At 40.8% G+C, this 110,521-nt stretch overlaps 4 protein-coding genes across 5 annotated transcripts; 3 read left to right on the top strand and 1 right to left on the bottom strand.

Annotated features, from left to right (window-relative positions):
* Positions 1-10,923: 10,923 nt before the first annotated feature.
* On the top strand, positions 10,924-52,917 carry si:dkey-61l1.4 (collagen alpha-1(I) chain). The gene is made up of 63 exons (XM_041937846.1): positions 10,924-11,054; positions 13,963-14,409; positions 15,370-15,414; positions 15,904-16,023; positions 18,466-18,504; positions 18,585-18,638; positions 18,765-18,818; positions 18,906-19,013; positions 19,103-19,156; positions 20,316-20,369; positions 20,842-20,886; positions 22,588-22,641; positions 22,732-22,776; positions 22,899-22,952; positions 23,055-23,099; positions 23,191-23,244; positions 25,153-25,197; positions 25,300-25,353; positions 25,527-25,571; positions 25,795-25,848; positions 26,017-26,124; positions 26,899-26,952; positions 29,683-29,736; positions 29,856-29,900; positions 30,004-30,057; positions 30,195-30,239; positions 30,419-30,472; positions 30,572-30,625; positions 30,853-30,906; positions 32,919-32,972; positions 33,195-33,248; positions 33,401-33,445; positions 33,532-33,576; positions 34,090-34,197; positions 34,338-34,391; positions 34,560-34,613; positions 34,803-34,856; positions 36,385-36,492; positions 36,885-36,938; positions 37,077-37,184; positions 37,290-37,343; positions 37,920-37,973; positions 38,680-38,733; positions 38,831-38,884; positions 40,768-40,875; positions 41,031-41,084; positions 41,564-41,617; positions 41,780-41,833; positions 42,211-42,264; positions 42,343-42,396; positions 42,553-42,606; positions 42,773-42,826; positions 43,309-43,362; positions 44,763-44,816; positions 45,221-45,274; positions 45,377-45,394; positions 45,493-45,546; positions 45,629-45,691; positions 46,140-46,305; positions 46,545-46,651; positions 48,361-48,441; positions 48,559-48,744; positions 49,667-52,917. The coding sequence occupies exons 1-63, from the start codon at positions 10,962-10,964 to the stop codon at positions 49,808-49,810; spliced, it is 4,506 nt and encodes a 1,501-aa protein (XP_041793780.1). The 5' UTR covers positions 10,924-10,961; the 3' UTR covers positions 49,811-52,917.
* Positions 52,918-54,075: 1,158 nt separating this feature from the next.
* man1b1b (mannosidase, alpha, class 1B, member 1b) lies at positions 54,076-73,175 on the top strand. Of its 2 annotated transcripts, none has more exons than XM_041936397.1 (14): positions 54,076-54,327; positions 55,184-55,303; positions 56,638-56,746; positions 56,995-57,113; positions 59,298-59,431; positions 59,522-59,631; positions 59,884-60,063; positions 60,543-60,691; positions 61,714-61,902; positions 63,557-63,747; positions 65,824-65,944; positions 66,325-66,519; positions 66,837-66,968; positions 68,463-73,175. In XM_041936397.1, exons 2-14 carry the CDS (start codon positions 55,199-55,201, stop codon positions 68,667-68,669), a joined length of 1,941 nt encoding a protein of 646 aa, XP_041792331.1. In that variant the 5' UTR covers positions 54,076-54,327; positions 55,184-55,198; the 3' UTR covers positions 68,670-73,175. The 2 variants fall into 2 exon arrangements, with proteins under 2 accessions (XP_041792331.1, XP_041792332.1); XM_041936398.1 differs by having other exon boundaries at positions 59,301-59,431.
* dpp7 (dipeptidyl-peptidase 7) lies at positions 72,430-82,649 on the bottom strand. The gene is made up of 13 exons (XM_041936399.1): positions 82,511-82,649; positions 81,789-81,915; positions 81,571-81,710; positions 79,709-79,872; positions 78,153-78,288; positions 77,814-77,895; positions 77,400-77,566; positions 76,440-76,500; positions 75,906-76,024; positions 75,294-75,450; positions 74,261-74,325; positions 74,104-74,174; positions 72,430-74,018 (listed from the first exon to the last, which is right to left on the bottom strand). Exons 1-13 carry the CDS (start codon positions 82,595-82,597, stop codon positions 73,907-73,909), a joined length of 1,488 nt encoding a protein of 495 aa, XP_041792333.1. The 5' UTR covers positions 82,598-82,649; the 3' UTR covers positions 72,430-73,906.
* A 1,962-nt stretch (positions 82,650-84,611) lies between these two features.
* noxa1 (NADPH oxidase activator 1) lies at positions 84,612-102,321 on the top strand. The gene is made up of 16 exons (XM_041937150.1): positions 84,612-84,747; positions 86,715-86,889; positions 87,368-87,450; positions 88,028-88,136; positions 89,531-89,665; positions 90,823-90,930; positions 92,042-92,101; positions 92,185-92,222; positions 92,353-92,491; positions 94,615-94,683; positions 96,256-96,343; positions 98,696-98,802; positions 99,655-99,815; positions 100,287-100,395; positions 101,145-101,268; positions 101,401-102,321. The coding sequence occupies exons 2-16, from the start codon at positions 86,716-86,718 to the stop codon at positions 101,505-101,507; spliced, it is 1,611 nt and encodes a 536-aa protein (XP_041793084.1). The 5' UTR covers positions 84,612-84,747; position 86,715; the 3' UTR covers positions 101,508-102,321.
* Positions 102,322-110,521: the final 8,200 nt, after the last annotated feature.

A 110,521-nucleotide genomic window follows, 5' to 3' on the forward strand; every position in this document is an offset into this window, starting at 1 on the left:
TGATGGGTTTAAAGGGAGTAGAGCAGAGGACTCAGGTGCATGTTGTACCCCTCTGTTGCCCCCCAATTTAAAAGAAAAGATCTTGAGTGTAAAAAGTAACTGCATTATGTTCGTACCTTGGGAACGTGTCACTTCTGGCCGCTGATGCAGTCGCTGTCAGACCGGCTGTACTGAGCAGCTCCCAGCTACAAATGTGAAACGAAGCCTTTGCTGGAATACGCTGCAAGCTGCAAGCAAGAGCCTCACATTCATGTGCTCTGCACTGGCAGCTCGACACACTACAGCCATGAAACTGTCAGCGACTGGCTGGTTTCCTGGGAGTTAAGTCCAAATTTACCTCTCATCTTCACTCAACACGTGGAGTCAAGATGCCGGTTCCTCTGCTTCCACCTGCACACATCAAGCCAGTGTGTCTGCTTTGAAAAATAGCACCTTTCCATCTGTGTTTCTGCTCCCTCTCCCTCAGTGGACAGTAATGGCACTCAGATATTTGTATGATTTAGGAATGCAGCTCATGGTTCACGGCAGAGCTTTCATCACATTATCATAGCCCAGTCATGTGTGACTGCAGTTGCAGAGGAGGAGGGGAGGATGAGAAGGACAAATGCACTAAGTGATGAAGTCGGCGTACAGGCAGACACATCTTTCACCACATATGAAAACATGTCGTAACATGTTTTCAATTTCAGTTTTTCTTTATTTTTAGATATTTTTGTAACTGATTTGATTTTTCTTACTCGTTTAAAGCCACTTTAGTCTTTGCTCACTTTTTCATTATTAAAGTTAGAGCTGTTTCTTTCCTGTCTCCAGTAGAATTCACTGTTATAGTTAAACAGTATGTAACAGTGAATCCCTTTTTTGCCCCAACAAGACAGAGACGGTGTTGTTCTTTTTCAGTCAGTCTTTTTGAAACTAATGCAACCCAGGTGATGCAGAATGGACATGTTGTATCTACTCAGGCATTTTGCTGTGTGAGTACAGATCTCAGTGCTGAGCTGAAATGTTCCAGATAAATCTCTGCTAAACTGCGGTGAGGTTCATATCAGTACTGCCAGCTTTGGAATTGTATCTGTTGATCTTTGCCCGACCACACAGCTGTGAAACTACAGCAGTCTTCGGTAGTGGGGACAAAAGTTCTGCAGATGTTCTCTCAATTGATCACAAATGTATCATTCATTTTCCCGTCTCAGGAATTTCCCACAGTTTGCTTCATATTCTGAGCAGAACGGTCACGCCATCACACGGAGACACCGACATGACTGATGGACTGTTATCTCCATATCTTCACTACGATTAGTGAAGCAACGTTTTGACGCTGCATACTTTGTGGATGCGGTTACGTGCCGTTAGTCCTGCAGGCAGTGGCTGCGCATGTGTTTCCTTTCTCCATGGCTGTTATAGTGCTGCTGAGCTCCGGCTCATTCACTGAGAAATGAATGGAGGCTGTTATAAGACTTCATTAACCCCTACTGTGTGTATTGGATTTCACTGCCATACCGCAGTAAATGACTGCATCAGCTCTGCAGTGGCATGTAAGAGAAGTTCAAGGGTCAGGGGTCAGGAGATGAACTCATGGTGGGGCTGCAGGATGTGGCATTTTTTAAGCTCATACAACAACGAAAACACAAAGACTACATGCATCTATACACTTATCCTCGACACAATATTGATTTTTTTTTATTACATATTTGAATGCTATCACTGAATCTCCTTCATTTGCGAGTCAGTCAGGCTTCTCAGGTTACCAGTTACTTTTATTTGTTTTCTAAGCTCTGCATGGATGAGCACCAGCTTACATCTCCCATCTCAATCCACATTCCACATTCACACCCCTCAGATCCTCTGATCAGTTACTTCTCATTATTCCACCTTCCCAGTCTAAATCCAGGGGTGACTGAGCTGCTTGTGTTGCTGCTCCCAGACTGGTACAGTCTGCCTCTCACTGTCCAGTTTTCCCATCTATCCCCGCTTTAAATTACAGTGAAGGAGTCTGAGCCCCCTTTTGGTGGCTTTACTAACTTACTCTGTGGCTGACATCCTCCTAATGCAACGCCCTCAAATAAGGAGACAGTGTTCTCACAAACCACAAAGACCAGTTTCATCTATGTTCACTGTTGGATTGTTCACATTGATTACATTTCATTGATTACACATTTTGTCATCTAGGACACATTAAAATAAAAATGTGAAGCTGTTTGTGCTTTTTCGCAGCAGACATTTAGACTTCTAGCAGGAAAACTCCAGGTGTAACTGATAACCTTGACTTTTAAGTCTAGCATCCTCATTTTTAGCTCATGTCAGTAGCTTATTAGCAGCTCAGCTGAATTCATAGTGTTGTTTTGGTGCCTCAACAGAGAAAGTGGATTTGTTGCAGCTCTTCTCCCAGATGATGGTCAACACCACTGATGTGTCCCTATCAGTGGACAGTCTGAGGTGTCCAACTCTTCAAATTGGCCTTTATGGCAGTCTTATGATGGCCACACAGCAGGCGTTTGGACAAAGGTACTGTTTCTTTGCTTCTTGAGTTTTCACACATAAACACTGACTGAAGTAATAGTTCTGGGAAATATGAATATTCACTCACTGTCTAAGAGTGAGATGAAGAGAACGGGCATGTTTGTGCATTAAGTAATGAGCTGGAGTTAGTGGGTAGCCTAGCTTAGCATAAGGACTGGACGATGGCTTGCCTGGATCTCTCTTATGTGATTGAGTGATTGATTGGAAGTTGATTTATAATTGTAATAATTCTTGCAACCCTAAAGGAGTTGGTAGGTGTATTTGTGAACGTTGGACAGAGGCAGGCTAGTTGCTTCCCCCTGCTTCCAGTCTTTGTGCTAAGCTCGGCTAACCAGACGTTGACTCCAGCTCTGTACTTAACACCGATCTGGTCACCTGACTTTCAGAAAGAAAGAGAACAAGCTAATTTCCTAAAATGTTGTTCCTTTATGTATAATACATATAAACATTGTACAAAATATGATGTCCTTTTAATTTAGTCTTTTGGAAGGTCAGATTTGAAATGTTTTGTTTTTCAAAACATCTCCATATGTGTTTGTCAGTCTTTATGTGTACAGGCATGCATGTCACCATTTCTTCATATATGTGTGTGTACATGTTTTTCTGAGTGTGTGTGTGTCTCTCTGCAGGTTTTCCGATGAGTTCAGCCTGCTGATGGAGTTGCGCAGCTCTCAGACGGAGGAGAGCAGCGTGGTGACGCTGTTAAACGCCCAGCATCACATCCACCTGCAAGTCCGACTCGGCCCACATTCACTCACCTTCATCTCCACCCAACACAGAGAGTACGAGTACGTCTGACCCTGAGTTAACTGCAGCATGAGTGAAGAGAGCTGAGCAGCTAACAGCAGGAGTGAGAGCACTCACTGATTTCCTGAAAGTCTCCTCACTCACTTCATCCATCCTCCCTCAATCAAATGTAGGTTCCCAGCGGGCTCTCTGTGTGATGGCCACTGGCACCAGCTATCACTGGCTGTCTCCCCGCTCTGGCTGGAGGTTTATGTGGACTGCTCTCTGGTGGAGAGGGTGAACTGGGCCTATCCGTGGCAGAGCATCTCCACTGATGGCCTGCTGATGATCGGAGGCAGCCTGGAGGGCTTTGAGACCCCTTTTGAAGTAAGGAAAAGCATATCTGTTTAATGTAGCAGCTGTACCACATATTGTAGTGTTTGCGTGCTGCTAATTGATAGTTGTGCAGAGGGCTGCATTGATTTCAAAGGTCTCCTGCCACTTGGTGGCAGTAGAGAAAGCTTGATTGTATTCTCTGTTTTCCTCAATTTCTAATCATCCGTTTAGTGTGAGTCAGTTTAGGAGACTGGACAATCATTTATGCTGTTTTCTGTACGGGACTCGTATGCAGGAAGGATCAAAGTCACATTTGACTGGACACATGATGCACAAACTGATTATTGCACAGACAGTAACATTCAGATGGGTGATTTAACACGGTTGAAACACTTCACGTCAAAAAGTCAAGTACAAATTCAGATATATTAGGCAGAATTATACTTAAATTATGAAAAGTAAAAGAATTATCAGATTTTTCTTGTTAATAACGGTAAGCAGCAATCTGAAACCACAGCTGGTTGAGGTGTAATTCATTTGAACTACTTTATAAACTGTAAACTCTTCAGGCAGCTGAGGCTGGCAGATACATGCAGTGGCGTTTCCTTCTGAAACTGAGTTGAGTTGAAGGATAAAGTAGCATAAACTGCAGTAGTATGTAGAGTTAAATGAAATATAAAGAACTTGTGTGCATGTACTTTGTTAATAAAACTTGTCATCATGGCTGAACTTCACTATATTGTGATAAACCTTTTTAAAGTATCTCATCTTTTCTGTGCTGAAGAAGAATTTCAGGGTTCGAGAGTGTAATGCCACAGTTGGTTTGCTGTTGAACACTTCTCCACACACTTTTGCTGTTTCACGATGAGCTCTTGTCAGTGTTGAAAGTGAATGAGTCTGCGTGAAGCAGTCTGTCCTGAGTGAAAGCTCCCACACACCTTAATTGAGTCCAGACAAGAAACCTGAGTGCTGTGGTCCGGCAGTCTGGATGTCATCCTGTGTCTCGCTGCCTTCATTTATCATATCAACGACGTGTGTGTGCCAGACCCAAGTACACTGCAGTCCCAGCTGTGGGACTTCAGTCGGGGTTGAGGGGGCAGCATGGGGAGATTCTAGCAGCAGTGATTGATGTACGTCCTCACCTGGCTCTCTTGACCTCACTCAGGTGTCCGGTGGAGAGACGAGTGTGTATAGTGAGAGCTGAGTTAAAGGTGAGGTGAGGGCTTCCTGTGCCTGTGGTTACCTATGGATAACCTCTGACCTGATCTTTCTGTTGGTGTCCTCAGGGAGCTGTGAGACAAATGACCTTTGTGATGGGGGATCCAGACTCTGCACGTGACCACTGTACTCTCCACCGGCCTGCCTGCAATCCAGCAACCGCCAGTGCACTCAGGGTACAGAGTCCGAATGAAGTTATTATTGTTGTTTGTATGTTAAATATATCTTCGGTGGTTCTGGTGAAGCCTTGTCAAGTCTGATAAAATGATGTGAAAGCTACAAAAACAAGCCAAGTTATACTAAACTGGAATTTCCTTCCACAGTGTAATTCAGTTTGCATTTCACATTTAGAAATTTAAAGTAGCACCAGACCAGACCACCCTGAGTGGATGATGGCTGAATCTGTTGTTTCATTATTGAATCTGTGTACTCCTTCTTCCTTTCTTTGCTCATTTAGAACATGCGTTCTGGCACCAGGGCCCTTCAGCGGTCTAACAGTGCAGAGGGTTCTGCAGATAAGGGGTCCATACATTTGGTGAGTGTGTGCACTGTTGACACGTAGTTGGTGGGATGGACTGTTTTCTTTACCTCCATGTAGGTTTGAGTCCTTTTATCCTGTGTGAGTGATGGCTCGTGTGGGGATAGCAGAGCTGTGTTAGCACTCAGCACATCTCTCACTACAAGCTCCTGCATAATGGTTCCACCACAGTGAGGGCAGAGAAGAGAGAGGGGACAAACGGAGGGAACAGTGAATGAATGGTCTTAAGTGTGCTCTGCGAAGTTCTTTGTAGCTTGTTCTTGTAACGTTCTAACTTTATGTTTCCTAATGGGAAACGGTGTGTGTGTGTGTGTGTGTGTGTGTGTGTGTGTGTGTGTGTGTGTGTGTGTGTGTGTGTGTGTGGTCATGTGCGAATGCTGAAGGACGTGTTGGCTCTGATAAACGCCCCCTCAGGGAGGATTATGGTTTGGCCCTGTGTTCATTCATTACCGCGTCTTCTAGCTGCATCCTCAGTGCTGCCTCTATCCACCCTCAAAGGGTTTCTGCCAACTTTCCATGCTCAACAGAGGATGCACTTTTCAGGGTGGTGGGAGCCTAAAGTTTAGTGGTTCAGATGGCTGTGTGGGTTGGGAAAATCCTCTGGGAGAAGTGGATGATTAAAGATCTGCTTGCACTAATCTATTTTTTGCTTACATTGCGTTTCATACTCCCTTTAAAAATCAATTGCTTCATCTTTTTTTTAAATGAATGCTGCTGATCATTTGAAAATGGAGGTTCCTCTGATGTCCAGCTGTGTGTACTGTAGTCAACAAAGCCAATTTTAAAGTGCTATTACACCCATTTTTGTCCACTGAGATTTTGTCATACCTGTTGATATTGCTGTCTCTTTAATATCTTGGTTGTGTTAGACTCATTGTGTTAGCATGGCAGACCAGTGGCAGTTATCTGTTTGATGTGGTAGCAGTTTTGTCAGCTATGTTGTTTTTAAGATTTTATCTTATCTGATGAAGAAACAGATTCACTTTGATGCTAATGTGAAGGACCAGTAAACAGCAAATACATGCCAGAGTCCATCAGTTAGTCAGTGAGCTGCTCAGGTGTTAGGTGCATACAGGGCTGTTGTTTATGATTGCTTATGATTGCATTTGACTTTTAGCTACTTTTACACTGAAGATCCTACTGATGCTTTAAATGAACTCACAACCAGCTGAAACATCAGTGATTCTCGTACAGTACGTACTTGCCAAAGGTTATGTTGGCACCCCTCTGCATATAACCAGCAGTGGCAACACCAACCAAAATGCACGCACACACACGCGCACACGCACACACACACACGCACACACACACACACCGCACACACACACATGCACACACACACACGCACGCACACACACACGCGCACACACACACACACACACACACACACACACACACACACGCACACACACACACACACACACTCTACAGGTACCAGTGTTGTCCTGATATGGTGCAGAAGTGCTGCTTTGATTAAAAGAAAAGGCTGTAATATTTAAAAATTAGGAGAGAGATTTGGGTTAGGTTTATTTTTTAAGCCACATTTTAGTCACAGCTTTTTTCATCAGCAGTGTTGCATGTTGATATAGTCACAGTTAGTGTTTAATGACATCTGTGCCGTCTCTTCTCAGTCATGGAAACAAGGTTGTTGGTGAACTTAATCATAGTTTTCATTAACGAAATGAACACTTGTGTGATGAAGTACTTTTGTCAGTGAATTTGTTTTTTCAGTACTTTTACTTTTACATTAACAACCTATTTATACATCCAGAAGACACAGAGCAACATTAGCAATCATTTTTGAGTCGTGTTTGTTTTGTGAGTACAATATTTACTCTCTTTTAGATTTTGTCTTCACCAACTCCAGAGAACGAACACAATGTGGCCGTTTAGCTGCTAAATGCTGCGCTGTGTTCAGCAGTTAGTCTGTAGCTGTGCCTGTTTGGTGCTGCTGCTGATGGGGTTTGTGTGAGCAGGACTCCATCGTGTGGCTCTGTATATCTCTGTGTGGACTCAAAGGTGCATTCAAAGAACAGATTAATACAAGCCAACACAGCGATGCCGTAAATTGCCCCAGTAGGAAAATGAGTGCAGGGTTGGCTCCATACCTCTCTGATACAGTGTGACTGAAGACTGAACATTGTGTAAGCTTCACTGAACTGAATGAATAGAACAACTCTATGAGGACCAGAGTGCATGACCTCTGTTTAACTCTCTGTATCTGTGTCCATAGTGTTGATTTGTAGTTTTACACTGTTGAGACTTGTGCTGTTGCCCCTGGGCTCCACCCCAACTGTTCAGAGGTCAGTCAGAATGACAGATATGTTGTCAGGTCACAGGCTCTTTCAGCCCACTGGATAATTTCCTGTAACAGCCCTGACTAACAGAGAGGTAATCCCCAAAGAATTTAAAATGATTGGAAATGTTTCAGCTCAGGGAAACGTTTGGAAACCCTTTAAAGTGGAACCATATTGAGCTTAATTAATATGTTCATATAATTCTTCTTAACATGTATCGTTGCAAATCTTTTTGATGATCTGATTGAGAAAAGAAAGACCATTTTTGTGTGTGTGTGTGTGTGTTTGTGTAAAATGTGGATAGAAACAGAATGTGATGATTTGCTAAACATTAAATATAGCACAAAGACTGTTGAATGTTGATATTGAGAAATGTCCATGTTTTTGAGAATTGTATCCTCATTTAGAATCTCTGGAGTTGCTCATCAAGTCACTTCTTTTCCCTGCAAGCCAAGGCAAATCTGTGTCAGACATCAGCCGTCCAGATGTAGCACTTTACAACACTGAGCTCTTTCACATCCAGCTCAGCTGTGACAGTGTTATTGCAGAATGTGTCTCACGCGTCTTTGATCAGAACTGTCACTCTTCCAGATATGATCAGCCTGTTTTTCACATGCTGCAAAGGTTTACCTTGTAGTGTTCGGGGCTCCATTCACACTGTACGTGCTATCTAGATTTCCCCTCATTCGGTGCCTTACTTAACTAGAGCAGGTTTGCTGAGCATGGATGTAGTTTGCAGGAACATATTTTATGTAGTGGTACAGTAACAGATAGCTTGAAGCTCCTCAGTGTAAACTAGAGTTCTGCACAGGCCCAAAATTCAGACCTGGTCCCTAAACGCCCAATGTCTGTAGCATTACCGCTTTAAGGTGTCTAAAAATGACCAGACCTATGCAATGTATTTTTTAAAGTCGTATGCCTGCATTATCTGTTTCCAACAATGTTCAAACCTGCAGGTACACACACTGTAGTTAACTATATTGTGATGCCTGGCCAAAGATGTGATTGTTTCATCTGAAAAGGTGTATTGTTTAGGTATATGGTTGCTATTGCATTAACACATCGTCAGTAGGGTAAAACTAACCTGTCTCACAACAGTCTAAACCCAGCTCACGTTTCCTATTAGTGGCTGAGCAACGCTTGGTGAATTCTGCTTCACAATGACAGGAAGAGCCCACATCGAAGGAGTTTTAGAAGAAAAATGAGAAGAAAACACAGCTGAATGTATAAAGAAGATCACAGGTTTTCTTCTGTTTTCTCCTAATAATCATCTTGCAGCTCACATTTATCTTTAAATCTTTGTGACTTAAATTAATTCCATGTTTTGTTTATGGCTCATGGATTATTGAAGGCAGACTTGTAATCTTATTTAAGGATGAAATCAATGATTCAGCATCTAACCTCAGCTGTAGCCGCTTTGAGGTCTCGAGCCTGAACTCTTGTGATTGAAACGGTTCACTCAGTTTTTCATTTTGTCCATGTGTAAATTCAGCATCATTCAGCCATCATAACGTTTGTGGCAAATGAAGCCTCATGTTTGAAACTTTGTTTGTGTGCTTGTCTTTTTAATCAGATTAGGGCTACATTTTCAGCTACACAGAAACCGGAATCATTCAGAATGAACCGTGAAAGCCTCCATTGCGATTGTAGCCAAAGACGTGCAGAGCGAAGAGATATAAAACCCACAACAAGTGCAGTGCAAATCTGCTAGCATATGTGCAGTGGCATGAGTCAAGGCTCTGAGCCCGGCTGCTTGTTATTGCTTGGCAGAGAACGTCTGCGACAGAGCGTAGGCTTGAAGTGCACACGTGCGCTGTACTTGCACCAGATCCCAGACGTCTGTGCTCTTTTCAGTTGGCAGTGCTCATCTATGATCTCAGACCTCGGCCCAGTTCGTCCTCAGATCGTACTCTGTGGCCTGTAATTTGGTGAAACCAACTTCAGCTGAACACAGACAGTGTGAGACAAGAAACATGACTTCAACGATACCAGTACACATAATCTGATATAAGCAGCCGTTCAGTGTGGATCCTCTTCACACCTGATGGAAACCTTGCCTGAGAAAATCAATCATGTCCTAACCCTGTGTTGTAATAGAAACCACATGTCATATATATTGGACTGGTAGGGCTGCTGTTATAGAGCTCGTGGCTCCAACATGGTCAGACTGTGTATAGTAGATGTGATGGGACTTAAAGCGGTTTATTTGCTGAGGGATTTCACTCTTTAACATAATATATAGCCCAGCAATGAAAGCCTCATTCAGCAGAACTCCTTTAATGTGATCCCTGCACTCTGTGGCTGTTGTTGTGCCCACAGTTTCTACTTTTTAGCTTTCACACCACTGTTCAAACCCTCTGAGGACCCCTGTGCTTTGATTTAGGCTGCTGTAGGTCTCCTCTGTAATCTCATATAAATTACCCTCAGTGAGATCATTAGCAGGTTGTTAAGTCTGAGAAAAATGTGATTTAAAAAATGAAAAGTTAACATGTTGGCTGCTCGTGACTGTTTTTATTCTCATATTGTGGGTAATCTGATGAGGACAGGGTATGAAGTCTTTGATCCAGCATCATACGGAAGATGAAAGAGTCCTGCAGGCTTCAAGCAAGTGTAATTGTAGGTTTGAGTGTAAAGTTCACACTAACTTTGTAACTAGTTTGTTTCAGTGTTGTTTACAGTTCCAAAAACAATTTATAGCAAGGTAGATTGAGATACTGCTGTATAGGTGTATGAATATATACATAAAAGCAACAATGACCAACAACATGCAGTGTGACTCAGTGTAGACACAGATTTTTCTTCATATTTGATTCATGCATTCTTGATGAATGTATTTCACATTTTCCATCCTTCAGTAATTAAAACATTCTTGTACTGGAGATTTTTTGTGGCATTCTGTTTGGTTGCACCCTCTGCTTTACATTCCATTCCTCTTTATCTATATCTCTTGATCCTGCAGTGGGTCATGGATGACTTGATCTTCACGCACGGAAAGATGCCAGTGAGAACAGGTTTTTAAGTTCTTCTACTTTACGGAGATGGCAGTACGTTGTTAGGCTTTGATGTGACAGCAGCATTGTCTTCCTTGTGTGCACAAGATAAGCCTCCGTCCTCCTGAGGGCTGAGTGAGTAGTTTGGGGTGTGGCAGCATGTAGTGTAGTACATATGGCAGCAAAGTCCTGGGTGTGTCTCTGTTGGCTCTATGAGGGACAGCTGGAGGTGGGGAAAAGCCTGTGGCTCCTGCTTTGACAGGACCAGTGGACTGCATATGGGCTCTGGACTCGACTTGACTCGAGCACAGCTGCAGGGAGGGAGGACAAGCTGTAGACATGTGGATTACGTTAACCTGCGTGCTGTGCTGCCTTTGGCTGCAGGACCCTCTCCACATGGGACTGACTGTGGATGGGCAACAGACAGATATGGTATGTACTGTAAAGGATGGGTCGGGGTTTACAGATCTGCAGGTTGAGTTAATATGAGCGAGTCAGAAAGAGACTTTCAGTGAACACTCAACATCCTTCCTTTGAGATATGTTTCCCTGCTATTGCGTTCTGATTGTTGCACTGGATCATGTTTCAAATGTATCTCAAATGACCCTCTTGTTCTTGCCATGTAGGAGTTACTTTAGCTATTTTGTAATGCTTCTTTGATTGTTCAGCCAGTAGTAAACGCCCTGTATTCGATCTGATCAGATGTTCTCTGACAGCATGCACAGAGCAGAAGCATGTGAGCTGATGTGAAAACTTGGTGCCGGAAATTCTCCATCCAAGCAAAACAAGAGTGTGAGGGCAACTTGTAGATCTCAGTAGATCTCTAATGCCTCTTGACTGCCCTGCTGACCTCTCTCTGCTCTGTGTGCACACATCTCCTCGCACAGCCCTCCTCCAAAATCCTCAACAAAACCACCCTGCTCATTATGCATGGCTCCCAGTGATGGAATAAGTTTGCCCCGCTGTGTAGTTCAACACAGATCATTTCCTCGCCTGGTGATATTAATATGTGACTTTGCTGATTGTTGCTCATACCTCATACAAGTTTTGTCTTAAATGAAACTTTTCTCTCGATGCTGTAGGCTCTTATTGTGGTGTACTATTTGTCATTTTCCATACTCTGAGACACAGATATTACATTGACTTCTCATCCCTGTCAGTTAATGTGTGATTGTCAATTTCACAGTGACATTCAGGAACATTTCCTAAGTGACTTGTCTTCACACTATAACTACTGATTTACCAGAATGTGTTGATGCTGCCATTGTGTTATTAAAGACAAGTCAAAATTGGCACATAATCAAGTCATTCCCACCCCCTATTATGGAATTGGCCAGCATCAGATGATCTAAAAGCTAAATTAGGTCCCCCAATATGCAGCATTATTACAACTCCAAAACACGCTGGATGTGTAGTACTCACTACGCTGGATGTGTAGTACTCACTACGCTGGATGTGTAGTACTCACTGAACTCCTGCTTCATGCTGATGAAACAGCAACAGTGAACACGACACCTGGGTGAGCAGCTGATTAGCATGTGCCAGGTTCTGTATCCTCTGTGCTCTTTTTACAGACCTCTGATACACAACATGATCAGTAGCATGTCTACGCAAATGAAACAGTCTGATCTGTTCCAGTCTCGGATTTGATTTGACTCAGTCAATCCAATCTGCACTTGGCAAATATAGTCCAGTGTGTTCCTGCTCCTGTTGAGGAACAGGAGCCAATTAACGTTCAAATCCCTACTCCTTGTTGACATCACTGCTCAGTCAAATCCAAACAACACATATTTTTTAGATTCAGTGTGGCTGAAACCTGAACCCCTTGATTTAAGACATCAAAGTAATTAATATGATCAAGGAGCAGCATGTATACAGACAACAGCAGTGAACCTAGAACTGACCCTTGTGGTACACTCTATATTAAAGGTGCTGACAACAAACTGAGATCAAAGCTCTGTATTTAATTGTGATGCTTAATTTATGATGCACAATTGATCAGAATCATCAAACTAATTAAAATGTATGAAAGCTGGAAGCAAGTGTGATCCCATGTTACTCTATGTTGTGTATTTAACAGTTTAACAGTGTGGTCATGGACTTTATGCTACTGTTGGTTTGGGGTTTGCTTTGTTTTTGATTCTCAGTTATTTCATACAGTGGCTCCAGTCTGTCAGAGTAACAGCGATGAGCAGCGTGGGGAAGATTAGCTGGACAAATAGGCTCAGGTGCAGAGCGATCAAGTGTCTGCTGGCTGGGAGAGCTGCAGGAACAATGGCAGCTTGTGTGGGATAAAGGAGCATTGTGTGCTGCTGAATAAGGGGAACCTGTGCCTGTTCTGCCTCTCTATTCTTCCTCCTCTTCATGCCACTCAGCTGAGCATCGCTATCTTCTCATTTTTGTATCAGGTGGTCTTTGAAGTGTATCAGCTCCAGACTTGTATTATTGACATGCCTCGAAAGTCATGGTGATTCTTCAGTTCTCTCGTCTCATTTGCGAGGTGCCTTATTGGAACACGATACCTGAATTTGAGATTTTGCTGTTAGACAGCAATGACATAAGCATCAATCTTATGTGACTGTCATTTTTCCTCATGGAGCATCAAAGGGTCCAATGGTTCATCATCTGTAGAGCATGAACATGCTTATAAAATGTCATTGTATTCTACTTGTAGCATGGTGATGTGTTTTGTGTACATTTTCTGTCCAGAATTTGAAAGATGAGAGAAAAGGTCAGTGGGTCAACAAAAGCATTGGAAATCATCTCCTGCGAACCATGAATAGGTGCATGTAATGCTGATGTCAGGCACATAGTGCCAAAAGCTTCTCATGGACGAACATGTTTTTTAAGGAGAAACTTCGACCAAACAGTGTAGCCAGAATCATCAGCGACAGTCCTCTTTGCATCACAGGTTTCATGCCCATCTGACCAGCAGTTTTCAGGATATTTTGCTGTAGATGGAATTGGATGGACTGGCACAAGAAGTGGCCTTTCAAGTGGGAAGTTCCTGGTTCAAATTTTGGCTCTTTTGAAAAGTATGGACAGAGAAAGTTTGTGGAATCTGTCTGCTTTTGTACCTCTTCTAATATTCTCCGCTTTAATACGTAGAGCCAGTTTACTGTCCAGTGAGTCAGTATTTACTGAACAAGGCAGCAGACATTCTGGGTCCGCATACTTTCTTGGAAGATACTGACACTGAGTCAAAGACTAGAGAGCAATGTCTTTAATTACAGTGAATGTAAACCTGCTCCTCTCTTGCTTACTGTTTTCCAGAATTACACATGTAATGCTGTTGAAGACGCAGCTTTGTGATTGCAGTGTCTTTTCTCTCTCCTCTCAGGATCACCTGTTAGAGAGGAGCCCTTTCGACCACACCCATCAAGATGCTTCAGACCAAAGTCACGGCGTTATACTTGTTGATGAACCTCACATCCTGTTGCCCACTAACAATGCAGACAGAAGAGTTCATGACATTGAATCCTCCCCAAACATCCAAATGTTAGATGAAATGCCTGATTCACTGACTGAGGTGTCTGAGGTGAAAGCGCAGAATGTTACTTTGCTGATGGACAAAAACATGATACCACCGATGACATCCAACGGCCACTGGGAGACAAACAGTCACACAAGACACATTGAGGAAGAGCAGCAATCAGGTTCGCAGCACAGGGAGTCATTGCCATCTGTACTTGCTGTTGGAACAGGGAACATTATCTACGGATCTGACCGGAGAATCTACCGGATCCACAAAGGCCCTTCTGGTCCAATCGGACCACAGGGAAGAAGGGTAAGAATCTCTTTAGGGTGGAATTAATTAGACATGGCACAGGCCTTAATCCAGGAACCTTCCTTAACCATTATTATTAATCCTGCCTTCACAGCGTGTTGAAAAGATGGAAATAGCTGAAAAGGATGAGGCTGGTGTTAGTCTACATTTCTCTCATGCTCAACCAATCAAATGAAAATATAAAACCAAACCAAAACCATCGTGGTAGTCTGACTTTCAGTGCTGACATCCCTACCCGGTCTGTGGCTCTCATCCCCAAACCCACTGGTTCCTGCTGAAGATGTACATTTGCAGAAACCAGTCACGAATACATCGTTTTATTTTTAAAAAAGGTAATTTCCTGAAACAGCTGGACACTCCAGATAAGGTGAGATGAAGAGCCATCAGCATTTTGAACCTCCTGACGTACTTTATGTTTCCATGTTTTTGTACATGAGCTCCCTACAAACATGTGAAGGTAAGGTTGTTCTCATCAGTTCTCTGACAGCACTTATTTAAGTCAGTGAAATTTATTCAATTTGGATCATGTTGAATTAAAAAAATATAGCAAACATCATTTTGGGTGGTACCAAAATATCAGCGGTGGTATAAAGGGCGGGTTTCTTTTTCAGTACAGCAAGTTTTCCCTGAGTGTCTTATGTAATTCTCTGAATTGCCGCTCTTTAAAGGCCCTGTATTTTGGTTGTAAGTGGAGGTTATGGTCATTCTGTGTAAACAGTGTGGTTGCATCAGCCCACGTGAAATTGACTCATACTGGTGTTTATTCATCTTGTAAAATTGCAGGGTGGAGAGACTGCTTTCAAAACACACTGCATTAATAATGTATCGGAGAGACCACAGTGACCTTTTCTTTCTAAGATCATCACACTGTAGATGATGCCAGACAGCAGGCCTGCCAGTTGTTGCCAATAAGCTGTATACATACGGTGAAAATAGCTCAATGCCGTGTTGTCCTCACAGGGATGTGCTGGGAGAGAAGGCTATGTTGGCGTTAAAGGTGACAAGGTAAGATGTGCATGAACGAGTGTGCAGGTTTGTGTTTTTTAGGCAATCATAATGAAAGGATCACACAGAAGACATGCTCCAAGGAGCAGGTTTGCAGAATTAATATGTAAAAACAAGATCCTCACATGTGGTCCGGCCGCTGCTCAGGACAGTTATCCTGTTAACCTGCCTCATGGAAAATGGCTCCAGCGTTGGACATTGCAACAGTACGTCGTGTCATTGATAATGACCGATGAAACAAACAGGATGTAAATGAGGCGCCCCCTCTAGCCTGTTAGTGTGTGTTGGTTTGGGTGGTTACAGTTTAAACTCCCATTCAGAGGAGGACACAAGCTCAGCACACTTCTGCTTTAACTCTTTCACTTTGTAATGTATGAGAGAAAATCTCACAGTGGTGGGGGTTCGCTTTTCATCCGGTTTAACGAAGGAGCTCTGCTTATTCTGAATTGTTAGTATAAGTAACCAATCATCTCATCTTTTCTACTCTAGGGCTCTCAAGGTATTCCAGGTCTGGGTGGGAGGACAGGAGATCCAGGACCTCCAGGACCTCCAGGTCTTCCCACTCTTTACCTATATAGGAACTCTGAAGAGGACTGGACTGCTTTTAGGGTAAATCTAAATGCAAACACCCACGCTGGAATCTCTGTGGAACTGCTCTGAACCTTTAGGCTTTGGACCATGCCGTAGCACCAGAACAGAGCTCTCATCAACATCCTTTTTATTTCATTTGTCCTCTTGAGGTCGTCACAGACCGACGTCCTCAGTGTCCTCACCACACTTTGTCTATTCCTGACTGCTAATGTCACCCTGTCTTAATACCACAGTATTCCCAGCCAGCTTTCTATGATTGAAACCACTTGTTGGGTTAATATAGTAGCTATAAGAATATCTAAATTGGTGCAGTTGAGTGAACACATAGAAACCAGCATGGTGATGCCAAGGCCACAGTGACAGCAGTCTATAGACGGGTCACAGGTTCGATGCTTCCACTTACAGCAGCAACACTGAAGGCTTTTTGTCCTCAAGTCAGCCTCAATAAGAAGACAAAAAATACACCAGCTCTGTTTACTTTTACTCAATATTACTATGTCTCTGGTACTGTTGAAGCCTTGTGTCTCAGCTTAATGTCTTGTTTTTGTTTTGTTTGATGATGAAGGAAAAGAATATGACGAGGCTTAAAGGAGCATTAAAACAGTCAGATGGTCAGACAAGCCAGCAGTTTGTCCAGACTAGATCTAAATCATTGTATTTGGAGGTGAAACTAAAAGTGCGAGCACCTGAAGTATTGGTGATAATCTGTCAGTGAACTGTGCGTACACAGCTATGATCAGTGCGGCTGCTCAGAGTTTAACCAGTCGTCACCAAACTGATGGCTAAAATTAGAAAAATGAGACAGAGTGACCTGGATTGATCCTTTGATGCATGTGAAAGTATGAAATGTGAGACTCAAATCAGAGTCGTACAGTTTTCCCGTGATAACAGTGAAATACAAATACGGTGCTTATGCAGTGATTTAATATAAACGGTGATCACATGTGGAGAACTGGGCTTCTATTTCAGGCAGGGCTGAGTAATCCTCTCCCAGTGTGTCGACGGTGTATTTAGATGGCCACAGCTCTCTGTGCTCTCACACACTGTAATGAAAGCTGAAGTATCTGCCAAGCATTGTAACTGGAGCCCATCCAGACCTCATGCCTGGGTCAGGCCCCGCGCTTTGCTTTTTGAGCAGCTATATGAGCTGGGTCGAGCTGGCTGTGAAAGGCTTCAGTGTTGCCGTCCTCCTGGAGTACACTGAAGGCTCTGAGTGCTCCGTCCACAGAGACACAATGAGACTTAAGGGAGGTCCAGGCCTCTCCGCCAGCCTGAGTTTCACCTTGACAGGGTTGCCCCCACTTCACCACCATCGCCAAGACAAATATGACCTGGAGCAGCAGAGATGGGTGGTGTAATGGACCAGAAGCACTCCTCTGTGCTGGAGTTGAGTCTCTTGATTCTCAGAGTGCATTGACAGAAAACTTCAGAGCACTACAAGATGTGCTGCATGGAGCTCTCAACACTTCTGTTACACACTCATGTCTTTTGGCTCCATCTGCAACGTGTTACAAGACATGAAGTGCGAGTGCCAAGTCCACCAACTGTGTTGAGTCGCAGTCTGTTCGCTCTCAGCTGTCCTACTTCGATGGCTCTCTTTTGATTGCACTTGTACTGTGCAGCACTGCGCTGTGTGCAACAGGCAATGGTTTTATCCATCTTGTCCACTTCAATCAAATGAGGCTGCAGCAGAGAAGAACTTCTCATCCTGTGATGGAGACTGGAGCCGTTTACTGCACCCTAACTGCTCACAGTAAATTCTGGTGTCAGAAGATTCATTGATGGGAAATATTCTCCACAAATCATAAACATAAACTTAAAAAGTGAAATTCAAGTCAGTCATCTCCTGAACAGTTCTGAACATGTGAAGTGCCACTCATACAGTAAAGTAAAAAAGTACAACCAATGTCAAAAATTGCAAAACCCTTTCAAGCTTTGTAGCCACGCTGGCAGCACGGCTGCACAGTCGCAGTTGATCGGTCAGTCAGTCCAACACTTTGGTCCAGACTGATAATATTGTGTAATATTAATATTATGTGTGTGTAATATTGTGCTTTCTTGAGTGCCACCATAAAGTTTCTGACATTTTTGGTTTTAAATATGTTGACAGCTGTGAAATCGTTATTTCCCAGAAGTTTCTCTGACTTTTCTTCTAATTTGTCTGATAGTTTGTTTGTGATCATTCCCACCAGCTCAGATGTACTTTGTGTTTAGTGGCAGTTAGCAAATATTAACACACTCAACTGAAATGGTGAACATGATGGATAGTAAACATCAGCAGGTTAACATTTTCATTGTTAGCATCTTATTATGCACACGTTAGCATTTAGCTCAGATCACTGGTGTGAATTTGTTTTTTTTAATGCAAGAACTATATTTTGTTTAATAGTGAACTATTCCAGTGTTTTAACTACCTTAATTACCTTTATGACTGATGATGGTGATTGCTTATTTTTGCAGAGATCAGCCCTCTATCAGATGCTCAGAGCTGGCTGGCCGGTGAGTAGCTCAGCTTTTAGACTGGATCTGTGATGCTCAATCAGATTAAGTTGCTGACTTAAATTCCCTTTGCTCCTAAGGTGATGCCTGGCCCACCTGGACCCGTGGGTGAAATGGGCAAACCTGGCCCTCCAGTGAGTTTCATATCCATCATGCTCACACAAGTCATTTTGCTTTTTTCTTCTATCCTCTGTTGTTTTTCCATTTTCAAGTCAGCCTTATCGTGTCAAAGTTGTTATTAAAACTTATTTATCACTAAGGGTATTCCTGGAGATTCAGGGAGCAGAGGGATACCAGGACAGAGAGGAGACATGGTAAATCTGAAAATCCTGTGTAGCATCATTAGCTGCATCATACATGGTGACCTGATATCATGATGCGATTGCATGTGTGTGTGTTAGGGTCAGCCTGGGCCAAAGGGTGTCCCTGGCAATTCAGGCAGGTGGGGCAGGAATGGCAATCAAGGAGTGGATGGCCGTCATGGGCCACCAGGACTACCTGGGCTGCGGGTGAGAACGACCAGTGCTCACATTTAGAGAAATCGTCAGTGATTAGCCTGCATCGTTTAGTAACATTTGCAGCTGTTTTTTTCTATCAGGGTCCCAGAGGTTTCAAAGGAGAAAGCGCTTCACCAGGGGAGAAAGGTGATGAGGTGAGCAGGGGAGACTAAATCCTCATCCTGTTGGCTGTGCTCCCCAAACTAATCTTAAAACATTGTAGCATTAACTTCCTCAGCATTTCACAAACTTTTTTGTCATTTACCTCTTGGGTGCAAACAAAGCTGGCTACAAACATTTCAAAATATGTACTAGTATTGCAAAGATGAGCGACGTGGTAGATAAATGGTAATATTTTAAATACTATGCACACAAGTCTGCCATGTTTTGGTTTGTGTTGTATAGACACATGCACTGTTTCCCAGTGCCACATGTATCCCATCAATAAAGACATCAGCTGCAGTCATTTAGTGATATGACATTTAAAATTCTGTTAATCTACCAACAGCATCATAACATCAGTAGCTGTGAGCTCTTTGTTATTATTGACATCCCATTACTTTGCATTGTGTATGCTGCGTTAGCATGGAGCACCACAGTACAGTAGGAGCTGTACAGTAGAACAGTAGTCCAACTGAGTGAACATGTCACTCGTTTACTATTTAATACAAGTAAATGAAGAAATACTTTACTATTCACCACACACAATAGGGGGAATTCTACGCAGAGGGCTGTTGTATATAGTACGGCAGTCGACAAAATCAAAACAATTTTTTGGACACAGTTACAGCCTTTGTTTCCTCCAGCAGCTACCAACATTTCTTATTCCTCATCCTTGCAATGCATGATGGTTCACATACTTCTTACAGTGCATTGTGGGATCATTAGAGCTCACAAGGGAATAATAATTTTCACTGGACATTCAGACACACTACACAAAGGTGAACACAAAACAGTGTATAGTGGGTTGTATAGTGAATATGGATCAGTCAGATCCAGACAGTCTGGTGTACTACTCTGATTGCACTGATATTAGGTCAGAGGTCAAGGTCAACAACTCGCTGCACCTCTGGAGCTCGTTATGTTTGCTGTTGCCTCCCTCTTCGCTTTCTCCATGGAGCACTACAGAGCTCGCATTAGTCCTGTGGTTATACCAGTCAGGTGGAGCCAGTATTTGCATCAAGGCAGCTAATTCCAAACCACTGCTCGGTGGCCAACAGCAGCAGAGCAGCTCTGGGTATGAACTGAATAAGCAAAGAAGGATGCTGCTATTAAAAAGACTAAGTTTTGTTTTGTCTGTGTCCTGAACTGCAGGGTTTCACTGGTGAGCCTGGACCGAGTGGAGACAGAGGGAGAGCTGGGGAAAAGGTCAGTCTAAAAGATAGATGTTGGTAAATATCAGCCTAACCTAACACGATCATCTGCTCCTGCAGTCCACGAGAGCTGCAGATGCCACAGAGGTGTGACTGCACCACCCTCTAGTGGCTGGAAATGGTCTCTAACCAGAGCTGCAGTATTTGAAAGTATTACTGCCATTGGTACTGCTGTTGCCTCAGCTACATCTGCTTCTCCTGTCTGTGTATCTTATTATTTTACAGTGTAACAGTCATCTAATACTTCATATCTGCCATGAAAAGCTTTTTACTCAGTACAGATACACTCAGGTTGAATGAGTTAATCAGTAAATATCCTTGGCTCAACATCATCCTGGTGCAGTGAATATATCTTATCAACTTTAACCTGACTTAGATATATATTAGTCATATTTAACAGCAGATTCAGCATATCTTGGTAATTGGACCAGCTGATTTTGTTTGAATGTTGTTTGTTTGCCCTCCAGGGATTTAAAGGGGAGCCAGGAGAAGATGGACGTGTTGGCCCTCCTGTAAGAGTGACAACTAGTCAAGATAATTTTATTTATGTAACACCAACAGAAGTTATCTCAGGGCACTTTTCATGTAGAGCAGACTCTTTCTGATATTATTTACAGAGACCCAACAGTTCCCACCATGACAAAAAGTCCCATGGGGTAAAGTAATAGTAACGGTGGTGGGAAAAATAATATTAGTAATAATAATATTAGTAATAATAATTATAACTGCTGCACATCACTGAGTCCAGGCGAGGCATTTTGAAGAGGAAGAATGAGGAAAAAGGAGTAAGAGGAAGCAGGCTAACAAAGGAAGGAGGAAGGCAAAAGAGAAATGTAGAACTGTATGGACCAAAACTTTTGCTACACCTTGACGTTGTGTCTCTAATAAACACAGCACAAGTGAAAAAAGCCACAGATGGCTTCACACTATGGCCCAGGTCACCAAGGTTGCATGTGGAGGCAGATTTCAAACCAGTGCCAAAAATTCAGTCAAAACAAAAATCAGAACTTTTGTACTTCATCAAGACATCATAGAGATGTCTGTAATTTATTATTTTATACCAAGATTTATTGCAAGAATTCAAAATACTTTTTGCCTCAACAATTCTCTTTAAGATACTATTCTGAAATTTACCTCACAGCCATGATGTAACATCTGCAGATGTAACATATTTTGATGCATTGTGGGCTCAACATTTGATAATCTGATATTTGATAATCTATTTAAAACAATCCCTGTTGGCTGCATCTTGTCATCAAGTGGAAATATTCTTGTGCATCAGTTTAAACACAAATTCAGCATAGTGTGTTTGGGAACTAGAATTTTAAAATTTTAAATAAAGTTCTCTTTGTTTGAACAATGTTTGGCTGCACAGTGTGGGTTTGCAATGACTGACCCACAGACATGCCTCTGCTTGTTAAATTATTAAGCTACTAGTCTTCCAGCAGAAGAATCTCCATTCCTTTCATCACTATATAAGTCAGTTGACTTAGAAATGTTGTCTCTGGTCAGACTCAAATGCACAACCTTTGAGTCGCTCAAGCTGCACTTGGAGTGCACTATGGAGCGGCATGTTTGTCCAGCCAATGTGATGGTTTTTATTGGTCTGGCAGGTACTTGATCATGACCCCAAAATCAGCCTGACATAGCTGCTATGTTTGGTCACTTAGAGATGTCCGCTACAAGTTAAAATAAAGTTCTGAGAGTTTGAACGATGTTTGTTTCACACCATGAGTTAGTGCTGACTGACTGCAGTTCAGTGAGGTCTGTAAGGTTAAGGTGTCATGTAAGCCGGTTATGGCAAACTCATTCTGCCCCTTACTGCTGGTGGATATATCATTGAGAGTTTGCTGTCCATCAATGCCCGACAAGGTTCAAATGAATGGAAAAATCAGATGTCAGTGGAGAGCACAGAACATCAGCTGCTGGTAGATGTAATGGATTTTGTATATTCCTATTGTTTATCATTATTTCACTGCAGAACTGCAGTGTAGGGCTGCAACTACTGATTATTTCTATGATTGATTTATCTGCAGATCGTTGTCTCAATCGATTCATTAATTGGTCTATAAAATGTGTACAAAATAGTGATGACTGTCCACCATCCACAATGAATAAAAAAGCACAAAAAATACAGTTTCTAGTTAGATTAAGTGAGCAAATCCTCACTTTTTCAACTTGTTGTAAATTGTAACATCACTTGTGTTTGTTAGGGTCTTTTAGGTAAAAGAGGCATTCAGGGGATTCCTGGACCTCCGGGGCCACAGGTAGGACATCTTGTTACACTGTGTTGGTCTGACTGTGTCTCTATTCTCCTCACTGAAACGTCTCACTGTTCATTGGTCCTTCTTAATCAGGGAGACTCTGGACATGATGGAATGAAGGGTCCTCCAGGACCAGTGGTGAGCATGCAGTACTGTTTCTACTTGCCTCACACTGTTCATACAAGTGCTGCCTGCTGTCCACAAACTGCTTTTGGTAAAGAGGTTACAAAAAACAGAATTTGTTGTCCAAAATCTTGCAGGGGCCACCAGGGGCCACAGGCGGGATAGGACCACCTGGGCTGAATGGGTCTGAGGTGAATTTATGTGGGCTTCACCATACTCATTCAAATCCCTTTAGGTCAGTAAAGTAGGATACTACTGTGATTGCTTACGGTGGTTTTCTTTGTTCTGTACAGGGGGATCCAGGTCCAAGTGGTCCACGAGGTCGTAAAGGCCCCCCAGTATGTCTTCCACTTCACCTGTTAGACTTCACATACAGTACTGAGGAAGATTTATTGGTGTAATTATTTAATCTAACTGCATCTTCAACAGGGACCGGCAGGATTAGCAGGAGAGACAGGGTCACCTGGACCACGAGGGACTCAGGTGAATTTAATAAGAGACAGACACACATTTAAATCGATAAAGCAAATAACATGCTATGATGAAAGTGGCTATTGTTTGTAGATTATTCTGGTTATAGGACAATGTTAGGCCCAACTGTATAAAAATATAGATGAAACGATTATTTTAAGCTGAAAAACATATCTAGCTGTACCTTTTTCCAGATTTGAGTGGTGTTTGCAGGTGACAGGCTCTAACAACCCTCACTAGTAAGGTAGGGCAGACTGTATGTAGCCTGAGAGGCAAAACCCAGGGAACACTAGGTCACAAAGGACTGCCTGTCCCAGTCATTACTTCCTCTTTCATTTAGCTCCTTTCTTCTGTTCCATTCTCACGTGTTTTATCAGGACTTTTTCATGTGATTTTTGTTTTTCTGGAACGGATGTGACTTCAGCGTAGCAAAGTACAATATTTGTGATAAAATGTACTTAAGTAAAATGAATTTACTGATTTAAAAAAAAACTTAAAAGTTCCAGTACACAAAAAGTGACTCTGTTACAGGAACAGCAGTAAGTGATTAAGTAATTTGTTACCTCAACCACTGCCAATGAGTGTCAAATTCTAACAACTCAGATCTTCTGTAGTTTGAGATGTGATGGCAGGACAGTAAGAAAGTAGTGTTGTGACGTTCACGAACGAACTGGTTCTTTTGAACGGCTCGTTAACATGAATGATGGGAACCGAGTCGCAGCTGGGAAACGTTCTTTTTTTTTTCGGGTTACATGGGGAGGAGCGCTGCCCAGCTGCGCGCTGCTTATTAGATATGCAAATAGCATCATGCCACCTTGTGCACGCTGCCTTCACGTGAGTGCGCCAGGAACAAAAAAAGCAAAGCACTGTCAAAGCAGAGTGATATGGCGCCACCCTGAGGAATGTTTACAATTAATCCAGATCAGACTTTTAAAATCGAATCCACACATGTCAATAACGCTATAATCAATATTTCAGAATAATTTAAAAACATGTTGGTGGGATATCTAAATTCATTCCTCCCAGTGGTTATTTCCAAGATAAAATGAGTTAAGGCCAGACTGCCTACCTAAAACTTAATAAATATAAAAATGAGCCAAATGAGCCAGTTTTCTCTTTGAAAGGAATGGCTCACCAAGAGCCGGTTCCCCTCAAAGAGCCATAAATCCCATCTCTATAAGAAAGCAACCTGAAACGCTGAAAGTGAGACATGTCCCCACATATGCAGTGGAAATGATGCCTTTGTGTCTGATATCACAAACATCCGGGGTCTGAGTCCTGGTTTTGGTCCTGTCTCTGTGGGATTTGCATGTTCTGCTTTGGTTTCCTCCTGTAGTGCAATGCCATGCAGGTCAGGTGAGTCTGACACTAAATTGGCCAGAGGTGTGAGTGTAAATGTGTTTTCCTGTCTGCAGTGTGCTAGGCCTCTGCTTCTGTAGATTTTTGATCTGTCTAGGGTCTTTTAGCAAGTGCATGCTGGGACTGGTTGCAGTTCTTCATATCCCTGAATATTGATATGTGACGGGTGACTCAACACTACCTTCAGGATCTCAGATAACTTGAAATGACTTCCACTACATTCAGTGGGCACATGTTTTACATGTTGATCTGCAGAGAAATAAAATATCCTTAAAATTTTGCCAGTAGGTCTGTTAGAATATCAAAGGCTTTTGAGACATTTCAACCAGGATTTTACGAAAATCCCACCTTCCATCTGTTGAATATCCACTTCCCCTGTCTGCATGTTGAAAAAAAAAAGCTTTTAGTTTGGTGATTGTACCATAATTGCATCACATTGGTCGTTGTTTGGCTTTATCCATCAAAAACATTCTTTCCTGTTGTTTCAGGGACAGTAATGCAGTACGGCCTGAAGTGCTCCAAGTGCACAGTTTCTTTAACTTTCTTGGTTTGTTTTTGTAGGGTTTATCCGGCAATGATGGCCCTCTTGGTCAAAAAGGGGATGTGGTAGGTTTTAATGCAATAATCTGCATGGTTGTCTTTGCTCAGTGGCATAATGGAGTCAAGGCTGTACTCTACTGACACTGATGCTCTTGCTTTCTCTGACAGGGTGAAGTAGGGCCTATGGGAAAAAAGGGATTTCCTGGCAATGAAGGGCCCATGGTAAATAATAATTTGAGCCTGGACTCAGGTCCGAGTTCCCAAGTAGCCCCAAATTGAATTCCAACATCACTAAATATTGAGCAAGTTATAGTGACATTTTTCCATCTGTGCATTGTTCTGATATGGATGTGTCCATTTTTCAGAATTCCTCTTTGCTCTGTTTGCTCTTTTAGGGGATGTCTGGAAGTCTGGGTCCTAAAGGATTTGCAGGAGGCACAGTAAGCAGCACAGTCTCCTGTTTTCAATCAATTGTCTACATTAAAGTTGTTTTAATCTATTTTTGGCCACAAGGGAAAAACACTTTGACAGACATATATTCTCCTTATGCAGCACAGCTCAGTGAAAACTGTCCTGGGTTAAAAGAGAAGTTGAACTGAATTGATCTGAAATGGAGGAAAAAACATACGAAAAGAAAAAGTGTCATGTCAAGTTTCTGTCTAGGGCTTCAGAGGACTGGATGGTGACAAAGGAGAGGCTGGACCCAAAGGAGACAGAGTAAGAGGAATGATGATGATTGTAAAATCAAACACATGGCCACATTAGACTTTTCCGTTTTAAATGAATATGTTCTTGGTATAATGACAGTAAATATAGGAGGTCACACTGCGACCCTCATATAACCTTTTGAAGGACTAAACCTCTGACAACTTGTTGCCCCCTTAGGGCCCACCAGGTGCTGCAGGCATCCAGGGCCGTCAGGGAGAGAGGGGGGAACGTGGCAGCACAGGTCCTCAGGGGGTGAGAGGTCAACCTGGGCCCCGAGGAAAAGAGGTACAGACCATGAGATCATCAGAAATCTCCAACACTGCACTGCCACTGTTGACTTGATTTATATTTGTCAAAAGAATAGAAACTCCCTAAAATTAAGGTGAAAAGATTTCTTGACCCTATGAAACCCTTCAAGCAGTTTCAAAGGCAGGTAGATGTGCTGTACATCTGAATTTGTGATAACACTTGGAAGAGCTGTGGCTTTTCTGAATTTTGCAATTCATTAATGAACTTTGAATATTTCATTTTGATGTTTCTTTTTGTAAAACTATTACACTTCTGTCGTCTCTTCTTTGAAGGCGGGACAGCAGCTCACCTGAGGCTGGTTGACCACATTGTGAAATGAGCTCAAAAGACTTCTCAGGAATTTAAAATCCACAAAACACTGACAAAAATCAAACTCAAAGTCCAGTCACTCGATTTTGCCTGCAACTTTTAGCTACATCTCATGGTACTTATTCTCATCAATCAGCTGACCCATCCTAGAATGAGGACCATTAGATGTAGCTGAAAGCCTCAGAAGAAATTTATCAAGTGGACCTCGGAGTAAATTTTTTTTTGGCCAAAGCAGTATTGTTTTTAACTAATTCATGGTAACACTTTCAGCAGAGATAATGTGAACGTGACAACAGCCTTCTACTGTCAAACTCTAACATGCATCATTCTGCACAGTCAAGCTCAAACTATGCTTTTTATGCATTTATACATTTATGTTGTGGGTATATGAGCATTTTATGAGCCGTAACTCTCCTGAGTTTATGTGTGATGTCTCCTCAGGGCGAAGATGGCGAGGCTGGTGTCCAGGGAGTGGTTGGGAAACAGGGGCCAAAGGTTAGAGGATTTTATTGATGCCTGGTCAAGTAAATGTAATAAATCAGAGCCATATCCGTCACAACTTATTGTCCACAGGGACATTTGTTACATTGCACAGCACTCAGCAAAGACCGACAATCCTTTTGAACCAAGTGATGGTGACAGATGAACAGTGCAACTAGTCACAATAATGTGTTACGTCAGTGCAACTCTTAATTCTGTTTAAAGATAAGATAAGATAACACTTTATTTATTCCCAGCCAGGGAAATTTGGGCATTACAGCAGCATGTAATAGCAGCTAGAAAGAAAAAAGTTACCAACAAAGATAGAGAAATAAAAAAAACAAACTACAAAATAAAAAGTTGACAATATATACTTTATGTGCATATTATCCAAGCAAAATGAAATTTTGACTATATAAAAGAAAACTATTGCTAATTATAGTACCTCCGTTATTGTCAATACTCCTTAACAGCAGCTGCTACTTAAAGGATAACTTTCGTTTTTTACAACCTGGACTTTATTTGTAGCATTAAATACGACCATTTAGACACCCAGACAACTTTGGTGGCATTTGGAGTCGTTTTGAAGAAATTAGCCACAGAAGAGCGGTGCGTATATCCGTATAATGCGAGTAATTGGGGCACCCGTGCGTAGCCTCTATAAACGCATAATCTGCGGCGAAACTCGTTCATATTCCAATATTTTGTTATGATATGCTGGTGCTATTCCCCTCTGAGCCCGTGGTGGCATGTTATCAACATCCAGGGTCTTTAGACAACTACTTCTGACGTGGATGACGTCATTTTCGAGCGCCGCGCGCTGCTAGCAGCCGGCCACAACACGGCTAACTCTGCGGCGGTCGGCTAGTTTAGCTGTAGTTTGCGACTGTTATTTTTCACCAAATGGATGAATATTTTTCCGACTCTGAGGTGGTGGACGATGACTTTGTTTACGATGGACGTCCTTACCGTTTTGAGCTAGAGTACAGAGCTCGTTGAAAGGAGGACGTGGAGGCAGAGAGAGGAACAGCTGGTCAAACAACAACAAACGGCTGTGCGTCCACGAGTAGACGGTAACTGGTGGTGTTCTTGTGGACAATGTTCATCGATGACAACAGAGGAGGATGTGTCAATAAACGTCTGTATCACAAGACTGGAGGATTTCCGCGCAATGATAAACCGGGCTGTGGTGGAGACGTTTTTTCGTGTCCCTAAAGTGAACTGGAAGACCCAGCCAAAGCCTGCAGGACCAAATGGGCAACTTCCGATTGAGTAAGTAGTTTACACACATGTATAGATTGTTTATTTGCCTTGGTTTTGTTTGCCAGAAGTTTATCATTGCGCGGAAATCCTCCAGTGTTGTGACACAGACATTTATTGACACATCCAGACGCGTATCTCCTGGCCGCAAGTCCCACTCTGAGCAACAGAGGCATTCCTCCTCTGTTGTCATCGATGAACATTGTCCACAAGAACACCACCAGTTACCGTCTACTCGTGGACGCGCAGCCGTTTGTTGTTGTTTGACCAGCTGTTCCTCTCTCTGCCTCCGCGTCCTCCTTTCAACGAGCTCCTCGTCCGTGTACTCTGGCTCAAAACGGTAAGGACGTCCATCGTAAACAAAGTCATCGTCCACCACCTCAGAGTCAGAAAAATATTCATCCATTTTGTGAAAAATAACAGTCGCAAACTACAGCTAAACTAGCCGACCGCGGCAGAGTTAGCCGTGTTGTGGCCGGCTGCTAGCAGCGCGCGGCGCTCGAAAATGACGTCATCCACGTCAGAAGTAGTTGTCTAAAGACACTGGATGTTGATAACATGCCACCACGGGCTCAGAGGGGAATAGCACCAGCATATCATAACAAAATATTGGAATATGAACGAGTTTCGCCGCAGATTATGCGTTTATAGAGGCTACGCACGGGTGCCCCGATTACTCGCATTATACGGATATATGCGCCGCTCCTCTGGGGCTAATTTCTTCAAAACGACTCCAAATGCCACCAAAGTTGTCGGGGTGTCTAAATGGTCGTATTTAATGCTACAAATAAAGTCCAGGTTGTAAAAAACAAAAGTTATCCTTTAACTAGAATAAAACTAAAAGGAACAAACAGGCAGACAAACTGGCAGATTTTCTTTTAATAAATCCCTACATTTTCTTGATGATGACATTTGAAATTGACAGAAATTTAATATATTTATAATATTCAACGTTGAATTAACAGATTGCAAGATTAACAGTTGCCTGTTTACACATCCAGCAGACACAAAGCAATATCAGCATTGATTTGGAGTGTGTTTGTGTCCGCCTATTGAATGGATATCCAATATTCACTCACCTTTTAGCTTTGTTTTTGGTCTCTACCAACTCTTGAGAAAGCTGAGAAATGCCCTGTTGAGCAGCTAGCTAGTCTCTTTGTCCGTCTGTTGCTGGCCATGAAAGAATGATGTGAAAAAAGCTTCAAGCTCTGTAGAGCTGAGGGGAGCTGTGGAGTTCCCTGCAGGTTCATCATGACCTTACACATGACACCGTTCATTTGATCTGTTGGTCATTTCAGATATTGGTAAAAATGTAAAGGTATTAATGATCTTAAAATAATTGGGAATTGGTTATCTAGTCAGCATCCAGTCGTTAAATATGAGATCCTCCCAGTTGTATAGATACACAGCTGTTGCAGCGTGCTTTTATAAAACTGGATTCACATCTGCTTTGCTTTAGTAAAAACTCTTCACTTTTCATCACAGGGCAGCAGAGGGCCCCCAGGACAAAATGGGAATTTAGGACTCAAAGGGCCAAGGGTAAGTATTGTCTGGACAGTGAAAGCTCAGATGAATCAATATCAGATTCTTGCTGCAAAGTTTTGTATTGTTTTAAAAACTGTTTTAATGGTATTTTCTGTCTACGTCTACATTCACAGGGTCGCACAGGACTCCTTGGCCCGTTTGGTCTACCTGGCATGGCGGTAAGAGCAAACACAATAAGCTAAAAAGGCAGCTCAGCAAGTCTGATAGTGACATGCAAACACTAAACCGTATTTCTGTACTTGTTTGTGTGGATTGTTGCAGGGTTTTAGAGGCAGAGTTGGGATTGTGGGACCAGAAGGAAAGCCTGGTACACAGGTTCCAATTTTATAACTTTTCATCTCCTATGATTCTGTTTTTGCTGCATTCCTTCCTTTTATCCAGCTCCATCAAACCGTCTCAACATTTTGCTTTTAACATGGTGATACATTTTTAATGTCATGTCTTACATGCAGGGTGGTCCTGGTTCTGTTGGCTCTCCTGGCCCTGAAGGTGACAAAGTGAGTTTTTTATCAATGAACAATTCAGTGTGGTTCCACCAATGAAGATACAGGCACACAACAATAAGTGCACTAATTACAAGAGGGTGCTGGTTCACTGATATGTTCACATCACATATATCAATATGAACCAATGCATTATTGTTAAAAGTAGCTCTGTGATCTCTGTTCATGTGAAGGGGTTTCCAGGTGTGGCTGGAGATCCAGGGCAGGCAGGTTCTCCAGGAGCTCCGGTTAGGCCAAGACTTCTCCTTCTATTCACCATATTCCCAAACCAGTGAGCTAGATTTAAGTTTTAAACATACTGAAAGGTGTCATTTGTGACTTTACAGGGTCCTGCTGGAAAGCCAGGCCCAGATGGGATCCCTGGACCATCTGGGGAGAGGGTGAGCAGATCATGCTTTTTTTAATGTATGAAAATCATTTTCAGTACATGTTTCTGGTGGTGTGTGGGGAATATTGCCCTCTTCATTGACTCCCATTATGGGCTGTGGTATTCTGAAAACGATCAACACGTCAAAGAAATTATACAGTAAAGGTCGAGTTGAAGTTGGTGTTGATGAGTTGCAGGTTTCATGATAAACATTTGAATATTTTTAATGTCTTTCTTTAGGGCTTCACAGGGAAACCAGGGTTGATGGGCCCCCAGGGTCCAGTCGGCATGTATGTAAGTGACTGTTATAAACTGTTAACATCCGCAACAAGGTGACTAGATCAAAGTGAAGTTGTGTTTTTTCCTTTAATCTGTTTTTAAAACTACTGTGAAATTGATGTAAAAGATTCATTCATTTCCCTTAATTAAGGTAAATAAAGACTAAAAAAGACTTGTTTAATTGTGTCAAAACAAAGGACGGCAACAAGAAGTGAAAAGCTAGTTTTACTCTCTATCTCATAAGGATATCTTGGTCCACTGATTTTACACATCAGTGTGTGTCAGGAAGGTCTCAGGGGAACAAGGCTTGAACCCAAATGCAGACACGAGGGGGCGCTGGTTCGATTTAACAAATTTATTTAACTAAAAGGAGACCAAAATCCAAAACTCAGGGAACTAAGGAAAACACTCACAGGGAACGAAGACAACACTGGACAAACACTTACAAGAAATGTGGCATGGTTCATGGACAAAAGACAACACTAGAAAAAGACTTACTAGGAACATGGCTTGGCTAAAGACTAAGACAGCACACAAGAAATGCATACATGGAGCATGGCATGAGAACATAGACAACACCAGGACACAGGGCGAACATTTACATGATATGTGGCAAGGCTCGAGAATACAGACAAGACGAGGAAAAACACACACAAGGAACGTGGCTAGGCTAAAGACTTAGGCAACACTAAAGAATCATGGCACGTCATGGGAAAAAAGTCAACACTAAAAAACACAAGGGGCATGGCATGGAGACAAAGGCAAGACTAGATAACACTGACATGGAGCAGAACAAAGGCGACACCAAGAAAAACACTCACAAGATACGTGGCATGGGAAGGTAACATAGACAACACTAGAAGAACACTTCCATGAAATATGGCATGGACATGAACAAAGACCAACACCAGGAAAAACACTCACTAGTTACATGACATGGCAAGGAATCTAAGACAACGACCTGACAAAGACTGAGGGGAAGACACAGGCTTAAGTACATAAGTTAAAACAACTAATGACGCACAGGTGAAACCAATCAGACAATTACACAAACAACAAACAAGAACACAGGAAGTAAAGCAAAAAAGGAAACATAACGTGAACCTTCAAAATAAAACAGGACGTGACAAAAACAGACCATGACAACACAAAGGGAGAATCTTCAACATAAAACAGGCATGACAGCACAGATCATGACAGTGTTTCCTGGTGTTGGAGAGTTCTGCTGCATATGTGAAAAAAGTTGTAGAAAGCTTTTTGTGTGTGCAGAGCTGTGACAAATCTGTCCTCAAGTGATGTCACTTGAGTTGGTGTTGGTTGGGGCTGAAGACTACAAGTTGAAAATTAAATAGATTGTGCTTACCAGACCTTTCTAGCACTCTCCTGAGTCTAGTCTCAAACCGCTAGCCTGCTAACATAGCACACTTAAATCTATGACCAAACGGTCAGTTGTCGGGTTGCATTAAGGGTAGTGTAGGCGACAAAAAAGGAGAATGTATGGAATCGAAAAGACAAAGGAGGTGTTTTGAATCACCTACAAACGTATTGGTCATGCTAAGTATGACGTCAAATAGAGTATGTAGTGTATGCTAACTGCACAGTATGTGGATTTAATGTACGTGAGGAATGCCCTGATAAATATTAGATTAGCAAGAATTTCTGAGTATGCGGTGTGCATGTGACCTTGGACCTTGGTCATGTGATGCAGTCTTGTTGAGTATGTTTTAGCGTGAACAGTGTACAGTAATGGCATACTTAGTCATTCATTTAGTACATGTACAATACTGCAGTACAATACTTAATTCAGTCCCTTTTCGAGTGTGAACTCACTAAAAACCTGCTTAGAGTCAGTGTGTAATATAGAGTTTGGACACAGTGGATTTCTCTGATTCTGCTACGTTGATATTGATAATAAAGGTTTTTTTATTTTATTTAAAAATATATTTTGAATTGTGACTGAGAACCAAATTAGTGAGTGGTCTAAAATTCCATATGGATGTAAATAGAAAATGTCAACTTGTCCACAGGGTTACACTGGAGCAGTGGGTCAGACTGGGAAGCCAGGCCACATGGGGCAAAGGGTAAAGCATGAGTCCTGCCACAATGTTACACAGTCCAGGCTGTAGTCTTGATACAGCAGGTTTATCATTTCTTACATACTGAATATTTTTATTCATATTTGCTGCTGTTAGAATTCTCCATTGCTGGTATATGTGCAGTGATTAAGCTCATGTCCAAAGTAATTAGTGAGTTTTCTTCATTCTGAAATGTGATTGCAGTGTTTTCTGTCGACTGTTGTGCAGGGAGATGCGGGTGTACGGGGTCCTCCTGGTATCCCAGGAAAGATTGGACTTGCAGTGAGTGTATTTGTTGTAATTTAATGCATTTGGATTTAAATATTGTTTATGTCCATGCAAATACATATGCGGGCCCATTTTTTCCCTTTCCACTGAAAGGTCTTTTTTGGTTGACCTTGGTTGTGCACTGTATTGAAACATTTTCTTCTCAGGGTCTGCAGGGCCCTCCCGGTGATAAAGGGCCTCCGGGACCAAAGGTGAGAAAATGACTGTTCTGGACCGCCATCATAATGCAAGAGGATAAACTGACTTTCTAATTGTTTGTTTCATCACTTTCCTTCAGGGCCGTCAAGGAGAGTTGGGACCCAAAGGCGTTCGGGGACTACCAGTGAGTAGATCTTGAACAAATGTAGGCTTGTTTCAGGCTCAGTATATCCATCCTAACAGTCAGGCAGCATGGTGACATCATTTCACTTTTCTCTGCTGCAAATCAACTTGGTTCATAATAACACAACACACCCAACACAAACCCTGGGTGCAGCTGTAACCTCACCCAACGGTGATGTCATGGTGCACTTACACAACATCACTGCTTCAAGATCAGACTTTAAACCCCTGCAGATTAGCAGAAGCAAGACTTTCAGCTGGTGTTGAGTTGCTCTTGAATGTCAGCTGTTGTTCAGTTACTGTTGTGTTTGTGTGATGAAGCTTGACTGAGGACATGTTAACCCCTGTGCTGACCACCGGCCTATTCAATCCAAAAGTATTGGCTTCTGGCCTTCAGTTGCCACTGAAATGCATTAAACATCACATCTTGATTACATTCCAGAATTTATTTTTGGTAAACATCATTTTTTGTTATCAACTGCAGTTATTTTATTCTTTGTTCTAAATGTTTCAGGGTCCTCCAGGCCAGTCAGGACCAGTTGGTGGCATGGGGAGCCATGGTCCTCTAGGGAGCCAGGGGCCTCCCGGGCCACTGGGGTCTGCTGGACCTAGAGGGTTTCCAGTGAGTGGGTACTTTTCACCTTTCTCTCCATTTCATACTCATATAAAACTCTGGGATGCTGCCCTCAGTAAAGCATACATGCCGGTCATATTGTCATGCAGTGTGTCTTTGGTGCGAGATCACTGTTTTTTTCTGATCAGGGAACACCAGGCATCATTGGAATAATGGGTCAGACTGGAGAGAAAGGAGAGCAGGTAACTATTGCATGGTTCTCAAGCTGGAGGACAGTCAATATTGTCTATCAAGCACTTCAGTTGCAGAAATACTGTTTTCAGCCTACGAAAACTGAAATGAGCCCATGCCTAAAGAGAATCATTCAAGCAGTTTAAGTCATATTAAGTTGTGTTATTTATTGTCTTTAGGGGGCAGGTGGTCCTGCAGGTAATATCGGTGCTCCAGGTCCAGATGGTCCGCAGGTCAGTTATCTCTCTACCATATAATGCATTCAGTCAGATATTAAATGTGAACACTCATTCCAAAATATTGAAAAATATTTTTCACTTCATTAGTATTTCAGAAATGCAATTTATAGGATATAATACCGAAGAACCTTGCTATAAATTCCACCATGTTATTGATAAGATTGATTGTGCTTGTCTTGTCAGGGTCCCCCAGGGCCAGCAGGTGAAGAAGGGACTCCTGGAAAAAAAGGTGACCAGGTCTGTGTCATTGTCACTGAATTTTATTTTTAAAAAACACAGGCGTATTATCAGAAATAATGTTTTATTAAAGACTAACTAAATAAGTCACTGAAAAGCTGAAACATTTCACTGCCCTCTTTAGGGAAAGTTTCATGTCACCTGTGACCACACTAGAGCTAGACTGTATTGTGTATAGACCAATCATACTGCAGTAATTGTGTGGGAGCAGGGGATCAGGGGATCACCTGTGGTCTCATAGCACTACCAGCCACAGCACAACATTCACTGTCAGAGACACAACTGTGTTGCCATACACTGTTATTCATAGGAACAGGAACAGAGAAGATGAGGAGCAATGGAGACAGCAGTAGATTCTGCAGACAGTGTGCTGTCAGGTGGATTAAACTGAAGTAGTCTAACTTCATAACAAATGTCACATCAGTGTAAGAAACAGGGAATGCAGCTGGTGACATGGATAGTAGATGTTTCATATTTCATATATTAAATGAGAATTTAAGCATTTTGTTATTCCATTCCTTCCTTCATTTCCTTTATGTGAGCTTCCTTCTGAGTGCACTGAACTAAGCTTTTGCAGTAGAGAAAATGGTGTTTGTTCACATATGGTCACATTTTGCCCAACACATAAATTCTTTAAATTGTTTGAGACATCCATTATCAGCAAGTCTCTCTACAGGTGGGAAAACCAGTGTATAGAGCCACAATTATTTTCACCGGACATTAAGACTGGAGACATTTAGATATGTCAGATTTTCCCGGTTACAAAAAACTGGTAATTACCAGATAACACAAACCCTGGGTGCAGCTGTAACCTCACCCAACGGTGATGTCATGGTGCACTTACACAACATCACTGCTTCAAGATCAGACATTAAACCCCTGCAGTTTAGCAGAAACAAGACTTTCAGCTGGTGTTGAGTTGCTCTTGAATGTCAGCTGTTGTTCAGTTACTGTTGTGTGTGTGTGTGTTATGAAGCTTGACTGAGGACATGTTAACCCCTGTTCTGACCACCGGCCGATTCAATCCAAAAGTATTGGCTTCTGGCCTAAAGCTGCATTCAGAGTGTCCACACCAGGCTCAAGTTTTTCTGCAACACGAGACATCATTCGATGAAATAGTTGCCCCCCATGATGTTCCGGAGTTGTAAAATCCTGTTTGAGAGAATTACAGACTATGGCAATCATGGTTTTTAGTGTTTTTGTCTGATAAGCCTTTAAAAACTTTAATCTGTTACTCCTGCTGGACTTCCTGCATCATATTTCTCACCACCGCCTCAAACAATGTACCCATGCCAGTGCGGTTTTATTGCAGGGCTGTTTTCAGTCTGAATCCCCCCCCCAGAGTCATGCAACCATTTTTCAGTTGTAGTCATGTTAGGAATCAACAATCAGAGCAATCAAACTAGTGAACAGCAACATGAGATGTGATCACTACCATGCAAGTCTTTTAGCAAGAGATTTAATAACTCAGACAATTACAGCAGATAATGTCCGACCAACTGTCAACCACCATACTCTCCTAAAATAGGGAGCCCTGGGCCCCCAAGGACAACCAGGGCTCAAGGGACCGAAGGGAGAGCCAGGACCTCGGGGCTCCCAGGGGCTGCAGGGTGAGCCAGGGCAGATGGGCAAAGAGGTTAGATGTATTGTCATTCTATGCAACGATTTCATCTATGGCTGCAACTAACTATGATTATAGTTCTGCAGAATATTTTCTCAGTGAATCATTTGTTCTATAATGCGTTAGAAAACAGTGAAAAATGGCCATCACAGTATCCTACAGCCCAATGTAACTCCAACAATCTATTATATATGAAGAAAAGCAGCAACTCTTGGAACAATCATATTTTTGGGCATTTTTGTATGAAAAAATATTATATTATAATATAATATTTAATTAATTGTCAGAATTGTTGCAGATCAATTTTCTGTCGATATGACTAATTGATTCATCATTGCAGCTCTTATTTTATTCAGCCACTGGTTGTTGTGCTACGAGTTCTTTTCTTCATTTTCTTTCTTTTGCAGGGAGATATTGGAGAGCCAGGCATTCCTGGGGGTCCAGGTGTTAAAGGAAATAAGGTCATTTTCGTCTCAACATTTTGTTGTTAGCTAATTTAGCATCTTAGACATGACACTGGCGACTTTTGTCATTTTAATCAGTGAAACTGATGGTCCGCGCCGACTAAAATAATTACTAGAATGACCCATTTCACACAGGGAGATGTGGGAAATCGAGGCCTATTAGGATCAGAGGGGCCTCCAGGAGTCCCAGGAACACAAGGACCAAGACTGTCAAAAGGAGTAAAGGGATATGCAGGCTTAATGGTAAATGAGCCATTCCTTTTTGTCAATCAGTCTACCTGCCTTTATCATCATCTGTTTATCTGCTGTTCAGTACCTGTGTTTTTCACCATGTATTCTTATTTTCAGGGTCAAGGGGGCCTGATGGGGAAGGTTGGACCGTTAGGCTTATTAGGACAACAGGTAAGTTACCGTCTGCCCTTGAGAAAGGATCTTTATTATTATATTAAGGGTGATCCTTTGTTTGTGTCATTTTTTAGAGTGTCATTTATCTCATTTTAAAATTAAAGCAAACTCTAATTAAATGTCAAGTTGTCCACAACAGCATACATATCTTTTTGTAAATCAGCTGTCTTGTGTTGTCTTGTGAACCAAAAAAGGGGAAATCTATAGTTATTGGTTTTAGGACGTAGGCCACAGTGCAAGTTTGTTTCTTTGTTTACTGTATACAGACACACCCCCACAGCTGAATACGAGTAAAAAAATATTTCTGATATTCCCAAAAATATTGAAAGGTAGCACATTGCAACTTATCCAGTTGAAGAGGACAAAATCCTCACATTCACTTGTTTATTTGGCACATAACTGTTTCTTATATTTTAATTAGAAAAACTATTAACAATACATTAACAAATGTTGACATTATTTTTGACAATTAAAAGGGATGGCTACATGAGATTTTAGTTGGACTGAATATCAGTTGCTGTTGCAGTACCTGCTGTTTACTGGTAACTGCTGTGAATGTGCATGTTTTTTCAGGGTTTCCCAGGTATTTTTGGGACTGCAGGATCTGATGGGCCACCAGGACAGAAGGTTCACGATCTCATATCATATTCTTTAACACTCCATTGTTTAAAAAAAATATGCTCAAGATGAATGTTGTGTTGTAAAGGATAGATTTGGATTTTTAAAAGTCTGTCTCATTTCGGTTTATGCATGATATATGATAAGCTGTCATGATGTGACAGAGGCAAACGTGTTATTATGACACATTTAGAATTGGTTATTTATTGTTTATGGTAGAAGTGCAGCTAAAATAGGTTACAGTGTTTCCCTGACTGATGGGGCAGATGTGGAAAACTGGAAACACACCAGTTTGTGCTTGGAGTTGGTGGGTGGTGGCTGTTCAGACCTGTGGGAGGTGACCAATCAGAGCAGATTGGTTTGTCCGGGAGGGGGGTCGTAAAGTTACAGGCACTAAAGCATGCTGTTAGAGGGTGAATAAATGTTAAGCAGCAATGTACAATATGGATATAAAAATGGGATATATGTTTAGGATTATGTTTAAAACAAACATAAAGACATGTAAACATGTTCTAGTAGAAATACAAGTATGAACTTGAAAATGAGCATAATGTGTCAAATGATAAGCCCAAGGATGACGTGCACTCTCACAGTATGTAGGGAATCTTATAAAGTTCACGCTTTTGAAGAAACAACTTTCTGTTTCAGAAATGTATGAAATATATGTGATGATATACAGTTACTTTTTGATAAACTGCACTTGTCCTCTTTACAGGGAGACAAAGGTCCTGCTGGTTTGACTGGGGAGCCAGGGACTCCAGGTCCTAAGGTACAAAGCACTTCTTCCTGATAGTCATAGCTTTAACAGCCCATCTACTGCTGGTGTTAGCTTGATTGCCTTCACACTGTTCTCTGTTGAATTACAGGGTGTGGCAGGAAGCCTAGGTGTGAAAGGTGACATGGGAAAGCCTGGACCAGTGGTAAGTGGAGTACAGTACAGTATGACAAACCAGTATTGTGTCACTACTGATGGATATCCAAAAAGATTTTTGTGTCTTTATTTATGTCCTGTGCCTCTGTGGATGCTTTATGCAGGCAGGACTAAACAGAAACTAAAGGAAAGAATTTCTGAACCTTAGTATGCTATATGATTTTACCTAAAATTTTACCCGCCGTGGCCATGAGCACTATGCAGTGGCCGGCAGTTTCAGGCACAGAGGGAGATTTTCTACCCCCATCCAGAGAGGCTGGCTCTATGGGCTTAACTTGTGAGTGGTTCAACCTGAATACAGTGGGACTTACTTACAGTTTTATTGACACAATTCATTGTGTGGCCTGTGTTTGAGAATTTTTCAGTGTTCTGTAGCAGTGTAGCATTTTTGCAGGGAAACCTTATTGAGAAACCTAAGGCTTTCTTAACCATCACAGTTTACTGGGCAGCTATTTTACCCGGCCATGTTGACTTTGACGGAAAGACGGTGGGTGTACTGACCTCCTGGGCGCCCTTTTAAGGGAGTTTCTATTCAGGAGGTGTGTGCAGTGGCATGCTAGGCCTCGCCCCATACGTTTTATATTCTAATATTTATTTTATACTCAATTTATTGGTTGGATGTCATGGCACCAACTCTGGCACATTAGGTCATGAGTTTGGGCTCTTCTCATAACAGGGCTCCTTGCTTGTGAAGTACGAGTGGGGACAGTTGCCTTCTTTACAGGCATGTCTGACAATTCAGGATAATTCTTGTCATAGTGAGACACGAAATGAATGTGATGAAAGACAACTTTTGGTTATAGATGTCACCCTGGTTCTCTGATTAGCATGAGTTGGTGTTTCCCCAGACCACCTACTATGAAAATGACACAGAAGTGTTTTTGTTTTGAATGACGACTGATGCTATGTCAGCCTGATGGGTGACGGATGGGTAATGTTGGTAACAGTAATGCATAATGTTATTTGAGCTTCTGATGAGGTTACGCAGGAGGCATTCCCCCAAGTGAGACATGCACTCATGCTAATCAGAGGACTGGGGTTATTTCCATAACCTTTTTTTTTTCTTTTTTGTTCCTTTAGTGCTACTCTCATATACTTTATTCTATTTTATTGTATGCCTTATTGTACATTTTCTGCATGTGTAGCGTGGAGGAGGCTACAACTACATGCGGTTGTACAATCCTCTATTGTGTAATGACAACAAAGGTGAACCTTCAGCTTTGATCCTTGAACCTACAAGAGTTGGCAATGTGGAATATTCCAGTGCCATACACATGGAATAACCCTTATTCTCTCAAGGCAATTGGTATTGAGACCAAATAGACTTTAAGAGTGACTTCAGAATCAAACTTTAAAAAAACATTTTGTCCCTTGAATAAATCCTTGTGGCTTAATGAAGCCATTGATGTTTTATATAAAGGTTTTGTGTTGTGGGGGAGGTGCTGCATAGAGGCTGAAGCACCTGTCTATCTATTTCTTTTGAAATTAATGTTGAATTTGTTGTATAGCTTTTTTTGAGTAGTTGTGATTTGCCCTATGTACATTTCACTATGCATCTATTTTACCTGAGTGTCAGCCATGTAATATTAAAGGCTTTTTATTCTACTCTGGTGGTCACTCTGGTCCAGTGTGCCTTTGATCACTGAGTATAAATTTAAAAAAAAACAAAAAACCCACACACTCAAGGTTGTATCCAATTTCCCTTGTCAGTTGTCCTCTTTCTTTTCAACATTTTGTAAAATTATTCTCCATAAACAAGCCGCTGATTCTGAAAGACCAAAAGGCAAATTTAGTTGACTTCTTCCTTTGTTAATAAAGACTTTTGTTAGAGAATCATAACTCAAGACGACTGGTGATATTTTTGTGCTTCAGGGGTCTATAGGAATCACAGGACGACTAGGTGATCCTGGTCTCAAGGGCTTTTCTGGACCTGAGGGTCTGAGAGGAGAGCCTGGACACCTTGGGGAGCCAGGAGAGGCGGTGAGAGCCCCAACTGTTCTGAATGTTTCACCTGAAAGGGACTTTCAGAAATACCTGAGATTGAAGCTCACAGAAAGGCTTTTAGTGTTGGTTAGAAAAGGCAACCACTACTGTCTGCACACTGATGTCTTAGATTTATGAATGTTTGTTTGCAGGGTCCTGATGGACTGCCAGGAAATAAAGGACCTCCAGGGTTACTGGGACCAGAGGTAAAACTATGACCCACAGTTGGAGGGGCACAGATAATTTGCAAATATTAGATAATGGAAAAATGGAAGTCTAAATGATGCCTGTGTTATCTAAAGATACAGTTGGGGAATATATATAAAGAATACTAACACCACTATGACTATTGGATATTTAGTCAAACTGAAGTAGACCACAGGAAGAGAACACATTTCTTTGACAGCTGTTTTATCAGAGAGACATTTTCATGACATTTTTCATTTAAGTATTTTTTCATTGTAATTCCTAAAATACTTTAAATTTTAACATTTATACGGTTTAATGGGAATTCCCTGTAAAAGTAACACAAAGTTGGATTTTGCAGAAAACCAATCCTTACAAGGGGACTGAAAGCAATAGGGTGTATGGGAAATGTGGTCACTAGCACCATTCACGCTAACATAGCTTTAATACCAGTGTTATGCAGCTCTAACAAACTCTCTGTTGTATTTCCATTCTCCAGGGTGACATGGGTGAGATGGGACTTCAGGGTCCTATCGGTCCTCCAGGACCTCAGGTGAGCCTCTTAAACGACACACACGCACACACACACACACACACACACACACACACACACACACACACACACACTCATTAACATGATATATCACACAAGCATGTGTTGTATTTTGAATACTCTTACTATAAAATTCACCATCTTCATCTGTATTGTCTTCAGGGACCAAAAGGTAGACCTGGGCTGGAGGGAAGGAACGGACAAAAAGGTCAAAAGGTCAGCAGTATATTGATAGACTTGCATTTTTTTCAACATCATACAGTTTGCTTTTCTCACATAAAACATTGTATCTAAAAAACTTTAGTAATTAAAAGATAAGGTATAATTAAAGATAAATATAATATAATAATAATGATAGAATGAGATTAAACTTCTATGTAATTCTTGTCAGCAAACCCCATGTGCAGACCTACGCAGGAATCTACTACTACTACTACTACTAATATTGATAATAATTATAATAATAATAGGGCCACATAAACCTTTTATTTAAGATAGGACTTTGGCTTAATGTGACATAGTGTCACCATGAGTTACACTTAGAAAACGTCTGGAGTCTGACATTAAATAAATCTCAGTGGATTGAATTTCAGGGAGATGATGGCAAAAGTGGACGTCCAGGGAAGGATGGACGCACTGGGAAGAGGGTAGGATGACACATCTGACATCTAACATGATTGAACTTGAACTCACATTCTCAATTCTAATGTTATTCCTTTTTAAAGGGGAAAAGAGGGAAAGCTGGAAATAGAGGCATAAGAGGAAGGCAAGGAGGAAAGGTCAGTTGTGGTTGTTGTTTCTGAAATTCTTTATCAGCTGTTACCTGCACAAATCTTAACTTTGACTTCAGTGCTTTTGTTTTCAGCTCTGAACATGACTTTAGTTTAGTCGGGGTATCGCATTGAATCAAGTTTTGATCTTTGTCTGCCCTGCAGGGGAAGATGGGAGATTTGGGTATGTTTGGTCCTCCAGGGAGACATGGTACCTATGTAAGTTTTTAGCATTAAAAAAATTATTTGAAAATGCTCTCTTGTGAATCATTATTTTATATAGTTTGATCATCAATATTTCTCTCAATCCCCTCTTCACTTATTAGTGATGAGTGAAAACAAAATTATTAACACTCATTTCTTCTTTTACAACCTTTCCCAAAAGGGTAAAGTTGGCCCATATGGAGAAGACGGTGAAATTGGTAGACCAGGTATTAAGGTAGGACTATTTATCTTAATAGGTTGTTTTTCAGTGGTAGCGCTCATTTATCAACAGAAAACATTATCGGATTTACAGTTTTTGTTACATTTAACTGAAGGCATAATCTGTTTCACCAAGGTGCAACAACACTCACTGCGTGAGAAAGCTTAAAGGTAGCCAACTGCTTTGACAACCATAGACATAAATAGGCCTGTACCAAATGTCATTTTTATATATATAACAAATTACATAAATTCATTTGAATGTTGATTCAGAATTTGAATGTCAGTGTTATGAATGAAGCGTCAAACTATCTGGCACAGCCCTGGACATAAATCACTGTATCATCAGCATACAGCTAGATGTCTACATCAGGTCAGAAGGCAGATCATTAATGCACAGACAACATCTAAGTGGACTGATTTTGGACTTCCACCTGTACAGGCCATTGTACACATTATGATTTTAAGAGAGTACACTCTGTATTTCCTTGTATGCAGGGGGAACCTGGGGATATAGGACCACCTGGCTCGCCTGGTGGAGAAGGGTTAAAGGTGAGCTTATGAATCAGTATAATATTCCATGTAACCACAAGCAAGCATTCACATTCTTACACACACAATATATATATGTACATAGAGTACGAATGATTAATGTATGAATGAATGAATGAATGAATGAATGTAATTATTTACAAATAAACATCTGAAAAATGTTGTGTTCATATGTATTCACCCCCCAGCTAAGTGCAGATAAGACCAAAACTGAGCATTTGGCCGGGTGCAAGCCGCTCTGCTACCCGCACACCACCCTGATCACACCATCCCTACAGTGAACCAGTGGTGGCAGCATCATGCTGTGGAGATGCTGTTCAGCAGCTGGTACTGAGAAACTGGTCAGAATTGAGGGCAAGATGGATTGAGTCAAACATAATGCAGTTCTTGAAGAAAACCTGTTTCAGTCTGCAAAAGACTTCAGACTGGGTTGGAAGTTTCGCTTCCAGCTGGAACAGGATCCAAAGATCACAGCAAGAACTGCACTGGAATGGTTTAAGGCAGGCATCTCAAACTGGTTCCATAAAGGGCCGCGTGGCTGCAAGTTTTCATTCCAACCAAGGAGGAGCACACCTGGCTGGAATCAATTAATCAGCTGATCTCAGTCTTCAGCTGATGACTAAGTGATCCCTTGATGTTGATTGGTTGGCCTGATGTGCTCCTCCTGGGTTGGAATGAAAACCTGCAGCCACGCAGCCCTTTATGGAACCGGTTTGAGATGCCTGGTTTAAGGCAAAGACTGTTGATGTTTTAGAAAGGCCCAGTCAAAGCCCAGACCTCAATCCAATTCACTCTATTTGTGGTGAAACTTAAAAATTACTGTTTACACACGGTCTCCATCTAAGATGACCAAGTTTGAGCTATTTCACCAAGGAGAATGGCCAAAAAGTTCAAACTGTAGATGTGGAAAGATGGTGGAGACACACCCCAAAAGACATGTCATTGTTATTACAGTGTACTTTGAATGTTGTGTTAATTAAATGGTAATAGCCCAATAAAATCTATTTGATTTCCAGGTTGTAACAATGCAAAAAAAATCCAAGAAGGATGAATACTTTTGCAAGGCACTGTATAGCTACAGTGCATGGCATGGAATGTAAACCATGTTGAGACTTTCTTTTCTTTCCTTGATGTTTTATGTTGTATTTGTTTTACATGAGCACAGGAAAATATGTTTTACAGTAAGCAGGCCTTCCTGTGTACGCTAAGCACTGAATGTGAAAGTAAGCAATCTGATAGATCACGCTGCAGCCACTTATTCATCATGTCAGACGTAATGTATGTTAGTGATTGTTTTGCTGTTTGTTTAAATGTTGTGTTTTTTATTTATGTACCAGTCCTTGGGACACAGGCAAATTTCAGAAAAATATCCTGCTTATTAAGCATAATTGTCATTTCAGGGAATTCAAGGCTCTATTGGAGCGCCAGGAAGAGTTGGTCAAAAGGGAGAGCAGGTGAAGTAACGCTGTGCTCACATCATTTACATCACATCTAACACAAGCCCATTAGACTTAATTTTACTCACATCAGAATGCTTAATCCAGTGTAAGAAATTCTAGATTAATATTTTCATATGATCATTGTCAAATGTAAACCCTACATGCTGTATATAAATATGTATATGTGCATATACTGCATTGTATGTTTACATATATTGGCAGATTAAGCTGATTATGATGTAAAATTCATCAAACAAAATGACTGATACCATATGACTATGGGCTTCCATACAGGGCCCACCCCAACAGTAACATTGCCCACCTTACGTATAGTTATTGACTGAATGATTTTCAGAGCTGCACATTATGTTCTCTTGACTGTGTGTGATAATCATATAGGAGTGTTGATTGTTTCCTAGGGGGATATCGGTCCACCAGGTAGACGAGGCGCTCCTGGCCTACCTGGGCTTCCTGTAAGTCGTCTCTAGTAACTGACATTATGGCCAATAAGAACTTTGATGTTGGAAAAATAAATATGACTCTTAACATCTGCTCATCTGCTTTTCTGTTTTTAGGGTTTGTTCGGACAGAAGGTGAGTAAATACAAAACTAGATAACATGAGGTTGTTTGCTGAGAAATCAGCTGAAAAATATACATAGATTTCTAATTAGATGCTGTTTGTGCTCACAGGGCCTGAAAGGGTTTAGTGGACCACCAGGCCCTATTGGAGAGAAAGGCTTAACTGTGAGTATATATGTGATAGAGCACAATGTTTTATTCCATTGAATAATAGAAATGTAGTCATGGGTCACATTTTGTTTGTTAGGGTCCACCTGGCCCACCTGGACCCCCAGGAACATCCCTGCATCCTACGTTGACACAGCTAAAGGTAAGTGTGACTGGTAACTGCATTGTGCGTTCATGAACACATGATGGGTGCCTCACCTATCCTGCTGTTCTTTTGAGTGTTGATTGTGCACGTCCTCAGAAATTAATAGCTGCAGGATTCAGCCCATGAACAGTGGGGGCAGTAATATGTGAAGTCAGTAGCAGACTGAAAGAACCGCAACAACAATGACACAAAAAAAATATGAAACTACAGTATTCGAGCTTGTCCACAGTTAGCTGCATTCATATGTTGTCTCCACTAGTGAAGCAATATACAGCTGCTTTTATAGGCAGCAGTTTGAGTAGTATTCTAACAAATAAATGCAAGTAAACAAATCCTCATCTGTAAAATCTGAATTCCCCTTTAAATATCTACTTATAGTTTCTTCAGTTTACTATGTCATCTCATTCATTGTATATCCTTCTTTATTTTGCAATTAATATCTCAGGAGCTCATGGCCATGTCAGAAAAGCCCAACTATGTCCTGGTCCAGACGCTGTTAGACTCCCTTCAGAGAGATCTTCATTGGTTCATTAACCCACCAGACGGCAGCAAACAACACCCTGCTACTACATGTCTGGAGCTGTGGCTCGCTCACCCCAACTCCATTAATGGTGAGACTGGCATTCACTGATGCTCTGAAAAATTACAAACCGTTCCTCCTCTGAAAATAACAATTAAATTATACAGTGATCTGTTGGTCAGAATGGCCTCCGTGTTTACCAGCAGGTCATGCAAACGTTAACAACATGTTCGTTCTATCCATCCATCCATCCACTGTCTTCCGCTTATCCGCTTGTTCGTTCTGTGTTGTAAGATTTGAAAAAGAATTTGAAAATGTGTCTTCTTTCAGGGATGTATTACATTGATCCTAACCAAGGTAGCCCGGCTGATGCTTTTCAAGTGTACTGTGACTTCACGGCAGAGCCAAAGACCTGCCTGTCTCCACTCCAGCCTCAGGTATTATCAACACCCCCTACACCTGATAAACAGTCTTAAAATTGTAAGTTTTAGCTTTTTAAAACATAATATCATTTTAGTTTTTATTAATATCATTATGTAAGTGTAATCCCTACTGAAGAATATATAACAAGTGGGGGAAAAGATTATTCAACTTTTTTTCATGAAACAAATTTCCAATGAAGCTATACACATGAAAGTGGGACCAGACAAGGTATTAACTCAATGAAACTACACAGATCATCACATTCCAATCCATAAAAATGTTACATGCAGTAAAGTGGAATGACACAGGTACACTAATGGAAAGTTATTTAATGCTTGGTGGAGAAGGCTTTGTTTGCAATGGCTTCAAGACAACCTGACACTTCGGAACAATTTGACTCTTTCTGGTGCTAGCAAGAGCAGGAATGAAGTTTCGGCTTCTTGGCTATTAGGTTGCTAAACTCAAAACATGCCTGCATAACACTGTCTCTGTCAGAGGCAATCATGTAAAAGCTGCTTTGTGCCACCTGCTCAAGTTCTCTGATGGCTCTGCAGTGGCTGGATGCATAAGTGATTTGTGGGAGGAGGAGCATAGAGCACTGGCAAATGACTTTGTGGAGTGGGCTGGAAGAATGTATCTGCTTCTAAACGTGGCCAGAGAGATGGTGATCGACTTTAGAAGAGGACAGCTTCTATCTATCTATCTATCTATCTATCTATCTATCTATCTATCTATCTATCTATCTATCTATCTATCTATCTATCTATCTATCTATCTATCTATCTATCTATCTATCTATCTATCTATCTATCATTTCCTGGGGGAAGCTGAGATCTTCAATCTCTGTAATATGCATCTGGCAATCAGAATATAAAGAGCAGAATGGTTTTTACATAATTTAATGCACTAATTGATAAAGCACCTAAATGGAAGTACAGATCAAGAATTGATGCCATGCAAATAGTGAAAATGCTCTAATATTGTGTATGCTGCTCTTAATAGACTAAAAACTAGGATGTTGGTTGCTGTACAACTCCTCTTTGATTGTTAAAGCACAAGTTCCACCTCAAATGACCTCTCCTGGCCTGTTCCACATCAAATGAATCCATGAACAATCACACAGGATTTACTCAGGTCTGACTGTGCAGTGTACGAGACGTAGCGTATGCTACAGACTCAGATTAGCAATGACTGCTCTCATGTATAAAGATTAGTAAAATAGCAAATTATACTACAACAAAACTACTTATTCACCCTTTTTATTGTGAAGTACGGCGGTCCAACTCGTCTTTTTGTTAGCATGAACCCACCATTTTTTTCCATCTGACAGTTTATAAATAGTTGCACACAGATAGTTGAACCGAAGGTACAATTAATTTGAGTCCTCAGTTTAGAAATGCCCCTGCACAGAACATGAATCACACAAGTACCTGTTCCTGTTCAGTCCTAAGAAATCTAGAAAACTTTTTTCCCTTTTTTTTGGTAAATTACTTAGAAGTACAGAATGTAACATTTAATAATATGTACTGTATATTATTAAATATAGAGACTGTCAGTCCTACTGCACTGGTGTTTTTAGTCAAGTATCAAAACTGCTCAAAGCTGAGGTTAGTAAATGATGTTAGCGTCACATTTGCAACTTCAAATAAATACACCTTTATTATTTGGTCAAGCACATCATATTAATGTTAATTCATGTGATAACCTTAATGACTTACCACAGGTTCCAGTAAAAGCTTGGCTGAAGGATTCTGGCACTAATATGTCATTTCACTGGTTGAGCACAGTTGAAGATGGGTTCCAGGTGAGAGTCTGATTCAGGTATTGCTTTATTTGTCTGATATAGATTGCACAGTTTTTTGTTTTTTTTTTATCTTTCTTTCTCTTAATTTTATCTCACATGCAAACCCCTTACCTACAGTTTGAGTATCCAGGAGGAACAGATGTTGTGCAGATGAGGTTTCTACGAATGAACAGCAGAATCTCCACCCAGACCATCACTTACTACTGTGAGCCAGGAAATAGACAGAGCCGCAGAGAGAGGGAAATCAAGTTCCTGGCTGACACTAGGAGGCAGAGTTACCTGGGGGAATTGCAAGACTGTGTAGTAAGTGACAGTAATGATGATGGAGGTTCATGAATCTAAGACTCAGTACCAAGGACATTTTAGCCCCAACTCACATACACCTTCAGTAAGCCTTGTTTTGATCTTACACATTTTAATTTCCCACAATACTTCGTTCTGCATCAACAACAGAAGAATGTTACTTTTAGCACTATATTGCTTTTACTGTAAATCCTCAAATAAAGGCTGGGGCCTTTATTTGCTTTAAATGCAATGGAAACCAGGCTTTTCTGGCCTCCCTCTTTGTGGTTGAAGCCAGATAGCTAAACAATCAAATGAAAGACTCTTAGACAGAGGAGGCTGTGTTGTCTTTGAACTCACAGAGCGACATGACTGTGAAATTAAAACACAAATAAATGCAAAAATGCACATGAATAAAGGCTTTTAGAAAGCATGTCATCTCATAACCAAAATTATCACAGACATTGGAATAAGGATAAGTAAATGTATGCGGATGCCATAAAACAGCATGAATTTTTTCATCTTGGTTACATAAGCTATAAGCTATCCTTCATGCTAACTGAGTAAACAGCAATTCTAACAAACAAAACGAACAGTATTGGAGTTCAAAGGTTACAATAGATGAATAAAAACTTAGTAGTATAGTATATATAGTATAGTATGAGATATCAAATTAAATTACAAATATGGCCTTTAATAGCTTTAGTGTACAGAAAAACTGCAGAGCACTGAGAAAATGTAAGTAGCCTGCAGCACCAGCCATGTACTCTTCCACTAACTACTTGTAGACTTTTGTAGAACATGAATTTCTGTACAAAACTATATCTTAATGTATTCAATAGACTTACATGTGTAGAGCCACATCGCTAACATGGCTTAAGCAAAAAGAAGAATAATTCACTTGTTTTCTGAGTACTTTCAAAGACTGTTTCCTTTTCTACAGCTGGAGTCAGGAGCCCAGAAATCAGTTTTTCAATTTGAAAGTGAAGACCTCCAACTGCTGCCTCTCAGGGACCTGGCAGTATTTGGAAACAAAGAAGTAACCCAGGAGTTTGGCTTCACCATAGGGCCTGCATGCTTCAGCTAGAGACACCCCCTGTCTCTTAGCATGATTGCATCTGTGTGGTGGCCCGCAAACCATGTATTTCTGGCACTTTTGTACTGTCTTTTAGAGCATGACTGAAAACATCATTTTTGAGTTGGCATTGCTTTCTAATTCAGAGTCATCCACCGTTTTTCAAGTGTGCCGACCAGCCAATTCATTTTGGATGTCAACCGTGGGAATTCTGGGTCAAAAATCAAGCACAACCTGTTTCAGAACAACAAAACAGTGAGGACTAAAGACACAAAGTGAACTGAAGATCCTCAGGGATCAGAAAGGGTTTCTCTCCCTTTCTGAAAGTTTCCTCTGCACACTTTTTAGACCAGGGATTTTTTTAACCTGAAATTCTTGACATTAACCATATTGTGTGTGTATTTTGCTCATTTATGTAAATGCTTGACATTCATTTAGTCATTTTTATTTTGATTCAGGTACATTTTGACTTGATCATTGTGTTCAAGTGACATCATAGGTGGTGCTGGAAGCTTGGAGACATAGTGACAAGTCACTGGTCATGCACCAAAGCTGATATGATTGTTTCCTCTATTTTGGAATCTTCAGTTCTCTCTGCTCCTTCAAAGGTCAGAAATGTTGACATAGTTTGCATTTGGTCAAATTCACATGTCAGAGTTTGCCAGAGTTAAACTCCAGTTTGCCAATTCACTGATTCCGGCATTCGATTTAGAAAATAATTTATTCCACCCTTCAAATACATTTGAAATAGAGTCAATCAAATAAATCAGCCAGGCTGATGCAGTGATAGCTTTTTGCATAATCAGTGTCGATTCATGAGTAGCAGTAAGGTTAAGGCCATTTAGAAACAGTGTTCCATTACATAGTTGACCACCAGAGAACATAAAGAAGCTTTAAAATGTCCCACTCAGCATGTACTGTGGTCACTCCCTTTAATATTCAAATAAAAGGGATCCTCATCAAAAATAGTATTGTTAAAAGGTCAACATCAGCCAGTGTATTGTTGTTGGATTGTTGAATCTCTCAAATATTTAAATCCGTATTGGCCTAAAAATTCCAGATTTGTTCAGGTTAAAACTTTGACAAATCAAGTTAGCTGGATGAGAATTAATGAATCATTTTAGCTGGCTCAGTTAAGCCATGTTTGAAGAACAGGGCCCTGAATGACAGTTCATTTGCCTCTTTCAGTTCATTTTCAAAGTGTTTGCAAATCCTTACATGATGTCATGTTTTCAAATGCTTAATTCAGTACTTACTTCATGGTAATGAAACTCATGAAAAGACCCAAACCAACAACATGTTAGTCTATCTCTAAATACTTTCCAACTTTCCTACTCTATCTGTGGCTCTCAGCCCAAGTCCACTGGTTCCTACTCAATATGTAAATCTTTAAATACAGCTCACAAATGTATAGATATAGTTACATTTTTGAAAAGGCTCAGTAATTTCCTAAAAGAGCTGGACACTGCAGTTCTTTTTGAAGATTATTATTTTTGCTTCATTTTCAATAGTGCCAGTGAAGAGAGAAAGGAAAGGTGGGGGGGGCCCTGAGCTAGAATCAAACCAGGTGAGGTGCCAGGGCACCAGATCTGCAGTTTTTAACACACCACCAGAAAAAAATAAAAGAAGCTCATTATTATGATTTCAGACTTTCAGACTCGTCCCCCCTCACTGCCTGCAGCGGAGCTGCTAGCAGCTGCTGTTGCAAAGCTCCTGCAGCACAGTTGAGAAAAGACCTGCTGCTGGTATGCTTTGTATTTCTGGGACCATTCTGTTGTTCAGTGGGGATTTTGTCAGTCCTGAGGTTAACTGTCCAAATTTACACCACATTACCTCATATTTAGATATTTCTACAGACTACAGTGGAGATTGACAGAAAATATTTATTTCAATATCTCTCATTCACAGTCCATATTTATTTTCCTTTCACTGTTTTTTATTTAATGAAGTGAGTACAAGGGACTGTCATTGTGCACAATTCATCAATGATGTTTCAGTCGTTAGACCATAATTTTTATAATAACTACTTTCACCATTTACAGTATATGGATCTCATCAGGAACAGTCCACCAATCAGATGGTAGATTGTGGACTCCTCTCATGTGACAGTGTGCAGAGTTCTTTGGTTTCTTTTCAGTAACCCCTGTCAGTGAGATTTGATGGTGTGTAAGGATGTATTGTCATTATTGACAGATATCACCTATTTGAAACTACATGTGAAATGTAACTGTTGTAAATACATCATGCAGCTGTTGTAGATATTTTGAAGTAGTTGGTCATTGCCTGTATTAGCACTTCAGTCACCTCCATCTTTTGTCATGAGTTGTTCTGTTGAGTTTCTTTTTTTGTGTGTGTTCTTAATTTATGTTAAGTTGTTTTCAGGTTTCTTGTTTCAATGTTTCTCAACATTTCAGTGATGCTGCACAGAAAGTAAAAATGCATTAATTCGTTTGGCCACTTGGGGGCAGCAGAACAAGCTGAAAACACAACAATAACATATACTGTATAACCCCATAAATATGTCATAGGAAAGCAAACTGTTGCTTTTTGTAACATTAGTATTCATTTGGAGTGGCATTTGTGTCCACCTGATGGATGACAGCTCAATATTGACACTTCTGGCTCTGTAAAATGTCTGTCTCTTAAGCTGCTAATGCTCTATTACGGTAGCAGCCAGTGTCTAAGTGTGTGTGTCTCCAGTTTGCTGCTGGACAGCACAGTGGGCTTCTCAGAGCTTTTTCGCTGAAAACAGCTGCCTTCTGCCTGAAAATGGCCTTCATGAGAGCAGAGTTGTAGGCCAGAAAATCAAAACAATGTGCTAAAAGAAGCTGAGGGGAACGGTAGTCTGATGAAAATTCTTTGTAGGTTTGTCAGTGAGGTATCCATTCATTCATCCACTGTACATATAAAAATTATCTTTTAGTGCAGCTTTAAACAGTACATGAAGGGATTTTACTGTTTTACTTGTACACAGTCCTGCATGGCTCAGTAGGTATTCTTCAGGGTTAGGAGGCATATTCCCCCCGAGCTTCCCATGCTGAAACTGTACGTTACTGTAAGGTACATTTGATACTGTTTTGTATGTTGCTTCATCAAAAATTAAATTTATTGAATTGAAATTTGTTGCATATTGTTTCACTCAGGGAACTGAGCTTGCATGACCTAATAAACCCTGTTCTTTTCCCATTGCTCAACTCAAAACCTCATCCTCAGCATGCTAATTTAGTTCCACACTTTAGGAATTTTACACAGTTAGACACAGTTATCATGCACCATGACGAAACAGAGATACTTTGTCTTATCTAGTTCACAGTAGAACTAACGTCACTGCAATAGAGGAGCTGAGAGCAGCCATAGTTGCTGATGGTCTTTTTTAGAACCGTTGTCTAGATAATCTGATCTAGGTAATGATCTACAACAAGGACATGATCCCTCACTGGCTTCCCACCTATTGACATTGTCTCTCTACAGTGGTGGACAGATGTAGTTTTTCTTAAAACATCTAAGTGCCTCAGCCAGCATGCTAACCTAACTTTAGTAACTACCTGAAAGGTCAGGCTGGACAGGTACAGATAGAAATACCTAACTATTACGGTAAATCAAGAGGTCTGGTTTCTACTTCTTCTGTTTCTCCATTTTTGAGTGTGCTGAATGGAATCCAGGGGGGTGATTGGAAACACCCAGGGAGCACACATGTGCATGTCTCACAGTGAGAAACCACAACTCCATATTCTTCAGTAGGCATCACTGCTTGTATTAACAGTCACATAGTACCAAATTTACTAATATATGTAGTCATGATATAGACTATCAACAATATCAAACCCTGCATTATTTAGTGTATTACATCAGTTAACTATTGATAAGAGCATACGGCCATTTCTGATTAAATCTGTCTAAACAAAAATCAAGCAGACATAAAACAAACAAAACCATTTGATAAATAAAAGACGGTTTTTGCGTTTGGAAATACTGATGCATTCATCTCTGCGGCAATACTACAAATAGCCGTATATTGCCCCCTCTCTGACACCCTCTGTCACAACATATGGACCTGAAGAATTACTTATTGTGTAATAATTCAATATAATGTAATAAAAGTGATAGAAAAATCAGTATCAGAATGACACAAACAAGAAGGATTTTATAGTTAACTTCTTTAGAAACATTATCATTAAAAGACGATAGTATACTAGTAGACATTTGGCATTTCCGATAATTCGGGGAAGTCACTGAAGGCAGCATGGGTGCATCTGAACCACACTGGATGTTGACAGTGAGCGGCATGACATCCTCAGCTACAAGTGGATGATTTCTAGCAGATTTTCTATCGTCTGTGTCATAGTTGTGAAATGAGAAGTACTGGTTTTGGCTTTCGGTATCGGTGAAGTGTTTAAAACATGAAGAGACCCCGGACGCTGTTTTAGTAACGTGGAGCTAATCGCAGTTGAAAGACTGACTGCTGTTTTCTTCCTGGTGCTCGATCAGACAGTTTTAACATCTGACGACAACGCTGGATACTTTAAAAGGTAATGTCAGTTAAATGAATGTAGGCACCGTTTGACGTTAACTCCTCATCAAAACATTTTTTTTTTTGTAAGGATGTTTTTGCTGTACTAATATAGAGCTCGATTATTTAGCCATGTTATCTGTCCTGTTAGGCCTCAAGCCATGCCTCGGTCCACCGTTCGGCTGTGAATCCGACAAAACGTTAGTTAACCTATCGGTAACGTTACCTCGAGTCAGTCGCGCGCAGGCGAAGTAACTGTTACAGAGGCGTTTTAAAGTTACGTCTATGCGAAAGGTAAGATAACATTAGTATGTAGTTAGGACACATTATGTGGCATGTAGTACCTCCTGTTAAAGTAATATCCTCTGGATGAGCGACGTATATCGTTGTTCAGTTTACATTTGACGCTAGGTCAACACTGTTAGCCTGTTGATTTAACACTTTGCGTTGCGGTGTTTACAAACGTGATGCTAGCTAGCTAGCTATGTAACTTAGCTGCCTGTGCTGTGCTATCTACCTACATTTATTCTTTCATTTCCCCGGAAATGAACAGCACAAACATTAGTTATGTTTAAATTATGTTATTTGGCTTTTGGTGTGCTGTGAATTTAGGTTACAGGAAGTTATGTCATCTACCGTAATACTTTCTGTGAAGCCAAATGTGTGTAAAATGAGTTAGAGTGGAGCAAACCTCTCGTCTTCATGCCTGACAATGTGGTGTTAGTTTGTAAACATCACAACCACACCTACTAGCCAGGCTCACATGCTAGCTGTGTCCAGCTAACCCAGCTGACAGATGGGTTATTACCACACCTGCCACCTCCATCCAGCTCTCCCCTCACTCACAGTACTCTTCAATGTGTCTCTTCCTCCAGGCCTGGGTTACAGACATGCACACACCATCTCGACAGGACTATGTATCTATAAGCTTTGCTGGGCAAGGAGGTGGAAGTTACAATAACAGTAAGCAGTGGAGGAGGCAGTCATGCTGGAGGGTAAGTGAGTCGCATCTATGAGCTGCTCATAAAGGCATTTCCCTTTCTCCTCTTCATAGTGCTCTGGTGTCCCACCCAATGCTGGCTTTAGTTGCTGATACTTGCTACCACATCTGTGGAAAAATATATTGTGGATCTGAAGAATGAATGATCTTCTCCTTTTTTGGGCTGTAATGTAGAGTTGGGTGTTGAGCCTGTGATGAAATGTTCAGAGTTTACTATTAACTGGGCTGGGTTATTTTAGAAAAGTGGCAATGCATGCAACAGTTATTCTCGTTATTGAGAGTTCTAGTTTATGTCTGTCATTCAATCTTTTAGACAAACATGTAAAATGAGATTTTGCATATTTGTGATATTACAGTTATTCTTTGGACAAAAGCTGTTCAATGTGTGCAAAGGGAGTGCAAAGCTGCAAATAACTGTTAATTACGTTTATGTACATTTTAGTCAACCTCTATTGGCCAATCGTTCCTTTTTTGTATACATAAACATGTGTTGTTGTTAATGATTCACACTTCTCAGTACAAATGTGCAGTCGAACATTCCTTGCTGGAAAAAATAGGTCTTTAGGTCGAAGTTGTGTGGATATAAGTCCAGATCTTTGACACTGTGTAAGCTGTTATAACCTACATCTTTTACTGATGTTTCATACAATCTTTATACCTTCACTATCCAAAGATATTAAGTGGCCAAACATTATTTTAAAAAATGTACAGTATACAAGTCTACAAATGTATGCTATTTGTCAAAGCAGGTCAGAGAGGTCTTCGAATTTCAGGGTGTACTTGTACAAATTTTAAATAATGCATTTAGCAACTTATTTTGCATATTGTATAATCTTTGTGGACTATGTGATTATGTAGTTATTGCACTAATTTAACAGCCAAGTTAAGAGGAGGATTGATGGTGCTATAGCAGAATATGTGTATGGAGGCCCCTTGCCCAGAGGTTTGTGTTAGGTGTGAACAGGGAGACAAGCTACTTTGTCATCACAGCAATTTGACTCTTCAAATTGTGGTATCCAAATTTGGTCACCCAAATTAGACTGACTGAAAAAGTGCAAGCCCAGTCCCAGTATACTGTGGTTCAAGGCGGTAAGGTCTGTTTTTAGAAACTGCACCTCACGTGATTAATACACCACAGCAGCTCTAAATTTATTGTTCTACTGTTGTCCCCTGCTTTGTAGCAGTGCTACACTTGAGTGATGAGACCTGTCAGTTGTGTGTTTGATCCAGAAAAAAGTCTGCACAATTGAAACAATAGATATTCTCCAGGAACTGCATAAAGTTGGCATTATTCTCCATCTCTCGATCCTCTCTTCTGTGTGCCTGCAGAAATGGAAACAGCTGTCCAGGCTGCAGCGGAGCCTCATCCTCTTCATCCTTGTCCTCCTGTTTATTTGTGGAATTGCTTCCTATCCTACTGTTACTGAACACCTCAGTGGTAAGGCTCTGATATGTTAAACATCTCCAATGATACCCCATTAGTCTGAGCAATTGTCATACTATCAAAAGTGCAAAGGAGCTGGAGATGTTGAATGCCAACAGAATGTTTTCGTTAAGACATGTAAGAAGAAGGGGCTCCTGTGGGCTTCTAACCCATTAGCATCACTAGGATAGCCTGCCACCCTTGAGCCATATTACTGCGCTACTGTAATACTTTCATACTAATCTGTTTGTGTGTGTGTTGAGGCCTTACAGAAGGAGAGCAACATACAGACAGTAACAGCGTCCTGAGGCCCATTGTACCACATGTGCTGCCTGAGCCTCTCAAACAGGCCCGACCATCACTGCCAGAACAAACCTCCCAGGTGTCTATATCTCTGCTTCTGTTCTTTGAAGGGTAGTGCAGCCTTCCTAAGGAAATTCAAGGACTTACATTTTTGGAAAGTGTGGACATTTTTTTTTTTTTTTTGCTTAGAGTTTTTACATTGAATGTCAGTGTTATACACAGATGGTGATATTCAGCATCCTATCACGTGAATGTAGAGTCATTAAAATACAACGTTTTAGGTGATTATGAAAGTGACAAAGCTGTTTTGCAGATATAGAGTTGGTGCTCAGATGTGTTCAGACTTGGAGTTGGGCCACAGGATAGGAAGGTACATTGCTGACTTCTTTCCTTTTGGCATCAAATAGTTGGGTATCAGCACTGGAAGGGAAGCGTTAGTCTTTCTGAGCTGACTTCCTATACGTTTGAAAATACCCACTATGGTATTGATAGCTAATTTCTCAGGTTCTCTGACAATAGAATAACCTGTACAAAACATTATTTGTTGAATTGGAATGAAAATGTGTAGGGAACCTTTTATTCTTTTTCATGAGGTGATAACTTAACAACTATAGCAGTTCAATAAATATTATTTTCCATTCGAAATTTCACCAGCTCTCTACAACCTAAGCTAAGATGATGACTGTCTCACACAAACATCAAAGCCACAAAGATCTACAGCTGCCTTCTTACAACTTTAGATAATTTTAGTCTCAGATTGAGACTCAGTTAAAGTCAAAGTACGCATCCTCAATGGCACCTGCTTGTTATTTTAAGCCTAACCACAGCTATAAATGGATTGCTAACAATAGGAAGATGCAGTGCAGACTTGTAGGAGCAAGAAAATTGTGCTTCTTCCACTTTTGAAGTAAGACATTACATTGAGCTGAAATGATCAGTATTGTCTGTAATTGGCAAGTAGTGGACACCGAGTCCATGTTGGAAGATATACTGTGATTCTTACAATATGGTAATATATGCAAAGCCAGTTCATCCACCACACAAAACATTATTTTCAGTGGTATCTTTCCATTCAGATAGTTTTGTTTTTTTGAGTCCAGATTTTGAGATATTTCAGATATCTTAGTCTCTCAGATTTCTACCCCAGTGGAGTTGAATGGAATTATGTTTGTGGTTCTCACAGCTTTGGAAAATTCTATTTACAAGATTAAACAACATTGTTTCTTTTGAGAAACAGTGTCCCTGCTACCCTGGATACTCCACAGAACCTGCCGTCAGTAGTTTTCAAAAGGTCTATCTATTCATTAGAAAGTAGTTAAAACAAAATCCCACAATTTTCAAAAAAGATAAGTCTATAAAATTTCCAGCTGTTACTGATGTTGGTAAAAGTTCCCCTCCACTCAAAAATATGGTTTGCTAATTGTTACTGCACTTGGTTGTTTGGGCAGTGTTTTTAAATGAAAAATAGTTGTATACTTGAGATAATGGCTTTTTCAATGAGAGGGGAGTAGCTATAAAATTTCTAACAAGGTAATTGAATGTTTTTGTGGAAAATCAGATGTGATATAATATTCAAAACTGAGGTTTTTTTCTCATGTTTCTTGATGTAAGTCTGGAGGAAATCTTAGAAGTGTGAGCTGATGACATCTCAATACAGTTAGAAGGAGGGATGAAAAACAATAAGTGAACAGTTAGATTGTTAAGGTGTATCTGGATGAGGTGGCAATTACATGTATCACAGGTTATTTTGAATATCTGGTTGCCTCAAAATGCATTATACCTAAAAATGTTCCAGAAGGCAGGCTTTGTGTAAATCATTGTTCATTTTGTTAGAGTGCAGTTTAATGTAGTTAGGCTAGGACTGTTAATAATGTCCTAGTATACATATATATATATATATATATATATTCAAACAGACACCTTTCAACCAATCAGAAATAAGTTCTTTATAGTGGATGAGGTATATTGTTGAGTTTTCCCCTGTTCTGAACTTATTGACAGCATAACACTAAAATTTCAGCTTGCAGATTCATTCACAACACAATTCATTCATAAACTGAAGTTGATGGCGTTTTCTGATGATGTACTCTTTGAAATGGACACTTACTGCGTCTTAAATGAAGCTGTAATATCTGCAGATTAGAAATGTGTGAACATTTGCATGTAATCCTGATCAATCTGCTTTTCCTTCCTAATAACTCGGTTCCATGAAATAACGATTTGAATGGTTAACGCTTCTTGTTTATGTCTCCATTTGCCACAGAAGAAATTATCTAATAAGAGAGGACCGCCTGTCCTTCAGAATCGTCTTCAGAAGAAAGGAAACACTTCAGATACAGTGGTTGAAGACAAGGCATCTGACACCAAAAAAGAAGGGGAGGAGAATGGAGTCATCAGGTGAGACTTGGAGTGTGATCACAACTAAAGTTGGAATTGTTTATGTGTGTATTTGTGTTATTTATTTCTTGATTCTGTGGTGACTTTCAGCTGGCATGGGGCGGTGATTGACACTGACAAGGCCACAGAAGGCACCAAGGATGAGCAAAACAATGAGGATTCAGCTGCCAACCAAAAAGGGAAGCCATCAGAAGAGTCGGGTATCATCTGTTTCAGTCACTACTCTCTGTGCTGATTGTAAATGAGTAGTTTTTATTGAACGCTGAAACACAAAATAGAAACAGATGCATTACAGTTTAAAGATGATTGACTGAGTGTTACAGTGTAATTTAATATCCACTTCAGAGTATAATTGTAACTTAAATAATTGGAAGAGTTAAGTCACTTATTTTTGCATCTGTCGACTTGAATTGGATAATAAATGGCCATCTTGTGTATATTGTGTGTTGAAGGAGCTCGCTGGCTGGAGGCGGTGCGGGAAGCTTTCAGACATGCATGGAAGGGTTACAAAGACTTTTCTTGGGGCCACGATGAGCTCAGACCCCTCTCCAAGTCCTACAGCGAGTGGTTTGGCCTGGGTTTGACTCTTATCGATGCTCTGGATACCATGTGGATCTTGGGACTTAAAGAAGGTAGACTGACCTTTGTGCTTTCCAACTCTGAACTTCTGCCTCTTGAATAGTTAAAAAAACAAACTTTTTGACGTCAAATGCTCATGTCTGGTGTGCTTGAAAGATTGAAAAGTTGGGAGCTTGCAGAAGATGACAGCTGTGGTCAGAGCCAGTGTCACAAAAAGAAAGATGTAAACCACCTCTCCACCATAGATCAGTATGTTTAGGATGTTCCAAGCACTCGTAGTTTTTCCACAACAACACACAGTCACAAACTCCTGTCCTCATAGGTCCGAAGTTCAGTCAGAAGTAACGTATTTAGTGACTTATCGCTGGAATGAGAATAGTGACAACAGTGAAAACAAGATTTGAAACATTTCATCATGATGAGCTGAGTTTACATTTAATCTTAAGCAAAGTTTATAAAATCATTTCAGATTGTATTGGTTTGTTTATATATTACTCTGTATTCATTCTCAAAATGTTGTAATGTGTTACAGAATTTGAAGAAGCGAAGGCGTGGGTGGCCACAGAGCTGACCTTCAACAAGAATGTAGATGTCAACCTGTTTGAAAGTACCATCCGCATCCTGGGAGGCCTGCTGAGTACCTACGCTCTGACTGGAGACACCCTCTTCCTAGACAAAGCTGTGAGTCCAAAAAACGTGCACTCACTTTAAAACCTTGATGTCCATATAAAAAAAAGAAATAGTGCAAGCATATTTAAAGCATGCTCACAAATGCAGATAGCAGCACTTTCTCCATGTTCTCCAACTGACAGTAATTGTGCAGAGCTGCACCTTACAAGTACTTACTCAGTTAATCCCTTGATTTGAACATCCCTGTCATCTGAGACTCCTTACCACCAACCTGTAGGTGTTACCCAGACTGCCAAATAGAAACAAATAGGGATAATTCAGATCAAAGCCATGAGACACAGGAGCTGCAAGCCACAAGAGCAACTCTTGTAAATTCTACACATACATAAACATAAAGGCCTAATATGTAAGTGCCTGAAGTGCTTCCAACAATTTCTGATGCTCCTGGCAGCTCAAATAAATGTACAGATTTTTATGTCTATTCTAAACAAGGTCCATTCATCAAAATGAATTCAAATTTAAATAATTTATTAAAACTTACACAGATTACCTCATCCATAAACATTTCTGCCTGAGTCTCATCAGATAGATTTTCAATTATAATAATAATAACTGCCATGATCTCATGCTGCTTCACAACATCATGAAACTATGTCTTTTGTTTTCATTGTTTTGATTGAATGACTGATAGCAGCAGAACTTACATACTGTGTCTTTAACTAATGGATTAATCAACTAATGCTTACATCTATAGACATGCTGCATACAGCACATTTGCAATACAAACTCTGTAATACCAAAATGACTATCAGTATAATCCCACAAACTGAAACAGGCTCTAAACCACAAATCAAAATGCTTGGCTGTTAGTAACTCAGAAGAAATAAACACTATGGGCCCTGCTGCAAACAGCAGCACAACTCGAAGTGGCTGAGTCCACAAGGCAAAGCTTTGTGCCACCCATGATGTCTCAAAAATCAAATTAACGTCTGTCAGGGTTGATGCTTTCATTTGTGGTTTTCATGCCTTTCAGCTGCAAATGCCTGCATGTAATCTGCAGTCTTCCTCTGCAGAAAGACATTGGCTCTAGGCTGATGCCAGCCTTCAACACCCCATCCAAGATCCCATACTCTGATGTGAACATAGGGAAAGGCACAGCCCACCCCCCTCGCTGGACCTCAGACAGCACTGTGGCGGAGGTTACTAGCATCCAGCTGGAGTTCAGAGAGCTCACCCGCCTCACCAAGGAACCACAGTACCAGGTAACCGACCAAGAGATACAAACATGCTGATCCAGGGTCTGCCCAGAAAGTTTTAAGTGGCACTTAGGCTCACCATTGGCCCCATGAAAATATTGAAAATGTATTGAATATGAATATCAGTGAATTTAATGTGGCACAACATTGTGCTTGACCAGAAATGGATGTAGCTTTTTTCATTTTTTTTCCAAGAGAATATCTGACTCTGCATACTGTCAACAAACTCACCTCTTGGACTCACCACTTCTGAGAGTTTGTTGAAAATATGATGTCTTGCTCGTGTGCTGCCTCTCTCTCTCAGATGACGTCTTCGAAATGTGTGTCGGTGTGGGTGGGTGTGGTTGTGGATGTCTCACTCTAAAACATACCACTTCCCCTCTGCAGGTGCTGTTTTAAAACTGGTATGCAATATGAACTCGGCAGTTCCTGAAGATTAACCTTGGGGTTTGGTTTCGGTATGATAACTGCATAACCAGAAGCACCAGATGGTTTGTTACACAGAACCATCTGGGATGTCGTCAGTGGGAGCTATTTAGAAAAGGACAGGCACTTTCAGAAAATACTTGGCAGATCATTGAATGAACCATCTGTTTCTCATGCTCGGGCTACAGGCTAACTTAAACCAGTTAGATCAACAAACCACATGACGAAGCAGGAGAACAAAAGTCTTGATGAAGCCAGTCGAGACAAATGCAAAAACATCTTTACCATGGAGAAAAGCCTTCAGTGCTTTTCTTTTTCACATTATTCCAAGTTAAAAATGGCAGTGGACACTGGTTCTTGTCACTGTTTCCTGCAGCACACGTCCATTCTTTTGTTGCTTATTCTCAGTTTCTAGTGAGGAGCTTCACCACGAGGGCAGAACATGCATGGGGTTCCCCTCCCAAATCACACCCATGCAGGCACATCAACCTGCCAGCCTGTCAGGCACATCAGCTAATCAGTGGGCCATGTTGGTGAAACAATATGATGCTTCACTGGCTTTCCCTTTATTTTCTTTCTATTGGAGCGTCTAACCAGCTTGGAGGTGTTTCTGCCAAGATTTATTTTTGCCCCTAGCAGCCATTCCTATGACTGATCTTGTCCCCTTTTCAGATATATTGCAAGGATTGGAAAATTGCAAAGCTGATGTAAATAATACACTCTTGCAACTGCAAGATTTAGCACAGATTTGCAGGGCCTGAGGGTGTATCAGATACACTTTCATTTAAGTTAAGTTTGGGAACTGGGCTGATCTCCAAAAGGCATAAAGTTAAAGATTAAACATTCTCTTCAACACTACATTATACACAAGTTTGGGCACCCCAAGAGATTTGAGCTCTCAAATATCTGTAACCAAGGTATCAGACCTTAATTAGCTTGACAGTGCTTCAGAGCCAGATAACTTATCTTATTAATTAATTAATTTTTTATTTGTAGACGTTGTATGACTAGTTAAAATTTTTAAATGAAGGTGATTATTGAAACTCCTAACGTGAACTGAAATTTTTACATCTGTATTGCAGAATAATAATTTATTAACTACATTGGCAAGGTAATGGGGGTTAAAATTAGTTTACTTGTAACAAAGTTTGTACTTTTTAGTTGGAATCAGTAAATAAACGTCTTAAAGATCCCCACATCTCAGCTCAGCTGACCTCTGATCTTGGTGTCCCAGGCTGCGGTGGCTGAGGTTATGAAACAGGTCCACAACCTGGATGGCAAGTTGGATGGTCTCGTGCCCATGTTCATCAACACAAACAATGGACAGTTCACCCATCAAGGCATCTACACTCTGGGAGCCAGAGCAGACAGCTACTATGAATACCTGCTGAAGCAGTGGATCCAGGGAGGCAAGAAAGAGAACCAGTAAGTAACACTAAGGATACCTAGTACTCACTTTCATGTAAATCAAAGTGAAATTAATAAATCTGAAAATTCAATCAAAAAATTAAAGTTTTACACCGTAAGACACCATACAGCGCTTTTAAACAGCAAGTCCTCTGTGTACAACTTACATTACTGACAACCATTTCCCAATTCATGCAAGTGGAGCTGTCATTTTTAAATGTGTTTTTAAATGCCACTGGTTTCACTTTATTTTGTTAAAAATACAGAACCATCTTGGTAGTCATCCTTGTAAACTCTTGCTGAAGCCAGTCAGGACAAGAGTGAAACATCTCTTCCTCACTGCTGTTCTTTACTTGTTTTGGTGGAACATTTGCACATAGGGAGGCGAGCCATGGCATTAAATTGTCTAAATCCTCACAAGAGTGAAAGTAACAGCTGCTTGCTTGTTTATGTTCGTACCACTAGCGACTTGGTTAGGATTAATTTCCCATTTTCAACATAGATTAGCATATAGGTGCCAGCTCTGAGGTTATTGTTGTTTCCCATAGCAACAGGGATTTTGTAACAGGCAGATAGTTGGAAGGGTCACAGTCTACATGCACAGTCTGCATCCAGTGAGCAAGACTAGTTGTAGCTAAGCAACAACACATGTGCACACCATTCCTCTACTTCAGTCTCAGAGTGCTGCATTGGATGATCAGTGTTAGAAGACCACTGGAAGATGAATGAGTGATGTAGACTAGAGGTTTTGTCGTGCATGAACTGGATACATCTCTGACTCCGGCAGTGAAAAGTGCAGCTACACTGTGTCCTTTTTAAAGTGTTGTTTTCTTTTTTCTTCACGCCAGACAAGTAGGCAAGTAGACAGAGTGGAGAGAAAAAAAAATGCTGAATGGATTCATCAGTGTGTGTGATGATATTTGGGTGATTGATAATCCATTATTACAACCAAACATTCCATTTGGTCTGTTGTTGGGTTGAACTTGACGAAGCTGCTCTATGGTGTTTTCAGTTGCGGTAGCTGAAGGCTTGTCCCGGTCCATTATCCAGTCTACAGCTACGATATTCCTCTGTTCCCCTTGCACTGTGTGCCATGTTTGCATGTTGCCAGAGCAACAGAGGCGTTGTTGTTTCTGCAGTAGTCATTGATTTTACATGCATCCAGTTGAAACACCCATACTGTATTAGTGTCTGGACATGTGTGTGAAAAATTATAAATATCTCGTCATTTGTATTCCTACATACTATACATAGATATGGACAAAACAAGATTCAAAAGTCCTGTAACTTTGAATACTGTGTCTTAGTTACAGGCATTAAAAAATGTAACATTACAATTTTATAAATTTTCTGGAAAGCAGTGAAAATCTGCACAGGCCAAAAGAATGTCGGGACAAGAGCTGGTACCAGAACATGATTGGCATACTTTCTTGGAAAATTACAAAAATAATTAATCCTTTATTAATTATTGTTCATTTATTTTATTTCAGTTAACTGTTGTAACTCTAGGTGTATCCCTACCACATACATAGATTTGAAATTGACCAAAATTGTCCCAATAACAAATCATTTGAATATCAGCCAGGGTCAAATGTAGAGACGTGTTTATGGCGTTCTGTCAGCCCCAACAGCTTTCAGTTACTTTGGCTCTGTCTGTGGGACTGATGAAAGATGAATAAACTGGGACAACAATCCCCTCCAAGCACTCTGGACCGCTTGAGGGCATAGGCTTAGATTAAGCAGCTTTGAATGTCTGAATTATTTGTTGGAAGTGTGTTTTTGTGTCACTTCAGGGCTTTGGCCTACATTAGTTGACATTTAGAGTGTGTTTATATATGTCCACGCCTCAGGCACCGAATTAATCATCAGAAATCATCAGCTGCTTGACTGCTCGGGGAAAAATATATTTTTATTTTGTATCTGCATATCAGATAGGAAAGTGTCATCCTCATTGATGACATGCAAGACACAGACATTTCTTCACTCTAGCAGCTGTACTCCCTGTGGACTGTGTCATTGTGTGTTTGGTTCATTTCCTCTTTCATTGTTATAGAGTGTTGTTCCTAAAATCTCTCTCTCTCTCTGTGATTTTAGGCTGTTGGAGGACTATCTGCAGGCAATAGAGGGTGTAAAGAAGAACCTGTTACAGAAGTCGTCACCTAATGGCCTCACCTTTGTTGGAGAGCTCTCACATGGACAGTTCAGCCCTAAAATGGTCAGTAATATTCAAAACCAGCTCAAGACTCCCCCTCCGGTCTGTGCTCTTTTAATCTTGCTTAATCTGTTACCCTGTCAAATGCATATTAAAATTCATGTTCCCTCCTGTTGGTCCAAGTCTGCTCCAGTCTGGGTCAGTTGGTGTTTACAGTTGGTAGATAAAGTCATGTGTGTGTGGTGTTGAATTATTGTAATGTTTGTCATCACATAATAAGTGACAGGGATTCCTCTCGTTTGTCCGGGACATTGAAATCTTCCAGGACACGTGGACCAGCACAAGCTGGAAACTCAAAATATGGACAAACCTTGTGAGCTGAGTGTAATTTGGTGTATCTGTTCACACAGCTGTCTGTTTACTGTGATCGTGTGTTTTTTTAGGACCATCTAGTGTGTTTCCTACCGGGCACTCTGGCCCTCGGTGCTCACAACGGCCTGCCTGCTGATCACATGGACCTGGCCAAACAGCTGATGGAGACCTGCTACCAGATGTATGTCCAGATGGAGACTGGCCTCAGTCCAGAGATTGTCCACTTCAACATGCATCAGGGCAGCACCAGAGACATTGAAGTAAAGGTAGGTAGAGAGAGTGCTGCAGAGTGTCCACTCCTAATTATGCAGCATTGTCCTTTTAAAGACTTTGACTGTTGTACCTACAAACTCATTTTGTGTCTTTCTTGATAAGGGCATTGCCTAAATGCCTTGGGGAAAATCTAAAAGTGACCCAAATGTCCCACTCATCACATGCAAATGTGTCCTATAATATTAGGGAAAGTGTTCTACAGAAATCAGCAAATGTGACTGAAAACAATCCTGGAAAGGAAGAGAGGAACAGAGTCTAAATTAAACAGATGTTTACACTCATAATTTACTTCCTTTTTATTGTGTGATAGCTTGCAGATAGACACAACCTCCTGCGACCAGAGACGGTGGAGAGTCTCTTCTACCTGTACAGGTTCACCAAGGACCAGAAGTACCAGCGCTGGGGCTACGAGATTCTACAAAACTTTAACAAGTACACCAAGGTCAGTAAAATGAAGGTTGTCTACAGAATCATGTTAAAAGAAAGCCTGTTGTCTAATGCACAGCTGTCTGGGGTTCCTCACATTAAAGGTTTGGTAACATGTTGGCATGAAGAAAGTAAGGAAAAATTGTTGCGTCTGCCTTTCTTCAGAAGTGTCATTACAAACAGTTGCTGTGTTTTTCCTCGTTAACGGATGTCCTGACTGAAACCTTTCATACAGTGTGACCTGCTTACAGTGATGGACAGTCTGTTGTTATCCACTCCGACTGGCTTGTTCAACACTGACGCATCATTTTGTTGTTGAAGTGTAAAAGTTTAGTAATCTCAGTTGCTTTTCCCTCTCTATGAATGTTCACATGTTCAGTGTCACCTCTTTGCTCAGTTACATTGTGTAAAATCCACAGAGCCTTTTCAGAGCTCACCACAACACTGTGACAGCCACTGTGAAGTTCTTCCATAGTCCAAAATATGAAGCAGTCTGCTGGAAATCGTGGCATAATATTTCTGTTCTCTGTTCAGTCATGCTTCTTTCCTCTCATAACAACCTCTACAGTCAGATTTTTTTCATGTCTGTTCGATTTACATAAGGTTTTACTTATAGGTTCTGATTTGGTTTTTAGAAGGTTATAGGTTATGATTTTGTCTTTTCTCTCCTACTACTGTAATGCACTTTACGCTGGTATCAGTCAGAGCTCCCTTCACCGACTCCACCTGAACCACCTGAATTTGAACAGGCTCTAAGAAATATGAGCACATTACTCCTGTGCTGCCGTTTTTATTGCGTATTGATTTTGAAAAATGTATTGTTCACTTTTTAAGCGTTAAATGGCCTTGCTCCAAATAATATAAAAGATTTGATTCCCTATGTGCCCGGGAGTTCTCTGAGGTCAGTAGAAACCAGCTCCTCTGGTTGTTCCTAGACCCTGACCCTTCCTAGACTGTGGAACACTCTGCCTATTGACATCAGACACACTACATCTTTAGCACTGTTTAAATCGCTTCTTAAAACCTTTTTTTATATGAATATTCAGTTCATTTGCTGGATTTTGTCTTCCCCCCTCTTACCATGTTACAATTTGAACTTTATTTTATTCCTCTGTGTTTTTCTCTCACTTGATTCTTCTGTTGTTTGTAACTTTGTTTTTGTTTTTTTGGTTTGTATCTGCTGTTCTTTCTCTGTAAAGCTCTTTGTAACCTTGTTTAGAAAAGCACTATACAAATGAAGTTTATTATTCTTCAAAAGTTTAAGAACTGCCCATCTCCCATGTATTTGCTCAGAAATGTCCTTTCCTCTTGAAGAGTGTGCAATTTATTTAAAGGCAGTTTATTCCATTCGCTTCATCTGTGATCATTAACATCTTCACTCTTATAACTACTACATTTTTACTCCCCTAATGATAATTAGGGTTAGGTTTAGTGAATAACCTATTTAATATTCTAAAATAGATTGAACAGATTGTGTAAATGAGGACAAATACCTCTGTGTTCCCCACAGGTTTCCTCCGGTGGCTACACCTCCATCAATAACGTGCGTGACCCGGACTACACAAGCCCACGAGACAAGATGGAGAGCTTCTTCCTGGGAGAGACCCTGAAATATCTGTACCTGCTCTTCTCAGATGACCCCAACCTCATCAACCTAGACCAGTACGTCTTCAACACCGAAGCTCATCCTCTGCCTATATGGCCTTCCACTGCATGACACACACACACACACACACACGCACACACACACAGGAATTCAACAGGCAGATAAAACTGCCCATGTAAACACGACAAACATCTCAGGGTTGGTCTAATACCAAGATAATTCCTTCATCTTCTGTCTCAGTGACTGAATGTTGTCAAAACAACAATCCTGAACACAGACCACAGATGGAAAAAGCCTCCTTTTTACAGTTTGGATCATTTGTTTGCTAAGCGCTAATAGCCATGGAAAAATGACGAGCCTACTTCAGTTTTTGGCCGCGCCTTGTTTATTTATTTGACTGGTCGTTTTCGTTGCGTGGACTTCTGGTAGCGACAGAGTTGGTGCAGGAGGAGCACTGGCCTCTCAGCATTAAAGAATAAACAACCTGATTGTGACTTGAATCAAAGATGTCTTAATCTCATGTTATGGGGATGAGGAGGAGTTTCAGGTTGGACTGATATAGGTGTTTGAAAGCTGATATTTTCAGTTCAAAGGCGATCGTAGCTTATATTTTGGTTATAGTTGTGCATACTTTAACGAAAATTACAGAAAATCCCCCAGAAAGCAAGCAAGTCTTTTTTTTTTCACCTCTTCATTGTATTCTTGCTACAATGGAAAGCATTTAACAGCATTTAACCCATTATTAAGCAAAGCCAGTATCTGCCCTGGTGGTCTGACCTCAGTGCTGGGATTGACAGCAGGCTGGTTGCCTTCGTAGCAAATCATTCCCCGACAGCAGCCACCAGCTGTTTGAACGGCAACCAAGCCCGTCCTACTGCACCTACAACCTGACCGCTCTGCTGACTACATGGGTTTGACTCTTGCAGAGTAAAAAGAGAAAAAGTTAATTCCTCATCACACTGTGTGTAATTATCATTATGTGCCCTAGCTACAACTATTCTCAGATGCCCTCCCTCTTGTGCTTGAAAACGGGAAACACAGTAAAGCTGAAGCTTCCTGACAGGGCATGATTGTGCCCTCAGTCCATGTAGTTGCTGTCCCATGCTGCCTTCATGTCATACAGGATACATGACTTTGCTCAATGAAAATCCCATTCAAGGTCAAGGACAAACATTGCAGGGACAGTATTCACGCTGCAACATGATTATTGGATGACACTGGCCAGCCGTGCAGTAAAAGAGAGTCTGCAGCAACAACAACAGACACAATATTTATTAAAGGGTTTGGTGATATAACGATCCTTACTGATATCAGTCTGCCAGAGATTTTCTTGTCATGCTTTTTATCAGTTCTGGAAGCAACATTCAGATCCTTTGCATAAGTACAGAGGCATTATTAGCTGTGTATTAGCAGGGAGAATTGTCATGGCTCCACATGGAGGACACGCCAGCTGAATGGATTTTTTTTACAGCCCAGCAACCTAAAACGTTGTCCCAATATCCTATGATTAATCTACAGTGTCTAAGTAAATGGCTGAATAAGGCCATCAGTTATAACCTATAAATACCTCAAGTTACCCAAAATACAGGGTTTAAAGATTTTCGTACATTTAGGCTGTTCAGGTCAAATGTGCCCATTATCTGTTGAACTGGATTTTAATCCAGCAGTATGGGTGGAATCAAGGAAAATGTTGGGTTTTAGAGTTTAAGGGGGGCACTGTCACGAGAACTGCTCCCAGTGAGGCAGGTCTTTGAAGTGTGAAACAGCATAGGCATGAGGTCATAGCCTTGATACTGTTATGAGATCTGCACCTGCAATGTTACAAACCAACCAATCAATTCTGACCAAGATCAAAAGAGGGGGTGGGGAGGTTATAGGACTTTAAAGGTACCTGGGGCCTCATTACAGAAACACTTCCTGATCATCCAATCTTAACTGAAACCAGCTACAAGAAGTTTTTAACTGGTCGTGAAACTGTCTCAATTTAATACTGATGCCTCTATATGACCTACATATGCAAATGAGACCATCAGCAAGAAGATTAGCTATTTCTATGTAGTTATTTCTAATGCCGATTCCCCCCGAAGTCAGAAGAAATGATTTATAGTAGCATACATTTCAAACACTGATAAACCTAAAAATTGGACTTTGAGTCATTTACATTATCTCTCTACCAATGGCAAGTATCCAGCTATGATTTATTCCAGGTTGTATGAGGTCATTGTGGGTAATGTTGCTAAATAATGAGCAGGACTGCTTTATGGCAGTATGAGATTACCATGACTTGTTAAATGTCAATATTTCAATTTAAAATACACTGTGATAAAGGTCCATATTGCACCCACTCCTTGTATATGATTTCTGCTTCACTTCTGCCTTTTTTTTGTTTCATGTTTAAATCAAAACTCAAATTAAATCAAATAAAAAATACAGAGCGAAATCTTCCTCTAATCGTTGCCTGTGAGACATTACGTCCTGCAGGCTGTCGAATGAAAGTGAACCCTCACTCTCCATGTTCCACTCACCAGGCAGAGTTGTTGTTCATGGTGGCAACCAGCCAGCTGCTTTAAATGAAATGACTGGCCTTTTAACATGTTGACCATGTTGCCCAAAGTGTGAACACATGCTCAAGGCTTGGTGACAAACTTATCTGTGAATATTAGGTGTGGGGAGTGATATAACTCTGATAATCCGAGACAAAACTGAACACTGGCATGTATGGCTGTCCTGAGATGACCTGAAAAGCAGTTGTCCTTCCAGCTTTTACTGTCTATTCCCACGTGACATGAATGCAGCACCAGCCTGTACTCGGGACTCAGATGACCTTGATCTGATTTCGGTTGTTGCCAAGCAGCAGATGTACTTATGAACTGTGAAGCTTTTGTTTTGTGAAAACAGCAACGGGTTTTCTGCATTATTGATTTTTCTGTGTTGAGTAGTTGCTTCTTTGATAGACTGTTCCAATTATTTCTTCTTGTGTCATTCTCTTTGTAAGTTGTAGACTAGAGAGTACATTTGTTTTTCTTCCAGGGAGAGAAATTGTGAGATTTAAATAGAAAATTAGCATAATATATTGATTTGTAGGTATAATTGCAGCTGTCTTAATACAGTGAGCTCTCCTTGTGCATTTTCTTTAGTTTTTGCAGTAGTAGCAGCTTCAGAGCAGCTTGCAGTCATTTTTGTAAATAGTTGTATTGAGACCAAACTCTTGTATATTCTGTGTATTTTGTTTTCTCCCTTCGTGTTGTCTCACGTGTGCCTTTAATGTTGCTGCAGACAACATTCAAAAGACAACTGTTATCTGTCTGTTATTGTCCATTCAAACTATTGTGTTGCTGATTTGCTACAGCATATGGTCATTGCGATCACTGCAGAAAGGACTATTTTTACAGGACAATGAAAAAAGCGGTATATTTCTAGCAGTCCCTCAAAGCAGTTCTTAACTTTGCATAATGCTAATCTCTACCAGTGTGTGTATTTAAATCCTGACTACAAGGGCTCTGTGTGATCCCTCCCTGGATGTTTTTCAGCAGAATTCCTGAGCCAAAGATATACTGAAATCTAATCAGCCCTGGTGTTCGATGTTGTTTGGGGTTTTAACATTGACAAGCCATTTCTCCAAAGCCACGTCTTTCAGGAAGAACTACGAGATCTGTTCAGTGCTTTTGATAACAATTCATCAGTGTGGGTTTTGAAGACTGATGCTAATATTTTAGACTACAGTGATTGATGACTGATACACTGCTATTTTAGCTGCAGTTGCCAAGCAGACTGCTTTTACCAGGAGGCTGCACACAGAGACAGACACAGCTGTGAAAATACAGATTTCATTCTGTTGTCTTCATAACTTTATGTCATATTCATGAGACTACCAGAATGCACATTAAAGTGTACTTAAGCCATAGTGGAAAGACTCCAACCTCCTGCTGACCATCATGTAAAGTGCACAAGAATACAGCTGCAATGCAGGTTTTACATCTCACCACACTGGAGTGTGGAAAGCTTGGTGTTCCATTTTAGAGCAGCTGATGTAGTTGGGGGAGGGAGGCCCCAGTGCTCATCCACTTACAGGGCTCCCAGGAATTGTGGGTACTGAATTCGACAGAATTTTTTTTTTTTTTCCAGGGCTTTAAATGTTTGTTACTGTGTGAACATACACTGCCATTTTCTACAATAGTTTTAAATGTACAATAAGCTTTGATTATAGAGTGATACGGCCTGTTTGTCATACATGGTCATGGACAAAATGTTGAAACAGTCTGGTCTGGAAGCATTTGGGAACTGCACAAAAAGTACATTTGCAGATCTATACTATTGCAATTACACATGATCTTTTTTGTAGAGCCAAATGTTCACATTATGTTAGACTTAAACAGAAGATGGCTATAAAAAGTTTGCAGGCTTGCGGTCAGAGAATGTCTATGGGGATCTTCCAGAAATACTCAGACCACAGTCGGGTTATGGGGCATTGGTTTGATGTTTTTTTCATTTTTATTTCAAACTTTCTCAAATCTACAAAATGTATTCATGTCATGGTGGCATTGTGAATAATGAACGCTGGATCGGCTTTAATTTTGTAAAGAAAAATGTTAAAATTAAAGAGATTTTATTGAACAGACAGAACATCTGTGTTGATCATTGATTCATAAAACATGAGGTCCACAGTCCTCTGGTCATGGTGGTACTTTCAATGTACTAGTATGGACACACACAACCAGTGACATGAGTGAAGCAACTGGCTCCCTTCGTGACCTGTCGGGAGTGTAAAATACCGGTGTGGAAACATTCGACATCTGTCACACCACAGTGACATGTAGCTCTTGCAGCTGTTTCACTTGAGCGAAATGATTAAAAACAGTGGAAGCAACAGTGAACTGTTTGGATTAACTCCGATGATCTATCCAAAGGCCGAATGTGGGAGGCGTTTGTTTCTGGGGCCCTCACAAACTCTTGTGTGCTTCTACATGAAGATGATGATTTGACATGGTATTGTGTTCACTTTGACTTAAATATGACATGATCCAAATCAATCCATCTAGACTTCAGAAAATCCTTACAGGCATTTTTCAGCCAAACTGCATAATTCTGTTGCTTTGCAGAATATGTCCATGATTGGTTTTATTTTTCCTCAGCTGTGAGGCTCCTCCATTCCTGCTGTGCATTACACCGTGGCACAATCCCGTCCAGTAAGAGCGCACTCAGAAATGAAATTGCGACAGGTACATTTTTTTTTTTTTTTTTTTTTAAGTGAACTGGAGTTCTGCAACAGTGGTATTCAAAATGACATGATTTGACAGGAAATGACTGATTTAACGTGATTCAGTCCTGGAACAAACTGAACCTGTGCTTTAAGGTGACTGTCTTAATCTGGTCCTCTCCATCTTCACCCACTGTGCAATGAGGTCTGCTTCCATCTTCCTGGCACTGATTACTGACACTGGATCAGCATCATTAGAGCCTCTGCATTAAAAAAAAAAAAGAAGTCAGATTAGATTTTGCTCTGTGAGTCATGGATGTCTCTCCAGGGTCTAACAACTTGCTCTACCTCAGATCCAGATGATGGGCTCCTCCAGAAATGTTGACGGCTACTAGCGATGAGCTCAAGGACTTGCGCACCTAAACATCAGAGAGCTGATTGACTCAAACTGAAAACAGTGACTTCACAGTTCTCTGGAGTGTCCTCACTTGGTCTAATCTCTTACCCCTCCATTTGCCCATGGGTCCAGATCTCCATTGGAGAAAATGATGTTGCTGGCGGTGGTGAGGTCTGAACACAAGGGGAGAGAGCTCATGAGAAACAAAAACACTGATAGAGATATTTGGAAATACTCAGCAGCTTCATTCCAAAATTAAAATTCCAACAACAAAAAGCATGAATGGCCCCTCTCTGTCAATGACTTTGTCTGAGTCAGTCAAATTCTTTGTCCACCGAAATTAAATTCCTGGAACCTGTATGACCCAGTGTGCCTCCATAGCCCAACACTGAAAGCTCAATGCTTTACATTTTCTCCACAGGACATACAAACAAGATGTAAAAAAATAAGAATTTCTGTCTGAACAAAGCTCAATTAACTCGTTAAATGTTTTTCAATTACATGTACGTCTCCTTCCTCACTGAAAAATCCAGAATCAATGAATATTCATGTTCATTTAAAAGTTACCTGCTGGGAACAAAAATGCCTGAAAGATGGATTCTGGACCATGATTGGCTCCAGACTAGTTGTAATGTCTAAAAACCTGGTTGTACATTCACATGTTATACTGAGATTTAAGGTGAGCACAGAGAACTTTTACCCTTCAGCAGATGAATACTGAGGAAAGCTCAAATATCCAAATGAAGTAACAACAAGCAAAATGCTTTTTTGACTGGGGGGGAATTTAATGCTGAAAATATGTGCAAACTATAAAGTACATACTAATAGTACAGCCACCAGACTTCCCCAAAAGTCAGGGTCTGTCCCAGTCCCTACACCTGTGGTCTGGAGCCGCATCTGATATATGCCATCAGGCAGTACACTGAACTGACACTTAGTGCAGACTCATCCAGTTACCTCAACTGTAAGAATATGCCCTAAATCATCATGGTCTACTGAGCAACACCGGTCCAGTTGATCCAGAAACAGGTCCGAGATGACACCACAGATGGCAGCCTCGCTGATACTTGTCTGCTCTCCCTTTCCAACTACATTCACCAGGAAGGAACTTCTGGTGTGTCTATCAGTATTCAGTGCTCACCGTCACCCCAGAACTGGGTTTTGAGCCAGTCTGGTCGAGGAACCACAGCCCAGCGCTCGGAGCAGTAAAGTTCTCGGTCCCTCTCAGTGAAGGCCATGGGAGGAAACATGTCTGTCACGTTGTTGCTCTCGTAGCACAGATCAATCTCTGTGCACGCCTGCAGCCACAACAGAGGCAGGGGCAGTGTTAGTATGATAAACAGTCTTCCCTTCCATTACAAACGTCTTTATAGATCAATCTCATTCATACAGGAACGCCCTCATCAAGTCAGACTGAAACTAATGAGGTGTGAGGTGGTTCTCCAGTTTCCCCTGTGTGGCCTTCTCACACCATGGACAGCATAATGTGTATACAGTGTAAAATGTACATATCCAGTACATGTCTGCTTGTATAAATGCACACTGGTACTGGTAATATTAAAATATCTAACATTTTACATTATAATCAGCTTTGAGCGCATCCATCTCAGTCACTTTGGTTACCACCCCTTCCACCAGAACTGTTCACAAAGAGTAGGCTGACACCAACCTGAAATGATTTTATACTGACATTTTGATCAGATTATATACAAATACTGAATGCAGCGCTGTGTGTTGGTGGTTGTTAGAATACCTGGTAGTCCCAGGCCAGGCTGTCGAAGCCCAGTCCACAGCCGGTGGGATCAGCACACTCCAAATACAGATTGTACAGGTCAAAACAGGTCAGCAGCCCAGTAGCGTTGTACACAATGCCTGCAGGATAGGATTGTGTAACATTAGTGAAGTTTCTGGATCTGGAAGTTGTGACAGTGAAGCACTGAAACTGTACAGTATTAAGTTTTTAAAGCAAAATAAAAGCCTTGTTCCCATTTGAGTCATAGAGATTGTGGATTCTCTCCCAGCAAGTACTCACAGACATACACACACCAGCTTATACCTTTTAACAATTGTATACACGATTGTAAACTCAGTAAGAAAATAAGCATGTTGTTAACTAAGGCATGTGCAGCTGGCCACTGCCCTCTAGTGTCTGCTCACGTGAACTACATCTGATCGCCAACTGATCACCAACATGATTTTGGATGTCACTTACCCGCTATCCATTAAAAAGAACATGGAAAACAAATTCTAAGCTGCTTTGAGCAGATACAGTGTTCAGGTCCTTTACCTGCAGTGTTCCTGAGGTTCACGAGCAGGTCAGATCCACTCAGCATGGTTTCACAGGCCACCTGAAAAACAAAGTCATGTTATACATGTCTCATCAAAACACATGTGGAACACATCTCATCTGACTCGTGTCATGATATAAACTCATTTATTATTCATTTCTATTATTTATTATTCATAATTTTTATGCATGTTACAGATATTTCAGTTTAATTTCTATGTATGTCCTCACTGTTTTTCTTTTGCATACCCTGCTGACTTGTTGTCATTCATATATTTCATTTCCATTTGCCCTGTTTTTAAAATGTGTAAGTAAACTCCATCTCTCCTGGCTGAATTAAATGTATCAGTATGTGCATTTTCTCCATCATGGATCATAACAATAACTCTTAAGACTAAGATCTACTAAAGCCTGACTCATCAGTCTAGATTTTTATTGTTTTTTCATAATAAGAATCAGCAACTGTTAAGACACACTCACAGAACCATAATTAAGTGTTTCAAGACAACAAAGACAACAATACCTTTCAGTGTGGACTCCTTACATTTGGCTTTTGCTGTGACTGTGAGTGCTGTTTCTCCAAAAACATCTTTCTGTTCTAGCATTTCTTGTTACTTATGGACCAGCACAAATACTTCACCAACCCTCCTATATCTGCAATAAGCTCACCAAAATCAATACAGTATATACTGATATACATCTGGGCGATTAATAGGCTGGGCTCCAATAGTTTTAAGTGATGTATCTGAAAATGTGCAGCCTTATTGAAGGTCCACAGCTGTTGTTCAAACGGCTTCTTTTCTTTGCATATTACACCACATGGAGCAGACGGACGTGAAAAGTACAGGATGGATAAGTTTCTGTTCTGTTTTCAGAATAGTTTCAGTCTGTGTGATGTTGCTCAGTCATGGATGGCATTTTAAACTACTGATCCGCAGACGTTAAAAAGGCTGTGTGTACCTTGACAGGATTGGCAGGCATGTTGCCCATGAAGTGAGTGCTGTAGGGGTAATCCAGCATGGCCATCAGAGTGAAGGCGTTCCTCAGCAGGCCATTCAGCTGGTGGATGTCCTTTGCAGATGATGGAGGCTTACACAGGGAGAACTCAGACTGGATGCGACTATAATCTGGTAACAGCAACAGTAGTGGTCTTACATTCCTTATTCAGAGTTACTACATCTCCATGATAACGTTTGATTATGTTCCTTCCAGACCTAAAGTGAGCAACACCTCCAAAGTTAGGAGAAGTTTTTTGTGTCATTGCTGCTTTAGCAACATAATATAGTTCAATATTTCTTTTTATTCATTTTTGTCATTCATGTACAGAAAATTGAGGCTATCTTCTCCCTAGAGGGACCACTGTCACAGATTTACCTTGGTGTTCAGCTAATTGTTTCAGCTGATGGAAAGCTCCTCTCACAGCGTCTCTGCATTCAGGGGCAACATTCTCAAAATCCTGTGAAAGAGAAGCAAAGATCATTATCCAATCTGCACGTGTGTGTGTGTGTGTAAATTCACAAATTATTAGCTAAACTGATTAAATAAAGTGTTTCCAAAAAGCTCTGACTGGTTCGGGCTGAAACAATACTTGGAAAATAACAGTTGGCACAAATTCAGGTATTCTGGAACCTCTTTTAGGTTTAGGGAAATTAATTACACGTGTCTGAATCACGAGGTGGGTGCGCACAAAAAGACGACCGTCCATGCACTTACAGCTGTAACATCTCTGAAAAACTGCCTGGAGTCTCCCAGCCCAGCAGTGGACAGTATGGGAGCGCTGGCAGCCAGAGCTCCAGCCACGATGTTCGGATACTTGAGTCTCATATAGACCGACAGCATCCCACCATAACTGCAGGAGGAGATGAGACAAACAGGAAATACTCCAGCATGACCAATTAGGAACAATTTGTATCTTTTATTTCAGAAGAAGTCTCGTGCCATGTGTGTCTTAAAATGAACTGGGGAATAAACTGGGTGAATCCAATATCTGAGAGATTAGAGAAACTTGTCGTTGAATCCTTCAATACTTCATAGGAATGAAAGCATGAGTACAAAAAGGCTCAGATCATCTTCTGAAATGCGACACTGCACCGCACTTCAACCTGGACGTGTTTATAGGATTATATTACATTGAGAATCAGAATAGCAGCAGTTTCAAGTTTGGCCTGTTACACTATGATGAGTGAAAAATCTACAGATGATGAAGGCTATTTTTAGAAACCAGAGTTGAAATGATAAGTTGATAAAAAAATTGTTGATTGATGGAAAATTCACTGGTAACTGTTGATAATGGTTTAATTGTCCAGTTCCTCCAAAGGGCTCTATCATGCGTGGTCACATTTAGGGGTCCAGGCCAAATTCATGCAAGTTGCCAGTTTATTAGGTACAGCTATCTGAAACGCTTCCCCTTCTTTGGCAGAGAAATTAAAATAAACATTTAATCAGAAACACAATGTTTAATCAAACAGCTGCATCACTCTGTTAGGAGTGTCACACAAGGTGAAATACTTTTTGATTCCTCACCTATCTCAAATTGCTGAACCCCCCCTGTAGTAAAGAAATAAGAAAAGTGTGCAGACCTTGGATGCTTCTATTTCATCACTATTTTTTATCTTATTTATCATTGTCAAGTGGGTTTCATTCTCCATTTTATTTTACATTAATTTTCTAACCCTGTTTTTCTAATAATTCTATGTCCTTTTTTACACACTTGCAATATTTCTTTGTTGTAAAGCACTTTGAGCTGCAATTCTGTGAAAAATATCTATATCTATGCTATACAAATAAACTATTATCGTTACCATTATTTTATTTGTATATGCTACTTTTATGTGCCAATATGTGTTAAATGGTCATTTTCATCTATTCAAAAAGTTATCAAAAAAACAAAACCAAATAAAACTCATAATAATAATAACTCAAAATGACTGTAAAGTTTAATAATGAGAAATCAGCAGGTTCAACTGATTCGGCTGGAGTCAAAGTATCACAGGGAAAGTGTAAAGTTGCTTATTAGAATGACTTCTTTTGGTTTATGAGTAAAATCTGATGGTAAAGTAGTAGGAGATTTAAAACCCACCCAGTAAAATCAACTCGAGTTATTTTATCACGTATGAAGAGAATATTTTTTTTCGAGGCCACACAAAAAGAAAGTCACATGTTCAAGCTTCAAGTGAACAACCAGTGTCTGACTGATCACTTATTTAGAAATAAAAACTTCTGAGGAGCTCAGCAACAAGACAGCCGAGTGCTGGTGGAGCAGATCGTACCTGCCACCAAACACGATGACAGGACATCCTGTAGCTGCCAGCTGCTGTTTCAGCTCAGTGATCATGACAGCGTAGTCGGCGAGGGCCTGCTCCACTGTCAGCAGGCTGATCTGAGGGATGTTGAAGGAGTCTTTGCCAAACGGTAGAGATTTGCCGTAGTACCTCTGGAAGAGGGAGAGGAGGACGAAGGTGTTCAAGCTTGACAAGATATACAAAACAAACACAGGCAGTGTCAAAGCGGCACTACATCCCAGCTCCAGTGAAGGACATCACGCATTCTTCTGTTGTCTTCTGGACTATTTTACTCTGATAGGGCACTAAAACTACATTCTGGCTTCACGACACATAAACTGGTAAATAGGGCTGAACAGTTCATCTGAATCATAATTATGGCCAAGTGCAACATCCAAATGCTTGTTTACAGACCCAGCAAGAAGCACATCACCATTTTTAGATTGTTTCTCACAACATCTGTCAAATCACAATATGATTTCTTTTGCATACCATTCAGCCCTACTGCAAAGCACCTGCACATTTTTTAGATTTCAAATCTTTTCAATGATTTAAGACAAACAGCCAAAATCCCGTAAATGTATGTTTGTACTTATCTTAGAGAGGACATGCAACACAGGGACAAGCCTCGTGACGGTCTATATTTTTCTTGTGGTCAACAAATCCCATGTGCTGAGTCAAAGCCAACAACGAATGTATCATCTCTGTAAGCACTGTGTGTGTTTCACAGCCTGATGTCCCTCATCCCTCTGTACCGTAGAGCTTCATTGAAACACAGTGGAGGGTTTTTTTGACTCAGTCCCACATACAACATCCTTCTGCCAAAAATACTCACGAGGGCACTGTATGGCACTATGTTTTAAAAGATTTCCATATTTATAGGAATCACTGAACTTGCGACTGAGAGCCACAGACTGAGTGAAGGAATCACAAAGTACTGAGACACAGTAGCACATTGCTGGTTCTGGTCTTTTCATGGGATTTACTGATGAGAAGAAGAACACAGAATAGCACCAGCTTTATCACTTGGACGTTGGGCTGAGTATCATTAGACATTTCCCATTAAATTTACACAAGAAAAACATGCTTTTCTGCAAAGACTTTTTCTAATTTAACAAAAGAAATCAGACGTCTCAGAAGTTAAATGTTGTCTGAAGCAGCCATAGAAGAACTTTGTCTTAGCGGATGAGGGGCTGATATGTGGCATTGTGACATAATTGCCATTGGCTGATGTCTGCACTCACAAGGCCGATTAAACAAAAAATGTCTGCAGCCTCCTCAGAGACAATTCACATTTTTGGATTTTCAAATATTTTAACGGCATTGGACATTATTTAGTTGATATTTAATTTAAATTAGTGCACTGTAGACAGAGTGCAGATCAACCTGAGCAAACAGTGTTAAATGCATGTTCATTTAAATTCAACAATTACGCCTAATTTCATTCACACCAAGCCTCCAATCAAACTCTTTTTTCTTTTCATGTATGCTTTTGTCTGTTTTGTTGTTATGTATCTCATTTTTATACATGTTGTAAGATATATAAGAATATTAAAATAAATTCTCAGGCCACTATTTTAAGTTTAAGAAAGGAACAGAGATTCCAACGGTCATATCAGCCGACTAGATCTTGTAATGGTGGTTGTAACCAAACTGCCTTGTAAAAAGACAGGGTTGTGTGGAGTGAAAATCAGCTGATGGTATGAGTCAAACTTCAACATCCATTTCCCATTTTCCGTTGTCACATGATCTGCAAACTCAGTCACAACTGTTTGATCATTTAGTTAAAAATGATGACGCTTTCTGCATTTGGCTGTGCTGTTTCGAGAGTCGCACCAGTGCTGGCTTACATGTTCAGCAAATATGACCAAGGCTCCCTGCTGAGCAGCCAACTCTGTGATGAATCCAGAATTGAGTGCAAACTCGAAGATGTTTCCCTCATTGCCGGTGTAGAAAAAGATGGGGCCGTGTCCTTTCTCCCAGTACTTATCTGACATAGAAGAAAAACAGAACACAATAAGTAGTTTGCTCATATATTTGTTAAATCTATAATGGGAATTGGTTTCACCTGTGATCAGATAACGCTGGCTGAATGTCCCGTTCCCCATGCTGTTGAAGTTGAAGTGGTCCAGAGTCTGACTGAAATACTTCTCTGTGAACTGGGGCTCTCTGTTGGATCCATGACGTTTTCCTGACTAAAAAAGAAATGTCTATTTTACTGAATTATTCGGTTATTCATAAAGCTCTTAATAAGCTGGAACACTTAACACGCCAGAGCTTTAAAGGGAGAATAAGAGAGGAATTTTATTTAACATTGCTGTCTTCCTTGAGTTTTTTACTAGTAGTTAAGGGGACGTTCCTTAAGCCATGCCAAACCAAACTCTATTCAAGAATCTGGAAATATATTAATGCCTTGTTTACAAGCCAAATATACAAAGATACGATGTATTTTAAGACCTGTAGTTAAAACTGAATCTGTATTCTTCTATTCGGCTTACATCTGACACACCATTTAACAGTATTTATACTACTAATACATAATGAAATACTAATACAGAAACTTTCGCATGTGGTTCATCCTGGCTCCCACTTCAACATGCGGCAAACTCTCTGTTACTTCCTTGGTCACTTGCATGCGGATTATGAGATCATGTTATTGTTACAATTTTTCTGTCAGGTGTGTACATTGACCGAGGTAAATGTTAGCGCACTACACGTTTGAACTGAGTTTTCTCCAGAGCGGAATTGAGGCTTCAGAGCAATAAAAAATACTGGAAACGACAACATTACCTGAAAATAACTGTATGGCAGCCCGTGCAGCACCTCAACAAAAAACAAGGCAACTGTTACCGTCAAAAAGGCTAATATCTTACTCATGTTTCAGGAATAGCGTTACAAAAACTACTGTACAGGCTGACTCTCCAACGCGCCTGCGCATATCGCACGTGTCACATGACTTATGTTGTGCTCTATGCTGCGTTTAAGTGCGTCTCGTAAGAAAAAGAGGAAAGCGACCCGAATGTTAAGATTAATTTAAAAAACTAAACGTGACAATACAAAATACTCACAATACCATTTACTGAGAATGATAGATTCTCACAGATACCTTTACAGTATCAAATCTTTGTGGTTTTGATGTTGTTTGTGCCTGGGATGTTTTCTAAGTCTGGTGGGATGGCACTCAACATTGCTGCACCTAAGAAATGGAACAGTCTGCGTACCGTCTTGCTCCAACATTGTTTTCTTTGAAAGCGCATCGGTCAAGTATTTTCTTAAATGAACGCATTGTATGTACAATTGCATGTGTGCTTTCTTTAAGTTTCTTTATGTTTAGCTGTGCATGGATGTCTTTGCTTACAAGCACTTTTCGCTGCTGTGTTTCCATGTAAACCTCTTTGAATTACTTGGTACAATCTGCACGTGTATATGTTTGTGTGTATTTATGTGTGTATACATGCATGTCTTGCACTTTTTTGTCTTTTTTATTTTGCTTGTTACGGTAAAGCACTTTGAACTCCTTTTGTTTTAAGATAGAAATGGAAGATAGAGAGGGGGATAAGAAAAATAGGAATGGAAACTGGATCTAATTTATGGTGCATAATAGTAGTACATAATAATCATAATCCTACTTACTTCACATAATATTTTGATAATATTTAATGACATATCAGTATTCTACATAAAAAAACATTTGAAATACACAATACATTCACCCAATGTTTATCAAACATAGTTGAATGAATATTCAATTATAAAAAACATATTTGGAAATCCATCAAGTATTAAAAATCAGTCAACTAATATTGTACTGTACAACACTGACCGATTCTATTGAGCATGATCGATATTTTGATCATTAAATTGGTGGTGATACTGCATTTTACATTTATGAATGCAGGGCTTTGCCTGCACAGGAGTATGCTACTGCTACTTCTACCTGAATAAAGAATCTGAATCCTTTTCCCACCACTGGTAGTCTGCCTGTGCCACATTCATGTGTGGAGTTTCTTTGGTGGGGTGGGGCCACACTGTGGCTGCAGTAGAACAAAACCCAACCTGTGCAGCAGGTTGAGCCAGTAGGCCTCACATTTAAAAACATCAAATCATTTTTCTTGTTTCTAAACATTGTGGCCATTTGTATGCCTAACCAGCTGTGCCACTTTAAGTTTGGAAAACTGTGACTTCTGGAAAACAGAGTCATTTTTCTCTGGACTTCCTTCTCTGAAACATTCCTTGTAAAGTGAGCTCAAAGGTCACTGTGAAAAGATCTCATTCAAAACTTCCCAGTAATTCTATCATGCAAACCCAAGAGGGACTACAGCTCCTACAATGTGTAAACATAAGGAAGCCCATATGAAGATGCAATGAATACGTTTACTCAGCCCTGGCCTGGTTTTGAGTAACATGATGACTCAGTATAAGTAGACCTGGTACAGGAAAGGTAACCACTATTTGAACTGACACATAATACAGGATTTCACTGTCAAAGAGGTTCTGCAATACAGGTCAAATTTCTGAGATAAAAGTTTGATTTTTGTTCTTTTCAAATTTCCACCTGTCCCTAAAGTCATGTAGGTGGGACAGGTGGAGGAAGGCAGAGTGCCAGAAATTTGGAGCATTTGCAAAATGTCGTTGCTACATTTTTCAGTTCACCTGATGTGATGATTGCAGTAAATCCCCAAGCAAATTATCTGCAGTAAGAATTTAATGCTTAAAACCTGTTTGAACAAAATCTATCGTCATTGTGCCATCAGACCAAACAGGTTTAATCAAATCTTGTGTGACTCACATATGTTGTGTATGTTATGAGTACGTGCCACAGTTACAGGTGAATTCCAGAGCTGGTGTGGGTCCTGTGTGGGGAATGTGGATGGAGGACTTCCTTGTAGCAGCAGGGTGGAGACTCCTGAGGGGGCTGGTTTCACTCGCTCTCACTTCCCTGTCGGCACAGTGTGGAAGACGGCAGGCACCGAGGCAGAGCCGGACACTGACTGAACTCCCACCAGCCTCTCATTCAGGAGCGAAAGGTAAGCAGTCTGAACGTAGAGGATTTATCAAGCTTCTCTGATCAGCTGTTCAGTTTCAACTGACCTGAACAACATGTGCAGACAGGCACTGGGTAAGGTACAAGGAAGTATCCCAGAAATATTGTGCAGAACGTTACTGATTAACATCAGTGCAGTACTTCTGTAGGTTTCTCTTTGTCATTTTAATTGTGTTTTTCTTTTGTTTTTTTACTTAGTCATTTATTTGAAATAATTAACAGGTAAAGTTTCGTGGAAGAATTTGTTTATTTGTCTTTGATCCAACCAATATATCCTTCACTGTAGCGCCCTTCATCCCTCCACCTCTTCCTCTCATCCATCTCTTATCTCGTTTCACTGACAGATTTCTCACCTTTGTCAAACTGTTTAATTTGAATTAGCACTAAATTTATAGCCTTATTTTCCTTGTTTACTTACCTCATTTTAATATTGAGCTATATGCATCTTGTCTACTGCAGTGAATATTGAGGTCAACTTTTCTGTCACTTCATTTTTTCTGTGCAGTGGCAGAGAGTAACTAATTACATTTACTTAAATGCTGTACTTAACTACTGTTTTGTGGTACTTGTACTTCACTAGAGTATTTTTCATTTTGTGTTATATAACTACTGTACTACGTTTCAGAGGGAATATTGAAGTTTTTATTCCACTACATCCACTACAGCAGTGGCTGCTAGTTTCTTTACAGATTAAATGTTTAAAAAATGACACACTAATAAAGTTCAGAAGTTTTAGATAACCTCCACCAGCTGTAATTTTAAAATGTTGTTCACTAGGTAATTCATGAGTAATATTAATCCATTAATGTGCTTAAATATAATGAAATAACACCAGGGGCTAGTCTGAAAAATTTGCACTTTTACATTTGATATTCATACTCTTACCTGTACAGGAGATTTTTTTTTTTAATTCTGGGAAGCTGGGGCAAGGTTATGTACATACATGTATAAGTAACATTTATTTTTCTCTACAATGTGTCTATCAGCCTCTTTTAGTACCTAATACATTTAATAGGATTTCCAGACAAACTCAGTAATCCATACATAAAACAACCTATTCACACTAAATATTTATTAACGAATGGATTTCATTTATTCTACAGAATGCAAATGCGTATGCAAAATCATATGGAACTAACATTTTTTCAAAGTGAATTTTATTTGTTTGAAATCCATCATATTTCTTTATCCAGTTACAAACTTATCTAATCTATGTATTACATATGATATATAGATAAGGATGAAATGATAAGAAATTACTGGTTATAGAAAGAAAACTAAATAGGAGTGGGAAAACAAATTCCGCTGCTGGCAGGAGGAGGTTCACCAGAATATAAGAAAAGATGCAGTAAAAAGGAGAATTTAAGTGCACATAATGAAGATACACACAAGGTGAATGCAAATGAATTCAGTGCAGCTTTATTGTTGTTTTTTGCACCCTGTCTAAAAAAGTGGTGTAACATCCACCCAAATGTTCAAATCAAATGCAAATGCAAGGCTAAAACTGAATCAGAATGTTGAATATTTCTTCAACTGTTCTTTACCAGTGATACGTTGTGCTGTAAAGCATTTCTCAGATTCCTGTGTGCTCACCTCTGTTTCTGTATAACATTTCTCCAGGATCTGCTCAGAGCAGAGTCGTAGTCTTCAGAGACTTTTGGAGCTCCTTTCATTTCAAGAGCATTTTAAGTCATGAGATATTCAATAAACAGTTTTTATTCTGAGTTTGTGAGTTGGAGCAAATCTGAAGGATTTTTTAGTTTAATCTGTAAAAAGAAGAAAAGAAGAAAAGTTAGCACTTTCATAAATACAGGTCCAGACATGAAAATCATTTCATCTCCTCCAATTTAGAACAACTCTGAAAAAAGCAAAAGCAAAGAACAACTTCCTCTGTTGTGCATTTCTGTCTGTTACCCTTTATTTTGCTCTCCTCCTGTCTCGGCTGTCCAGAATGCTTTACACTGAGTTACTGCAGTTGTGGGACAAGGCGGTGCAGGCGCTGGATGCCAAGGACTGGCAGGGGGCTCTGGCCACACTCGAGCAGATCAGTGAACCCACATCTCGCACCCTGTTCAACGCTGCCTCGGCTCACCTGGCTCTGGGACAGCTGGACCTGGCCCTGAAGGTCTCTGTGTTGTGTGTGTTGGGGGATGAAGGTGGGGGTTAGAGGGGAACACTGAAATTCCTGTCAGTACGTTACAATTGTGTTATTTAAATATAACTAATGACATCCCATAAAGTTGTTAGTACATTGTCTAATAAGGGTTAATACGTTATAGCTAAATGTTGATTTCCTTTTACTTAATAGATTAGTTATAAGCCATTCATAAGAACAACACCAACATGCCACATGTTATAGCTCTTTAGTTTATCAGGAAGATGACTTAAATGGGCTTTTTCACCTCTAATGCAAAAACAACAGCTGAGCATCTGGACTGAAATAGTAGAGAAGTAAGAAGCTTAGAAGACCAAGTGCCAGAAGCAAGAATTCTCTATCTGCTGTCTCTGTCAGTCTAGATATCGCTGCTGCTGAATACTTGCAGTGTAAACAAAAAAGAAGTATTTTGTAACATATCCCTCTGTATCCCCTCTGTGATCTCCAGGATTTAGACCTCACCATTGCCAAGGATGAACGTCTTGCTGTTGGCTTCTTCCAGAGAGCAGCAGTGATGATGCAGGTTGACAGGTAGGGGGCAGCACCTTGTCCCAAATACAGACTACAGTCTGCACTGCGTTAAAGACAAACTACGTAACTTCTGAAGCTGTCACAGAAAATAAGACGTAAAAATAAAGGGAAATCAGTGTGCTATCAGTGTAATTGCAGCTTTGCTCCCAGTGTCACATATAATGATATTATTGCTCCCTAAATGTGAGGTAATTCCTGTTGAAACAGTTAGGTGATGGGTCAGTCCCACGTTTACATCTACAGGCTTGGTAGATTTGTAGTTGACCGTGCCTGTATAAAGAAATGGTTTGACATTTTGGAAAATACTTCTTTGACTTCTAGGTGAGAGTTAGATGAGAAAATTCATGCCACTCATATAAATGTAAATGTGTGTTATTTCTGGACTATTTCTTGGCTGGACGCAGTCACTTCCTGGAGACTTTTCATCACTGTGAGGTTGCCAGGCAACTCCAGGAAGTTACTATGCCCGATGAAGAAAAAGTCAGACACATAACATCCCTGTTTTTGTGCATATTGATTTGGAAAATGTCAACAGTGTTTCATTCCTTACTGCACATCTCTTTGTTTGTCCCTCCAGGTGGGAAGAGGCTCTGTCAGACTGTATCTGGGCACAGAAGCACATGAGAGGAAACGCGGTCATTGACTACAGGCAGCTGGGACTGCGATTCAAACTCTACAGCTGGCAGGTCTGACATTCAGCCTCACACATACACACTGCACCTCACACCTGCATCCACAGAGGGAAATACCAGCCTTCAGCATGCTTCTTCTGGCACATTACAAAGAGGAGATCCAGTCCCATGAGGTCTTTCGGTACTGAGGAATAAAAGTGGAGCAAACTGTGCTGTGTCATCACCTCTATTGTGTAGTTCATGTGTCACATACACCTGGGAGCTAACAAAGCCTCATTGATGCATGCTGAAGAGGTTTCACAATATCACATTTTTCTCACAGTACAGATAAGACGTGCTCCAGCTTCCCACAGACAATGCACCTGCAGTGCCTGCAGTCAGTCACCAGCAGGTCAACTGTGGCTTAGTGCAGCCTACACACTTACAACCAAGGGTCAGAGGCTAATGTGACCATCAGTTTGAAACACAGTCTTCATTCACTGCTGATATGATGGAAGTCATGCCATCATATCAGCAGTCAGTCTCACTGATTGTTCAGTGAGCTGAACTGCTTCTAGAACAGCATTCTGATCGGATTCCACACAAGCATGTATGATGATGGTCATCACGATGATAATGATGAGGTTCAAAGGTGAAATAATGCCTTGTGCAGATGCAGAATTAGAAGTTGACAAGTTGAGCAGAAATTCAACACACTCCCACATGGTGACTGCATTGCTAGCTGACAAACAGCTAATATGTGTACAGTCTATACATCCCATTTTAAAAGGAAGTAATCACATTTTAACAAAGTAATGTCATTACTTTTTTATGGGACCTTTAATAATTATGGTTCCCCCTAACAACACAGTTTTAATGCATCTGGACATCAAACCTTGTATTATTTTAGCAAATATTAGACAGTGCTGTCAGTCATCCTCAGTCAGTGATGACGGGACACTTGTTTGATAAAGAAAGCGTTCCTCAACAGAATGAAAGCTTTCCCTTTCTCTTTAGCTCTTAGCTGTTCAAACGTATCGTTCTAGTGACAGAAGCACCTGTTGTTTTGCTGCAGGATGCAATTCTACAGAACAGATTCTAGAACAAATTAACAGCATGCATACCATGTAGCATCCTGCTACATTTCGCTGACAATGTTTTCCCTCAAGGTGGAGAAGCTTGTGAAATCTGCACAGGTCTCTGGTCATTTAGATCACAACTCAGACAGAAGCATCCAATGCACAGACACATCACCCTGATAAATGTTACAATGATTTAATGGTGCTTTTTAGCCTTTGTAGCAGAAAAGCATTTGCTGATCGCTCCATCCTCCAGTGCCTGAAAACACTTCAGTCAGTTTATTGTGGTAAATGGTTATGTAAAATCTCTGTAAGCGGGGTTTCACTCAGCAGTAAAGATCATTATTAATGGGGTGGTACTGAAGTGTATGATTGTGATGTGTCCCCTAGGTGTTATATAATGCAGCAGCTGTGTACTGTCGGATGGGCCAGTGGGGGCAGGCCAGGGAGGTCCTGCTGTCAGCTTCCCAGGAGAGAGGGGGAGGTCGAGGGGGGTACATAGAGGTGGCTTTGGACACCGTAATGGTGAGTGTCACAACTTTCAGAACAGACTGGAGAGGACATGAGATCAAAGTCAGTCACCCTTGCACTGTTTATGTTGTGTATGTGTGTTGTTTGCATGTCTGCCATTGTCATACTTGATGTGTCAACAGGGGTAGAAAGATGAGGATGATTCTCCAGTGGGAGGAAAGTTTGCTCTGTCCTTACTTCTGTAAAGACAAGATGGAATGGAAACTTTGCCTTCCTGGAAAACAGTGAATCATTGGCTGTGCTCCTGGAATGAGACTTAGCAGCAAAGGCAGTGAACCCGTTTAAACTGAGTGCAGGTGGTACATGCAGCAGACGTATCAGCAAAGGCCACAGTCACAACTGGAGGGTGTATCTCCGGGGTGTGTGTGCAGTATTATCTCATCTGATCGACCTGTGTGTAGCTGAGTTGAGTTAACATTATTTCCACTACAACAAGCTTTGTTAGGAACTGTCCTGAGTGAGTTCATAGTGCAGCAGGACAGACATTCAACACAATATATCATGAATAAGGCCACCATAATGAAATAAACACAACACAACGAGATGAGTAATGACTACAAAGATAACCATAGACTCAAACACAGAATGTGCCTTCAGTGCCAGTTTAACATTCAGCATCTCAATACCAACAACATGAGGCGACAGTTTCACAGAAACTCACACAGTTACTCTACACTCAACTACAGTCTGACCTGCTCCAGTGGGGCAGGTAGGGTTGGTAGTAGAGAGGGAGGGGTCCTGCTTTTATACTTTGCCCCACCTAGATTCATCCCGCCAGTCCATGTATTCAAACAACTGTAGAATGATGTCTCACCTTCTTAAATCCCACCCCCAACAGGCCCCTTTACATGAAATTACTTCAAATGAAGTAAAGGGGCCACTTATGTCTTTAAGTGGTAAGTTTGGGTCTCAGTTTTCTAGATCTTGGTGGTAAAAGGTGAAGCTGTGGCTGCTGCTCACTAAAACTGTTGTAACAACTTTCACAAAACTAATACAGACTGTTCAGGTCACAGCTGACTCCAGAAGACCAGAGCTGAAAATGAAATGTTCATTTTATATCATTTAAAAAAAAAGCCACTTGGAAAGGTCGGTAAGCACAATCATTGTCATTGGCATTGAAAAAGAACACTTTGCTCTGTGTCTGACGACAGCGGGAGGAGATCCTGGCCCCTCTGCTGGTGCCTGAGGGTGTGGTGTTTCGTCCCAGGAAACAGGATGTGGAGCAGCTGCAGCAGCGAGACTTCCTGGGCAAAGCAAAGGTATGTTGGTGAATGTGGGGTCATGGCTGTGTTGTAGGAGGCTACTCCAATGTCTCACTCCACACGCTTGTTACTTTTATGATACTCGTGAATCAACCAACAAAGTGCAGAAGTCCCATCACCTCAGTGTGCCCTGCCATCAGCCATCTGTGGTAGCAGAGTCCTGGTCTCCTACAGTCCCCCGAAGGTCCCAGGGTCAACTGGTTGAATGTCATTTACCACTAAAGTACAATATTAACCAAGTTTTTTTTTTTTTTTTGAACAATCGGCCCCGTCTTGTGGATGAACCCTGTACCAAAATCTAATTTTAAGTATTATTTCTAAATATGGTGTATATTCTTAATAAAAGTGTTATTTAAATGAATTAACTCAATTCATTCACTCAGAAAACTTGTACTGTTCCACATGATAGAGAATGGTGGATGTATCAATAGGGCCCAAACACAAACTTTTACCCCGAGGCCCTCAAACAGGTTAATGCTGTCTCGGGTCATCGTTGAGATTAATGATTTGATGTCACTGTCCAATGAACGTAAACCTAGAAATCACATAGAATGTTTCCTTTCTGACTTGGTGGTGGATTCAGGAGAAACTGCACGTGGAGCCAGTGGGGGCAGGTTAGCCTGAACTGATAGGATGCAGATATAAGGTTGGGTCAAGCAGCTCAGCGTTTGCTCATTGCTTAAGTGAAAGCAGCTTTTAAAGGCAGCTAAAGGTACGTTAGATCAGGGTTAGAGACCTGATGATCCTCATCATTTAACATGAATACTCATTGGAATGCACACAGAGCCTTTCACACATTTCACTGTGTATTGAAAGTTAACTTCAGACTTGAGACAGTCATGCCCTATTATGTGTAACCAACAGTTTTAGAAATGCCACATTGATTAGTAATTAATTGCTTGATTAAAACATCTTCATCTTTCATTTTAACTCCCTGCTTCCTTTAAGAAACTGCACCCAAATTGCTTGATTACATTTAAATAAACTGTGCATTAAATAAAATATGCAACCTTTGAATAAAGACACTAACTGATATTTGACATAAAAATGAAACTACATTTGGATTCTGCTGTGCAGAATTCAGTCATGTATGATGCTCTACTTGCAGGTGATTTCCTCCATGATTCCCAATGATGATTTTGGAGGCTTTGAACCTCTGAGGCTGCAGGTAAGAATGACCCGTGTCAGTATGAAGAGAGACATCTTCGTCAGTTCCTCCCTTTGCTCACTGTCACCCTGTCTTCTCCACAGAAACCTGGTTTCTATGAGCCCAAGGTGGACGGAACAGAGTGAGTACTATCACCAGTCACATAGAAGTAACATTGACCTGAGCTGACGAGAAGGTAGTACCACTATTACGTGGCGCATTATAGTAAAACAATGCTGTCACAGTGAGTTTATCTTTTCACTACTTTTTAGCGATTCTCGATACATGCGCATGCGGACCCCATACATGGCTCGGGGCCCAGGACAGCTGACGGTGCCAGGAGGGGCCATGGTCTTTTTATTTGGCCAGGAGGACAGGGATGGTATGGCGACTGTGATATATGATGGACAGGTGAGGAGAAAGAGAAACTGAATCTGCAATGTGTGTGTGTGTGTGTGTGTGTGTGTGTGTGTGCCCTGCTTTAAAACACCTTGGATATGATTACATATAATATAATAATAACATGTTGGAGCGTTGATTTCAGTTTAAAACTGCATTTTCTTTCTAATGTGCTGAAATACATTCAGATTTGCTGCCTTATATTTTATTTGACAGTTTGATTTGGGAGGATGAGCCAAAGCTGCTGAAAAAGCCATCGTGAATGGAGAGTGGATCAGTGACACTTGCAGATAATCTGTATGTTCTCCATTTAACAAACCAGATCAAATAGATATATTGTTATTAGCGTGTGTGCCTGCACAGATGTGTTAAATCAGAAGTGGCGAAATACCAAACCATGCCTGTGTGAAATCCAAATTCCGCCAGAATTTTGATCGACCCCCAAATTTTCCAGTTAGATTTGCTTTGTTTTATTAATTAACGTCAGTCATATTTAATGTACATAATGTCCACTGTACCAAAACATAACCATGGAGGGAGAAATGCTAAATCCCTTTGTTATATTTTAATTCAAATGTATTTTTGTCTGAAAACTTAAAGCAGCTATAATTGACCAGTTTCTAAATAAGTATGTTTCAAACAACAAAGTGAAAAGAGTGTGACAGTATGAAAGAGGTTGCTTGTAATGATGAACCTACAGAGATTTATCACCTGAATTTGCAGCCCACCCCCCTCCCCTGTCTTTACGGAGCTTTATAGTTTCAGCACAATGTTCAGTTGTCTGGCTACAGCTTTACAGTTTAGATTCACTCCTGCTTCTTTCCAGCCACAGCAGACAGCTGTTTTTAGGGAAAGTTCGACGCTACGCTAATCTGATACACCAGATGGTTTGCGACACAGAAGCATCTGGGAAGTCGTCCTCGGAAACTGGGCAAGGGCAGGCACAAAGAAATACAACCAACTGGATGAACCGTCTGTCTATCACCTTCAATCATGGCCTAACTCCCACAAATCAGAGCAATTAATCATATGATGTAAATCAAACCCGAAGCCATCCAGGGGAAGAGCCAAAACATCTCCATGAAGACAATCCTTCCCTCAGTGAAGAAATACTCTCCAGTTATCATAGAACTGATGCCATAGCAGCATCCACACTACGACTGTGGTTTGCCCACAAGTGCAGAAATTCAAGGCAAGGTGGATTCTTGGCTCATGTGATCTCATATGATCCAGTGAATCCATTTGAATACACTATTTGGATATGCACAGATATTGTGCAGACTTTCTCCCCTGACCTGTCTTCTGACACAATATACCACAAACATTGCACCAGTCCTACTGAGCATCATAACTGAAACTAATTTAACACACAATTACACACCAGCAGAACTCACTCTCTACAGTGTCTGAATCTTCACCGTCCATCAAGGATAGACATCAATTCATTCATCAATAATCATCAGACTCAGGTGATTGTTTTCTGTCCAGTGTGAACAGTGCTAGCAGCCAAAGCAGCAGGACAGATGTGCCAGAATATAAACAATAGGTTACAGGCTTAAAAAGAGGCATTCTGAGGTTTAAGTTCAATGCTAATTCAGCAATGAAATGCACAGGTGTTCTTTTTATATCAGGATCAGATATTGAAGCCTGGCACTGTGCACAGAGGGAAGGAGGAAGGAGGGAAGGAGGGAAGGAAACTGAACAGCTGAAGTTAGGGACTGTCTCAAAAGTAAATGCTAAATTGCATGCACTACATTCAGCAGAGTGGAACGTTTAGCAGCTTAAAATTATTCCTCAAGAGATGGTAGAGACCAAACCCAGAGCGAAAACAGTGAATATCGGACATACATTCATCAGGTGACACAAACATGACTCCAAACTAATGACACTGTTCTGTGTCTGCTGGGAGTATAAGGAAACAAGGTGCCAGACCATATGTTGTGTTCACAATTTGCTTCTGCTGAAGGCAAGTAACCAAGAGAATCATTTATTGCAAATTCAGTCAAATGGACTGATATTTAATATTTGAAACCTATCATGTGTAATTTGTATGTAACAATTCCTCTTCAGGTGGTCTTGGTGACAAAACTGTATTTTTTAAAGTCAGTGTTTGATTCCAAGTATTTATTTTTCAGAGAGGACTTCTGCCAGTGTCCCTGCTTGAGCCTGCAGATGTCAAGACGTCCAAAAGCAAAAAGGAGAATGTAATGTATTTTTCCATGTAGTAATAAGAAGCAGAATCTGCTCTATTGACTTTAGTGTGTGTACACATACGAGGAATTTGAGTTTTTAGTTGGTCTCAATGTTACACTCAGTGGTATAGAAACGAGATGAAAATAGACATACAGCTTAACAAGGACAACAAGGCCAAACAAAGACAGGTAAAATAAACACAGGACTATTACACATGCATAAATCTATAGCGATGAACAACAACATACTCAACAATGTCTATATACAGGTCAAATGTTCCTGTAAATTGCAAACAATGCAAGTAGTGTGAAGCAATAAATGTTGAGTGGATACACATGAGGTTGCTGTTTATGTATAGCATATGCATATATACTGTACATGTCTACATTCAGCATGAGTGCAGGAGTTATGGACAGCGACAGTGCATGATGATGTGAACATAGCTAAGAAAATGGTGAATTTAACCTGTAAAAATATAACTGTGATGGAAGCAATGGTGGAAGTACATTTACTCAAGTTCTGTACATGTACACATTCCAGGCTCTTAACTTGAGTATTTCCATTTAATGCAACTTTATACTTCTACTCCACTACATCTCAGAGGGACATACTGTATTACTCCACCACATTTGTCTGACACCTTTAGTTACTAGTTTCTTTTCACATTACAATTTCTTATACCCTTGCTGTCCAGTGAAAACCATGCACCTCCAGATGTGCTTATTTTTTGTGATAAACTGAAGGATTAAGCTTTGCTTTGTGGTTGAGAATATTTTCCTACTTCTTAAAATAAATAAACTCTTCGAAAAGCCTCTTGGATTGGCTGGAAAATACGTCGTCACAAAGCTGAAACAGGCTTTTTTTCGGAGCTCATGAAAGTTGACTTTTTAGAGACAGCCACGGCACAAACATGATCTTATAGAATATGATGCCATGCTGTAGATTAAACTACCCAGCTGCATATGAAGTAGTTAAAATCAGCTCAGCCATAAACATCTACAGCAGTAAAATGCAACATACAGATGAATGCAGCGGTAACATAAATCTAACAGCATCGTGAATGATAACACTGGGAGCATTTTAATACAGAATCAGTACTTCCACTTTTCATACTTTCAGTACATTTTTCTTATAATACATACTTTTCCTTAATGAGGTTTGAATGCAGTACTTTTACTTGAAGCAGAGTATTCTCAGGGTGTGGTATTAGTACTTTTACTGACTTAAAGCATCTTAATGCTTTGTCCAACACTGAGTGGAAGTAAGTGGATGTTTGATGTCAGAGGGTTAATGACACTGTCTCCTGAACTCCACTGTCATCTCTAACGTTTGCAGCATATTCACCTCCAGGTTGTCATGAGCTTTATCTTTGCTTCACCCCTGAGACCAGGCGACAAAACTGTTGACTCAGGAAAACACATAAAAATTCCTGCTATAGTTTAAGCCCTTCAGCCAGAACGGTTCAAGATTAATCGACTCCTTTCAACAAAAGACAGGTTTCCTGCTGGGGGAAAAATTCAATGTTTTTTTCTATGCAGGAAAAAAATGAATTGCTGACCTTCCCGTCTTGTCTTCTTCCACAGAAAATTCCCAGTGGGATCCCTCTCCCACCAGGACTCAAGCCACCCACTCGGCCAAGGGCGCAGCCCAGCCCTGTAGCTCCTCCTCAGGGTAAAATCAATCACACTCCTCCTGGTCCTCCTACGCCATTATAACAGATCATTCCAGGGCCACAGCGATATTTGTCATGTGTTCTGTCTGGCACTAGATAGTTGTTGTTGTTTGCTAGATTGTTTGATTTGGAAAGGAAAGTTTTTTTGAGGAACAGTGCTGATTCTTTTTGTTGCCAATTTTGTTGCCAAAGGGCACAAAGAAAGAGATGTGAGACTGCAAACCTGTGAGTGCCATTACATTTGGTATGGCAAAGCTTTATCTGAAGGATCTCTAATCTCCTGATAATCTCTTAGGATGCATTCCGGAAAGGCTTTGTAATTTAGCACCAATTACAGCAAAACAGAAAACTTGTGTAATAGTTACAGAGTTCTGTTAAATCCAAAAGCTGAATCTTTGTCCATTTTTCATTGATTTCACTAAACTTTATTCTTCATTTATGTTGCCTTGTGTGTCTAACTGTTGACAAATCTGACCTTTCTGCATGTTCAGCTGACCTGCTGCGCACTGACAAAAACACTTCTAGGTCAGTAGCTCCAAAAATAGATGCTGGGCACCCTGGGGTGCCCCCCACCCCCATTTATGAATGGGGCAAGGGTGCTACAAGAGGCAAGGTGACTTGTCTGCTCCTGCAATTTCAGGGGACTTGTCCCTATACTGTGTCTGAATTTACCTTTACCATATCTTCTTTGCCATACCATGCCAGTGGACTGTATTTACTGTCCCCATTTTATGTTAAGTGTCCAAAAGTCTGATAGTGAAATTATACATTATTCTCTAAAAACTGTACATAGATTCAAAAATGAAGTCTCAATTTTTTGCCAGAATAGTGCATGAGTGAAAGAGGGAGTGAGTTGAGACAGAGCCTGAAAGCCAGCACACTTAAGATGTTGCTAATAATTCTTCATTTCCCAGAAAAACTTTGTTGTTGCAATACAGTGGGTGAAAGCTGAGCCAGTTCATCAGTACACAGTTTGTAATGGATAATTAGGTTAACAATCATACTGTTTACTTTCATTTCCTCCTCCAAATATGTACAAATAAAAAGAACAGAATTGGAAAGTGCTTCACAATTAGAAAAATAAATAACCTGAAGGCAGGACAACAAAAGTCACCATAAGTGTGAAACTTTGAGCAGGAAACCACAAGGAGTCCTTGTTCTGATCACCTGAGAGGTCTGTTGGACCTGAGATCTGCAGCTCACTGACAGTGAAGCCAAGTAAAAGTGATTAAATCTAACATCTGACAGGAAGTCAGTGTAGTGAAGGCAGCACCTGGGTAATATCAATCAAGCATTGAAGGAATGAAGGGATCCAGGGTTCACAGGGTGCACAGTGAGGTGGAAGTTGTAAAACCCATCATGCAACACACACATTGAACATATGTACATGTGCACATATATGAATGCTGTGGAGTATTAGTAAGTTATTACACATTAGAATTTTGAACTAATTGTAAACGTGTAAACAGCTTCTTGTCTTAAACAAGAACATAGAGCGATAAGTCTGCTACCTGGACGTTTGTTTCTAATCTGTCTGAGTACAATGTTAATTCAGACAGATATTACGGCCAAAGCCGAATTAAGGTGCAATAAACTGTGGGATAAGTTCACATTCTTAACTTGGGCAGGGCCCACAGAAACACTGAAACAGGTTTTACCTGCTGTAATAACTCCTCCTGTCTGTGCTGGCCATTAAGAGATCCCTTCCTAAATCCATTTCAGTGTAAGTGATGGGGACAAAATCCACGTTCTGTGCAGAAAGGGTTCCATTTAAGTGTAGCTGTAGTTAATATGAGTCAAATCATATGGGTATCCCCCCAAGTTTTCCAGTCGAAAGTCCAAACTTCTTAATCTGTAATTAGCTAAAGAAACTGTCCAGGGAAGCAAAAAGAGACGTTTTGGACAAAAAGGACTGTACATGTGGTGAATAACCACTTGGTTGGTCTTTCTCAGAGTGCTGAAGACACTCATTTCAAATGAACTTTGGAAAATAATTTTGCAGACTCTGGTTTTATCCTCTGCTGCTGCCGCTGAATTTGCTTTAGGAAAGGGTCTTTTAATGGCCAGTATGAACAGAAGGTATGATTATCGCAAGCATTAACAGTTTAAATGCATATTTTGAGTATTGTTTGAAGACAGGCTTGAAAAAATGTGAACCTTACCTTGAAGCACTGCTCTTGTTAAAGCTGCTGGGTGAAATGAAACCTGCAGCTTCTCCAGAATCACACTTTGCTTTGTTTGCTTTGTATTTGCATGGTGCAACAGACACAGGGTACATCTCTTTGTCTAACCTTCCATTAGACGTGTGCTGCATGTGCTCAGACTGTACCTGTACTGTGTTTTCCCTGCAGTACGCTTTCCCTCAGACACTCCACCTCCATCCTACACTACAGCCACCCACGCACCGCTGCCAGCCTCAGAGCCTCCCAAGTACACAGCCAACACAGCCAGCCACCAGGTAATATCCTCCTCTGAAAAGCCACATTCATCTGTGCAAGCTGGAAGGTGAAATCACATGGCAGTTCTTTTCCTCATACATCCAGCTTGTGACACACACACACACACACACACACACACACACACACACACACACACACACACACTATCATTCTCTTTCTACCTGATCTAAATTTAGAAGGACTGTGCGGACTTGTGAAGAAACTGCTTTGTAAGGTTGAACTTAGCAGGGGGAATGCTGATGTGTCCCGATTAAGTCACTATGACGCTCAGGGGAGGCAGCAGAGGTATTCAGAGTTTGGATATAAATATTCTTTTGTGTCTCTGCATGCCACAGTGACCTGAAAAGATCCATTCATATGTGAAGTAACTGGTGAACTTCCTGTTCCACATTTGCCATGAAATCTCTGCCGAGGCTACTAAGGAAATTGATGAGGATGATGCTTTGTCATATCCTCCAGCCCATAATGAGTGAACCATGGCAAGCTGAACAAAAGCAGCTAGAGACAACTCATTTCATCTCCCTTAACAATTAGTTTAATCACCATGTACAACACATGTACAGGGTGACATCAGTGACAGTAATGCAGAGTCCTGATGGAAGTTTCATAGTACTGAAACACTGATGAAGGACTGTCACATATACACACTACACACACACTATCAAAGGCAGTCAGCATTCACACAGCTTAATAAAGTGTTAATTTAAAACATCACTTCCATTTAGTCTATTTCATCCTGATCTTGTGGGACAACAATTATGCTGTTGTATCTAGTATGTTATTCAGAAACCAGATCAATATTTCCAAATCTCTATATCTATATCTGTTGATGTGTTCCTGCTCCTTCCCAGCACGGTGGCACAGCTCAGGGTGCAGAGGCGGGCTCTGTGGTGGTGAAGGTCCACTACACATACACTGTGGCTCTGTCTGTCCCTCTGGACACACCGTACCATGAACTGAAGGAACAAATCGCGCAGAAATTGGGCCAGCCAGTGTCTCAGTTGCGCCTCAGGTAACCACAGGCCTGCCAACCCACTTCTGTATCCTTGAATTTCAACAAGTGATGCTTCATTTCTAAAAATATGCTTTTCTTTGTCCACTGCATGCTGCGGGTCCAGTATCTGTTCTGAGACACTGAGGCTGCAGCGACAGAGACATGAGTGGGCCAAGAAAGCAGCAGTAAATAGCAGAATAGGACTGACACAGCATCATCATGGGAAAAAACACATCACAGAAACATGACATATCATCTAAGGATTGATAACAACCAGTTCATTTGTCTAGAAGCTGTTGGATAAAAAGGGAGCCAGCAACAACAAATAACAAATATCAGAGTTTAATCACCTGTGTCGTCTTGGAAGTCATTTTTCTTATTCTGCCTGTGTTTGCTCCCATGATCCCCTCAATTTCCCATAATTCCTCTGCTACCACTCATTTGCACCTCTCTCTCTCTCTCCCTCTCTCCCTCTCCCTCTCTCATCAGGCATAAGCAGCATGGCTCCCGGGTGCTGACACCTCTGGATGGAGAGGTGGAGCCGGGCCACACTGTGCAGGAGGTGGCTGAGGCTGGCAGAGCCACCCTGTGGTGCCAGGTGAGGATTTAAACTCACAACTATTACACACTCACAATACCCAATGCAATGCACTTGGTCATGTACACAAGAACAATGAGTATAGGAGTATACTCAGTATACTATATGAGTATGTATATCAAAACGTAACCCTTTAAATACAATGAAATAAAGGCTTGTAGTATCATTTCGCTCCTTCCTTGTGCCTAAGGCTCCATGAGCAATGTTTTTTCTTCCTCAAGCTTCCTGAATTAAGTGCATTTCCCTTTACTCCCACCCTTGAGTTTATATTCTGTGCATACAGTTAATGTTACCAGGACAGTTTGCATTATAGCTTCCAGCCTTCATGACGTAAAAAGTTTGATGGCCACCAGCAGGAATGTGCCGCTTGGTGGAGGACATGTCGTGGAGATGGTGGGAGATGATGTTCAAGATGCTGATGAACTTGGACAGCATCACCATCTCCAGCTCATCTCCTCCTCCGATCACCGAGCCAGCCTTCATGACTGGCTAGCGTCAGTGTCTCACAACCCCACGCTCTGTCTCCAGCACACAGCAGCATGAAATACAGAGCATCTACAGCATCTTGTTTCAGGCTGAGTGGGGTGGGGGGCTGCAGGGTGAGTGTGTGTGTTAGGGGGCTGAGTGAAGCTCGTGCTACATCCCTCATCCCTCTCCCCACCGCCCCGGTGTTATTCTGCTGTAGTCTGGCCTCCATCCTGTAGGAGCAACGCTTGAACAGACTCTCCCTTTGTGTCATTATACTTCAGACAGAACACCCCCTGCCGAACCGTACCATCCTCTACCAGATGGTGGCGCTGTATGACTACGCTGCTGAGGGCCCAGAGGACCTGGAGTTCAGCGAAGGAGACACCATCGACATCCTGGGCGAAGGTGAGGCCCTGAATGGCTTGTCTTTTGTCTTTGTCAGGCACTTTGATTTGAAACGTCCTCAGCCTGCTTCATCCCCTGTTCAGAAGAGACTCTCACTGCCTCGTTACGTTTCTCTCCCACACTCTCTTGTAGTTAATGAGGAGTGGCTGGAGGGACACTGTGCAGGAAGTATCGGCATCTTCCCCAGCTGCTTTGCCTACAGGGAGAACGCCAACATCACTCAGAGCCTTGAGTTATAAAAGCAGGCGTGTTAGTGTGCAGTCATCTCGAATAAATGATATAACCTGCGAACGGTTGCTGTTTACAGCCTACCAACAACCACACAACACCCTTACAGGGACATGCAGCGCCCTCGGACTCAGACTTTATTGTGCTTTGAACACAATTCTTACTCACATGATATCACTGTAATGCTGCTGTAGTGGCTCAGAGTACGGCCACGGTACTGAGGAGCATGTTTATATTAAACCTGCTGTACTTTTCTTGTTATATCCCATGGTATCACTGTAATATTCCTCTTGTATCCTACTATATCCAAATCTGGGTTTATACTGATCATTATGATATTTCTAGTTTCTGATTATCCTGGTTCGGCAACTTTAAAGTGTGGTGAGGTTGCTCTGTAGCAAGGGATTAATATTGTATCCTGCATCCTAATACATTTTCTTAATGTTGTTTATTGCATCTCAATGTGTCCTTAATGATTGAATGAATGTATCATGAATTTATTAGTGATATAGGATTTACATACACTGGCTATAAAAAGTGTTTATGCAATGTGATGGTTTTACAACATGGAATCCTAGTAGCTTCATAGGTTTATGCTATTGTTTGGTAAGAAAATACTCAAAATGATCAAACAACATTCTACAATTTCATATACATTGGTTAAATAAACTGGGAGAAAACTACTGAATCCTATGTTTATTTAAAGTGTGTTTACTGACTATAGTTTTACAAAGTGTTCCTGAGCCCATGTGTCGTAATCTCGCTCCAGCCTGGCTTGTGAACCACTGAGCCTTTCCAGGATGCCCCTTTCATACCCAATCATGATACTATCACCTGTTACCAATCAACCTGTTTACCTGTGGAATGATCCAAACAGGTGTTTTTGGAGCAGTCCACAACTTTCCCAGTGTTTAGTTACTCCTGTCCCGACTCGTTTGAAACGTGTTGCTGCATCAAATTCAGAATAAGCAGATATTTACAAAAGTCAATGAAGCTGATGATGCAAACCATTAAATCTATTGTCGTTGTACTGTTTTCACTTGAGTTTATGTCAAAAAGGATTAGCAAGTCAAGTCAGCAAGTCAATCACATTCTGTTCCATTTACACAGCACCCCAACTTCAAGGGAATCGGGTATGTAGTTATTTAGATAATGTTTAGCTGTGTACAGTTAGGTTTATTTATTAGGGAGGCATTAAGACATTTTCAAGAGTAAAGACTTTTATAAAGAGCTCCAGAGAACACTGAATAAGTGTTTATCTTCCCAGAACAAGGAGGGCAACAGTCAGGGAGGCCACTAAGATGCCCACAGCAGCTTTGAAGGTACAATCGTATGAGTGAGTCAAAAACAAAGTTAGTCAAAGAAACTCACCAGTGTCTTTGCTAGTGTTTGCCACAAGGCATGAAGCAAACTCTGCTTTGTTGTTGTGAGCTGCTTTGTTATTGTATTTTCATGCACTATATTACACCACATTAATGCTGGAAGCACACATATTATGTTATTGCTGTAAAGAAGGAAAATGAGGTAGAGGGATGATATTACTGCCATTAATTCATATAAACTAAAACAGAATTTCACTTTGTTTGGCAACCATGTTTCATTTAGGGGAAGATAATGTCCAGAAACAAACATATTCCAGCATCCCATAGTGCTGTGAGTGGCCACTGATGCTTGGTCCTGGGCCTGGAAGAAAGAGGAATGAAGGAGCACAGAGTGAAATCCAGGACATAAAACTTGCTCGGTGCTTCCACCATATTATAGATGTCAATAAAGCTGTATAAAGCAGCTGTACTGAAAACCGATGCACTTCTAATGAGTCTGTGTCTACTATGAAAATAAGCCCCCAAAACAAATAATGTTCTGGCAGCGGCAATTCATTAAAGCCACAGTTATTGAAAAATATAAGCATCTAATATAATGTGCCACTAACACCTTCAAACTTCTTTATTCACTCAATTTGTGGGGACAAAGTGGAACAATAAACCGACGACTTCATTTATTCTGAGTTCTGAGTGCAGAGACCAAGGTCAGCAGAGAGTCTCTAATGTGACTCTATTCTCTACGTTTCCACATGTACTTAAACACTGTAAACAGGTCATGTTCACGCCCTGATATCCGGCATTATAATCACTTAATCTTCACTGTCTTTTATAACACCAAAAGCTACAAAATCAGTTTGTCACTTCCTTAGACTAAAGTATATTGAGTAATATACCTTGCCAGCATGCATTCAGGCACCTTTCACATTCTCCTAACTGTGTGTCTGGCTGGTAGTCTAAAGATAGCAGTCCAAGTCTCTGTGTATTAAGCGTAGTTGGATGGGAGACCTTGACTCCCTCAGAACCGTGGGAAGTTCACCGGCTTGGGCATTAATTGCCAGCAAAGGAAATGTCAGGTGCTTTTATCTGTCGTCACAAACGGTAGGTGTAAAAAGTGGTGTGGTGGGGGCACCGAAGCCGCTGAGAGCTCCATTCAAATGGCTTATGAAACAGAGGCCTCTAATTACTGCACTACACTCCCAATGCACAGAATCAACACCCACCTTCCCCTGCCACCGATGCCTGTAGTGAGGACACATACAGTGGGAGTTAGATTAACTTTGCATACAGAGTGAAAGCAGCCAGTCAACAAATGACTGTTCTCTGTACAAAGGCAACATCTGCAAATGCTTTGGTTTGCTAGGGAGATACAGCAGTGTGAGGACGTAATGCCATTATATCCTCCATCCTCAATAGACTCCATCCAGATCCAAATTCTTATTTTTCCTCGTCTTTTACAAATCTTTTGTTTTGTGCTCCACTGCTCCTCAAGTAATTGGTCTTAAGGGACAAATAAATCGATCGATAAATGTTAATGTAATGATGGCACTGGAGGGAAAGTCAAGGAATTGCCAAAGTCAGTAGAATTCATTGCCTGGGGACCATGAATCTGTATAAAATGTCATGGCAGTCCATGCAACAGTGGTTGGGATGTTTTCTGGACCACAGTGGACTGACCATCACCATCATCATCCCTGCAGCCAAAGGCTAAAAACATTAGCATCCCTGGACTCCCTTTTTATTGCTGCAGTCAGTGAATTTTTCACAGTATACACAGTCATTTGATTCATTGCTTATGCAGAAAAAAAAGTTTGTGCTAATTTAAAAGCAAGACTTTTAGCACTGAAGCATCTGCCTGTTTTTCTCCTATGCTGCAATGCATGACTCAGTTTGGTCTGAATGCTTTCCTTTTATCAGGTTCTACAATTCATTTGAACTTCCAATGAGTTTTCTGCTTGTACGGTTATTGTGAGACACTGCAGACAGTATCATTACAATAATTCAGTGTTGTATTGCAGAGTTTTGAACAGAACGAAATATTGATTTGTGCTCTGAAGTAATTGTGCTCCCTTTATTAAGCAGCAGTGTTCAGAGCACTTTCCATCTCTCTCCCAGCAGACAGCACATGTTTCCTGGAGTTTGCTTTCCTAATCGCTGCGTTTTTTCGTCCAGTCATGTGAATTGTGATAGGAAGACAGACAGGCGGCTCTGCTGGCGAGCTGATGAGAGTTAAAACTCGGAGAGGGAGTGGATTAATGTTATCTCAAGATAAAACCTCATTCACCCACTCCACTTAATTTAAGTCCAAATTAAACCCCGTACTCTAACACGGCTCTGTTAGATTTAACTATCTCCTTAGGAATAAGAGTATCCACTGCTCTGGGAGGTCTGTTTATAAAGGTGGACATTTATTACGTGGGCTTATAAAAGTTCAAGGTGGTCAGTGCATGAATTGGACTCAACAGAGCTCAGAGGGAGCTGAGAGAGAGCAGAATGTGTATTCAGAAAGAACTGGATGCAGATGAATCTGCTTGCCCTTGTTCTGCCTTATTCTGATGCATATGATAAATACTATTCCAGCTCTTCTTCTCACAAATGTTGTGGTTATAAAAGTATTACCTTCAAAAATGTGCAGGAATGACACTTTTAGTCTGAAGGTTTTAGGTTTATAAAAGCAATTAACATAAGCAATTGTAGGGATTTTATATTGGTGAGCTCACCCACTCTCCGAATATGACTGTGTATTAAGTTTTCACCTCTTTTACCTTCAGACAGTGCACTACATGCCATGCATGTCAATCCCATTCGCTCCCTCTTTAGCCCTTTCTTGTGATCAATGACTGGATTGAATGTCTGGATTAATTCAGTCACAAATTATGCCAATAATACACTGCAAATATTCTGGGACATAATATATTAACTCACCCAGTACAGGACAACCTTATTCTTCTCAGCTAATTATTTAATAAATAAGGCATTGTGACATAAAATAAACAGGGAGGAGCCAAGTATGTCTCTATGTTCTAAACTTCCAGACTTGATTCAACCTAAAACTACTGGAATTAAAATACAAAATGACCCACAGTGAACTGAATAACATTCCAGAAAAGTCAGCAGCATTTAAAAACATGCTTTATTTCACAGTTGTGTGGTTGCATTACATATCTGCTCTGTATTTATTCACATGATTACTTACTTCCTAAACAACACATAACAGCACAGTCTTTGGGACGACATTGAATTCCAACTGCCAGCTGGACCTCAGGACCCAGCATCATTGTTTGACCTCAGTAATTTGCCTCCTTTGGCTGAGTGGGAGATAATCCCTGCAGCCAGGACGCAACATCCAGAGGTTAAAGCAGCACATCAATGCCCAGGTTTGGGAATGACATTTTCAACTATCACATGTGATTGTAATGTTCAGGTGTCCACATATTTTGACTATGCAGTACATGTGCACATACATCTCTGTGGGTATATTATGTTACCAGCTGCCTGTGTTGTTGGCATATAATGAATTTGCCTTCTTTTTCACAAAATTCAGAAAATAAGACGAGCTGTCTGTACCTTCATTTCAGGCATTAGTTCTGTATTGAGTCCACCAATCAATTAGCATGACACAATTTCATTCATCAGCTATGAAACCTTGGAAGAGATTGTGCACCATGTTAAAAACCTCATCCTGCTGCCTTGATATTCTGCCTACAGGACTTTTGAAAAGTGTTTTGACTGCATGCCATCAGATCTTCTACAAATACTCAACACTTTTACTTTGGTTATTCCCATGGCCCTGAAAACTGCATTTTTGAGTCACTCTTAAAAAAGAATAATCTTGACGCCTCACTAATGAACAATGATGGACCAATATCAAACCTCCCATTTTAAATTAAAATGACTGAAAAGGTTGATTTTCAACGTCTTAGCACCCTCTTGATGATGGTATTAGTGGATCTCAGTGCTCCGGCATGTTACTGGCAGACTGTTGAACTGGCTGGGACTTCCTGGCACAGTGCCAAGCTGCTGTGAATCCTATTTGAAGGACAGGACCTGCTTTATGTTAGTTTGTGATCACACATCTGATCATACAAAAATGACATGCGCTCCATTACTGAGCCAATTCTGTTCAACATCCACATGCTCCCACTAGCTCAGGTTATAGAAAACAATGAAATATCTTACCATGCTCATGCACGTGAAACACACCCTCACACACAAACACAGACATGTTTATAATAGAATCACCAGGTTTCCGTGGTCCCATATAAGAAATATAGGTGCATTAAATGAATCAATGATTGGATGTGTCAAAACCGATATAATTACTTTTGAAGAAAAAGAAAAATTTAGAAAAACATCTCCATGCATTTCTCTTCAGTAGGGTCGACTACTGTCACGCTCTGTTACAGGTCTCTCAAAATCGACGTTCAGAATGTTGTAGTCACTATGAGACCAGGACATTTATTCAGCTTGCTCTGCACAGTAGTTGCACTGTAATTTTTATTCTGTTCTGTTTTTTTTTTAACTTCCTTTCACATTGCCTTGCTTCTTTTCTTAATTCTTTTCATGTGTTATGGCACTCTGAATTGCTCTGTTGTTACTTTGCCTTGCCTTATGTACGTACATATATTGCAATAAAAAGTTGATCATAACTGCAGCAAAAACAAACAAATGGGGACATACAGAGACTGCTCTATAAAGCGATCCTTCTGCAAAGTTTGTGCACAATCCCTTTTTGTGTGGGTGACAGAGAAAAGCAGAAGAAGAGAGGAAGAATCAGACACAGAGAGAGAGAGCTGACACATGCAATCTTTAACACTGTAACCACCCTCCGTTATTTAATAGGCATTAATGTGCCTCTCCTCCCCACTGACAACATGGTAATTTATACTGGAAGGCCTGCATACTTTGTGCAAAACCCAACAAAAATAATACACTCCCACTGCTCCTTTAATATGCAGAAATGGGACAATGCGTAGATGTTCTGGGAAAAAATTGACTTTCTGTGCTAAAAATAAATTTGCATCCTCCAGTTTTGTTATCTTTTTCCTCCCTTTAAAGTATGAATATTATAAATGGACAAAATAATGCATTCTGTCTCATAATAAACAAAAGAAGCAATACAAATAATGTACCCCTCCAACATCTGTTTTGTCCTTTACAGCCTATTCTAAGCCATAATATTGGCATTGCTGTAGGTGTGGTTCAGTCTCTGCACTGCACTGGCTTCCAGTGTGTCTTAGGTCACCTGGTAGCAGTCTGCTAACTGTTCCCAAACTCCAAACTAAACATGGAGTTGCAACAAATGTCCAGATAATCCAGATTTGTGCTGATTTTTACAGTTAAAAACTTCAATGTTTTCACTGTTTCTGTCTGAACCTTAAAGCTGACAAATCAATGTGTTTTTATTACCAAGTGGTAAAATGATTATGTGGAATGCATTTGTGATGACAAACCCATGGAAAATAATCACCAACACATTTCCCCTCAGATTTCTATTTTAGTATCTTTCAGGTCATTGTTTTGGTTCAGTCTCAGCACTCTCATCGACCTCATCTCCAGCAGCAGCAGGAAGCTGTGGTCTGTACACCACCTTCCCAGCAAACAGGCAGACAGACCAACAACACAAGAAACTAGCTGGTGAACAGGGTGGGGCATTTAACACCTGAAGAGATATTTTTCCCCTCAGCTGGCCGGAGCTAAAAGGAGAGGGAATATCGGACTTAAATTCACTCCAGATGAACACTAGTGTTGCTGCTCTGTGTCTGCTGGGTGTGTAAATAGGCAACTGTTTGCCATTTCAAATTAAAAAGTGATAATATGTCAATGTTGTGTTCATGGTGGTGTTTTGCTCTGCCTTATCATTATCCGCCTTACACATGCTGTACACCTGTAACTAACAAGCAGGCCTATTTATATGATTTCTTTTAAAACTGTTCTTAATATTTCAAATTAGACTTAATGTTTCATCTGTGTTTCCTGTGTTTTTTCAACATTTGAATGCAATTGGCCTATGTAAAGCACTTTGAATTAGCGGAGAGCTGTGTCTTAGGAGGCAGAGTGGGTCGACACATTTGTCCTGGTGAAGTAAGCCACTGTGAGACATGTCCACAGAGCAACGGACATGAAGGAGCCACTTTGGCAGCTACCAAGAAACATCAAACCAAACTCGAGCAGAAGAAAAGACTTTTCTCTAAAAAGTGACTCCTAGATATCCTGTGGCTCAAAGCCAACCGTGAGTGCACCGGTGCACGATATCCCGTCTCCATCCACATCTAGCAAATGAAAGAGTGTGTTTTATACATGCTCAAAGAATTGAATTCATCCATTATTTGATGAACACTTAAAGAGGAAAGAGCACATAAATGTAGCGCAAGCTATTGCTAACAAACAGTCTAGTTGAGCTGAAAAGTCCACTCGCCCACAACATAGAGTGTGGGGAGTTAAGAGCAGGGTAGCTGCACTTTGGGGACGGCTCTTTGATGGATCGAGGACATCACAAAAACAAAAGAAACACCTTGGTGTGAGAGAACTGATGCTCTTAAAGCAGCATCCTCTGTGTATGACTTCTTCAAATAGCAAATACAAACAATCTAAACTGTTACTCCAACATCAACAAAGAGATAAATCTTCTGACTGAGAGGAGATTCTCACATTTGTCACATGCTCATCTCTTAGTCCTGATGTACATCAGCCTGTCAGAGACATTCGACCCACTCACCTGACTACCTGACTAAAAAAAGTTATGGACAAACATTTAATTGCCTTCAGCCGTGTGAAATGTGCTCCAATAAACTCACCTTGCCTTTGTGCTTTATTTTCCTTTGTACCAACATATGCATGTCTACTTACTTCTCTTGTGTTCGCTCTGCTCAGCCTCATTTATATTGGATGTGAACATTCAATTTTCTCCACTTGTACACATTTTCTATTTAGCATGTGTTCACAGCAAAAACACATTTTAAAAAATGTGCCACAGTCAACCAGCAACAGTGGGTGGCAGCATTTTACAGGAGCCTCAAGGGGGCCACGTTGATGGGATGAGAAATACAGTAAATCGTGTGATTTTGGTGCTTAACAGTATTGACAGAACACCTCTTTATTTGTGTGTGTGTGTGTGTGTGTGTGGCCCCATCTCCTCAGCAGCACCCTGGTGTGGCAGAAATGTTTCCTGGGACTCTCATTATATGAATGGTCCAGACAGAGGGAGATCGTCACTGTCACGAGGAGGAAGACAACTCTGGGCTCCTAGAAATAGATGTTTAAAAATAGCCTGAGGCTCTAGTTATGACAAGGAGTCTCAGGGAGGCATTTGCTATAATGCAGCATGATCAGCTTAAAGGCTGACAGGCAGCCACCTACTGTCATCTGCATCCACATGAACCGACCCACCCCTTACAAACAGTGCATTCATACGTTCTTCTAAATCATGTTTGTCCCAAGCAGGGATTCACGTGTTTTTTTTTTTAAGTGACTGTGTCATAAAACGTGAATTCTGGCCTTTCAGCGGTTTGTTATTTGTAGTTTGAACTCGTGCTATCCCTGCTTTCGCTGGAACAATGTATGACATCAGCTAATGCCTTGCCAAAAACAATCATTTAAATAAGGGTTAGTAGTGTTGTCAGTTTCTAAGCAACACACACACACACACCTGCGTCATTTCCTATACACAGACAGTCTGAGCGCATCCAGTGGAGCGCTCCTGCCAG

This window comes from Chelmon rostratus, chromosome 5 (genome assembly GCF_017976325.1).
Source record: "Chelmon rostratus isolate fCheRos1 chromosome 5, fCheRos1.pri, whole genome shotgun sequence".
Lineage (NCBI taxonomy): Eukaryota > Metazoa > Chordata > Actinopteri > Chaetodontiformes > Chaetodontidae > Chelmon > Chelmon rostratus.

Bases quoted from the DNA above. Each gene is read 5' to 3' on its own strand.
- si:dkey-61l1.4 (XM_041937846.1), top strand. From the start codon at position 10,962: ATGTGGATTACGTTAACCTGCGTGCTGTGCTGCCTTTGGCTGCAGGAC. The intron at 20,887-22,587 runs GTAAGAGTGACA...TGTGTTTGTTAG, and splicing joins ATGGACGTGTTGGCCCTCCT to GGTCTTTTAGGTAAAAGAGG. The intron at 37,344-37,919 runs GTAAGTTACCGT...ATGTTTTTTCAG, and splicing joins TAGGCTTATTAGGACAACAG to GGTTTCCCAGGTATTTTTGG.
- man1b1b (XM_041936397.1), top strand. From the start codon at position 55,199: ATGCACACACCATCTCGACAGGACTATGTATCTATAAGCTTTGCTGGG. The intron at 56,747-56,994 runs GTAAGGCTCTGA...GTGTGTGTTGAG, and splicing joins TGTTACTGAACACCTCAGTG to GCCTTACAGAAGGAGAGCAA. The intron at 59,632-59,883 runs GTATCATCTGTT...TGTGTGTTGAAG, and splicing joins GAAGCCATCAGAAGAGTCGG to GAGCTCGCTGGCTGGAGGCG.
- dpp7 (XM_041936399.1), bottom strand. From the start codon at position 82,597: ATGAGTAAGATATTAGCCTTTTTGACGGTAACAGTTGCCTTGTTTTTT. The intron at 79,873-81,570 runs GTAAGCCAGCAC...TCCCTCTTCCAG, and splicing joins TGGTCATATTTGCTGAACAT to AGGTACTACGGCAAATCTCT. The intron at 77,567-77,813 runs GTAAATCTGTGA...TGCTGTTACCAG, and splicing joins ACAATTAGCTGAACACCAAG to ATTATAGTCGCATCCAGTCT.
- noxa1 (XM_041937150.1), top strand. From the start codon at position 86,716: ATGCTTTACACTGAGTTACTGCAGTTGTGGGACAAGGCGGTGCAGGCG. The intron at 90,931-92,041 runs GTATGTTGGTGA...CTCTACTTGCAG, and splicing joins ACTTCCTGGGCAAAGCAAAG to GTGATTTCCTCCATGATTCC. The intron at 94,684-96,255 runs GTAATGTATTTT...CTTCTTCCACAG, and splicing joins CCAAAAGCAAAAAGGAGAAT to AAAATTCCCAGTGGGATCCC.